Below are 123,624 nucleotides of genomic sequence, written 5' to 3'. Positions count from 1 at the left end.
GGTGCTGGCTGGTAGAGAATTTCCGTTTTCTTCAGACTGACTTCCAGCCCAAAGAGCTCTGCAGCTGTTGCAAAGCAAGATGTGAGGCGCTGCAGAGCTGCTTCCATATGGGCAACGAGGGCAGCATCGTCAGCAAAAAGCAGCTCACGGACTAGATAGTTTAGAGTCTTAGTGCGGGCCCTCAGGCGGCTTAAGTTAAACAGGCTACCATCAGTACGGTAGCGTATATAAATGCTGTCTTCTTCTTTGAGATCTGCCATAGCCCTTTGGAGCATCATGCTAAAGAAGATTGTAAATAAAGTTGGAGCAAGAACACAACCTTGTTTTACAACATTAGTTATTAGAAAGGGCTCCGAGAGAGCATTGCCATATCTGACTTGACCTTACTGGCCTTCATGTAGCAGGATGATCATTTGGAGGAATTTGGGGGGGCATCCTAGTCGTTCCAGGATCTGCCACAGACCTTTTCTACTCACAGTGTCGAAGGCTTTGGTGAGGTCGACAAATGTTACATAGAGTCCTTTGTTCTGCTCTCTACATTTCTCTTGCAGTTGTCTGAGGGCAAATACCATGTCTGTAGTGCTCCTATTAGCTCTGAAGCCACATTGGCTTTCAGGGAGAAGTTCTTCTGCAATGGCAGGAACTAATCTGTTCAGCAGTATCCTTGCGAGGATTTTTCCAGCAATGGAGAGCAGTGTTATACCTCGGTAGTTCGAGCAATCCGATTTTGCTGCTTTTTTCTTGTACAGGGTGATGATGACTGCATCTCGGAGATCTGATGGCAGGTTGCCTTTTCCCCAGCAACTCACAAGGAGTTTGTGGAGTTTAGCATGGAGTGCATGACTTCCATGTTTCCAAGCTTCAGGTGGAATTCCATCAATCCCGGCAACCTTGCCGTTTTTCATCTGCTGTATGGCCTTAACGGTTTCTTCCAAAGTGGGAGCTATGTCCAATTCTTTCTTCATCGGTTGTTGTGTCATCTGTTGAATAGCTGAATCTTGGACTACTCGCTTGGCACTAAAGAGGCTTTGGAAGTGTTCAGCCCATCGGTCCAGAATGGAAGCTTTATCTGTGATTAGTGTTTGACCATCTGAACTGTATAGGGAACTTTGGGTCTGATATGTAGGTCCAAACACTGCTTTAAGAGCTTCATAAAATCCTCTGGAATCACCCAGATCTGCACAACGTTGTGTCTTTTCTGCTAAATAGATCCACCACTTGTTCTGAATGTCTCTGAGTTTTTGTTGGAGTTGACTACATACGAGGCGAAAGGCTGCTTTTCTTACATGGCAAGATGGCTGGGCGAGGTGTGCCTGGTGAGCAGTTCTCTTCTTTGCCAACAGCTCCTGGATCTCTTGGTTGTTTTCATCAAACCAGTCTTGGCTTTTCTTGAGGGAGAACCCTAAGGATTCTTCCGCAGACTGCAGGATGCTGTTTTTGATATGTTGCCAAAGCGCTGTAGGAGAAGAGTCTATAGGGTGGTCTTCTAGTTTTGTTTGCAAATTTGCCTGAAAGTTGTCTCTCATGGCAGTTTGTTGAAGATTGTTGACTTGGAGTCTCCTCTTTAGGATGCCACCCTTCTTAGGTTTAAACTTAAAATGAAGATTTAGTTTACATCTTACGAGGCGATGATCTGTTTGACATTCTGCACTGGGCATCACTCGGGTATGACGGACATCGTGAATATTTCTCTGGCGCACTAGGATGTAGTCAATGAGGTGCCAGTGTTTGGATCTGGGGTGCATCCAGGTTGTCTTCAGGCTGTCTTTCTGCTGAAAGATGGTGTTTGTAATAGTCAGCTGCTGTTCTGCACAAAATTCTAGAAGGAGACGTCCGTTATCGTTACAGTTTCCAACACCATGCTTGCCTAAAACACCTTTCCAGGCTTCGAAGTTCTTTCCTACTCTGGCATTGAAGTCACCTAGGATAATGATTTTGTCTTCTGCAGGGACTTTTTGTATAAGGTGGCGTAGGTTTGAGTAGAATTTGTCTTTCTCTGCAGGGTCGGCTTGCATAGTTGGGGCATATATACTGAAGATAAGGGTGAGGCCAGTTCTGTGCACGCTGCGCTCCACCAGAAAAATCCATTGCACAAGCTCGAAGGACACATCCAATCTCCGAAAAAGCCCTGTAGCGATAGGCGAGGGACAAAACGGCAGGTGTAAAGATGCACTGTAAGCTGCAGACCCAACCCTGCATGCAGGCGGTTCAGGACTTTGGTCGCTCGAGACTGACCGGGGATGATAGTCTTGCTCGGCAGCATCCTGAATGACCAAGCAGCCTTTTTTAAGGAGAGCACTGCTTGCTCCATATGGAGAGGGGCCAAGAAAAGGTGGCCTAAAGAAAGCTCATCCCCAACAACCCGGTTGGCTAGCCGCGAAAAAACGGGAATCTTCTGATGCGGTCAAACAAAGACAAAGAGACAAAGGCACACACCAGCCTCCAAAGGTGCAAACAGACTAACGCTTGCATGCTGGAACATCAGAACCATGCAAGATTCTGCAGACAGTGGACGTCCTGAGCGTCGTTCTGCTCTAATAGCCCATGAATTGTCACGACTTAACATCGACATTAATATATATGCACAGTATATGGCTGTATCTTATTTACTGACCCCCTTTTTTCTCTTTCCTCCTCCCTTTTTTCTATCTGTGATTAAAATTATACACTAGCATCCTGTTCATTAATTGGGATAGTGTAAGTCACATGCTCTCCGTCTCGGGAGAAGGCAATGGCAAACCTCCTCTGAACGAATCTTGTCAAGAAACCCCCATTATAGGTTCTCCTTAGGGTTGCCATATGTTGGAAATGAGTTAAAACACACAACAACCAAGTGCTGTGGCTCCATCCTACAAAATCCTGGGATCTGTAGTTTTACAAGCTCTTTAACCTTCTCTGCCAAAGAGTGCTGTTGCCTCACAAAACTACAAATCCAAGGGTTCTGTAGGATGGAGCCCTGGTGGCGCAGTGGTTAAATGCCTGTACTGCAGCCATTCACTCAAGACCACAAGGTTGCGAGTTCAAGACCAGCAAAAGGGCCCAAGCTCGACTCAGGCTTGCATCCTTCCGAGGTCGCAATTAGCTACTTGCTAATTAGCTTACTTGCTGTTCACCGCTATGATCTTTGGAATAGCGGTATATAAATAAAACATTAAAAAAATTGGCAGTTACAGTGGTATGAGAGTGCATTATTTCTACAGTGTAGATGCACCCTGAGTTTACAAGACCTGAGCGAGGCTGCTGGTGACTGAGGCTCATAATGGTCTCTTATTCATCAGTCCAACATATGTTGAAACCAGCTTGATGGCAAATAACAACGGTAAATAGCTGAATGTCTGATATACAGTTCCAGAAAGGGTGGCGGGGTGGGGGGAAAGGATGTTTGGGAATAGGGAGAAAAGTGAGCTGGATTCCCAGATCTGTTTGGTAATATGTGCATAAATTCTGTGCGATTACTATTTATTTACTTGTACCCATACTACAGTGTGATTATTGGTTACCAACTGGCAAGAAGCTAACTACAAATGTCATTGCTCCCCTGATGAGGGAAATGATTTTATACAACATCAGAGGTAAAAACATTAGCAATCCCACTTTGTTGTAGAAAAGCCAAGGGTAGACAGTTTGGATGTGGGTGGGTATAAACAGGACTTCAAGCCAAAATTAAATCTTGTGTTGACAGATCCCCATCTCCACCCCAAAATTAACATTCAGATATGAAATGATGATTTAAGAATTTATGTAAGAATGTCCCGAGTTCCATCCCCTCTACAATATATATTACAGAGCAAATGGTACTTTTAAAACAAATGTAAATTTTCTCCATTCCTAAATTTTAAGTGCATTAACTTTTGAGAATATTTGGTACCAAGAACAGAAAATGTGAATATTTTTAAAGCAAGTTGGGGTTGCAGCTGAAGCTCTTTCACTATTTTTTGCTTATTTGAAAATGTCAAAAACAGTGAAAGAAAAAAGCCTGGCATACTTTGGGAGAATGTCATAAGAGACCTCACTGTTGTGTTGTTTCCTCCAATTAATTAATCTAGTTAATATTTATTTGACATAAGCTTTCCACTGCCACTGACCAGCCATGGCATGGGACTCTTGAATTACATTTGGTTTGGCAAATCACGTTTTTTGCATGCTGTTTCCAAACCATTTATTGACAAAGAAATTTAAAGGAATATTTCCTCTGAATCAACAGTTTTAACACCATATTGGCTGAAGCTGTTGTTGAAGAAATATAATAGTCCACAGAGCTCAAATGAAACTATCCAATTGTGAAATAATTTTGGAAGCTTGTCTTTTAAAGACTATATTGAACAGTTGGTGGGTTGGCGAATGCCACTTGATCATCATGAGTGATTTTTGAGTCACTTGGAAAACACTGCTACAGCCTTTGACACAGATCTTATGACAAAGTTAAATAACCATTACAAGCATATATTAAATTATGCTACACTGAAGGAGGAGAAAAGCTCTCCCTTTCTTGATGGCATAGTTATGTATATGATGATTTATAAGACAAAGATTAAAGCCAAGGTCCTATGGTCTTTCTTTCCCCTTCCTATTACAGTCCTCCGTGGCACCAAAAACCTGCTGGGGCCTTTTCACACTACACAGTTATAGTTCCATGATTCCACTTTGAGTGCCATGTTTCCATCCTATGTAATCGTGGGATCTGCAGTTTAGTGAAGGGGTCATTTATGTGAACACTCGACCACATAACTTCTCTGATGCCTCTGACCAAACTACAAACACCAGGATTCAACAGGATGCTGCCATGGCAGTTCAAGTGGAATCATATTGCTACTGTATAACTGTGCAGTGTGGAAGGGCCCCTAGATTTAGCCTGTAAATCCTGCTTTGTGTATCCTAGTTCTCATGCACCTTGATTAAATGCAAAAGAAATGTAATGATGGCCTTAGTGTGCAAAGGCTCATCATAATTCTTTTGCTACAGAGAGAGCATACCTATCAGCTTGTAAATGTAATGTGTTCAAGTGGAGAAGTGCCCACATTCAGCTGTCATTGAAGCCCAGTTTGCACCTCTGTAGATATAATTTCAGCTGTTGACTACCATACACTTGATAACTGGTAGCTAAACAGGTGAAATTGCCCAACTAAAAAGCATTGAGATACTATGAAGGTTGATAGCATGAACCCCAGTGGATCAAACCAATTTTCATCCACTCCTGCATCTTGTTTTTATTAAGGGGAAGCAAAAAGAGGCCAGGGAGAAAGAGAACAGCACACAAGCAGGCACAAAAAGATAAAAAGTCTAGCACTGAAAGGAAGAAAGTTTAATCAATGTTTGCATGTGGTTGGCACATTTGGGAGCATCCATTCCTCATGAACTGGAAAAGTAATACCAACTGAATATTCCCAATACCAACTGAAAATTAGTTAACAGATTTTTCAGGCTTGGAGAATTACAAAGATAGATGTAGCTTTTCCTGCCACTCTTTCCAACAGTGGGTGAACAGAAACCACTGCAAAGACCATGAGCAGGACATTTAAGTCATAGTTCTGCCTGTGGGGTTACCTCTGCACTTCAGCTGTTGTATGCATGTTTGTACACATAGTTGCAAATATGCAGGACTGGGAGTTTGAAGGACAAGAACCACACAGAAATGGGTTGAAAGCCTGTTACCCCTTTATTAGCTACAGTGATTGTGAATGATGTTACCCTGTGGCCAGGGACTGTGGAGTGACAAACCAGATAATCATTGCTTTGAAAATTAAACAAGATCAGTGTGGAAGGTGCAAAACAGTTTTGCTAACCTATTTTTCCTTGTGCAAAAGTGATCATATCAGGCAAGACTAGAGTACCATTGTGGCTATAAATCCCAGACCAGAAATGTAAAAATTTAAAACCAGTACAACCCCCACCTTGCCATGCAACACCATCTTTTTTGATACCCCAAAAGCTGAGAGTTCATGTGGCAAATTATGTTCTCGAATAGCTCTTCCACACACACTTAGGTTGAAAATGTGAGGGTTGATTCTTGGAGGAAGCTCAAAGGCATGCACATGGAGAAAAAAGGTGCAAGGGGTATGCTGATTTCAGGAAAGACCAACTGCAGCAGACCTTTCTTTCCCATTGACCCCTCCTCAGGTCTGAGCACAACGAAAGTTAGCTGTGATCAGATGCAATGGAGAAATGGGCTCCTATACTTTTAACAGTGTTGCTGCAATCTGGAAATCCTGCAAATTATAACCCAAGAAACAGCACCTGCTGATAGGTGTCTTTGCTACATAACTATTAAAAAGTACACAATCCTGCCTGCCACATTGAATCGCTGTAGTTCCACTGCAGGAGTCAGCACATGTAAGAGACACTATGCAGAGATAATAGGTATCTGGGCAGGGGTTGGATAGAGGGATTCCAATAAAGCCAGTCTGTTCTGGGGAACTTGATGGAAGTGCAAATATTATGTCCAAATAACTGCCTTTTTAGACAAACTCCATAACTTGTAAAATACTATGCAGCTATTTTAAAGAATGATTCTTAAAACGCTACTGTGGAAAAACTGAAAGATATTTCTCTGCTGAATTCCTTGGATTTGAACTGTAAGCAGAATGAGAGATGATGTTTGCAAGTATCTCTCAGGTAAAAAATCTGTCAGCTTATTGTGTGTGCATTTGTGGATGCATGCAGGTGGCTGTCTCTCTTGTTCTCTCTGAGGATGATGGGGGAAGAACGGCATCTATAGCTCACTGAGATATAAATTGGACAATATTACCTTAGGTCTTTTCCAGCCTCTTTGTCAGGTGGGAATTCCAGGTGTTGCTGCTTCTTTAGGTGCTGGAAGGTGCCTATCTGTCTAAACACCCAGAAGGGTCAAGGGTCGCTGGAGCTCTACTGAAGTCCTGCTCGATGGACCTGGGAGTGGCAAATACAAGGCTTCAGCAGCCTGAGGAGGAGTCTGGATATCAAACAAGCTGCCTGGGTGACAGCTCAAAGAAGCAACTATTGAAACAACCCAGCACAGCATGGCCCACGTATCCCCCACTGTCTTGCTATTTTTCCTCTAAGAGCAACCTGTTACACAAATAAAACTTTTCCTTGTATAAAGTGGTGGGATGCTTTATTTGTTTTGTGTTCCAGGCTGCTGTTTAAAGCACAGCAGAACAGATAGAAAGGGAAGGGAGGTTGGCAACCTTACTACCCCTTGAGTATGGGACACACAATTCAAGAAGGAAAGAATATTCCTTAAGGTTCTTGGCAGACCTAGTCCATAAATGCAAGACAAAAAGAGCTAAGGAAAATTCTCTGTTTTTAGGCATTTGGTGATCATGTATATTCAATGCTGAGAAAAAGAGGGCAGGGAATCTTGAACAAGCGAACCATAACTCCCTGCCCAGAAAAGCTAAATTTTGCAACAGCATGATAGCAGGAATGTGAGTATATTCGCATAAACGTGTATACGTTATATAATTTGTTCTGTTTCTGCTACTCATCTGGTTGAACAAAAGAATGGAAAGAGCAGATTGTGAAAGTGGGGGGAAATCCCAGACATCCCTTGACCTCTAGACATTCTGATTAGACATTCTGATTTCCTCTGGCTCTGGGATTTTCCACCGGCATGTATGCAAACAACAGGGGCTAGAAACTTGTTATTATTTTTTTTAATTTGAAAGTGGAGATGTGCTGGATGCTTTATTTCTGTAAGCAGTGTCCAATTGTGTGCTTTAACACAGTACCCACAGGGTGGTGGCCCTGATATGTGCAAAGTGCTACCAAGACTTGTCAGCACAGCAGAGAAAAAGCCATGGAAGATTGGCACTGGTTGTTCTGTATTGGAAATCACTATGAGTCCTCGTCTTCCTCAGCTAGCAGATGAAGATTCCTTGGATCCTCAAAGCAGCTCTGAAAGAAGGAGGAGAGGGTCTGGCGAAGGTGGCGTTGGTTGTGATCCAAAAAGAACATGTGGCCTTCATCTGGGTAGATCTGGGGAAAAGACACATCTATGGTTAGGGAGCTAAACTCGAATAAGCCCCATGGTTGCACCCCAGAGCTTCCCACTACTCACATGAGTGGGTGAGCATGATAAGGTGTTTCCTATTGCACAAAATCTGCTCCCTCTTTCCCAGTACCTGAGTGGTGTAGTTGGAGCCTGCAGCAAGCAGCTGGATGAGAAGTTCAGCTGTATGTTGGAAATGAACTGTGGCTGCCGGAACAAAGAAGGGGAACATGAGTTGATTAACACAACAAGGTGTGTCTGCAGAGTGGGGTTAATCAGCTTTGCCCTTCCACAAAGAAAAACAGAGAAGCAGTTGCCTAGAGTTACTTATATCATTCATTCATATGTCCCTCTATTGTCCAAACATGCCACACATATAGCTCCCTGCAATCTTGGAGACACCAATATTGGCACAGTTCCATCAGCTGGAGAAACCTTTGTTTGTTTTGGGTGAGTAAGCAAAAAAAGTCCTCACCATCTCCAGTTCCATGCACAAGCAGGAATTTTCTATCCTTGAGGCGGGCAGCTTCCTCTAAGACAGAGGCCACCTGCGAAAAAGGGAACCATAAAAGAAAAAGTAAGCACTGCCTCTCACTTTTGGCTCTGCTCCCAGGGGGTTTTAAGAGCAGCCTGACATGATGCAACAGTTAAAAACTTTCCCATCATTTCAACTCTATAGAGGGAAATGTCCCTTTGCTTCATGGCTGCAGAGTCAGGCTGCTCTTGAGTGCACAGGAGCAGAAGAAAGGGCAAGAATAAAAAAGGAGTTGAATCTGGAGCTTGGACCTATTTTGCCTCTCTCTCAGTTGATGGGATCGTATTTTTTAGGAGGGTCCCATGTCCATAAGGAGAAGGCAGGAATCAAGTGTGGGTGATGTCCAGGTCAAGTTGTTGATGGGGAAATTTAGCAAAAAACAATACACTATCTAAATGTTCACAGTGCAAATAATTTAGGATTAATGTCTCCAACAAGACAAGAAGCAAATGGCATTCTCACAGCTTGGAGATGAAAGGGTGCCATTAGCTTCATACCATCTTGGCTGCCCGACATTGTTGCAGAGGAAATGTAGACTAGATAAGAGGCACTCAAATTGCGGTCAGGAGATGAGGCCTGCCTATTCCAATCTCATCCAGAAGGCAAAAGCAGCAAATGGGGAGGAGGGAAGGAGAAGAGGAGGGACCAAGAAAATGAAGATTTCCTTGGATGTCCATTTTTCCATACCGTATAGGCTGCATCTTCCCAGGCTGGCATTCCAAGGTAGCGTTCAGAAAAGGTGGCAGCTATGGCAACAAATAGAAGGGAGGGGGTTTTCAGAGCAGCCTCCTTCAGTAATCAGTGATCACAGGGGCTGAGCCCTACAGTGAGGGAGAGCTAGAGAACTTCTGACTTTGGACTGAATGGTCTTATGGAGACCACCCCCTTTCAATGGCAATGTATATTCCTCCTGTTCATTCCACTGAGTGGTACCTTAGATGTCTGACCATTAATTCCTAACCATATGGCACTGCTATATAGTCAGGCTCTCAAGGTTTGGTTCTCCCATCTCTTGTCAATGGATCCCAGCCAATCAAAGATTTTGCTACTTCATCATGCCCCCATTTCTCACTAGAATAGTAAAGTAGTAGGATTTAAAGAGGTTTTTTTTCTTTACTCCATTGGGCTATCTTGATTCAGAATTCCAACTCATTTTTTTTTTAAAAAAAAGTCAATTAAAACATGTGTCCCAGCTGTGGCTTACCATGGAAACGGAAACTGGTGATGGGTGCCACTGTTGCTCCACACTTAAAGAGGTCCTCTGCTGCTGCCAGGAGCTTCAGTGCCAAAAAGCCTCCATAGGCCTGAAAAAGGGGAGGGGGGATTATTAGTGTGTTTGAAATTTTAAAAACATTTTCAAACTGGAATGGCATACATGTTCTCAAATTAAAGCCACAGTTTCTTTCTTTAGGTGCTCTCTTTTGCCCAGTATGGCTGTTTTGTCCCAGGCAGGAATCTCAGCTGAGCAAAGTTGCAGGTAAACCAAAAGGATCCAGCTGGAGGTTTGCGTTCTGGTAAGGTAAGGCCAAGCAAGGCAAACTTCAGATTTTGGCAAGGCCAAGCAAAACAAAACAAGGCAAAGTTTAGGTTCTGGATAGCATCTTGGATAGCTCCATGTAAGGGTCAGGTTCCAGCAAGGAATGAGGCTCCTATGTTGTTCCAGCAATAGACAATCCATAAAAGAAACCTGGAGCCCATTCACACTGGAAAATTATGCCAGTTTGATACCACTTTGAATGACATGGTTCCATCCATGTGCAATTGAGGGTGGGGCCTTTGGACTCCTCAGCCAGAGAGCTCTTCTGACCAAATTACCTAAGGATTCCTTAGTTGTTTGCCATTGCAGTTGAAGTGGTCTCAAACTTTGTAGTGTGAAAGGGTCCTTATACAGCTGTTCCTCTGTATCTGCTGATTCTTTATCCATGGATTCACCCATCCATAGCTTGAAAATATTTTTAAAAATATATAAATTCCAAAAAGCAAACATTTATTTTGCCATTTTACATAAGGAATACCATTTTATTATGCCACTGTATTTAACGGGACTTGAGCATCCACAGATTTTGTTATCCATGGGGGAGGTGTCCTGGAAACAAACCCCAGTAGATACCAAGGGTCCGAAATATAGGCTTCTTTTCAGTCCCAGTCTGGATGGTTAGCTCTGTCTTCATTGGAAGAAGCCTTTTCCAGTTTCAAGAGCCAGGCTGGTTTCAAGAGCAATGCCTTAAGGTAGTGAAGGTGGAGGTCATGCCTTCTTAAGATCTTTGAATTGGAATTCTCAGACTCTTCACACTGGGCATATGGTAGCCAAATATGGTCCTGAGATGGACCAATTTCTGAGAAAGTAGGGTCCATGTCGGTTGATATCAAAGCAACTCCCTCTACCTCCTTAATATTTCCTCCAAATCCATGAGCCCATAAACCTCCAGAGGATGAGTAGCATGATCTCATGGAAGCAGTAATCTGTGAAGCCACTGTTTTCAGTGCTATTTTTTGAATATAGCAAATAGCAGGGTCCAAATTTACTATTTGTTCTCCAGCTCCTTGCTCCCACAAAAATTTGAAGCAGGGGTGAAAAGACAACACTTTTGAGTGGAGATAATTCTTATAAACCTTTAAGGGAATGTTCCCCCAATCCAGGAAATAAACCCAGTTTATTCGGATTTGTAGGAGCATATACACTTCAGTTCCTTATTAAGGCTTCAGGTTCAACTCTTTTTCAGCCTTTGATGGAATGAGGAACTGGGAATCAGTGAATGACTTACACTTCCAAAGGAAACAGGGATTTGCATCTTAGCAATATGGCGGTAGAACAAGTCCCCAAGTAAACACTCTGCATCACTGGTCCTGGCATTGAAATGTGGCTTTTAAGTTAAGTTGGGATGGGCAACTCTGGGTCTTTAGACGTTTTTAGTGCCGGGTCCCCATGTCCCCACTGTCTGAAGAAGTTTATCGTAGGTAAGATGAGCTTCCCAGTCCCAGAATTTGTCCTGGGATAGGGATGAGGTAACTCCCCAGATATGGTTGGGCAGCAAATTGAGGCAGCCCTAGCTAATAAAAGCATTGTGAGGAATGCTAGGAGTTGTAGTCCAACAATGCCTGGAAGGTTGTCTCATTCCCACCACTGTTGTGGAGACAATACAGGAACAGACTCCTCAGTGATGAGATTTACCTTTCCATAGACTGCTGTGCTCCTCTGATCCACATAGGGAAGCTGCAAAAGCCACCTGTGGGGTACAAGCAACATCAGGGGCTTTGTTAGTGCAACCCACTGCGGCCCCTGTTGTAGCCCACCACCTATCATGGCTCTTCTTCCCACACTCAGATTTTCCACATGCCATCCAAAAGGTTAACTGTCTGCCACACTATCCCATTCTGCTAAATAAAAGGCTAGGAAATGTGAGTTTCTCTTATATTGTTGGACCACAACTCCCATATCCCCTTACTATTGATGGCGCTGGTGAGGGATGATGGCAAGAAAGTTCAGTGATGAAGACATGCCCTCCTAATACCTTTAGCCCATCTTTATTTTTTTTTTAAATTTCTTGGTGTAAAAGTGCAGCAAAACAATGTGCACAAAGGCACACTTTCTCTCTCCCTCCCCTCACATCACAAGAGCTCCTTGCCCAACTCCTTCCAGTCTTATCTGCCCACTTCTGTATTAAATGCTTTAAAACACTTCACCAGGGTGGATAACCCTGGTGCTAGAAAAGAAAGCTGCAGGGCAATATAGGAAAACAAAGCTATATTCTGGAGATGAAAGTGTGGACCTGTGGATAGTGTTGGACACCTATTCTCATCAGCCCCAGACAGCATAGGTAATTTGAGGAGAGCTGTTGTTTGACAATATCTGGAGGACCACACACTCTCCATCTTCAAGGTTTTACAAATAAATAGCCAGATTCCAGGTCCAAGCCCAAATCATACCCTTTGAATTGGGTCCTTTCTTGCCAAAATTGTCATCTTCTACTCACTCCCCCCCCTTTTTTTTTTCTACTGCAGATTTGTGAACCATAAGAAGTAAAATAGTATGGGCCAAGTTTAAGAATGAGAAGAATTGCCTAGTCACCAGTACAGAAAAGGTTTGACAATTCCACCTTTCCCATGCCTCAGGGTGGCACATAGGTCCCATGGAATAGAACTATCAGCCTGTGGCTAACGCAAGTGTGTGCAGCATGCAAACAGTACCCAAGGAGAGTCAGACAGACTTACTTCATCAAAGCTACATGGTCTTTCATATCCAAGGAGCCCAAATGGTGACTGATCTCATGCAAGAGCTTGAGCCCTTTGTTTCCAGAGCCTCGGCCATCAAACTGAACCACCACAGCGCCCAAACTGCTAGAGAGGACAGTATCCCAGTCAAGATGGAACTCCTCAGTGGCCTCATGTCCTCCTAGGACCTCTGGCCTGTAAAATGTGCAGTCAGAGGCTAAGTCAGTCATTGATTTTTCTACACCTGAAATAGCAATTAAGAATATACACACACCCATCACAGGCTGGATCTTTTATTTTTAATTTTACTTTTGCAGAGATGGACACTGGAGACAGCAAACTATTTAATTAAATTATATATATTGTTTTGAACTGTGCCATTTGAGGGGAAACTGGAATGGGGTGCCTCTTGTTTCCACATGTGTGGCAATCCTGTTGAGCTCAATAGTAAAGCACCAAAGTAATTTTTTTTTCTGTGTCTTCAGATGTGAGTGTCTGATGAGGTCAAATGGAGGGTTTTATTCTGTTACAAGTATCACTCATGTTTGCGGGGCAGGAGGAACATGTTTTGAGTTTAACCATATTTTCTTAAATGGGAAGTTTGCCACTCCAACCCATTTTAAATTGAACATCTTTGGTGTACAGTACTCTGACTGACTCAGGAATTCTTTCCTAGCTCATACTATCTAAGATTATTATTTCACTGGTGAGATATAGATTAGCCCTTCAAATATTGATCAACTGCTGCTCCCACCATCATGACTCACCAGGCTGGCTGGGGCTGAGGAAATGGAGTCCAGAGATCTCTGTTCCCCAGTGCCATTTTAGTTGGGTTTAGTCAGTCCTAAACCAACAAGCCAAACTAAGTATTATCAAAACTGGAAGCTGTGTAGGCTATCATCTGGTGTTTGGGGTGGTGGTGGTGGTGGTGGTGGTGGTAGTGGCTGCATTCAAACCTACAATCTGGTTGTCCCCATCACAGCAAGAGTGGCAAGCCAGATCTACTGATTCATATTTCCTGGACGCTTTGTTTAAAGCACAGCTCCCAGGTTCTCATCATTGGTTATAATGACTTGATCTTCTGGGAGGTGAACCCCAAAACATCTGGATATACTAAGTCCCCCCACACACATTCCACAATTTAAACCCTGAGGTTACTTGGGCTTTTTCTATAAGATCAGTCATGGGAGATGCGAAGTCAGAAGAGTCACTCACAGCATCAGCAGCAATGGACAGAAGGTGCACTGGTGTGGCAGTGGCAAAGTCACACGCACTGGCAGATCTGGGTTGTAGAAGGAAAGAGGAAAAGAACAGTGACGTTGAGTAGATGGTCACCCCCTAAGTTTGTACCAACCCAGCTTTATCCTTATGCTGTCTTAAGAGCCAGCTCAAGATATTTTGCTGCTTGAGGCAAAGAACAAGATAATGCTTCCCCCAACACTTTTGCAAAAGCCAAATACACTGGCAGCTGGACCTTGTTTCTGTTGGAATAGTAACAAGCTCTGTACTTGAGTCATTATAGGGTTAATGACCATTAATGGAGAGCTACTGAGAATACAGATGACCTTCAGCTGTATACTGTATGTATAGCTCTAATCCACTTTTGAGCCTTCATAAGGCTAGCTTTAGTTGTGAGTCTTCCTCTCCCTCTTTTACTCACTCTATTCTCAGCCTTCTTTTATGTTGTATTTGTGTTATTTGCTTCAATATAGTTTGTTTTATTTGCTATTTGTTATTGTGCTTGCCATTATCACTATGGTTTATTTTGTACCCTTTGTATATATAGCTTTTGTTATATACATTGTTTGTTATTCTTTTACAGACAGCCAAAATAAAGCTGCTTCGAGTCACAGTGGAGGTATGGTGTTTCAATGATGCATACATCCTAAGAGTCCAGAAACCACACCAAAGCCACGCTCCAGCCCTAAGGACTGGAGCGTGGCTTTGGTGACAATGGGACACGGCCAAGACGGATGCATCATTGAAACACCATACCTCCACTGTGACTCGAAGCAGCTTTATTTTGGCTGTCTGTAACAGGCCATAGATAAAGCTTATTTAGAATCATTATAGTACCCTTTGTTTTTCATCTCTTCAAATCCATTGTTTCAACAGTTTCAAGACTGCCAATGGGACAGTGTCCTCCACTGCACATGTAAGGCAGCAGGCTAGCGCAAAGGGTGGAGGGCAACATGTATGGATTGTAGGTCACTCCCCTTTGCTGTTGTCTTCCAGCATCAGTCACTTGAGGCAATTGCCTCACTGTGGAGCTGTTCCTCTGCTTGTTTGTATCTCTTGCACATTCCCATGCATCTGTGCTGCTGCTGCTGCCTTAGGACCTTTGACTATTGCGGAACAACTTTGTGACCCTGTAATTTGCACTGTCAGTTCCAGTTTCAGTTGTGGCCAACCTCAGTATTGTACCACTCAGTTCAGGGGTGGGCAAAGTGCTGCCCATGGACTGCATGTGGCCCCTGAGGGCCCTTTTATGAGTGCCCAGGGGTCAAATATAAATCTGTCTGCCTGTCTGTTTGGCTATCAATTGATCAATAGCTGTAAAATGCCCCAAAATGACTTCTAGGGGATGTGGAGAGCATTTCCATCACTTATGGCCACCCCCTGCATCCTCCTAGGAGTCAACACAAATGTTTGCAAAACTGATATACAAATGTTTTTTTTGTCTCAAAATTACCCAAATTGCCCTGTAGGGCACAGAATGCCCTAGAGGGTGAGAATGCCCTTTTTGTAGCCTAAATGGTGTTGCAGGGGCATTTGGAGGCAAAAACATGATTTTCTAAGAGCGAGTATGGTGGGGGAGTGCACTCCACAAGGTCTCATAGGGAGCTAATGCGATATCTACTGGGCAAACTCTACTGGGCAACTGTGAAACAGTAGGGATCTCATTAGCTCCTTATGAGATCGGGGCGGGGGCACTTGCCACCATGCTCACTTTTATAACATAGGTCAATTATTTTCTTTCCCATGGTTGCCCACCTCTGTTTTAGTTCAATTATGGTTAAGGCCCTATGAATACTAACCCTCAACAGACCAATGAAGCTGCCCTGGCATGACTTCCAGCTGTTAACTTTGTCAATACTTTGTGTTCCTACACAGCCATTTCTCTGCCAATAAAGACAAAGCTGCATATCCATCTTACAAGTGCAATCCTAGGGATGTTCACTTGGATGTAAAACAGGTTATCTGTTTCCTTTCCTGTCCCAAGATGGATTTCTTGAAAGAATAAATTTAAGTTTTTCTTCTTTCTTTTACCTCACTAAAGCATCCTGAGTATTTTCTCCTGTTTCTACCACAAGCTGATATTGCACTGGCTTGGATGCACTCTGCTTAATACAGGTACCAAATATCCCTACACTTTTAATATAAAAAGGAGGAAGCAAAGGGGAGGGGGTTAAAAAAAGGGTGACAGCACCTTTAAGATTATTTTTTAAAAAAAACATTTGTTTGAGGGTTCATGGAAATAAACTCACTTCTTTGGATTGAGTGGTATTAAGGTCTTGGGCACAAAGCACAGAGATTAACCATGGGCTGATGAGTTTAATTAACCTCATTAGCCCAAGAGAAAACTGCACTTTTAACCTGTCCAGTAACAACAGTTCTTTAGGTAGAGTACATACCATGAAATTCATCCATACCCTTTCCAACTTGAAGAGCTTGAAATAGTGGGGTGTGGGTGTGCCTCTCTGTGTGTGTTTTTTTTCTTGGGGGGGGGGAAGCAATACTTGCATTCTCACCATAGCCAGCTAGTCGGTAGGACCGGAATTCCACTAATGGCATCTCCTTATGCAGAAGGCCATCTTGCAAAGATTGGTTCTCTTCCAGGAGAAGGAAGTCTGTGGTCAGTTGGGAGGAATGACAGGCAACAAGAAAGAGAAAAAGAGAGACTGAGATGATTACAAATAGGTTTAGTGGCAGCTTGGAACCTTCTTCCAAAAGGTATTTGTGGATGGCAATCTTTTAAAATCTGTCCTTCTAGACAAGAAATAGATTTAGTGTGAAATAGAAATAGTAAATGGAACTCATTGCCTTTAGGCTATTTAGGCCCAATATATGGCTAGTCTGTAAATCAGAATGGTTTAGGCATAGCACATGTCCTTTATTACAGTGGACCTTCCAAACATTGGGGATCCATTCCAGACCCCCCCCCCAACAATGTATGGGAAAAACCTCCTATGCTGGAATCCTATGGATTCCTATGGTGGCATGCTCTTGTGTGTGGTGGTGTGCGTGCACTTGCGGCACCCATAACATTTTGCCCATTGGGGCTTGCTGTCTGCATGAGCTCAAGTACACAGATAGCAAGCCCGTGTATGGTGCAGGCAGACTGTATAAGGCATGTTCCCGTTTTGAAGGTTGGAAAACTTTTCCTTTTATATAGACTGAATAAGATGCAAAAATCCCCTGTATTTTGGGGTGTGAGCCCTTCAAAAAGACAGAAATATGTGCACCATGTCATTCAGGAACGTGGATTATAAGTTAATTTTACTGAGAGACATATGGCTAAATGAACTGAAATCATTACTTTTATTTGTTATTTAGGTGGAAGACAATAATTCCTGATCCTATTCCCCACCACCACTCCCTTCTCCTTTTGTGTCGTGTCTTTTAGATTGTAAGCCTGAGGGCAGGGAACCGTCTGACTAAAAAAAAAAATTCATGTACAGCGCTGTGTAAACTTACAGCGCTTTATAAATAAATAAATAATAATAATAATAATAATAATAATAATAATAATAATAATAAACTCTGCATATTATTAATTTTGATTGTCCCTTATTTCTGTTTTGAAATCTGGCAACACTAGAATGGTTAGTCATGCTCCACACATTAATGTATTACATTTCACCATATATCCAGGTCATTTTTACTACCAGCCATCAAGGTTGACCTCAAACACCACTTGGAAGAGACATCACTATTTAAGAAGAAGGGAGGGAGGTCCTTCTTGCTTCAGTCTTGATACATACCATGGGGGTTAGCTGTGCAGTGAACAGAGACTTGAGGAATTCCAGGCCCTATTGAAAGTTGGAGGTGGGGGGAAGAGAGGAGGAGAAAATTCAGATCAGTATACAAACTGTAGGTCAGATATGCTCATCTATACATCTCATCTTTCCCAGCCACTATGGTCAATAGTGGTTCAATGAATGGGGTCCACATTCCTTATTTCTGTCTTATGGGGAGTAGGATCTGCATCCCCCCACCTCCTAACTGTAGCCTAAAACTGGCCATGCTGGTTAGAGGTGATGCTGGGAGCTATAGTCCAAAAAAGTAACTCTCCTAAGCATTTTCCACCCTTCAAGTATATCTGCACAGCCTGCCTTGATCCTTGCCCTGGACTGCCATATACACCTGAATAAACAGACCTTTGTGTGTATGTCCATCTAAGTATGTTCATAAGTACAATCATGCAGTGCAGAAGATGTGGCTTGCATTACTCCTGTTTTCTTCTGAAGATGCTATGATCTCTTCCAAATCTGAGGATTCCTTAAAATTATTACAGAGGCAAGACTGTATTATTACAGAGGCAATAAAATCATTACAGAGGCATGTGCGATGTGCATCCCATTTTCAGATTTGCCTAGTAATCAGGATGTGCCACATATGATGTATCAAATGTCAGCTCTCTAACTCTTTTGGAAGTTCATTAACCATTCTGATATTCCTTGTGGTCTATCAAAACCACTACAGAAATAAGATATCAATGTATGATTCAGCATATACCCCTTCCTTGCAGAAACCTACCTTTGCAGAACAGTATAAAATAGCCCTTCCTGGGGCTGAAACTGACATCTACAAAGGAGCAGCCAGGGCGCAAGCCGCAGGTCACACAGGTACGGTTGAAGGAGCTGTCCAGGTCCACACTGCCCAGGAAGAAGAAGCAGAGGAGAAAAGGAGTCCACATCAAAACAACCTTTCCTTAACAGAAACCCTCCCATGGGCTGTCTGCCTGGATCCCAAAGACACCTCATCACCTTCCTCATTGCCAGCAGTCAGCAATCTATTGAAATGGATGCAGTGCTGGAAAACTGAGTCTGGATGCAGGAAATACAGGTACCCAATGAATCTGAGCACCAGCATGTTTGTATGGTGCCACTTCTCTTGGTTCCTTTAAATCCCACCTCAACCCCTCTTTTCTTTTAAGCCTTTGGTTCAACCACTTAGCTCCTTTGTGCAACCAAAACAGTGACATGTCCTTCTCCAGTTTATCTCTGCCTCTCCTCCCTTTTGTTTATGTTGTATTGAAGTTTAGATTGTAAATTCCCTGGGGCTGGAAACTCCTCTTGCACTACATAAAGTGCCACTAAATGAATGAATAATCAGACTAAATGAATGAGTAATTTAAGACCCCCTAGGCAGCATTCCAGATTGCATGGTTTTAGGCCAGTGTGAATGCAAGTATTCTGCAATATGCATTTAGGCATGCTGACATTAAGAAGGGTTTGATTTTTCTCATTGCAGAATATTTACAACTCCCTTTTGGCATTCAAAGTGAAAGCATAACGATCAGAATGCCCTCCAGCATTCCTTCTCTTTGTACATAAACAGGAGTATTGTGGGGCAGGGCTTACATGTGTGGCTTGCAGCTTCTTTCACATGTTCATTCTGAGCACCCAAAGAGGCTGAATTTAAGTCTGAATATTTCAGTCTGAATCTGATTTGGGATAAAATGGTTAGACTGGGCTGGAGGAAGGTATGATATATTAGGATGTAATTCCCTTATAATGCAACAGGTGTCTATACATTATCATTTACTTTATGTGTAACATAATGTTTCCTCCTCTGATGCAAAGGCTGTTTCTTGATAACAACCGCACCTCAGAATCACACAAGGGAGGACTAAAGACATCATTTCCTCATATGCAAGCAAGGCAAGTGATTAGTGATCAAATCTCATTTAGCCATGAGCCAACTAGGTGGCCTTAGGCAAGGCACTAATGCTCCAGCTTCAGTTTTCCTATCTGCAAAATGAGAATAAGCCATAGATTTTTATTTCATGTGGTACAGTGGACCCTTGTTATATGCTGGGGTTTGGTTCCAAGATCCCCCGTGTATAACAAAATCCATGTATACTCAAGTCCCATTAAATATAATGACAAAGCAAAATGGTGTCCCTTATAAAAAAATGGAAAATCAAGGTTTGATATTTGAAATTTATACTTTTTTTGAAAATTTTCAAACCGTGTATGCTTGAATCCGTGTATAAGAAATCAGTGTATAAGAAGGGCCGACTGTATTTGTAAGGATTACTGAGAGACTTTGTCAAGTGTTTGGAATCTTGAAATTGTTCATGCTTAACAGTGAATTAATTCTTCCAGTGTTATAATGTATGTACCCAAAACATCTCCATCCATACCCACAGGATAGTATCTGCAGGCATGGGGAAACTCAAATGTTTGCAAAGTTTTTCTTTTTAATTTAGGGCAGGGTAGAAACCAAGCAATCAGGAAAGAATCAAAGAGTCCAATGAGGACTCTATATGGTTAGGGAACATGGATGGCTGACTGTCCAGGGGCAGGATAATGGAACTGAACATTCTCAAGGAAGGCATAGCTGGTTGCTTGGCTGAACTATTTTGCTGTCACTCCATTCATGTGCTGTATGAATTCTAAGCTCAAGTCATACGATAAAAGCCAATGAACTCACCTGTACAAATGTCTAGCACTGGGCCTCTCTTCTGAACTCAGGAAATATCTAGGAACAAGAATAAGGTCAGCCAGATCCTCTTTTTGCCACCAACCTTGATCTAGAGGAGCTGATCCAAAGCAGCGAGAGAACAGATCATAGTCTCAGTAAGTACTCACAGGTGCCTGTTGTTCTCATCATAGGCCAGGATTCTGGTGACATCCCAGTTCCCAGAGGTCAGGAGGCGCACGCTGCTCTCCTTGCGGCTGGTCTGGTGGTGGTGAAGTAAAGGAATGTGAGACTTTGCAGTGTGTGCTCTCCAGAAAATGTGGGTTATGTGGGAGAAGTTGTTGCCACACTCTTATTCTTTTTTAAAAAACTGGCTCTGTTCCTATGTCTTTAACAGTAGAACCCAAATAAATTTCCATCACTTCCATCTTTATGCCAAGATAAAATTTCACCTGCTTAATGTCTGCATGTCAGGTTGCTGTACTATGCTTAAATTAGGGATGGGGGAGTGAAAATCCTAGGTGGAAAAGGCTAACCGTGAAGATGGGGCTTATAGTTTATTACTATTTTGCCCAGGAAAAAGATAAATTTCTCCTTCCTGATGTGCAATCATTGCTGTGTGTGTATATCGGTGTGCTAAATCAGGCAGCATATCTGACAACATTTTTTTTCTGATATGTTTGCTGGACAGGGTTAACAATTGATCAGAAAAGCCTGGCCTGGCCTGCTCTTGTGCTTTTAGCAAAAACCTGATGTATAAAAATCTGCAAGTGATGCTTTTCAAGGCATGGAAATGAACACACCAAGCTGTCATTCGAATGCACCAAAACAGGGGGCCCATTGAAAAGCTGGCAACTGTATTATCAGGATGCATCTGCCAAGTTTCCATCACTTTTCCCTGCATTTTATTTACATGAGCATCCAGCAAAGCTTGCCACAATACACCTAAATAGTAAAGAACTCAAAACTAGCTTCTTCATGTGTACTAAAACATATGCCTTGTAGGTCTTCTAAATTGTGAGCTGGGTGTGTGCGCCTTGTGGGCCACATGCAGCCCCCCAGGGCCATTTTATGTCCTCCAAGGTCCCCCAGGAGAGTCATTTTTTTTGTTTGTAAAAAAGCTATTTATGGCCTGGTCCAGACAGATGCAATAGGACACCCTTGTCATGTGCGAGGGACGGCGCTTCTAGATGCCCCTCGCACGTGATGAGGGTGTCAAAATGGCAGCACCATGTACAGATGGGTGCTGCCATCAAGTCCGCACGCCGCGGTGCCACTATGACGTCATGAGTGCGCCTTAATCACGCCGCAAGAAGAACCCGCTTTTTGCAGGTTCTTTTTGGTCTGTGAGGAAGTCCCCCGGTCTGGAGGCTGCGGCTTCCCCACGGACCAAAGCTAGGCACCGGGAGAAAGGATGGTCTGTCCCGCGCCTAGGTTCCAAACTGTCCCACCATATTTTGAGCCCCCCTGCCTCCCCCTAGGGTTCAGAAATATTTTGCAAAAAATAAATAAATCTAAATTTCTTTTGCCCCAAAATGCCCTCTGGGGAATGGCAAGGCATTTCCACAACATTTGGAGTGGTGAGTGGACCAATTTAAGCCCTGGAGAAGGCTTTTTTGAAACAGAAAGTGAACAGGAAATTACTTCTTTCCTCTCATTTTTTAAAAAAAGCTTCTCCTGGGCCTAAAATGACCCAGATTGTACAAACATGGTGAAAATGCCCCCCAAGCTCCACAGGGGCTTAATTTTTATTTACTGTATTTATTCATTTATTTATTTGCAGAAGTGGATATGGGATAGGGATGGCCTGACAATGTTTCTTGGGGGTTCAGTGCAGCCCTCTAGCCTCCCACAGTGGCCCAAGGCTGCTCTAAATACTCTCTACCCCCCCACCTTCCCCAAACTCTTATCTAGCATCCACTTGTACACATATCCCAGCATTCTTATAAATGGATTCTTTCTTTCTTTCTTTCTTTTTCTTTCCCTAAGCTTTGATTTCTTTTCATTTTCAGTATTTTTTACTGGCAAGGCTACTCTGCTATTAACAGTTGTAAAACTAGGTAGTAATCCTCAAAACGTGAAGCTTTTTTCCTATGTTGTTTCTAAGCCCTGAAAAGCTTTGCCAGTTTAACTCCTGGGGAAGGGAGGGTGAGGTTGCCGGCTCTGTGCACCCAGTGGCAACTTACCTGTGTGGAAAGCATGGTGATGTGATAGAATTCTCCCCGGGCTCCTTGCTTTACTGGCACTGGCAGAAACAGGGTTTCAGCATCTTCAGAAAAGATAGGCACTCCTTGCTGAGAGAATATAAGAGAAAAATGCCTTACAGGTAGATGACTCAAATCAAGGAAGCCATGGCCCTGAATTTGCAAGACCTTAGCATAACAGCATATCTTGGAGGTCTGTCACTCCTAGGAGATTACTGTACGAGGCACTAGTGATGGAACTGAAGTGGAATTACAACCTATGATTCCTCTCCTTTTTGCACGATGTCGTCACTCATCTGTTACTGATCCCTTGCTGATCCATTGTTACACTATTGTTATCACACAGTTTTGCATGAGAGATGCCTGTCAATGCAGAATTGACCAGTAATAACAGTATAACAACAGATCAGCAAAAAGGAGAGGAGTCACTGTAAAATGAAATCAACTTGATGGTAATTAACAACAACGCTGCTAAGACATCCATAAATGAGGCTGTGGGTGCACTGCAGAACATTCGAGATCATAGCTGAGAAAATTCCTTTTCAGGAAAAGGAATATAATGATATGCAGAAGCCACCTATAATTGGCCATGACTGGAAGGAAGGTACTCTAGGTGAGTATCCCAGACTATCACTTCTCAGTTACAGATGGCTTCAACATAAGATTATATTCAGTCTTCTTCAAAGTAATTTCCCAGGCTCAGCATCCCGGAAGTGTTTTTTTCCAGAGGACTGGCTAAGTTCCGAGGAAGACCTTGGGCAAAGTGAACACTTGTGAAACACTTCCTCCGTCAGTGGGCTTACCTGGGGGGTGCTGACATGTTTATAAGCAACATCAGAAAAGTTAATCTATCTGTCATTTTAAGTTCTCACAATGCCGCAGGGTGATGGTACATGAAGAGCGCTGTGAGAAATCAGTTGCCACTAGACTTAGTACAACACAGATGCCCAAGGGGCAAATACTGAGCTTGGATAATGTTGGCTGGGGGATTCTGTAGATTGTGAGCCAACAAGAAAACTTTTTTCAAGACTTGATTTTTGCAATGCGCTCTACATGGGGCTACCCTTGTGCCTAATCCGGAAACTCCAGTTGGTACAGAATATGGCAGCCAGGTTGGTCACAGGAACAGCAAGGAGTGACCATATAACACCAATATTGAAGTCACTCCACTGGCTGCCTATCAGTTTCCGGGCACAGTACAAGGTGTTGGTTATCACCTTTAAAGCCCTACATGGCTTGGGCCCAACCTATCTAAGGGATCGCCTGCTTCCATATAATCCGCCCTGTACACTCAGGTCCTCTGGGAAGAATTTATTACAGCCCTTAAAGACCAGGTTGACAGCGACCTCCCACAGGACATTTTCTGCAGCTGCTCCCAACTTATGGAATGGCCTGCCGGACGAGATCTGTCAAATTACCAATCTAGAGAGCTTTAAAAAGGCCATTAAGACGGATCTCTTCCGGCAGGCCTTCCCGGAATAAAATATTCGGCCACGAATAAGACTTTCCATCTAGTGAACTCTGCCCATGATGATTATTATTTGGATTAGTTGGCTTTTAATATGTAGTATTTAATCTTATATTGTTTAATCTTGTTTTAAGGGGGGCACTATGTATATATGGATGTATTTTAACTTGTTGTATGCCGCTTTGATTGCCTGGCAAAAAGCAGGATAGAAATAAAAATGTTGTTGTTGTTGTTATTATTATTATTAATAATTATTATTTCAAGCTCTGGGTTAGTGTCAGCAGCAGGTTCTTATTGAACCACAAGATATCTGGAAGCTGCTCAACAATGCTAGGTGCTAAAATCAGTCCTTGTTTAATACACCCATGTATAAAGCATGTTTGCCTGATTTCAGTTTCTCTCTTCTCATACCACCAGTCCTCCTTGCTGCAAGCCTGTAGAAATTTTGTATGATGGACAGGCTTCAGGAGCCATTGAAAGCCTGTATACAACAACACAAATCTCTGTACAAAGAGGCATGTGTATTTAACATATAATTTCATTTTTCAAATTGTCAGGTACTTGTCAATTATCCCAGCGCCTGCATGCTTATCAGCCGCTAATACAGGAAGCTGGGAACATATTTACTTCTAACTTTAGGGGGTCCAATGGAATTCCCAAGGCCTGGCTAAACTTAATTAAAAGACTACTTGCCACCCACATTGCTTATTGTTGAAAAAGGTCTGGACCCTACTGCTTAGTCTTAACTACAATAGACCCATGGAATCCATTTCTGAATGCTGGTAAATCCTATTGATTCAATGCATCTACTGCATATAGGACTCACAACAGAATTCAGGCTCCTACTACTTGAATCTTAGGCTAACTGACCTTCATTACTGAATGAATACTGCTGAGCGATGCATGTTTTCAATAACATTTGCTTTTCTGGGGGAAAACAGGAATAGATACTAAAAAGTATCTGTTATGGGTCAACAGAAAAAAGAGACTGGTCTCCATGTGCTTGTCGATGGTCTAAATTTATTATTTAAAAGCCCAGCACATTTCAGCCTGTACATAAACTGGCTGGCTTTCTTCAAGGGCTACCTTAAAAATAAACACGAAAACATACATTAACTTTAAAACATTTACAAAAAGGACAACACATAAATAGAGTGATGTCATGGTTTAAGCATTGGACTACATCTCTGGAGATCAGGATTTGATTGCCAACTCAGCCATGAAAACCGACTGTGTGACAATAGTTGAGTTACACCCTCTGAGTCCTAGAAAATGCCATGAAAGATTTGCCCTAAGGTTACCATAAGTAGGAAATGACTTGAAGGCACACAACAAGAAACTTATTTAGTACTGGAATTACATATATGCCATTAATTCAAACATCAGCAAAAATGTCTGCAATTTTAAATATACATACTCTAGTAGCTGGACAGATAAAAAAATTGAAGAAGACAATCTTAAGATTTTTAATTATTATTTATACGTTTTGACAGTTGGTCAGAGATAAGGAAGGCCTAGAGAATATGGCGTAATCAGTTTCAAGGACATCTGATACAATCTGACTGAAAAATGACCATGCTTTTTTTTTTTAATGGGTGAGATGAGGTGGCCTTACATTAATGAAAGGAGATCCAGATCTTCATTGAAACCTCCTGGTGTTAAAGATTTCAGCTTTAAAGTCCACTGCAGTTCCTTTCCCATCAAAATTTTATCACCATTGCTAACTACCTTTTCCAGAACCCAGAACCTGAAATCTGATAGAGTGCTGTAGCTGTTTTGAATGAGTATAACAAAGGTACAAAAAGATATAACGCTGTTACCTGCATATCCACCCAGGTGTCTGATGTCAGTTTGTATTTCTAAAGAGAAGAAAAGGTTGTTAAACAAAAACTTCAGGAGGAAGAAAACAGGACAGACTACACAATACATTGCATACAAAAAGCCACATACTGTATATACTCACATACAAGTCTAGCAATTTTAGTCAACAAATTGATCCCCAAATTATGAGTCGACTTATCCATGGGTCAAAGTAAGTACTGTACTTTAACTCTTATATAAAAAGGGAACCATCCCCTGGTGAAAGGCAAGAGTGTGATCTGTCCTGGAAGCACTGACTCCTCTCTATTCTCTCGTCCATCCAGCCTTTAGAGTGAGCACAAACAGTTTTGTAAGTTCTTTGGCATTGTTTTCCTTTGCTTCATCCTTTAGATCCTCTGTTACATGTGCCTAAGTTTTGCCCTTGACTTATCAATGGATCATATCAAAATCCATAATTATGTTCTTAAAACCTGACCTCAACTTATACATGAAGCTGACTTATAGTCGAATATATATGGTACTTGCATTTTCTGCCTAACAACCATATTTAAGACCCTTACAATGAATTAGCAGTTGTACCCCAGCTTCACTGGAAGGGTAGAGAGCATATAAATATTGTAAGCTGTCTGAAACCAGACCACTAGTCTGTATTAAGGATGGAAAAAATATTCAAAAATATTCAATCAAAGATTGAAAAGGGTAATTGTGTTGAGAATCTTCACAATTCAGGACTTTTCTGTGCAAGAAACCTTATGTGGGGTTTTTGCTCAGAAATCTGTATGTTCTGCTCAGAAATACTTTATTTTGAAAATCTTGTTTTCTTTCTGTCCATTTCTCTCAGTGCAAAGAAAAATTGCTAAAATTATTTGTTGCTTCTTTCAAGAATAAAATTAATGAAGATTTACTTCCCTACTCTGTATAGCCCAGTATTATTGTTACTGATGGACAAGACCAATCTAGGGCAGTGGTGGTGAACCTATGGCAAGTGTGCCAGAGGTGGTGGCACTCAGTGCCCTCTCTGTGGGTACACGCTCTCTGTCACCTCACCACAGAGTTCACCAGAGTTTGTTACTAGAAAACCAGATGAACGTGGCACTTTGTGATAACTAAGTGGGTTTTGGGTTGCAGTTTGGGAACTCGGTCCATAAAAGGCTTGCCATTAGTGATCTAGGATTTTGAGAAAGAGTTTTTTAACTGCCAGAGACTGAGCTTGGGATCTTCTGCATGCAAAGCATATGCTTTTATCATTGAACTGCACACCAACCTGGATGAAGTGTGTGCCTGAGTCTGCCTTTTCACACACAGAACACAGTCCCTCCCCCTTTTGTGAGTTCTCTCTTGCTTCACACTAGTGTTGCCACGTTAGGATTACCCCAGGCCTGATGTCATAGGAGGGCAACCCCAGTGATACTAAAACTGGCAACATAAAGTGATGTCTATAAACATAATAACTTAAGTGTCAACCACAGTTGCACAGAGTATCCCAGTCAAATAAAAAACACTAAGAGCCTTATCACATAATAAAAGAAAGCTGAGAGGCAGCGACAGAGAAGCATCTTTCTCCTTGCCTTTCTGCATCCTGTCATAGCACTTCTGTTCTCCTTCCTGAGGGTGACAGTCATAAACATGTGCCTTTTGCCAAACAGATTTTTCAAGTGTGACAAAAGACATGCTTTTACAACCGTCTCCCTTGGGAAGAGAATGGAAGTGCTTTGAATGCATGAGGACAGGCAAGGAGAAAGCCGCTTCTCTCTCACTGCCTTTCAGCTTTCTTTTGTCATGTGATAAGGCTCTAAGTAATGCCTAAGTTATGAGTAATTAGTAAAATCCGAGTAAGGATAAAAGTATAGATAAACACACTTTTCAAGATGGCACTCACACCCTGAGATTCTTCTCCCTTGTTCTGAGAAAAAAAGCCAGGCCACCTTCTCCCTCCCTCTCTCCATCTCTCTCTCTAACACATCCACTCTCTCTTTACCTCATTGTTACCTTATGACTCCAACTTACTTCAGTACAGGCTCCTGTGGCAGCGTCACATAGGTTCAGCACAGACATATTCTGAGCCCTGTTTAACCATCGCACAGCCAGCTGGGAATGGGCCACCCATTTTACCATGGTGATGTAATATTCCCTGCAGCAGGAATAAAAAAGATTTAAATGAATGACTGATATAGAGGTGTGTGAGTGGGACAGTTCAAAGTAATCTTGCTCCCCAAAAAAGGTCATTTGGCCAACAGTCAGCCAGGGTATTGAAGCCTTCCCATGCTTCCCGTTCTGTGTCTTCCTGGTGTGGGGGAAAGGCAGGACCAGTGGCTGTATCTGGTGCACCCTTCCTGGCACAAAACAAAGGGACACTTCCCATATATTTTCTGTCATCACTGTGGATTTTCTCCACCACTTTCTCTAACCTGACTGGCAGTTCTCCTAGCATTTTCTTATGTCACATTGATCTCTAGAGAGTGGGATATTCATTTTACACAGAAACAGAAACAGTCTAAATTTGAGGAAACAGCTGGGCCTTGTGTCTTGGCAACACCAGATGTTACATACAACTGAAAAACCTTTGGGTTGCCCAATTCTTTCTTTTACTTGTTTATTTTATTTATATCCCATCTTTCTCGACTCAAAGCAGGCCACGTCACTTTGGATTTCATCTCCCACAATCCATTATTATTGTTATTTATAGCCTGCTTTTCCCCCAGTTTAGGACTCATAGTGGCTTACAGCAGTTTCAAGACATAGGTAAAAAAAAAAATACCAAATAGAAAAGTTTAAAATGTAATTAAACTATCCATAGCATAAAAACCATCTTAAAACATAAGTATTAAAAATGACAAATAAACAAAACAATACAGCCCAGTTCTGCCAGGTTCAGTCCTTTTGAGTAGTCAGTCTTCAAAGGCTTGCTGGAATAAAAAATATTCTTAATCTGCCTGTGTAAAGATAGCAGAGAGGGTGCCAGTCTAACCTCTAACCTCTCTGGGAATGGCGTTCCAGAGCCTTGGAGCAGCCACCAAGAAGGCCCTCTTCCATATTCTCCATAGATGTATGATGGTGGTGAGACAGGGAGAAGGGCCTCCACAGCATATTTCAAAACATGGGCAGGATTGTAAAGGAAAATACTCTCCTTCAGATAGCCTGGGCTTTATAGGGCTTGAAAGGTCATAGCCATCACTTTGAATTGTGCCTAGAAGGGAACTGGCAGCCAGTGGAACTGTTGCAACAAGGACGTTGTATGCTCCCTGTAGCCCACTCTAGTTAAAAATCTTTGGACTAGCTGAGGTTTCCAAACATTCTTCAAGGGCAGCCTCATATATAGCACATTACAGAATTCCAAACAGGATATTACCAAGGTGTGTGTCACCATGACCTTTGCTACAGAGAGATGGATTGCAGCTGATGGGAGTCAATGTTCAAAACATTTCAACAGCTAAATTTTCCTCACCTGTGGTTTACTGAAAGAGTCAAATCCTCTGTTTTGGACTCTGGAACCTATACAGATGGGGCTTCAGAATAAGCATTACTATGGTTTTCTGTTGCCACCCTGTTACTCCTTCTCAATCTGTCCTTTATTAAACAACCATATCTAAATGATGCTATGTCTACCATTATTATTTTTTCCAAAGGAGAAATTCTTGAATCTACAATTGCCTAAGCAATGAGGAGCAAACAAAGACCATCATCAACCCCAACCCCACCCCATCAGCATCAGCATCACTTCCCCCAGCCTCCTTGCTGTTCCATTTCACCTGCCATGGAAGGGTTCAGGAGGCAGGAGCTCCAGTGAGTGTAGCACCTCAGAAAGGTTTACCACAAAGAGCCGAACAGATGGGATGGGCTGGCCAGCCTGAGCAGGAAAGAGAAAGGCAAAAGTCAAGAAAAAAAAACAAGGAAAGTGCAGGCAAGATCCCAAGCTTTTAAACATTGGCAAATCAACATAGCATGAACTGTAAAAAGGTAAAGGTAAAGGTAGTCCCTTGATATGAATGTCTAGTCATAACAGACTGTAGGGGGTGGTGCTCATCTCCGTTTCTAAGCTGAAGAGCCAGCGTTGTCCAAAGACTGCTCTGGTGGTCATGTGGCCAGCATGATTGCACCGAACTCTGTTACCTTCTCACTGAGAAGTGAAGTGGTACCTATTTATCTACTTGCATTTGCATGGTTTTGAACTTCTAGGTTGGCAGAAGCTGGGACTAGTGACAGGAACATCATGCAGCACCCGGGCCTCGAACTGCCAACCTGCCGATCTTGCAATCAACAGAGTCAGCGTCTTAACCACCTGAGCCACTGCATCCCATCCCATAGCATAAGCTGCATCCCATAGCATGAACTGTAGCTGAAGCTAAAAAATCGCAAACAGCTAAGCCAGTGGTGGCAGAGAAACCATATTTCCTTAGTGGTAGCCAGCATAGTGTTGGATGATGATCCTGGAAGCCATGGTTCAATTCCTGACTTGAAACCCACTTGGAAACCTTGGAAAAATTACTAACTCTCAGCCCCAGAAAACCCTAATATAGGTTTGCCTTAGGGCCACCATTAAGCAGAAATGACTTGAAGTCACACATCATCATCATCAACAACAACATTGCTCAAAAGAAGAAATGTCACCAGATTATGCAAAACAGTTCACTGAGGCAGAAAGCCCATAGGGTTGTCACCCTGAAGCTAGTGCCTTTCAGTTTCTACAAATCTCATTTTATACAGATAACACTGCCAACGATGATGGTGTTTGAAGCCTAACCTGTCTGGAGGGCACCAGCCTGGTGAGGACCTTGATAAAGACCAATTGTATTTGGTGTGGCTCAGTTCTTCTGGCAAGGCATAAAGAAACACAATTTTAGTACTATTGAATTAAATGATGGAAGGAAGGAAGGATACTATTTGGGGGGGAATAGTACTGTATAGAAACTGTGGGACTCTGAGTCCTGCAGTCCCTATCACCACTTAAGACTTTATCTCACCAGCCTGCTGTCCAATCACAATTGTGCTAGTTTAAGAATGGAAGCATACTGGTTTGGCATCATTTCCTATTACACTTTCCCCCACAACAACACTTTGGCAATCCATGGTTGCATGATTTACAAACATCACCTTTCAGGAGGAAGAGTAGGAATGAGTGATTGTGACTGCTGACTGCCTCCTGATGCTGACTGCTGCATGCGTGCATGTGCACACCCACTCCCAAAGTATGGGGCTGCTGTGTGTGCATTCTCAGAGCAGTCCCACACAAATAACTACAGCTTCCAAACACCTCCCAAAATCTCCTACACACAACAGCTGGCTTTGGGAAGCTGTTGGTGGCCACAATCACAGTGTACAGGTCCTGAAACATCTGTTAGCATCCGTATTTTGTGTATTACTTAATGGAGTTAAAAAGTACATGGAATCAGGTTGTTGGTCTCATAAAAATTGCAGGATTGAAGAGAGGATTCACATGTGAAGATTCTCTGCTGCAATCTGTTCTGCTTTGCAATACATTGTTTGTTTATTTCTTTTCTCTGCCACTCTTGTTAGCTCCACTTGCAGCATAAGGGGAAGGTCACAACCACTCTGGCCTTGTCTAGAAAATTCCCTCAAGAGTTCTGTTCTACTGCTGGAGGAAGGGGATGGAAGTGAGACTTACCTTGGGATATGGATAGTGCCGACTGGTTGGGTAGTTTCCTCCCAGGAAGTGAGGAAGCTCCATTTTGGGAACCATGGAATCATTGATGCTAAGATAGGCCAGCCAAACACCATCAGGGGAACACCAATGTGCACTGGATGAATGCAGGATCTCCTCTTAGGAAGAAAGAGACATGCAGCATGAAAGCCATGCAGAAAAATATTTATTGAAATTCATCCGTCCATCCATCTATCCTAGTTAGCTATACAGCCTATACAGATTGGTGAAAAAAAAACACTGGGCAGTTACTTTGTTGGAGGGTGAAGGACTCTACACATCTCTTTGAGATTTTGACCTGGATTCTAGCATACTCAAATAACAATCCTGTCCAGCTAATGGGTGGATCTGCTATCTTGGGTCCCTTGATAGGAGAAAGGTGGAGTATAAACTGAATTAATAAATAAATATCTGCCATTATGGAACCACTATGGGATTCTTGAATAGAGTTCTATTTGATGACCATAATATAATTGTAAAATGCTATACTGTATTGTCCAAGATTTCACAAATGAAAAGCTAGAGACATTTGGGTAAGGAGCATCAAAGTATCAAGAGGACAAACATTATTAATGAGGAGGATCAGACAAGTTAGGTGCAGCTGTAGCTGTTTGGTTTTGCCTCAGTTAAGGCCAAGATTCTGCCCTCTCCTCTCCTCCCTGCTGACCTAACTGAAACAACACTTGCAATTTGAACTCAGTTTGCAGCAACTGAAGTTAGCTGAGCACAAAGGGGGAAAGTGGTAAGATTATAGAGAAGATGGGACATTTTAAAAATCAGTGGGAAAAAAGGGGATGACAGATTCATTGGCACTCTACCTGCCAAATTGGGACAGTTAGAGGGTAGGTGATGCTATTCCCTGCATTGTGAAGTGTTTTGTTTGCACAGAAAATGAAGCCTTGTCTGGTGTGTTGCTAAGTTCTTAAGAAGCCTGCAGAAAGTGTAAACTTCTTGTAACTGGAGCAATGCTGCTCCTTTTTAATCACTGCTTCATACTCTCAGAGGAGACGAGAGAGAGGAAACAAAGTAAGGTGTCTTTCATTACAGTGTTTTCTATAATATCCTTCTGTACTAGACAAATGATGGAATGACATCAGCTGTAGGGCAACCTTCACCCAACTTGGTGTCCTCCAAATGTGTTGGGCTACAACTCCCATTATCTTCAGGCAGTTTGGAGGGTACCAGAGCAGCTTGAGGAGAGTTGCTCTATATTACTGCCTCAGGGCTCATGGCAACATTAACATGGTTCCACCTTCTTTGCGCCCCCCCCCTTACCTTCATAGAGCCAGTCAGAAATCCCGTTGAAGACAGCTCCCAGGTGTCCAGATGAGGTGATTTGCCTGGCCTGGCTGTAGACACCAGCCTGGTAGTAAATGTCATTATCCAGAACAAACACCTGGGAATAGAAGAGAGTTTGACTAGATCAGCTCATCTGGACCATCTCCTTCTCCCACACAATTCCTTCCCCAGGAAGATAACTCCTCATTGGGAGGAGAGCTAGAACAGAAAATTTTCAGGCAAAACAGAAACTTTTCCTGCTGAGGTCAGGTAAATTTACCAGAATTCTGGGAAATATATTCCAGATTCTAGGAGTTGTGGTTCAAAGCAGTAACTGTTCCAGCCTCTGCTTCAATCACTTGAGAGACTGGCTATTGTGGTTGCTAAAGAAGCAAAAGGCAAAAGATTCCACCTGACTCCAATATAACAGCACAGGAGGAAACAGGGATAAAGTAAGTACAAACACCAGAAAAATATTTTAGGCAAAACTGAGATGAACAGTAAGATATATATATATGACAAGCATAATGGACACATAGCAGGGGTATATTCTTAATTTACTCATGCTATTTGTTGTTTATGTTTTGTAATATTTCTATCTTAATAATTGGCCATGTTTAATATTAAATATTTTCTTAGTGGCTGTATTTACCTTCTGTGTTGTTGAGTTAGGAAGCTCATAAACAAAGCACTGAACGGCAGACATTGAAATCAAATCATTGCCCAAAGGATACCCTAAAAGGTAGCTTCACTTTACTGCATCCTATGATGTTATCTATTGTTGTTGTTGTTGTGTGCCTTCAAGTCACTTCTAATTCATGGCAACCCTAAGGCAAAGCCATCATGAAGTGTTTTTTGCCAAGATTTGTTCAGAAATGGTTTGCCTTTGCCTTCCTCCAATGTTCAGAGAGTATGACTTGCCCAACGTTACCCAGTAGGTTTCCATGGCCAAGCAGGGATTCGAACCCTGGCCATCACAGCCCTAGTCTAACACTCAAACTGTTGTTTCATGCAGGCTCTCACAATTCACAAATGGCTGTCAGCAAAATCTTCTCAGAGGTTGCTAGAGACAGAGTACAAAACAGGTATCGAAAATATAAGGAACTCCAGAGGCTATTTGTCTGAAACTGCTATCAGACATGTCAGCAGGGGAAATAATGTGGAGTGATGGGAGCTGCAAACCAACAGCATCTAGAAAGCCACTGATTCTCCATTCCTGGCATAGAGGGTACGAAGTTGTAGATTTTCCAACTGCATAGAACCTAGAAACAGTCTGAACTAATGCAAAATGCTTGGGACCAGAGGTGTTTTTGATATTGGATTTTTTGGGGGGATTTTGGAATATTGTATTTATATATATGTACACAATGAGGTATCTTTGAAATGGGACCCAAGTCTAAACACAAAACACATATAAACCTTATACACATAGCTGAAGGTAATTTTATACAATATTTTAAATAATCTTGTACACGAAACAAAATTTCTCTACAATGAACCATCAGAAATCAAAGGCAAGTCACCATTCAGCCACTCATGAAAAAAGTTTTGGGTTTTGGAGTATTTTAGATTTCGGAATTTCAGGTAGGGGAAACTCAACATGCACACTAGAAGAGATCACAAGTTAGGAAAGGATGTTCCTGATAGACAGGCAGGCTAATCTGTTTTTCCTAAAGTTCAGCCTATAGTACATTAGTGTAAAGTGTAAACAATAGCTGCTGAATGGTTAAAACAAATTGGTGATCCATACCTAGCTTTTTAACTAATAAGTTCATTCAGTACCAGCTGGATCAGGCTTCCAACCACCAATTCCATGTACAGAAGCTACCTGGCCTAGGAGCTTAATCTTCTGCCCAACACTGGTGACAGGATAGTGTCCTATATGGAGCATGTCAAGGTAGTTTTTTGGATTAGCATGCCCTGAATTTCCCATCTAGCATAATGACAGGCAATCTGGCTGGGAGGTTTTGAAAGCTGATGTTCTGAAAGCTATTTATTTATAAGCTCTGGCCTTTTACTATGTCTGAAAGAGAGGAGGAAGGACAGGCCCCAAGTTTGTTTGTTTTTTAAATAAATTTAAAATTTAAAAATATAATATTTTTTAAAAATATAAAAAATTATTTTAAAATTTTATTTAAAAACATCACATCTTTCCAAATTTTCACTTTAACTACATGAATCTGTGTGCATTTAAATACATTTAGGTTGTTTGGATGTTATTATAATTTAAATGATAATTTTAATTTTGCTTTACATTCACTTGAAAGTAGAAACCAGAGCCCCTCCCTGATCATGAGTAATCAGCAGTGAAAGACCTTAATACTTTCTCCTCATCACATCCCTAACTTCAGCACCTGGACAGCATAGAGTTAAATGAGGGCCAGTAGATCGATATCTCTGAGATTAACAGAAGGTAGATTGGTTCCTGCAGCATCCCAAACTTGCTTTTCTCTGCTTCCAAACATGAAACTACTAACAAACCAAAGTGAAGCCATACTACAGAATCCTGATTGTTGGGAAACAACCTTAAACAGGACAGTTGACAGAGATACAGTTGCAGCTGAAGACTGCAGTTCCCAGGATGAAATGTACAATGGGACCTTACCTTCTATGGGCTTGCCATCTGCGGATTTGAGCATCCATGGATGGTAAGCCCCATTGTCTCAACTGGCAGTGCATGGACATGTGTGCAATAGTGTCCATGTGCACATTGTGCCACCATTTAGGACAACAGGATGTGAGATCCTGTGTTTTTCTTATCTGCAAGGGGTTCTGGAGTGGATCCTCTGCAGATATGACGGTCCAGCTGTATCTCTTTTTGATACATCTGAGCAACATGGGCTTACTAATGGAAAGTGAACTGAATGCTCAATTGTTGGGTGTTAAAACTAACACCTAGTAGACATATGCACTAAATGAAGTCATGAGAACCTCTGTAAAATAGATGTGAATTTTTAGTCATCTGTAACGTCAAGCTTATACATTTTGGAATCATATCCATAAAAATATCAATAAAATTGTTCCTCTTTGCTCCAGGTGCCGACTGCTGGGCTGTCCTGTTCAGGAGGGGAGGGGGAGTCTCCTTGATAAAGGAGAACAATCTTTCCATACAGATTCAGGGTCTGAACTGCAGTCCACATACACTTGTACACTCAAGGTGATGGTGGTGAGAACTGATATTCATTCTCCCCCCTATTTATAATATAGGGATTACAATTTATGAGTAACATTAGTACAAAAAAAATTACCATGGTGAGGTATGGGAGGAGGTCAGTGTGTGTGTGACACCTTGAATTACAGCACCAGTTTACACCAAACCTAATGATGCCACTGCTACCATGGAGAGGTACATTTCATTCTGGGAAATAGTGTGTTAATTTAAACTGACCTGGAGAGCAAGAATAGAAAGCTGTATGTGCTGAGAGTTCTCTGGGAAAACTTAAAGTGGGGGGAAATGTCATACATGTCTCAATAAATAAATAAAATAAATAAATAGGAAAGGACGGGGCAGGACAGGAGCAAAACCAAGGACTGGTTTGGGCACCCATTCACATTTTGTTTACCACAGAATATTTTCTGCCATTTCCTGGTATCATGACCCCAATTTTCTGGTCAACTCCCAGTACAATTAGGACCCCAGTTTTTATACCAGCTCCCCAGGTCAATTTACTTAAACCCCTTTATAAAATCAGAAAGAACAAGAACAAAATCTGGGCCTTTTAAATCAAACTAGATGCACCATCAGGAAAAACCAAAGTGCTGTAGCCTCTCCTAGTTTGTATGTTCCTCATTTATAATTCTTCCCATTTTGGCCACACACTGATTTTGCTTGGTCATGTGCATCATGGTTTTTCATCTGTGATATGTTGGTGGACATGGGCACGACCTCTTCTGCCATCTTTGTATAGCACAGTTTTGTTCTTCCTTGCAAAAACCTACCACTCACTCATGACTTGCACTCATGACTCACTCTGCAAAACCCTAGCATGTAACCTCTGAGCAGAAAATTCTGTGTGCCCATACCAGAATAGGCTGCTTTAAAACAGGGTTTAAACAAAATTACTTCAAAAAACACTCCTGATTTTTAAAATTTATATAGATAGATAGATAGCATTATTGTTAGGCCAGTATTGACTGTCACTTACTTCTTTTCAGTCACTTTATTTTACAGTACTAGAAATGCCTTTCAGAAACAAATCTTTCAGTTAACCTAAGTTCAACCAAACCAACTCCAAGAGTACTTACATAGTCTACATATATTCACATTTAATAGGAATAATAAGTAGTAAAAATGATGTTTTATTGAACAATATAAATCATTTCAAAGCCTAAGAGCTTTAGAGTTTTCATGTTAGAAAGCATTAAAACATGATCAAGCTAATACATAAAATGTTTCATAGTAGTGATATAAGAGGGGTTCAATTTTTTCATTAAAACGACCCCAAAGCAAATGTGGTTTAAAGCAAGATAAATAAATCCAAAAACCCAGCTTAAAAAAATTGTGTGTTTTAAAAAAATGTTTCCTCCCCCAACCCAGGCCCATAAAGCACCTACAGGAATGTGGGGCCCAAGCTTTTTGCCTCTCTGTCTGCTTGCTTGGACAGGTCACTTTCCCCATAGCTCTGATTGTGATACATTGACAGCAGGAATGGTATCAATACTTGGCTTCTTTGAGTAGTTGCTTGGACCCCAGCACCCTGTCAGGGCAACCATAGAGACCTGCCCAGGACCCTTATTCATCCTCCCTCCACATATCCCAGTACTCTGAACAATATTAAGTACTTGAGCTTAGCTCTAGCTTTTATATCCCACAATGTCTAGAACAGTAATCCTCACCCTTTATTATCTAGGTTTTGGGACTTCATCTCCCAGGATCCCAGTCTATTGGCTATGCTAGCTGATTCTTTTGGGATTTGAAGGGCAAAAACCTGGAAGACCAAAGGTTGAGAACCAGTGTTTTATAATGTCATTCTGGGGAACTGTGAGAAATTAAAATGGCAATGTTAGACTCAGGGTGCATCTATACTGTAGAAATAATGCATTTGATACCACTTTAAGTGCTGTAGCTCTATCCTACAAGACCCTAGGATCTGTAGTTTTACAGGATCTTTAAATTTCTCTGCCAAAGAGTTCTGATGCCTCACAAAAAAAAGAAAAAAGAAAAAAAAGGAAGAAGGGTTCTTTAGGATGCATCTATAGCAGTTAAAGAGGTGTTGAACTGTATTATTTCTACAGTGTAGATGCACCCTCAGTTGCCCAGGAATGCCAACTATTCAGAGAATGGGACTCACCAGAAGAACCTTTGCCCAATGCCTTTTTGAACCTGGAGCAATCCCCTGGCTGAGAGAAGGTAGTTGGCAAAAAACAGATAGCCTAAATAAATATCCCCAGGACAGGGGTACTCACTGAGGAGGATGTGAATATCAATGTATGTGGTGAGAGGGCTGCTACATCACCAGCATCTATCACCAAAGATGGCTGCCTAATGGTCAGGGCAGCTCTTATAACTAACATGTAAATAAATTGAATAGATCCTTACCAGCTGATTGTCTTGTGCTCCCCAGCCTGCATATTGTAGATGCATTGCATCTGGTTTACGCAGATCTAGGTAGCTGGTTTCCCTTGAAGGAAAGAGAAACATTAGGTTACTTCCTTATAAAAAATAATTACTTGAAAAGCATAGTAATCTGAATCAATGTAATTGGAATTATTACATTACTATCAGCTCAACTTTAATCAAGGATACACAGATGTCAGTTGTGTGTAAATGAGAAATAGGGAGGGGGAGAGGGATAAAGAGAGGGTGACAAGCAAGGGATGTGTATTTCTATCGGCTTAGAAATGGAGCTTGCAAAATAAACATGCACATTTTCATAATTGACAGCTGCATCAACAAGCATATCTTTACCTAGAATGTAAGGTTAACATCAAAATAAAGCAAAGAATGTATACAGTCTTAATTAGACTTAATTAATTATGAATGTATACAGTGTCCTGCATAATTATTCCTGAATAATGTACCTTCAGCAGAATTTGGGAAGAACAAGGATCCCAGCTCCAACTATCCATTGCAAATACAAGAAGAGCTCCTTTCTTTTATGGGGTCCTTAGATGTATTACAGTGTATAATAATTTGTTGGGACAAAAGGTACTGGAAGCAATAAAGTACTTGGTGTTGAACTATTAGTGTTCGGTATGACACAACCACTGACTGCTCATCATGACAGCTATCTATTACTTCCATTGTTGGAAGTATTTTTTGTGGGTCAGGAGGCAGGTGATATATTTCCTTTCTGTCCTCCTTGTAGGCGTCCCATTGGCATCTGATTGGCCTCCAAGGCTAGTTCTACCATTAGGCATAGTGGTGCAACCACCTTAAGAGGCAGGTGCTGACATGGGTTGTCCTAGTTATTCCCTTCTGTTGGAGGACAGAACTATGGGTGCCTTGATTCCTTAAATTGTTCATTTGCCCTCAACGTCAATGGAGGATGGTATTCCTTTGCCAGTATTTAAGTGTCAGTTTATTTAGTTTCTATATAAGGTAGCAAGGAAAGGGTACCATCTTGTCCTTTGCCTCAGGGAGCAAAATATCTTGGGCCCTCTGTGGGAAGTTAATGAATTTTATCATATGGGAGGAAAGCCTCATTAAATTGGCCTTAAATCCTGTCAATATTGCGCAATAACAGGTTGATTTTCACACGACGTCGCCATTATCATGTCATTATCCCTTGAATAAAACCACAAAAGCTGTGAATAAAAAGTGGTGTGATTTTGCCACTTTGTTCACAGGATGATGGCGGGATAATGGCAACACTGCATGATGTTGTGTGAAAATCAAACTGTTATTGCGCTATCTTGATGGGAATTAATGCTGATTTAATTACACTTGCTTCCCACGTGTTAAAGACCAATGCTCGGCTAGAGAGGACATTGGTCTGATTCTACATGGCTGTTCTTATGATCTGAATCAAAGATTTTAAAAACAAATCATGTGAGGAAGGGCTAAAGGAGCCTTTGTATATTGTTTTTAGGACTACGGGTTGAGTCTCCCTTGTCTGGAATTGTGAAAGCTTTTTTCATGGTTGGCTGAGATTGTGACACCTTCCCTTTCAGATGGTTCAGTGTACACAAACTTTGTTTCATTCACAAAATTATTTTAAAAATTGCCTTTAATCTATGTATATGCAGTGTACATGAAACATAAATTAATGTTGTGTTTAGACTAGGGTCCCATCTGCAAATATCTCATTATGTTCATATATGCAAATACAGATATTCCAAAACGGGGAACAAAATCCAAATTACAAAACACCTCTGGTCTCATGCATTTTGGATAAGGGAGATTCGACTTGTATTTCACAACTTACAACATTTGGTTTCTACCACAATAAAATACTACTCAATCAGAATAGATGTGAAACCTGAGTGTAAATTGTACAGTTTCTCATGAGAGTTTAATTCTCTTCGTATGTGGAATGGACACATGCTGGGAACTCAGCTATTATTATTATTATTAACCTTTATTTATGAAGCGCTGTAAATTTACACAGCGCTGTACATGAAATCTTTTTAGTTAGACGGTTCCCTGCCCTCAGGCTTACAATCTATGTGTTCACCAAAATCCTAAATGTGAGCACTGCAGTCTCCTAATGGATTTCACCTTAATTCCTATTCATAGACTAACAACAGACTTTAACGTCCATTGAATTTATTTTTTTAGAATGGCCAAATTGGCTGCCAGCCTGCAGAAAGTAAGAAGTGTTGACAGGTGTGATTTTTTGTTTTTAAAAATTCTTTATTTAGATGTTCTTTCAAAGGCAACCATCACATAATCACGGAGACCACCAATTATTATAAACAAATGTTTTATAAAATAGAAAGTATGTCAGAAAGTGAGCGTATGTGTGAGAGAACATTGGTATTGATACAGCTATGCATAAGTTAGAGCCGAAGCCTCTCTGTTGAGTGCCAACCCAAGTTGTTTTGCTTCTTGAAGCAAAGGACAAGATGTCCTCTCCACAATACCACATACAGAAGCCAAGTGGAGCAGTAGCTGAATTTCTGTTCAACATCACCAATGGGACAATGTCCTCCACACTATCTGGGGGCAGCAGGCTGGCTTAGGGGTTGCAGAATAGGTTGCATGGCACATAGGGTTGCCATAAGTCAGGACCTCCAAACCGGGACAAATGTAGGACAAATGTAGGATAACATTTTCAAATGTAGGACACATTTTTTCTAAAAATGGAGGACACACGAAAAAATTTGGTGCTTTTTAAAAAAATGTTAATATAAATGCATGTTTCTTAGGCATGATCAAAATGGAGGACATTTGGGCATTATTCCTAGACAGATGGCAGAAATGTACTTCCCTTTCTGGCCAAACACCCCCAACCTCCATTCCAAAACACACACAACAGCACATTTGGGCATTTCACATGGCTTTACTTAACATGGCCTCTTGCATCAGAGGCTTATTCTATAACCAAACCCCTTGGGTTTAACACTTAGCATGGGTTAACATGGCTATGCATATTGAACATGTCAAGGTGGTTTCACAGTTCTTGCACCAAGTGTACTTCTCAGAAGTGTGTGTCAAGGGACTGTGGTTTTTCTTCACTGCGCATGAGTTTGTAAAAATCACAGCAATTTACATTGACCATGCCTCAGAGGCTTTCTGATATCAATATCACCATCAAAGAACCAAAAACACACAGAAAAGGCACTTTAGAAAGTCACACTCTCTTGGCTTCAGAAACAGTGCGTGCATGCCTCTCAAGCTGACTCATATCATCATCATCACCACCAAACTATCATTGTCAAAACAAGGGAGACTTGTTGGCATTAAAAGCAGCCCCCCCCAAAATAAAAACACTTTGAGGCCTCTGGCCACTCACTCACTCACTCACTCACTCACTCACCTTCTCCTTCTCCTTCTTCTCCTACCCCCTCCTCCTCCTCCTCCTTCTCCTCCCCCCTCCTTCTTTTCCTCTTCCTCCTTCTCCCCCTCCTCCATTCGCCGTGCGGCCTGGGGCAAAGGGGGCGGAGGAGGAGGAGGTGGGTTGCACAGTCGCACACAGGAGGTGGGGAGGGTGGTGCGTTCGTGTGCAGAAGGCGCCACCCACCTTCCCCTGCCTCCCCACACGGCCGCGCCACTCACCTCCTCCTCCTCCGCCCCAGGCTGCGCGGCCACATGGAGGAGGCGGAGGTGGCGCCTGCTGCGCGCGGGCACGCCACCCTCCCCACCTCCCCCGCCACTCACCTCCTCTTCCTCAGCCCCAGGTCGTGCGGGGAGGGGGGAGGGTGACGCGCCCGCGCGAAGCAGGCACCACCTCTGCCTCCTCCACGTGGCCGTGTGGCCTGGGGCAGAGGGGGCGGAGGAGGAGGAGATGAGTGGCGCGGCCGCGTGGGGAGGCGGGGGAAGGTGGCGCGGCTGCACGGGGAGGCACCACCTCTACCCTCGCCTCCTCTGCCCCAGGCCTCGCTGCTCCTCCTCTTCCCCCGCGCAGCCATGCGTGGTGGAGGAGGAAGAGGGCAGCGAGGCCCCGTGGGCCACGGCAACCCAGCTGCAACCGGGGTTGTCCCAGTTTATTGGCGGCACCCATGGCGGGAGGGGGATGGTGCCGCCAAAACCGGGAAAATCCCAGTTGCAGCCGGGTTATGGCAACCCTAATGGCACATGAAGCTCTGCCTCACAACCAGCAGAAGGGAATGGCTGGTGGTTTCCCCATTGCTTTCTCCCTCCATCCCCAGCTTTTACTCTTTCAGGGCGTTTCCTTGTCTACTGGTAGCACCAGCCCTGGTACAGCAATATGATAATAATATAGCAGGGATTTAATGTGACAGATATTCAGTTTCATCTAATTATTTTGGACTGTCCAGCCATTTTTATCCTGTGGTCTGATGCAGTGGTGTCCCCACTGCAGTGTAGGGGGACTGCCAAGAGAGGGCAAGGGGGCTGCTGGAGGGTTGGCCAAAAGGGCATGCTTGGCTTTTTCTTTTAGTGCAACAGCACTGCTGCAGTGAAGTCACAAGAGGCGCACTCAGCCCTCTCCTTTACTACAGCAGCATCAGCCTTCTCATGAGGAGGCTAGTGCTGCTGCATTGAGGTCAACAGGACTGCTCCTGGCCCTTCTCACCCTGCAGTGGGCTGAGGGCCCAACCAGGTGTCAGCCCTCTTTTTGGGTGTCAGCTGGTGCAGGTCACACACACCTAGTGAAGCCATGAGTGATGATATTTTCTCCTGATGCATTGCATTTGTCAAGAAAAATTAGGAGCTGGCCTTGGACTTGCACAGTTTCCTTATCTAATCACAGGGAGGAAGGAAATATCAATCTAAGAAAGGACCTACATTTCTTTCATTGCAGAACTATGAAGCATAATAGTTACTCTTTTAACCTTTTACCAGTTGTGGCTAAGTAAGGAAGCGACCACACATTTAAATTAACTTTTATCCCACCACCCCCATCCCCATGTTATGACATTCATTTCACACTCTTATAAAACGTGAGGCGGAGGACTTGGGAGGAATATAAGGAAGCAATTTGAGCTTGAGGTCATTCACTCCCTATCCTTCTATGGAAACCACAGAGAGGAGGGAAGCCACCTAAACAAAGTTTTGTTATTCATGGTGTCGTGGCTGAAATCAAAACAATCACTGCATGTGAGAGTGGGAAAAGCTTACACAATCCCACCTTGACATGAGCTAGATAGAAGTGGGCTAGAATTATTGTTGGAATAGGCTCAAAGGCAGAGCTGTGACTGAGATCAAATGATGCCTGTAGACCTATTCATGAGCACACTGCATGCAGTACTTGAATAACTATGTTTTAAATATTTAGACTTTTCTGTTTTCTTTTAGGAAAAAATCATCCTATTTTGTGGTTGTATATTATGCATTACAGATACATATTTAGAGCTAAAGATACCCAGTTCAGTGTTACAGACACAATGGCTGAGATGGTGCATCCAACATGTAGCCACAATGTTATGGCTACATGTTATCTCCCCATCTGACCCCTGAAAAAGACCCCCACTGCTTGAGACAGCTGACTGGCTTTAAAGCAGTTACAATATCTTAAATCCAATTTATGACACCGTAACCGACTAACACGATGCCAGCCATTGCTTTTGTTATATTTTAAACCTTGGAATATCCTGACAATTACAAAGCACCTGGCATCTTTTTTAAGAAAAAGAGGTCTAAATATTTTGGTAGAGGAAGAGGATTCTAGCAGCATAGCTCCTACCTGGTGTCTACGTTATAGATTAGGTAGCGGGCCATGGAAGAGTAGCGGAAAACCTACAGACCAACAGAGCAGAGAAAGGTGGTGTTAGTTGGTGGTATAGGCACTGGAGTGTAAACCCCTACTTTTTCCAGTCCTGCCATACTGATGATGGCTGGGTCGTGTGACATAGATTTGCACCCCAAGATGTTGTTTCAGAAGATTTGGTGGATAGGTTTGCACAAGGGCTGATTGATTAGAGTTGGAAAGCCACAATCCAGTCACTATACTACTTTGGCTCTAGCTACTTTTAGGGCCAAAATAATTCACTTTACGAGTTCTTGTGGACTCTGACTCTTGGCATTCGCATAAACAAGTTACAGAGGGTTTATTAATTTCATCTCACCTTCTTAATCTCTTCCAAGAGGTTAATGTCTTCTGGATCCTAACCTGAATTAGAGTCAGAATAGTAGCTATGGGAATGTGTATGTCCAAACATGAACTCATTTGCCCTTCAACAAAGGAATTTCCTCAGACATGGGTACTTCAGCAATCACACTTGCAAATAAAGCCCATATTCCCCTTCTAATGTACAGTTACAAAACAAAACATGCCAAATGCAAAATACACAGATGAAGAAAATATTGGCCTGTTACAGACATCCAAAATAAAGCTGCTTCGAGTCACAGTGGAGGTATGGTGTTTCAATGATGCAAGCGTCCTAAGAGTCCAGATGGAGCATGGATTTGGTGTGGCTTCTGGACTCTTAGGACGCATGCATCATGAAAAACTGTGACTCGAAGCAGCTTTATTTTGGATGTCTGTAACAGGCCATTGTTTACTGACAAACAACAATCTTTCATCACTTGATGAACCACTTCTTTTAAAAACATGCTATGGTGGCTCAGTGCAGCTTCTAGGTTTAAAGGCAATATGAATACCACTTGTTAACAAACAATAGCTCCAGGTGTCTACCATGCTATTGTTCCATGTGTTTGTGTGTTTTGTGTGCCTTCAAGTCATTTCTGACTTGGTGGCCTTGTCTTGGGGTTTTCTTGGAATGATTTGTTCAGAGAGGTTTGTCATTGCCTTCCCCTGAGGCTGAAAGTTTATGACTTGCCCAACATCCTACTTGTGAGCATTTCATAGTCATCCAACCACAGCAAATACGATATTGGACTAGACAGGTGTTTGGTCTGATCCAGCAGGCTTCTTATTATGCACAAGTGGAAGATCATACAGATCTCAACCTGCAGATACTAGATATAGAAAATACAGGCATTCATGGTCCTGTCCAAAATTAATTACTAGGGATGACTGAAGAAGCAAGATTAATGCCCATAGCTGGCATGATGAGGGCCTCTCAAGTTGGTGCATCAGCATTTCTGCACATTTGTGTGGTTCATCATTCCCCAAGACAAGAACAGGGGAAGGCAGCCAATTTCAGCTCTCATTGGTCCCTTCAAGTTTTGATGAGTGATATAAATCTTAATCCTTGTTACAGAAGGTCATTGGGTTTAGAGAACTTTGAGGATCTCAAAGGTTTTATTTCAATGCTTTTGTTTTGTCCCTTTGTAGACCAACCTGTCTGGGAAGAATGTGAATCCATTGTGACTTACCTGCTGTACATCACAAGCCAAAAGCAGGAACTGTAGATCTGGAGATGTTTGGAATCTGGAAGCTTTCAGGAAATGCTACAGAAGATCAAGGAAAGAGTGAGAAAGGAAATGATTGGAGTGTATGTGGAAGGGAATGCTCATGGGATGGGGCAATCACACCCCATTTTGAGGGTAAGATTAAATATATTGATACCTGAAAAAAATTCAGGTGCTCAAATTGAGGAATAGGAGAATACCTTGAGCACGCAATCAGTAAACAAGTGAAGACTGATGATCTGGTAGTGCAAAGCAGAACTAAGGCCTGTTACAGACTGCCAAAATAAAGCTGCTTCGGGTCTCTTTGGAGGTATGCTGTTTAAATGATGCGTGGGTCCTAAGAATCTGGAAGCTGCACCAAAGCTGCACTCCAGTGCTTAGGAACAGAGTGTAGCTTTGACTCTTAGGACCCATGCATCATTTAAATAGCATACCTCCAGAGAGATCTGAAGCAGCTTTATTTTGGCAGTCTGTAACAGGCCCATGTAATGTGTTAAAAATAAGACTGTTACTCATGCTGAGTTTTTAATTTTTATTTTTAGTAATAAGGCTAGTTGTGGTTACTTTGAACATTTTAACATCAGCAGTAACACTTCCTTTCTGGAGAGAATGGATAAACTTTACTTGTTACTTTGGGATATTATTTTCAGGGTGGGGGTCTGTTTGGAGGACTGGGGAACATTTTTGTTCATTTTGTCTATTTTAAAAAGATTTTAAAATAACACAAGTATTAATTAAACAAATTATTTCCTAAACATGTTTAATAATGTAATAATTAATTACAAAAGCTAACATGTGAATAACATGTTGCAGTACTAACAAGCAATAAAACATGTTCTTTTTGACCAGTGACCAATAGCTAATGACAATGAATTACCTTTTGACATTGATCTGAGTAATGCTAACCTGTTTACATTTCTAGTAACATTTTGAAGTTCTGGCATAAAGTAAGTGTCACAGTGGAGCCAGGGTTTATGAGTTCAAAATACCTGGACATATGATCACAAGTGCAATGACATCCCACCCAACTTCTCTTATAGTACATTTTCATAGTGGTGCAATGGGGTGAAAAGAGACAATTGTTCCTCAGCAATAATATTTTGTGAATTATTTTCTATTGCAATGCAACAAAGGGCGGAGAAATCAGTGTTAGTAGTTTTGCTGATTTTCCTCCTAATTCAAGCTTTCTGCTCTAAATAGAATGAACAGCAAGAGCAAGTGGCAGATTTTTACTTTCCCACAGTTCTCCCAGAGGATTTCTACCTTTGCCTTGTGGGAATGTCAAGATGGTGGTGCCACATCAGTGGTGGGTTCACTGGAATGTATTTCTCCAACATTGAGGGAGTCTGCCCTGGAGCTGGCTTGGCACTTTCTCAATGGCTGCCTACAGGTCTACTTCCTCCTTCCCTTCTTGTCATGTGAGAATGGATAAGGAGAATGCCCTTCATTCCATGCTTCAAAGTCCCGTTTGATACCATGACTATGGTTGCATCCTACAGGATCCTGGAATTTGTAGTTTGCTACCTCACCATACGACAGATCCTAGGATTCCATTGGAAGACTCCATGATAGTTAAAGTGGAGATACTGAAATCTATGTGGATGTTCTGCATTCAGACCAGAGAAACAGCCCTGATAATAGGCTCCAATGGCTCTTCCTGTTCTTCTTAACATCATCTTATTAACAACTGGGCCTATAAACAATTGTTTTTACCAGATCTCTGTCTTCCACCAACAGGGTGCTGTTCTTTTGGCTCACATGCCACTTCGTCATTGCTCCTGTGTCGCTCAACACCACTAGTTCATCATCTGCCCAAATGAAGGAAAGCAAGTTAAATTTACAGATTGGGTTTTGTTACTTATGCTGTGCTTATTTTACACAGAATGTGTCATCTATTTGTGTGTGAAGCAGAGGTGCATAAAAGAACAAGAAACTGTTTGTGGTCAATATGAAGGAAAAGAAGTGGGGAATTTTGCTTCCCAGACATTCTTTTTGGCTATATTTAATATGTTTTGGTGCTTGGGTGTAGAATCCAGGGTCTAATCTGCACTGCAGAAATAATGAAGTTTTACACTTAATGCTATGGAATTCTGGGATTTGTACTCAGCCTTATTTAGCAGAGAGGTCTGGTGCCATGACAAACTACAAACCAAACTGCATTATTTCTGCAGTGCAGATAGAGAGAAATGTGAGTGGGAAAGAGAGGAGAAACTGGCACCATATGACTGCCCAATCCCAGAACTGCCATGGGAGTAATTTATAATACTTGACTAATGCTATAGTAGCACATTTGAGAGCATATTGATGGGGTTTCCCCATCAATGGCAAGGTGTGGGCTAATCACAGTTGGAGGACAAGGCAACAAGGAGATAAAGACTGCGTCATGCAAATGTTATTTGCCAAAGGTGCTTTCCCCCAACTTTTATGGTGATTTAAAAGCCACTTGTGATAAAGTCCAAATACCATGATTGTCCATAGTTACTGGATTTTCCCTGCAGTATGCGACCACAGAAGAACTTGTGGATATCACACAGTCAGTATACACAAAGCACTGATTCACCTGGAGGTAGAATTTAAACAAACAAACAAGCAAATAAAAAACCCAAACAACCCCCACTCCACTCTGCAATATATGACAATGCAATACATGGGAACCTTGTAACAAACAAATCTCTAATTATCACTTGTTGCAACTCTGGCATTCACTGGGAAGGAAACAAGATGACTCACCTGTCACCCAATGGACCTGGGGATGTCGGGGTTGGAATTCATCACTTTCCAGGTCAGCAAGTGTCAGTGGGGTACGGAAGCCCAGTGAAGGGTCTTCTAAAGGCAGAAGGACAGGTGTTACAAAGTGGCCAGTCATGTGCCCTGGGCCCTTTTTGGGTGCCTATATGGGGAATTCTGGGAGTTGTGGTACAAGATTGTAACTCGGACCTCAAACACATTATTTTTTAGACTCCAAATCCCAGTATTCCCCAGCTAGCCTGGCCACTGGCAATGTTGAGCAGGGGGAGGGGGGGTTATGGGACCACAGTCTGAAAAATAACTTTTCTAACAGGTGCTTTACAGTTGAGATGGATTAATGGATCACTTTTGCTTCTTCTCGTATGCTTCCACAGCATATTTTTCTTGGCTTTAGGATGACAAAATATAATATTAAGCACATACATAACAGGCAATATGTCCTTTATATTACTTATAGACTGGAAGAATACAGTCCTTCCCCTTCTCAGTTAAACTGAACCTTTGGAGTCCAGTTGAGAGAGCCAGCATGGTATAGTGGTTTGAGCATTGGACAATGACTCTGGAGACCAGAGTTCATATACCTGCTAAACCATAGAAACCCAGACAGTGATCTTGGGCAAGTCACATTCTCCCAGCCTCATGAGGATGATCTTGGCCAGTTCCCAGCTTGCACCTAAACTCCCTCCACTATTAATATGGTCACCCACCCATGTTTGACTCAAGCAGCATCTTCCCTCTTGCTTTTGTGCCTCAACGAGTTAAAACTGAACTTGCCACTTCATCTCCATACCCACAAATTTTTCATTTCTATAGTTAATGATATAGTAAAATTATAAAGGTCCTTCCTGGGCACCAGTTCACTCCATGGATCTGAGGAAGTAAACCTGATTTACTAAAGCTTATGCTGCAACTTCTTTCACACAGTTTCAAAGGTGCTACAAGATCCATTTGCATACCGATTTTCGAGACTAACACAGTTATATCTCTGAACACAATCCAGCACAGGTTATTGCGACTCTGAGGTGGGTGAATGCAATCTTTGTTGTTATTTGCGTATGTGAAAAATTTGCACCAGTAATAGAGAAACTGAGAGCCAGTGTGGTTTGAGTGTTGGACTATAACTCTGGAGATTAGGGTTTGAGTCTCTGCTCAGCCATAAAATCCATTGGGTGATCTTATGTAAGTCACATGCTGTCAGCCTCAGGGAAGGCAATGGCAAACCTCTGAACAAATCTTGCCAAGAATTGCCCATGATCAGCTTACCTTAGGGTCACCATGAATTGGAAATAACGTGAGGGCCCACAACAACAATAGAGAAAATATCTGTATATTTACTGTATGTTTAAACTGGATTTAACCTTTCTGTTCGGTAAGGCCTTCAGCAGAGGTCAAAGATTTTAAAATGAATCTACTAGTCTTTTAAATATTTTACTGGTTCCTTATTATTAATGTGGAGTTTTACAATTGTTTTAATTTATGTTTTAATAGTATCACTAATTTAATTCACATTCTAATATGTATAGTATAGCTTATGGTGTTTTATTGGAACCTTTTGTAAAAAATATTATGTTGGAAGCTCTTTGGATCCCAGTCCTGAGGAAATGATGGGCTATAAATCAAAGCAAAGCAAAGCAATATGTAGAAGTAGTAATACTGGTAGCAGTATTTTTGGCTGCTGTTTTATGTACTTGTGTGTAAACATCTATATGCAGCCGTACTGATGCTTATTATTGGGTGTGAGAAGTATTTTCCATTAAATCAGACATCTGTCCTATCACATTAATTCTTACAAAGATTGGTGCAAAGTATTCCATGTGTACATATCTCCTTTCATTACATAGCTCAGATTGCAAAACCAGTGGTGGCTGGTAGCGTATTTTGAAAACACTTCTAACTTCAAAACCCAGCACCAACTTTTATTTATTAATTTGTTGTTATGCGCCTTCAAGGATGCATGTACTCTGTAGAAATAATGCAGTTTGACACCACTTAGCTCCATTTTATGGTATCCTGGGATTTGTAGTTTTAATAAGTCTCTCACCTGGAGTGAGCAGCAGGATAACCACAATGATCACTGAAGCCAACATGGCCACCACCAGCATGGAAATCCCAATTCCTTTCCAGTTGCGAGGTGGGGAGCGGGTGATTCCCATGTTCTATGCGAGAAAGGAGAGGAAAGGGGAGAAAAACATGGTTAGCAAAAGACATCAGCTGCCAATCTGCACTGCAGAAATAATCCGGTTTAACACCCCTTTAACTGCCAGGGTTCAGTGCTATGGAATTCTAGGGGCTGTAGTTTGTTTTGGCAGCAAAGCGAAGCTCCACTGAGTTCTTCAACAGTCAAAGGTGTTAAAAATCAAACAGGAGAAAGAAAAAGATGACAATGTTAGAGTCACAGGCCTATATTTTGTCCAGATGTTGTTGTTCTCAGTTAAGATAGTATAGAGGGATATTCCTGCAGGCAGACGCTACTCTCCTACTCCGTTAAGGCTTTCTTTTCTCATGTGATCCAGCTGAAAGAGTCTTAAAGTCTGGGAAATAAAACAAAATTAACTCCATTACCAACACAACAACATGCTTACTTTGAGATCCAGGCTGCACCTGTCCTTTAGAGGGCAGTCTTCGCTTATTGGGCAGAGAACATTGCATTTCCCAAGGAGTCTCTCTACTGTTGTATTTGGAAAACTTTTAGATGCTGCTCAGGTAAAACATGCCAAATGTTTTGTGGATTTTTAAATGTTATTATACTTTACTCTTTTCTTAGGTAGAGAACAATGAATTTCTCAACAAGTTTCTGTACTGTTACATCTGGGAAAACCTTTAGGTGCTACTGTATATATAGTGCGCCCGCGTCTTATGTGGGCGCCTTTTACGTGGCTTTCAGTTTATGCTGAAAGCTGCGTGATGGAAGTTCCAATGTCATGAGCCCCATTATTTTCAATGGGGCTTGAGCATACGCGCTATTTACCTTACGTGGAGGGGTCAGGAACAGATCCCCCGTGTAAGGCAAGGGCGCGCTGTACTCATGTTTAAGTCTCTAAAATTTAGTTCTAAAATTATGCAAAAAAACACAGGTCAATATAAGTACTATACTTTAACTCTTATAAAACAAGGAACCATCCCCTGGTGAGAGGCAAGAGTGTAATCTGTCCTGGAAGCACTGACTCGCCCCTCTACACTCTCATCCATCCAGCCTTTAGTATAAGCACAAAACAGTTATGACTCCTGGAATTTTGTAAATTCTTTGGCATTGTTTTCCTTCATCCTTTAGATCCTTTCTTACATGCCCTTAAGTTTTACTCTCAACTTATCTATGGGTCATATCAAAATCCATAATTTTAGCCCCCAAGCCTGCCCTCAATTTATACATGAGGTCGACTTATAGTCGAGTATATACGGTATATAGGTAAAACTTCCCAATTGTAGTCTTTTGTTGGAGGTAGAAAACCTTAAAGAGTTAAGTCCCAGTAATTGGACTCCCTCTTGTTTTAAACTTCCCTTGTTGCGGCTAAATTGGGTATCTTCAAATCCAGGGAATGTATTGAGGATTAGTCCAGTTGGCCATGCAGCAAAAATATAACAATGTTTTTTATACTTTGGAATTGGCCCAATAAAGGTATCGCTGCTTGTGGATTTTGGAATTTGTTGTATTTTGCTGCATGGCCAGCACAGCTACTCCTGAATATGTTTCCCTATCTGCAAAATTACTATAACCTATGACACTTTTTATAGGAAAAAACCCTCACAAGAACAGAGTCTATCTATTCCTGCCATCAGTGCCCTAGCATCACTTTATTTGGTGGGGATACCACAAACTTGCAACACAACCTCTCATCCCACACTGGCACTACCAACCTTCCTCCTGTAGCTACCATCTCACAAGCAAAAAACACCCATTGTTTTAATTAAGAACAACACCTGCCCTCACTACCTTTATTTAATAACAACACCTTTTCTAAGAATGCTACATGTCTATTAACTATTTTATAACTTTCTGATCATTAATACATACCTTGATTATCCTGTCAGTCTCTTAGCTTTTGTCTTTTAACAATTCTCATGGAGCAACATGGCTGTACACATTAGGCTATTTAATTTTAAATATTTATTTTCTTCTGGCCTTCTCATTGCAAATTGTGACTATTGCCCCTAGCCATCAATTTCTCTGGCAAGTACATATTCAAAATGACTAAGTGGTTTAGCCATTGTCTTAATGCAGAGTGCCATATATCTTTTAAATGTGTGCTGGCTTGCTTCATCTTTTGCCACAGTTAAGGCCAGAGTGCAAAAATAATAATAATAATAATAATAATAAAAAAAAACCTCTAGGGCTGCTTCCACACTGGAGAATTGGTGGAGATTGACACTACTTTAAGTGTCATGGCTCCATCTATGGAATCCTGGGATATTTAGTTTGTTCTGGCACCAGAGCACTCTGACAGAGAAGGCTAAACATCTCACAGAATTGTAAATCCCAGAATTCGATAGCATTGAGCCATGGCAGTTAAATAGTGCTAAACTGCAATAATTCTACAATATGGCAGCAGTTTAGGACTATATCACTGAAAATTAGATGCTGTTGTTTCTTCTGACTCTTAATTAATAATCTAAGGGAAGATAGTTTATATTCTTTCCCAAAAGCAAATTTTAAGGTGTTTTTTAATTAGGTGTGACATTACATAAAGAAAATTCTCAGAGATTTGTGGAACACTGTACAGTACACATATAGAAGTTTATTCCAGATTTCCAAGCCCTAAGGTCACATATTTTAGGACTGAAAATAGGGTTGCCATATCCTGGCTGCCACCGTGATTTTCCCGGTTTTAGCGGCACCCTCCCCCTCCTGTCACAGGTGCCACCCAAAACCGGGACAACCCCTGTTGCAGCCGGGGCCTCGCTGCCCTCCTCCTCTGCCACCGTACATGGCTGCATGGAGGAGGCGGAGGAAGAGGAGGGCAGCGAGGCCTGGGGTGGAGGAGGGGAAGGTGGAGGCGGCGCCACCCTCCGCCATACTCCCCGCCTCCCCGTGGCCTCCTTCCTCCTTCCCAGAGGCCGGCCGCGATCATGGCGGGCCCCACACGCCTTCCTGGCCTTTAAGGAGGCCTGGGCCTCCTTAAAGGCCAGGGAAGAGGGAGGAGGCTGGCCGCGATCGCGGTGGGACCCCGTGCGCCTTCCTGGTTTCTAAGGAGGCCTCAGTCTCCTCAGAGGCCAGGAAGGAGGGACACTTTTTTTTGTAGGACACTTTTTTTATTAAATGAAGGACGCCCCACGCCCCTTCCTGGCCTCTAAGGAGGCCTCAGTCTCCTTAGAGGCCGGGAAGGGGCACGGGGTGTCCTCCATTAAAAAGTGTCCTACATTTGAAAATGTTGTCCTACATTTGTCCCGGTTTGGCGGTCCTGACGTATGGCAACCCTAACTGAAAAGAATATAAAACAAATGTTATTGGTTGTTCTTATTTGCAGATGTTATAGTTCCTGCTCTGAAACCTCTGACTGAGAGTGAACAGGACACTTAACTCAGAGGGAATACAAACCCTTCCAGATAAAGGAGTGGTACTACCTCATCTCCTATCTTACAGTGTTTTGCTTTTCCCTTCCTAAAAGGCATCATTCCTTCTTCCCTATGCAAAAAGAACTCTGGGAGTGGTACTTCTTGATGCAAGAGTCAGTGTGGCCTAGTGGTTTGAGCATTGGACTGTGACTCTGGAGAGGAGGGTTCAAATTTGTGCTTGGCCATGAAAACCCACTGCGTGACCTTGGGCAAATCACACTGTCTCAGCCTCAGATGACAGCAATGGCAACCCCCTTCTGAAGAAACTTGCCAAGAAAACCCTACAATAGGTTTGCCTTAGGGCTGCCATAAATTGGAAACGACTTAAAGACACAACACACACACACACTTCTTGATGCTAGGGCCCTTTCACACTACACAATGACAGTAGAACAATATGCTTCATGGCCGTACCTGGCTAAATCCCCCTCCCTAAACCATCCTTCTTCAATCCATCAGGCTGGCTGGAACAAATGGGAATCTGAATCCAACATCTGGAAGGACACAAACATCTTTGGTTTATGCCACTCTTTCCAGCTCATCCCTTTCCTCTCCACATAATCCCAAAGCCATTGTCTATTTTTAATCCCAGAACTCACTGGTTTACTTCTGAGGGAGGCAAGAGTTCCCAAAGCTTGTTCTGGAAGAACATGACAATCAGTTAGGAAAATATACTCAGGGCTCTTATTCTTTCTACACACATGTTCTTTTTAAACTTGTGTGTCATCATTTCAGTGTGAACACTGTAAATGAGACTGACTTTTAATCTTATCCTTACTAACAAATTCCTCTTAAAATATAAAAATCAAAGAAAGTAAACATGACGAATATTGGCTAAAATGGATTTTACACACACACACGCATTAATTTTCAATACATTTGTAAATTACTGCTGGTCCATCAATCTTTGTCCTATTTATACCAGGAGTGGATAATCTGAGAGTGCTGGGGATTGAACCTGTAGCCTCAGAAATGCAAAAAATGAGATCCATAATTGAGATCCTTTAATCCAGTGCTGGTGAAGCTTCCTGAATTCCAAGCACTCCATCAGATTAAGAGCATAATTTTATACACCTGTTTGTTGTTGGTGTTGTGTGCCTTCAAATTGTTACCACTTTATGCAGACCCTAAGGTGAAACTGTTATGGGTTTTCTGAAGATGAGAATGTATGATTTTCCCAAGCAGTCAATGGATTTCCATGGCAAAGCTAGGATTTGAACTCTGGTTTCCAAAGTTGTAGTTCAAACCATTACACCATGTCAGCTCTCTCAGCTGAGCTCCAAAAGTTCAGTGTACTCAGATGTAATTTGCCACTGAGGACTCCAGCCATAGGTCGCTTGATCTCATTCTTCTTCAAGTTTCTATTGTGCTAACTTTTGCTTCTTCTTTACAAGCCTAATAATAATAATAATAATAATAATAATAATAATGATAATAATATAGCTGATGGAGTCTAGCTCCCTTATTGATCCATATCTGTAGGGCTTTTAACTAATTGCCTGGCACCATTTCTGTTCTTATCCCTCACTGGTATTTTCAGTCTTAATTAAGAGATCACTTCAGAGAGCTGCCAAAGCAGCTTGGACAAGAGCCCAACAGGGTGGATTCATGTTCCATCCCTACCTCTAGACACAACGTGGCTCTCTAAAAGGCTTATGCTCTGAATTCACAATCTGAGAACAAAGTTATGTTTGTACAGTAATTGGTGTCATTCTGAGACTTTATGCTAGCTATCCATTTGACATTTCCTCCAGACTAAGAATAAATTTGATCTTCAGTCTTAAAGATAGGAGGAAAAAACTTTCTTGATCACCTGGCAAAAAGCGGGATAAAAATAATTTTTTTAATTGAATTAATTAATTTAATGAGCTTTTACCACAATGGATGCTTCTGCCCTTTCTTGTGGTGATTTTCTTACACCAGAATGGTGGTCTCTCACTACAGAGGTGTAGCACTGGATGAGGCCTGCTTCTAACTGTGTGTACATGAGAGTGGGTGCATGTAGGAAATGTCTTATAATGGAGAGATTTGCCCCAGATTGAGGTAGTTGCCTCAGATACCTGATTTTTGGTGTCATGAAAGGAAGTATATTGCTGTTTGCTTGTTATCCTAGGATTAACCCATGAATCAGATCTTCTCTTTCGGGTGCCAAAATACCCATAATGGTCAGGCTTTGGGTAGTCCAGTGGCATCACCAAGGTTGGCATAACCTGGTGCAGTAGCTCATGGTGTCCCTCTCCCATTGACCTTCTTTCATACCACACCATACAGAATCCTTAGTCATGTTCTTTGTACTAATGTTACTTATAAATCAAAATTTCCCGATATCACTGAATGTAATGGCAATAGTTGTGACATAAACAACTAGGCCAGTTTGACAGGGACAGTCCTTATTAATCTTCTGTAATCCTACTTTTTCAACTGCTGTTAAATTATACTTTTAAATTAAAATATCATATACATAGCCCAAATGTATTTTCATGTACATTGTTTCATGTGGTTACAGTTGAAGTGAAATTTTGGTAAGAACTGATGTGGGGTTCGTCACGGTTCTATGTTGATGCTATTTAACAAAAAATGAAACCGCTAGGAGAAGTCTTCCAGAATTTTGGGGTGCAGTGATCAATATGCAGATGACACTCTACTACTCCTTCCTACCTCAATCCAAGGAGGTTGTCTTGGTCCTAAGGCAGTGTCTGTCATCATTAAATGGACTGGATGAGGGCAAACAGGTTGAAACTTAATCCAGACAAGACAGAGGTGCTCCTGGTCAGTTGGAAGGCAGATCAGGGAATAGGGATGCAGCCTGTGTTATATGGGGTTACACTCCCCCTGAAGACACAGGTTCGCAGTTTGGGGGTACTCCTGGACTCAACTTTGAACCTAGAGGCCCAGGTCTCTGCAGTGACCAGGAGTGGTTTTGCACATTTAAAGCTTATATGCCAACTATGCCCATTCCTTGAGATATGTGTATCTGGTACAGTCCGTCCTCGCCTTATGCGGGGGATCCGTTCCGAATCCCTCCGCGTAAGGCGAATTCCGCCTATGCTCGAGCCCCATTGGAAACAATGGGGCTCGTGCGCAGTGGCGCAGGCACGGGCAGGGAGCAACGGGCGGGCGCGCCCATTCAATTGAATGGGACGTGCCACCCCTTCCGCCCTGCGCGCGCCCTGCGACTTGAGCGCGTATGCTCAAGGCCACGTATGGCACGCCCGCGTATGGCGCGGGCGCACTGTAGTTTCTTTTTCCTCTTGTGATTGAGACCTTCCCATCCACTCCTTCCACCTTGCCTCCATTTTATCCTCACAACAACCCTTTGAGGTAGATGAAGATAGCCAGTTAGGCCGAAAGATTATTATTGGCACAATATCCCCAAGGCTGAGCTAAGGGGTGGTGGGAGGAGGTGCCTCTGCCTGGCTGAGGGGTGCTGGTGGGTGTGGGGACATGGGAAAGACACTCCATGTGTAATGCACCTACCCACTTGCAGAGATGTGGAGAGATGGGGTTTGCAGAGACATGCAGTTCTATAGTGTGAATAACAAACCAGGAATGCATGAGTGAGGTTATTCTCATCGTTCCAATAAAAAAATGATGTCTGAATGACCCGTAAGGCTGGCTCACATGCAACCACAAGAGGAAAAAAGAAACTACCAGATACACAAGAAAAAAGTAATTTGCCTTCTTATTTTTATTTGTTCATATAACATAATTGTATATGATGCTGTATATTCTTAAGATAAGTAGGCCAACATGGTGGAGTGGTTTGAGAGCTGGGTTATGACGATGGAGAACAGAGTTTGAATGCCCACTTGGCCACGGAAACCCACTAGGTGACCTTGGGCAAATCAAACTCTCTCAGCCTCAGAGGAAGGCAAAGGCAACGCCCCTCAATTTAGGGTTTCCATAAATCAGAAATGACTTGAAGGCACACAACAACAAAGTTGTAAACAGTTTTCATTCAGAAAAACGAGTGAACAACAGATTTAAAGTTAGCAGCAGCTAGTTTCTTAATATGGGGAAAGAAACATGCATTTTCTCTTGGAGGAAAAATAGGATCTAACCATAATAATAAATAACTACAGTTAAAGCATCACAGCAGTGTTTGTATTAATCCATTTTCAAACCATCTAGGGCAGGCAGAGGCCCAACCATTTGGTAGAGTCAGCCAGCCACCTCAGGTAGCAGGTTTGGGGTATTAAGGATGGGGTACTGTATTAAAGATTGTTTTATTGTTGTATATGCATATGATTGATTCCACATCATGTACTACAATGAGTTTCCTGCTTTTGGTTAATATGCACCTTGAACTGGATAGATGCCATCATTTGCCATCCTCTCGCAAACAGCAAACCATACTGGACCAGACTAGTACAGTGGTAAGGGTGAAAAGCTAACATTACAGCATGCCATAAAGGCAGTTTGGCCTCTTCTTATATCCTGCTTTGAAGCTCTGCATCCAGAGATCCTGCTGCTGCAAAATAAATGCAAACACCTATCATGAACTTCTGAGTTTTCAAATACTACTGTTATGTTCTGTGTCCTCATAATACATACCCTTGCAGTCTGTTTTGCTGGGTCTTTTACATGCTGGGTGCACATCCACCAGCCCTGCACATTAAAGCCTGAGGAACTAAGGAACCTGTTGTTCTCCAGATGTTTTGGACTACACCACCCACAGTTCCTTATTGAGGCCACAATGAATGAAGGTGATAAGAATTGTAAGTCAAAACCTCTGGAGGGCCAAAGATTCCTTACCTCTCCATTCCTTGTTCTACATTGAATAAAATAATAATAATAATAACAACAACATTTTATTTATATACCGCTTTTCCAAAAAGATCAAAGCGGTTTACATAGATACAGATTGAGTCTTCCTTATCTGGAATTCTGAAATTTGAAATATTTCAAAAACCAAAGTCTTTTCATAGATGGCTGTGATACAGTACTTACAATGTACACAAATTTTGTTACATGCACAAACTTATTTAAAATATTGTATAAAATTACCTTCAGATTATGTGTATAAGGTGTATATGAAACAGAAATAAATGTTGTGTTTCGATGTGGGTCCCATCTCCAAGGCGGGTTACAGACCGCCCATTTGGGGCGGGCTGTACCCGCCCCTTTCCCCGGTGTATCGGGGCTTCAGCTGTTAGAACGGCAGCCGCTGAGGCCCTGATCCGCCGCTTTTCAGGCTGCGGGGAAGCGGCAAAACGCCACTTCCCCGCAGCCTGAAAAGGGGTGTCCTTGGGGCTTCAAGCCCCAAGGACACCCCGCGGCGGTGGGGAGAAGGAGAAAGGGACCACTTGGCCCCTTTCTCCCTTGCTTCACTGGGCGCAGCCGTCTGAAGGCTGCGCCCAGCGACGCAAAGCGGTGCCACAAACCAGGAAGGAGCTCCAAAACGGAGCTCCTTCCTGGTCCGCGGAAAGGGCGCACTAAGCGCCCTGGCACGGACCGACGACATCACGTCCGCGCCGCCTCGTATAGAGGTGGTGTGGTCGTGATGTCGTCATGGCGGCCCCCATGTGGAAGGGGAGCCACCATTTTGTATGGACTCAGTCCGTACTAGGGTTAGGGGGGTGCAGAAGCACCGCACCTTCCTAACCCTAGTACGGACTGACTCCGTACTTTCATGGCGGTGTGTAACCCGCCCAAGATATCTCATTATATACATGTATGCAAATACAGGTAATCTTAAATTTAAAAAAAATCCAAAATCTAAAACACATCTGATCCCAAGCATTTCGGATAAGGGAGATACAGGCTGTTAATGAAAGATAACCTCCTCTTTCAACACCAAAATTGGCCCTTTTAATAATATGCCTTTTAAAAATACTTTTATAAATTAAAAGTTGAAATAAGATATAAAAGCAGAAGCATGTTTGGATATTAATGGAAGTATGCTCACAAGTTCTGACTACAGTGCTGTATGCTACAACTCATCCCAATTTGTAATAAAATTATAACTATAATCTTGGCTAAAGTAGTGTGCATCAGGCAAGTTTTCAACTTGATAATTCCCTTAAAATAAATTTGATGTGCTTCTTAAATGGATTGGAATGAGAATGCCTTGACTCAGGAGTTCTTCCTTGCCAGACTAAAGAACACTTGCAGTTTCTGACCCAACATCTACAAGGCTGTACTTTGAAATTGATGACAAATAACTTTAGTATGTACTATGTGATTTTCCCATCTGTGGCTGGCATCTTCAGAGAATGTTTGCCTGTGGCTGGCATCTTCAGAGAATGTTTGCTGGCGAAACGTCAGGAAGAAACTTTTCTGGAACATGGCCACATAGCCTGAAAAACCCACAAAAAACTATGGATGCCAGCCATGAAAGCCTTCAACTTTACACCAAAACACACAGCAGCAGCCTCTCTTGGCTTGTGTGCTCTTCCTTGTTAAGAACTTTTGCCATCTATATTAATAATAATAATAATAATACTGTAATAATAATAATAATAATAATAATAATAATCTTGACCCCAATCTGATGTTTCTTGGTCACATGTATCTTCATTTTCATCTGTGATATGTTGGATAATTTGACATTAAGTTTAGAATGTGTGCATGTATACGCAGGAGATGTTACACTTCTGTTCCAGGACATTTATACAAATGACTCGTTAGTGAAGACCATCGTGTGAAGAACTGCTTTCTTATCCAAAATGCTTGGGACCAAAGGTGTTTGGATTTCAGATTTTTTTCGATTTTGGACTATTTGCATATACTGAATGAGCCATCTAGGAGATGGGACCCAAGTTTAAACATTAAACTCAACCAGTTATTCAAAAGAAGCATTAACAACAACAGCTCAGAAAGTTATAGTTGAATCCTGAATTCCTCCGTCTCTTTTTCTACTTGTGCTTTTCACCATGGCTGCAAAATGAACTTACCACCCATAACCATCCAACTGCCAAGTCCTTGCATTTTGAAGGCCAGTGTGCAGACCAATTTTCTGAAACCTTCTCCCCATCATTATCATCATATGTATGTATATCACACTTTCCCCGCAGAACTGGGACTAGAAGTGGCTTACAATTTAAAATAATTAAAAACATACAAAACTGAGCTATATTACTAAATTAGTAAAAAAATTAGGGAAGCAGTCATTTACACAGTCATTAGTAAAGGCTGTCTCATCAATGTGTATTTTGGATTTTGTTTAATGGTCAATATATCTACTACATTTACAGATCTATCACAGGATGAAATAAATACAAGTGATGTTGGGAAATGGGGCTAAATGAACCAGGACAAAGGACCTTATCGCATTACCTTTTAACCCGGCAGCAGCCTAATGGGCTACAGCCGGGACACGGCATGGAGGTGGGGATTAGCACATTGTAAATCACAGCCGAATTGCCGGGCGCCAGCATCCTGTGTGCCAGACATGCTCAGCCAGCCCCTTTTTGAAAACAAAAGCTCCCCAAGTTTTAAAACGGGCGGCTGAGCATGGCTGGGACACAGGATGCTTACGCCTGGTGATTTGTTGGTGACTTATAATGTGATAATCACCGCCTCCTTGCCATGTCCCAGCTGCAGTCCATTAGGCTGCTGCTGAGTTAAAAGGTTTAACCACTGCGCTACCAGGGCTCCTACACTGTAAAAATAGTGGAGTTTGACACGACTTTAAGTGTTTTAGCTCTATCCTATAAAATCCTGGCATCTGTAGTTTTACAAGATATTTAGCCTTTTCTGCCAAAGATTCCTGGTGCCATACAAAACAGCGTATCTCAGAATTATGTAGGATGGAACTATGGCAGTTAAAGTGGTGTTAAACTGCATTATTTCTACAGTGTAGATGCACTCTTGGATCTCACAACTATCTTTGCTAACCACTATGGTTTAATTTTATTCTCCCTTCTTTTATGTTTTTTTAAACTGTTAGTGCTTCCCCATGTTTGAAACCTTCACACATGCTTCACATGCTTCCCACTTTGTCTAGATTTGCGTATTATACAGACAGAGGTGGTCAAATTCTGGAATGAAGCACTTCAGGCAACACTGCAAGTGTTTGTGCTATGTTTGTAAATGCTATCCTTTCTCATATCAGGAATACCAAAAGTCTCTGAAGGAAGGTTCAGAATGGCCTCATACATGTAGAAGAGGGAGATTTCAGTAGGCTTGGGAGATACCTTCCCACACACAAAAAAGTCTTGGGATAGAAGCCCAAAATAGCCAAATAAAAACTGAGCATTACAGTACTTAGTACAGAATGCTGAGAAAAGGAAAGAAATGAAGAGGAAGGCAGCAATGGAATGGTGTGTATCCTAGAAAAGAACATGGCTGGCTGAAATCCTGAATAGGCATGTGTCACACTGCAACATTTGTTGCAGAGCTTCCTGAATTTAATACCAAACCCTACAGTTACTATGGGGCTGTACAGATGTGCAGTGGAAAGGCACCCCTTTTTGCCCCAGATTTGGTCTGCGGCAACCACACGCTGCAGCCTCCGCAGGGAGCAAATAATAAGGCATGAAAAGCAGCTCCTTCTTGTTCTCTGGACAGGATGTCATAGGCATGCTGGCGCCCCATGATGATCTCCTTCCACACTGCGGGTACTGCGCTGGAGTTGCATCATTATGGCATGCACCGTGTAAATGGGTATGTGCCAAAATGGTGCTTTGCTGGTGGTGGTAGGGCTTGGAATGTGCGGACGCTCAGCCTTCACCCCGTGCACAGGCCAACACAAAGTGCCGGTTTGTGTAGCTCCTGTGTTAATAGATGAAAGAAAGTTACCTCTACTCTCCATAGCCAGGGAACATTATTGTTGTTTCCAATCTAGGGAGGTTCAAAACTATAACATGCAGCCTACATTCTGAAGCGCTAGTCTCGAGTGCTACTGCTTTAAGTCTGATTTGTATTGTGAAGAGCTCAGCTGTGAGCTATCCTGCTGGCAATACTCAAAGATGCAGCTATTGAGCATTGCCAACTTTTCCCCCCACCTGCAGCAATGAGGGAGCTGCCCCATGAGTCCCGAACTTCTAGTATAAAAATACCTCCTTTATATTATGCTCAGAATAGTTTGTGATTCATAAAACAACAGAAGGAACCACAAATAATTTTGCAGAGCAACTACATCAGTTTTGTAATACATACACCTTAAAGTAGGATTTAGAATAAGGTGGCCTAAGGGGTTCATGGGTCCAGTGGAGCCTTGAGGTACACACTGACTTCTAATATTAACCCCAAGAAATCAGCCAAAGAGTATTATTCCAGAAAAAATTATATTAAACAATGCTGTTTTAGAGCCTCCCCCTGCCGTGAAAGAATAAAACCAATACTAAATTCAACAGACACACACCAGATGTGATAAGGAGTGATGAAGACATCATCCCTGGTTGCCCAAAATGGTAGCCACAGAGGTGTGACCCTCTGGAGTTCTGGAGGAAGCCAAAATGATGCTGTGTGACCATCCAAGCCTCAGATCATGTTCATAATTGTCTTAAAAGATGGGATTTTGAAACCTCCATTCAGCTCTGAACACTATGAGTAAAATTGTTAAGCCAATATGAGTAAAATTGTTAAGCCAGTATAGCCAAAAACCAGGTAGATGTGCCTCCCCGTTTTCTTCCTCTACCACAAGTGCATAGGAGTTTAATAATATGCAACAAAATTCTCGCCAAGCAAGAACACTAATTTAGGAAAAAGGTGGCATATACTGCAACACAACTATTTAAAATTAATCTCATGAATTCGGATCAAGCCGCAGAGTGGTATGGACAAAGTAACCTATGAAACAAACCTAGTGCAGTAGGTTCAAAGGCAGAAACTTCCAAGCTTCCATCTTAAAGCAAACTTGATCTGAAGAATGCATATCTCTCTGTTTAGTCCAAACCAGTTTCTACTTTCTGAAAACCCCTCTCTGACTTTCTACACACACACACACACATCACATGCAGAGGGCAGCTTCTGAAGAAAGTGAAGAGCCCTTTAGGTGGCAAGCTGGGGAGAAATGATCATCATAAGATTTCCCATCAAAACCCTTATCAGAGTAATTGCTTTAAAATCTCCATTTCTGTTTCCCAAATTGCCTTCCCTGTTAGAAAATCTCCATAATCCAGGACAGGCTATGAGGACAAGAAACTCACCAGGACAGTGCCCATGTTCTGATGGGCAGCAAGCATGCTGAGAGTTTATTGGAGAAGTCCAGCAGGCAGGTTGTGGATAGTCTCTTTTCTCCACATCCACAGGGGATTCCTCAGGTCCTCTGGCTTTTAGGAGTGGCACCCAGCATCCCAAGGCTGTTGTTACCTACGCCTCCTTGCAGGAATCCGCCTCCCCGTTCACAACCAGAGTTGAGATACTGACCAAGGCTGAGGAAGGAGGGGATCAATCAAGATGACAAGACGCAATCTGGGCTTCCTCAGCATATATATATATATAATCCTGTCGATGGCTTGGCAGGGAGCTTGGCCAATTAAAGAGGATGGAAGGGAGAAAAGAAAGAAAAATATGTTCAGGCAAGAACCCAGAAGGTGTGTTAACTGTTTAGGGGGATACAGTAATGGAAGGAACTGAATCATTACAGAAGAACCCAAAGTTCTGCAGCACTATTTTCTGAAATCTTCAAAAGGAAGGAAAGCTTCACAGAAGGCATCAGAACCAACAAGCTACTCCAAGACAGGACAAGTCACTGGTTCTCATTTGCCATCAGCAATCAGTCAAGTGAGGTCCAAATTCATCTGAAGATTAAGCAGGTGCAGTGGAGGAAGATGGGAGGGAATGCAAAAGAAGGTAACTGGCTGCATCCACACGGTGGAATTAATCCAGTTTGACACCACTTTAACTGCCATGGCTCAATGCAATAGAATTCTGGAATTTGTAATTTTGTGAGTTATTTAGCCTTCTCTCTCAGAGAACGCTAGTAGTGCCACAACAAAATACAAATACAATTTGACCTGGAGTAGCAAGGGAGGTATTCCTTCCCTGTGTCAGTTATCTTTTTGTATGTAAATACTAAGTTATCCCCACAAGATCATGTGTATGCTGGAATGGATAACTTCAAAATGATGTTCAGCAAATTGTAAACCATGAAGCAGCAAGACAGCTGGATGTAGTGGTGGATCAAAAGAGAACCTGGTGGAAAAAGGAACATTGGCCTTTCCTATGAGATATTGTTTATCAGCGATACAGCTGGAGACACCCTCATGTGGATTGCTCTTTTCTCATTGCTGATCATAGGCAAGAAGTAGATTTCAAGGGAGTTGCAAGGGGGGAACAACCCCCCATTTACCTTAGTCCATGATTCAGCCAAACATCCAGCCCCTCTAATATTCTTTTATAACATATAACATGCAAGAAAAAGGGGAATGCACAGAGCAGCGTTGTGTGTGGAATGAGTGACAACTGTTCCTAGAAGTCGGGTCCCTGACAATGAGTGTCATAAAGTGATACAGTCCCTTGATTTAATGTGAAGTCAAAGGCTTTCATGGCCGGCATCTCAATATGACATCTCTTCAAATATTTAAACAGGGCTATCATATCACCTCTTTATCTTCTCCAGGCTAAACATCCCCAGGTCCCTGAGTCTTTCCTCAGAGGACATGCTTCACCATTTTAGTTGCCTTCCTTTGGACACTCTTCAGTTTCTCAATGTCCTTTTTGGACTGTGGTGCCCAGAACTGGACACAATATTCCAGGTGGGGCCTGACCAGAGCAGACAGACAGGATATAAATCTAATGAGTTGATAAATAAATAAAGAGCCAGTGTAGCATGACTCCTTTCCTTTTCTCTAAGGCACGAGAAGCCTGTGATTGTATGGTGGAATGCATTAGATTACATGCCCAGATATGATACCCAGATATGTGGACTGGTATATGGCAACCCTGCCCCAACCCAGTCAGGAAACCGGAGCAACTGATGTGAGATAAAGTCACAAACAAAGTCTTCTCAGTACAGCAACTGATCAGAGTCAGAAGGAACTGTGCTGGTGGTGCACTGGCTCCCATGCTTAAATATAGCATCTAATACTAATTTATTACAAGTAATGCCTATGGATTCCCTGCTCAGCCATAGAAACCCATTGGGTGACCTTGAAGAAGTCCAACTGTCTCATACAGAGAGGAAGGCAAGGGCAAACCTCTTCTGAATAAATCTCGCCAAGATAGTCCTGTGATAGGGTCAGCTTAGGCTCGCCATAAGTTGGAAACAACTTGAAGGCAAACAATTACAAGTAATGACATCACCTGCAGCACATTACTTTGTGGCAACAACTTAACAACATTATTTTTAACATGGCAACATAACTTGCTAATGTTACCTTTTTAGCGCAATGAATCCATTGTTACCCAATGAACATAAATCTTGGGGGAAGCATTTTTGTGTGTATGCTGACCAGGTCTCCAGGCATCAGCTGAACACAAGTCTCTGCAAATTGTTATGTTTTACTTGGTCTCCAGCCAGGTAGACAAATTTTTCACAAGTTATGTGGATTTAAAAAGGAGAACATTTATGGTGTGTGTGTGTGTGTGTGTGTGTGTGTGTGTAAGGTGATTCTAGAGCAGGGACAGGCAAAGTGCAGAGCATGCAGCTCATAGGGTTGTTTTTGTGGCCCCAAAATGCCCCAAATGACTTGCAGGTCATTTTCTAACTGCCTTCCACTTTACCAAGCTTTATCATCTTTTCTAGTTGATACATTTTGCCATCCCTCTGCCAGGAAAAAAAAAAGCATCCATCCCTTCAAGCTTTGATAAATTTCTAGGCTCGGAATGAGTTCAAAGGCACTCTGTTCTTTAATTCTGGCTTGGGTTAGCGGATCTTAGGATTCTAGTAAAAAGCAAGTTTAGATCCAGCAAGCCTTAGCTCTGACCAACTCTGCAATACAGCATGGAGAGCTACACTAAGCGAGATACTATTTTATTGGTATCCACAGAGATATAAAGAAGGTTAGTAAAGCATACTTTCTCTCCTCTGGCTATGCATCAATGTCAGTTTACTGACCTAGTCTGCACTAGAGAAATAATGCAGCTTGCCTCTACTTTAACTGCCATGGCTCAATGCCAAGGAATCCCGGGATACGTAGTTTGTTGTGGCACCAGAGCTCTCTGACAAAGGTGACTCAATACCTCACAAAACTTCAGATCTCAAAATTCCATAGCATTGTGCCAGGGCAGTTAAACTGGTGCCAAATTGCATTATTTCTAATCTGGAGTCATGGAAAATGACCGGTCTAAAAAAATACACATAGATGCACAACTTCATGTCATCCTCCCCCCCCCACACCTTTCATCTCAGAATGGACCTTCCTTGCCAAATGAGAATTTTTCTCTCTACCTGCTCCCTCCACAACCTGTCCAATCATATGGAAAGCATCTTTTTCAAAAGGATGCATTGAGAGAGGGGATTTTTTTTTCTCAACTTCTTGACCAATCAAACTTGCATGCTGGAGTTCAGGGTCACATACACATTTGGAGTGTCAGTTCTGGAGTTGGCTCTTTCTGGTGTGCTCTAAATTCATCAAATCACTTTAAGGAGGGAGGAAATTATTGTGGAGATAGATGTTCAGGGCACTTTTCTGTCAGGAAAGGAGTGTATTATGATTGAAAGGATAATGGATGTGAGCCAGTACATGGTCCACCGCTTTCACCAAGAAGGCAGTTTATCAGCACACTGTCATGGAAATTGCAGGGTCAGATTTTTAATGAGTAGGTGGGATTCAACAAAGGTGAGGGGTGACAAATTCTATCAATGCTGTCTAGAGCAGGCTGAGCATCCAAATGATGTTGAACAGCAACTCACAGCATTCCTCCCAGGTTTGCGGGGAGCTCAAGTCCAACAACATTCAACAAGCTGCATGAATCTCATCATGGACTTAGAGGAGCTGAAGTATATGGAGAGCTGAATAATTGGGGGTTTTTTAGAAGCGTTCTGAAAATACGTCTAGTCTAACACATTTTATTGCTTTCATTAAGGCACTGCAGCTCTCCCACTTGATGTGGAAAAAGCAACTGGACTGGTGGCTGAATCTTCGGACAATGTCCACCATTGCACATTTAAGGTAGACCATAGCATTCTTTTTCCAACACCCATCTGCTGCCACCTTTCCTAAACAGCCTTGTATCTATTTTGGGATTGGCCCAAAGCACACTCTTATATATTCACAATTTCTAAGTATTTAGTAGTTTTAGCATGTGGGCATTAGGCCTGAAGATGGAGAGCCAAACTGAATGTCATGTTGTAGCATCTGGTAAAAGCCATTTCTCTGAATGTACAATTTGGGTTAGCCCAAAACTTACATGAAGGAAACACTCCTCCAGGGGGCCTTTACACAATTTTGAGTACACTGGGTATTATAAACACAGGACTTCATGAATGATAGACATAAGTGTGTGGCATCTCATATTGGCTACTCTTCCTGAGATTCGACTATATGATTTAGAATGGATCCTTTCAGTTCCTTATTCATTTGTTCCAATTCAAATCCCTTCTCAGCCACGTAAATCCACCCAGTCACCTTGGGCAAGCCACTCTAAGAGAAGGGGAATGATGCTCCCTTTGGCCAAGGGTTGCCATAACAAGCTATTTTTTGGAGAGGGAGCTACTGGCTTGACATTATCTGGCATTAAAAAAATGGAGTGGAAATAATGGTGTAGCAACCCATAGAAGACACTGTAGAGACTGTGTATGTAACAACCCTCCAGCACTTTGTAGGTCTTATGTTTCCCACTCTACTGTCAATACTGCTGTAAGTAAGTCTCTTTCTTTGCTTCACAGATAAGATTTTTTAAAATTGTGCATTTTCATCTCTTGGGATCCAGCCCTTGCTAAAAATAATATTTAACATTATTCATCGTAATTGGTGAGGATTTTATCCTAGCTCATAGTCTAAATTATGTTCTCTCTCTTCCCCAATGGGTGTTCTTGCAGTGCAGATTAGACCTGTGATTCAAAGTAAAACAGCAACAATAGAGAGACAAAAAATCAGCAGGCAATGAAAAGGCAAGACTATAAAGTAGCATTGACAACTTTTACAGCTTGATTACAGTTCCAAGACTACGTGCCCACAATTCACATACAGAAAAGGGAAAAGATTTAAAAGCCACAGAGCTTCCATGGCAATAGAGTCCAGCTCTAGATTGTACAAGAGGCAACTCCCAGCTGGAAGGAAAAACAAAACACAGTTACTTCCTGCACATTTAGCTTTCCTTACACTGGCAGACATAGGAAGTAAGGATTTCTTAACAACTAACAGATCTGCTTCACGCAAACTATTTTTATATAAAATATATGCTAGAATAGCTTGGAAGATGAGTGCAGTCTGCACATTGATGCGGGATCCCTTTCTTGTGCAGTAGGTTTGTTCAGCATCCTTCCTAGACTCTTCTAGGCTTAGAAGAGAGCAGCTCTTTCAAAGTAACTGTGCCCCCATGTGGCTCACCTAGGGTACTATCTCTTGTTCCTAGTTTTAAATGATTTGGTCTGGAATGCACCTCAGAAGAAGTCTCTTGGCCTCTGAGAAATATGTGGAGTGTCTTCACTTCTGCGAGGATGTTCTATAATATTCATATCTCAGGGAGGGGTTTTTTGGATACTCTAGTGAAGAATCTTCAGATGCAGATCTTGGGTTAAAGAGAAAGCACAGTTGAAAAAACAGCAGCACCTGTCACAGAAAGTAATACAGCATAGTGAGCCATGGGGAGACCACAATACAACCAGAAAGCCCCACTCAAAGAGAGAACACAAACTACTTTTAAGATTCCTGGGATCATACAGTGCAATCTGGACAGAGGAAGACCAAAACTCCTGAACCAGCCAGGTTTAAAGGAAGAAAGGCCTGATGCTTGAGGGTTTCCTATCCATACCCAGTACCAATTCATACAGGAAATCTTTCAGGGATGCTGCTGCACTCTCAATGCCCTTACAGCAATGAACTCACTCTCCAAAAAGAGATGTTGAGAATTAAAATCTCAACCAAATGGTACTCATGGCTTACAGCAGTATGCAAAGAAACAAGGGGTTGGTGTTCAGGGACTCTGTGACAGATACCTATCCTACATCATATTTGTGTAATGTTTGCAGACAAACAGATGCAATGACAACATGTGTTGCCAGTCTCTCTAATACACAATGCACGCACACACATTGATACACAGAGGTGATATGCCTAGTGCATTTGTGTGCATACATGGGAAAATTTGAATGGCCACATAGTGCCAAGACTCAGAAGGCCAAAAAAAAAAAAAAAAAAAAAAAAGGTCCTTACTCTTGGGACTACTCTGGCCATCAGGTTCAGGCACCTTCCAGTCCATCTTCCTCCCTTTCTCATACAGGCTCTTCAGAACCTTTCGGAATTCTTCAGGCTCCAACCCACCACTGCTCAGTTCCATGTACTTCCTGTACAGCTGGAGGGCTGTGCGGGCATCTTCAATGCTGTCATGAGTCTCTCCTTGGATCTTTAGATCTGTCAGAAATAGAAAAAGTTTTAGCATATGTCCATTGTTACATTGCTAACTTCCTTGCTTCAGGAAGAACCACCTCTAGGCTAGTACAATGGGTTTGTTGTTTATGATAAGGAAATCCTCCTCTTCATAGAATGTCAAATGCTGGAGATAAACTGAAGCTTCAGAGCCTGGTTATTAACCTGGTTTAGAGATCCACCCTATGTACAATTATGCCAGGGTTCTCCAGTTCATGCTCTACATACCAAAAATCTCAACTACAACACTGGGCTTGGATTGTCATTGGAAAACAAGGACAATTTGACCCTACTAATACAAAATGGAAATGTTTAGGGAAAATCCTTGTCACCTACATCATTCTCTTGAGAAAGAGATGCCATGCTAACTGGGAGACTGGCTCAGATTAATTCTGACAACAGAATGTCTGCACTGACCCAAAAAATACCAAGCTAGAAAACGTAGTGAGATCATCCTCTTCCTTGGCATGTGGAACAAGTACACTGTATCTATGACTTGGTCTCTGGGAACCTGTTGAGAAAAGCATAATCCAAGTCAAGAGTGCTGGTGTCATATGAGCACACATTCATGAGAACTCTACAGACTCAACAAATCAGTTTGTTCTTGAGTTAAAGAAATTGTACCAAAGAACACACCTCCTGCTGTTACTATTAGTAAAAATTTGTGTAGTTTTTTTGAGGGGTGGTTTGGGCTATGTGGCCATGTTCTAGAAGAGTTTGTTCCTGACGTTTTGCCAGCTTTGGTGGCTCACATCTTTCTCTGAAGATGCCAGCCACAGAGGCTAGTGAAACGTCAGAAACAAACTCTTCTAGAACATGGCCACATAGCCCAAAAAACCCACAAGAAACTATGGATGCTGGCCATGAAAGCCTCCGACTTCACATTAAAAAATTGTGTCCTGTCTCAAAAGTGTACAAAATGGAATGCATTGGTCTGATTTATTATAGCCAACAGTCTACTTGAGCAGTTCTCAAGCTTTCTTCATGAAGTCTTTACATTTGGCCTTGTTTGTCAAAATACACTGAGCCACTGACCATGCAACCTCAGTGCACTGCTGGAGGAGAGACTGGGGCATATTCTAGAGCCCCTGTTCAGTTCAGTACAGGGCACTAACCAGACTTCCTGGTCCCCAAGATACACCCAGTATTCTTCTGTGGCTGCTTGCTGCAGGACAAGCGAAGAAGTGGTAGTGAACCTGCTGCCTCTTCAGGAAAGCTTGTTCAGCCCTGAGAAGGTCCTAACAAGCTTCTAAGATCTAGAAAACCTGCATGAAATAAGCTGAGAAAGTTGGTGATAAGTACAAATTTTTGTCCAATTCCCTTCATGCCCCCATGATTTCTGAACTATGGGCCTTTGTATCAGATGTGGAGAACCCAAGGCCCTCTATATGTTTTCAGACTGCAACGATCCTGATCACTGACTGTGATGGTTGAGATTTGAAGCCCAATAACATCTCGAGGGCCACAGGTTCTCCACCTGCCTTTAAGGCAGGGTTCCTGGATTTTATCTTGCAAAAAGTATCAAGTAAGCATAATGAGAGAGCCAACATGCTGTAGTGGTTTGAGTTTTGGACTATGGATCTGGGTTTGAATCATGTTACTCAGCCATGGACATCAGTGGGCGATGTTGGGAAAGTCACATTTTAAGCCTCAAAGGAAGGCAAAGACAAATCTTGCCAAGAAAACCCCATGATAGGTTTGCCTTAGGGTAGCCATAAGTCAGAAACAACTTATGGCTACCCTAAGGCAAAGCTATCATGTAGAAATTTATTGTTGTTGTTGTGTGCCTTCAAATCATTTCTGATTTATGGCAACCCTAAGGTGAACTTATCACATGGTTATCTTGGCAAGGTTTATTTAGAGAGGATTTGTCCTTGTCTTCAGCTGAGGCTGTGAGAATGTGACTTATCCAAGGTCCACCCAGTGGGGTTTCATGGCTGAGCAGGGAATCCAACGTGGTCCCCAGAGTCATATTCCAACACTCAAACCACTATGCCACACTGGTTCTCAATGGTATTTTATTGTTTAAAAAATGTTATAAGTCACCTTGTAAACTTATAAGTAGGCAATCCACAAATAATAAATACTAAACTTGTAAGAATAAAGGTCAGGAAAATAAATCATGTTAATGAAATGCTTACTAAATATAATATAAATAAAAAATAAACATAGTGTGAACTTGTACACAGTGTTTTTCACATCCTATGATAAAATCCTGTTTTTTTCATTTAGGATGCCCTGCCATTTTACTTCTTGTATTCAAAAGCATAAACTTAGCCGCAATTTCTTAGAGCAGGAATGGGTGACTAATGGTGACTCTTCAGCTTGTTGGACTGCAGCTTCCATCAGTACCAGCTACCATAACTAATAGTGAAGGAGTATAGGTCTTGTTGTCTTACACCACCTGAATGGTTTCAGGTTGCCAAGCCCACTTCTAGATTCTCCCTCTATGCCATTTTCTCATATTTTATTATTCACCTTGCCCATTCACAATTAACTGCACTCCTCAGTGTTGTTACTTCTTCTAGAAACAAAGACACACACAAGCAATGTCCTCCTCCCTGTTTTCATTAAATATAAGCAGCTGTGTGGAAAAAAAATAATATCAGAATTTGGAAGGAAGCAGTCACCATGATGTTGATGACCCGGAAATCTTTCTGCAACCCGTGGCCCACAAACTTGACCCCAACATCAATCAGAAAGCGCAACTTCAGGTAGGTGGATTTGAGGGTGGTGAGGTGTTTAGAAGAAATTTTGGCATCCAGATCACCTGGCTTTATTCCTGAGTACTGAGTGAGGTAATCCACCACCTACAAGAGCAAAGAAAGCATATTTACTGTGGTAACTATGGTTACTATGGCGAGAAAAGAAACACTGTACTTCAGGTGGAGGCTCCTTCTGCTCACAGGGAAGAGGATACCCTGAGATGTTGGGTCCTGCCACCCACGTCAGCTGGCAGGAGCTCTTCCCGTGCACAGAGGCCCCTCCCATTCATAAACGTATACTAGTTAATAGGGAAAAGATAAGCAATATTAGGAAGTAAGTAAATTTTAAAAAAACTAAAACCAAGCCAACTATAAAACTGCAATATGTTAAACACAGTCTGGAGAAATAACAACTCTTCTGTACATAAAACACAGAGATGTTAAAAGGAGGAGAAAGGACAGAAAGACACCTCTGCAATGTAATATACTAACTACTGGGAAACATATCCATCCTTCCAGCCTGGCAAAGAAGTCAGTGAGAGAGAGTGCAGAGGGGAGCCTGCAGCCTGGCCCACTTTAGAAAATCCAGGCATTAGAATGCTGTGTGTTATTTTCTGCGAGATCTTGGCCAACCTTGAATCCTGCAGCACTTGTGCAATTTTTGCATGATTAACTGAAGAGATTAGGGATGGAGAAAAGAGGCTGTAAGAAAATATAAAGGAATATAGGCCCGTTCTGCACGGGCGTAAAGTGCGTCCTGGGGACGTACTAGAGTTAGGGAAAGTGCGTGCCTTACGCACGCACCTAACCCTAGTACGTCCCCAGGACGTACAAAATGGCAGCGCCCGTTCCACATGGGGGGCCGCCATGACTACGTCACGACCGCGCCGCCTCCAAACAGAGCGGCACGGAAGTGACGTAGTGGGGTCGCACGAGGGCGCCTAGGGCGCCCTTTCTGCGGCCCCGTAAGGAGCTCCATTTCGGAGCTCCTTCCACGATTTGCGTTGCTGGCGCAGCCTCTACACAGCTGCACCAGTGACGCAAATGAGAAAGGGGCAGAGCGGCCCCTTTCTCCATGTCCCTGCTGCCGCCGGGTGTCCTTGGGGCATGAAGCCCCAAGGACACCCCTTTCCAGGCCGCGGGGAAGCAGCCTTTTGCTGCTTCGCCGCAGCCTGGAAAGCGGTGGATCGGGGTCTGAGGCTGCTGCTGTGGCAGCTGAGGCACCGATCTGGTGGGGAAAGGGCCAGTTACAGGCCACCCCAAATGGGCGGTCTGTAACGCGCCATAGAGTGCATATAAAGGAAGGGGTTTTGTGAACATGAAGAGTTACAGAGCAGCTTGCTTATTCTATGGAGGAAGAACATTAACTGGATAGAACTCCTCCTTATGGAAAGAGACAGAAACCTCCAGAAATCCTGCCTAAGGGGATGAGAGGATTCAGCCATCCCAGGACACCCTCTTTCCCCAGGGCATGAAAGAGGGAATACACTCAGCTTTTAGAAACATGAGAAAAAGAAATCTAAATTGGCCAACAGCTGTAACACTGGTTTGAAGATTGGTTCTCCTTTTTTCTTCTAAAGTATTTTTCTCCTACTAATATTCTTATGCTGCACCCCTTCTGCCCAACCTGCAGGTTTAAAGAATGTAGGACTTTCTGTTGCTATCTCTAGCCAACCAAGGGTGTAGGGCAAAGGTAAGGAATGTGTGGCTCTTCAGATGTTTTGGGCTACAACTGCTATCATTCTTGACCACAAGCCATGGTGGCCAGCATTGATACAGGCTCTATGCTCCTACTGCAGAGAGATACTGAGCCAATCTTTAAAGCAGAGTACTACAATATGGCAAAGAATGCATATCCTATTTCACAAAACATTTGTAATGAACAGAGCTGAAGACCAAATTGTCCAAAGTTCCTTGGTCTAGGGCACCAGCATAACCTCTACCATGCTTTCACTGAGATGGTTTCATACCTGTTCTTGTGTGGAAATGTAGTCATCAATGAAGGGAACACCCTCGTTGGGACCCTGTCCCCTGACGCAGGTGATCCTTGCCACTGACATCTGGCTGGGCTTGATGGTAGACTTGGTCCCATCACTGCGAAGTTCAGCTTCCTCCTATTACAGATTTTTAAAAGGGTGAATAGAGGTGCTCTGTGGTAAAACAGGGAATTTCTCTAAAGCTTAAGCTCAAAACAGCCCAAGTTTAGGACTCTTCACACCCTCTTCCTTCTCCCCCTGTGCAATGTGTACCTCATTAAGAGTGACAAACTCTGCATCCAGTCCCACCAGGTCTCCTGCTTGTGGCATCTCATTCAGCATGAGTGGGATAAAAGTGGCATGGCATTTGCGCTGTTTGCGGGCAAGGGAGGCTTCTGCAAGCAGCACACTGGCTTCGATAGGATTCTTGACTTAAAAGAGGGACAAGAAATGTGATTAGCTGATTCATTCAACTCTAGGATGCCTATTGAGATTACAGTCTTAAGAAAAAGCAGGGAAATCTCACCTTGGCTGGGGGATGCCCCGAGGAGAAGGCCACATGGGAAGGGACTCCTTTTATACTGTATATAAAATTGATTTCCAAAGTTCTAAGCTGAGTGGAAAAGATCAGTCACTCAGAACAATGTAGGGAAGGAAGTAGAGGGCTAGGATTTTTCATAAATCTGATGATATCATAAAGCTGACTCACTTAGAGGATTTACTGTACTCAACGTCAGCAAAGGAAGGATTTTCCTATTAGGACCAGACTACAGCAAGGGAATCTCAACACTGAAGTTGATAACATTAATTCACACAGCACAAGAAGCATACCCAAATGGGTTTGGTGCTATGTAAAGGTTAGGAATGCAACAACACCAGTTCCTATTTACATCATTCAGGATACACTATATTGTGGCAGGACCATTGCAAATGTTTCTGAGAATCTGTCAGTTGCTGTGAAGTTAAACCTGTGCATATACGGAATAGTCAAGACTTGTGGGAGGGGTGTTGCAATGTGCCTGAACTCAGCCCACTTCTAATGATTTCGGTTTCCTAGTGCCACTCAAAGGTTGTGCAACTGCACTTTGACTTGCATCAGCAAAATAGTTTCACTGGAAATAGTGGTTTTGGGTCTCCCTGTTTGAATGCTGCACTCTATAATGACAAGTCCTTTCCACTGTATCATGATGATGCTTCACTTCCTCTTGACTGCAGTATACTTCCTCACGAAATGTACTCACATTCTTCCCTCAATCTTTGAGGCATATGACTACCTCACGGCAACTTTCTTGATCCTCACACTCCCTTTGTGAACTAGAGTAGGGCTATTCCTCTAAGAAATGAAATGCTGTTACATGGTGGGTCTCACTGGAATTTCCTACTCAGGAAGTTGTCAGTTTTCAACACTTGGCAAAACAGAGACTAAGAAGGCAGCAGAGAAGGTCAAAAAGTGAGAGTATAGGGAATATATGGACGAGAAATGGGACTGGACCTGATCAGCTCAAATACACAGCCTATTATAAGCAACAGACCTGGGACAGACAGGCCAAAAGCGGTGTGCCGCTGCCGATACTAGGATTTGGGAACACGCAGTAACTGCACGCTCCTGAACCCTAGCATGTAACGGCAGCGGCATCATAGCGGCATCCCGTCCACACGGGCACCACCATGATGACGTAAGCAAAGTGCAGCATACAGAAGTCGCTGCGCATCCCTTACATCAACCGTGCGCCAATGGCACACTCATGATATGCGCCCGGTGCCTTAAAAAGAACCCGTTTTTTCTGGTTCTTTTTACTGTGGAGGGATGCTGCATGGTTTGCCTGCTGCGGCTTCCCTCCAGAGTTAAAACCGACGCCTTCAGCCCACCCTTTCGTTGAGGTATGTACTGCACCAAAGAGACCATTTTCTTCCTAGCAACTGAAGGTTTACGGTGCAGGGGGAGGAACAGTCCACATGGAGTTTCCGCCAAACACACCTGTTTTTGCAGCTGTTGCTGCTGCATTTGCTAATGCATTGTTAAATTTTGGAGGCAAGTCAGCGGAGGGAAGAAATACATATCTAGCTTAATACAAAGCTGCATGCCCAGACACGCTCTTGGAAGTGTGTGATCCAGCTTGGAAACAAACTATGCACTCACATGCACCTTGTTTTAAAGCAAAAATGAAGTTTGGTCAATGCAGCCCCTTCATCCATTAGAAACTGCCCAGCCCTGGTTTAACATGAAGAGGCTTGAATCCCCATATAGCCACGCAAACCCACTGGGTGACCTTGGGCAAGTCACACTCTCACAGAGAAAGGCAAAAGCAAACCCTCTCTAAACAAATCTTGCCAAGAAAACCATGTGTTAGGTTCACCTTAGGGTTAACATAAGTTAGAATCAACTTGAAGGCACACAACAACAATTCCACTTTTCCCCCCCCAAAAAGGGTTCTGTCCTGGGTCAAGTGTTATTTGACGTCTTCATCAATGACTTGGATGATGGAATAGATTGCATACCTATCAAATTTGCAGATGACACCAAATTAAAAGGGTAGCTAATACCCCAGGGGACAGGATCAGAATTCAAAATGACCTTAACAGATCAGGAAGCTAGACCAAAACTAACAAAAATAAAAACTAACAGGGAGAAATATAGGATGCTACATTTGGACAGTAACAATGAAATGCAGATATAGGAGAGGCAACATCTGACTTGACAAAAGTATATGTGAAAAGGATCTAGGAACCTTAATAGACCATAAGCTGATTGTGAATGAACAGTGATGCAGCAGCTAAAAAAGCCAATGCAGTTCTAGGCTGCATCAACAGGAGTATAGCAATAGCAAGTACATTTCTATACTGCTTATCAGTGCACTTAAGCACTCCCTGAGCGGTTTACAATTGGCCCCAACAATCTGGGTACTCATTTTAGTGACTTCAGAAGGACGCAAGCCTGAGTGGAGCTTCAGCCCCTGGCTAGGACTGAACTGGCAACCTTATAGTTTGTGAGCAAATGGCTGCAGTACAGGCATTTAACTACTGCACCACCAGGGCTCCTTTACAGTGTACAGTGTCTAGAAGATCAAGGGAAGTAATAGTAGCACTCTATTTTGCTTTGGTCAGACCTCACTTGGAATACTGTGTCCAACTCTGGGCACCCCAATTCAAGAATAGAGACAAGCTGGAATATGTCCAGAGAAGGGTGACCAAAATGGTGAAAGGTCTAGAAACCATGCCCTATGATGAGTAGCTTAGGGAGTTGAGTATGTTTAGCCTGGAGAAGAAAAGGTTAAGCGGTGACGTGATAGCCATATGGAAGGGTATCATATGAAAGAAGGAACAAACTTGTTTTCTGTTGATGCAAAGAACAGGACATGGAGCAATGGATTCAAACTACAGGAAAAGATATTCCACTTAAACATTAGGAAGAACTTCATGATGGTAAGACCTGTTCGTCAGAGGAATGCAGTGCCTTGGAGTGTGGTGGAGTCTCCTTCTTTGGAGGTTTTTAAATAGTGGCTGGATGGCCATCTGTTGGAAGTTTGAATGAGATGGCTCTTGTGGTCTCTTCCAACTCAATGGACCTTCTCACATGGGAGGCAAAGCACCCAAATTGTGTGGATAAACAGGGTTCAGGTCCCGGGAATATTCTGCAAAAGTGGGATTGTTTTCGGACGTGTTGGGCTAATGGAGCATTAACGTGACATTAACCTGTGCAGAAAGTGAGCAAAATCATGCCGCTTTTTATTTTCAGGATTTTCCCGGAAGTAAAAAGCGGTGCGATTTTCTGCACAGGTTAATGTCATGTTAATGCTCACTTACCCCAACGTTGTCCAAAAACAATTTCGCTTTTGTGGGATATTGCCTGATTTAAACCCCGTTTATCCATGGGATTTGGTCTCTTCCCTCCCGTGTGATAAGGTCCTATAATTCTATGACTGTCAAGTGAATGTGCTAAATATGTAAACAATAGAACACTGAGAGATAACTAAGTAAGAATGTAAAGAACTGACTGACTACAAGGGAAATGGAGTACCAGCTATTTCTTGGGATAAACCAATCAATTTAACCCTACACACTGGGATGCCCAGCTTTCTGCTTTAACCCACACTCTTGAACAGCATAGTGGAGTCTTATTACAGAAACTCTGGTGTTAACCATTCATATACATATGTTGGGGGATGGATTTAGGGTGTGTTGGTTTTGACAGATTTTTCTCATACACCCACACACTCATGCACTAGGTGATTTTTCATAAGGATTTTCACACATAATATTTCTAAATACTTCAAGCTGTAGGGACAGAAGAAAGTGAGGCCTCTTGGAGTCAGTGCAGAGCATACTTGAATTTGGCTCCTGTAAGCAAAATAATTGCTCTAGCCCCATCCACATCATCAAAGACACATATGCACAGATTCACTCACTGATTAAATTATACTTGGAGTGAAGGTTCCTCCGCACATAATATAGGATAGCCGGCACCTTCCAGCTCATGTCAAATTGCACAGCTTCACACTGCAAATCCAAAAGGAAACACCAAATAAAAAGTAAGCAAAAATGGGAACACCAGGTACATCTGAGTTATGTGTGTACATATTGGATTGTTTTGGACCAGAATGCGCAAAGTGGGAGCAGACTAGAATTCCCAGATAATGTACTACAAGAAACTCATGGCAGGGCTTGACAAACAACCCAGCACAGAGCACTCTCAAGTCTGATTACATTCCTGGCATCTGGCTTAGATACCTTGTTATGATTGTATCTTTTCTTTTTTTTTTACAATGAAATTAATGCTGATACCTACGTCCTTCCTATTGCGACTTAATACTTATTTGTTATTCTTTATTTTCCTAGGACAAAAAAGAAGGCTTTATTTATTGGTCTGATGTCAACGTACATATTACTATTTCCTGTACAGGCATCCCATGCTTTTCCACCACTCATTTTTTGTTGACTACTCGCTCTTTTGACTGTTCTAATCCAGAAACTGTACAGTGCTACCTCGGGTTACGAAATTAATTCGTTCCGCGGCTCCGTTCGTAACCCGAGTAATTTCGCAACCCGAAAAGCCGCTGGAAAGCCGCTAGCCGCGCTTTGCGTTTGAATTTCGCGCCGAAATAATTTTCGTAACCCGAAAAAAACATCGTATCCCGGAACAGTTTTTTCCAATCTAACTTTTTCGTATCCCGGAAATTTCGTAACGCGATCAATTCGTATCCCGGGGTACCACTGTATATTTGACATGGGGTCTGTTCTTTTGATTAGTATCATTTAAAAGGGTTGAAAGAATGGAGGATCATTATTTGGTTCAAATGGATTGGGAAGTGTGGGTTTTTATTTTTGAAGGGACGTTATTACTTGATGAGCTAAGGCAATTATGGACTGGGCAGGGGAGGCATTACTAATACACTTTTATTTTGCCTGAAGGAACACTGTCTATGGCCATAGGAATTATCAAATGGGGGAGAGATACCATTTTAGAATGCTTATTTTCTTTCCATGCGAGAAAGCATTTTAGCTAGGCAGCAGCGTGGGCTGAAGAGAACAATTTAGGGAAAGCAAGAGAGCATGCACAGACTTGATGGATGGCTGGGGAAGAAGATCCTCACAGCCATCGCAGCTGAACAGGAGGAAGCAGAGTCAGTTACAGGTGCCAGCTCTTGTGAGGGAGGAACAGTTCAAAGAAAAACCCGGGAGTAGATCCCAGTGGCTCCATGGTGTCAGTGCGTTTGTGAAACCACTTCAGGATTTACTTTGAACTGTTCTTCCTTCATCACCTTTCTTTACCTCTGGCTGTTGGGAAAGCAGGGAAGGAGGAAAACCCATTAGAGTGGGAGCCCCCACAACTGTGACTGGCTGCAGAAAGCACACAATGAAGTGATCCGAGCTGAAACCACTACTGCCAGTGCTGCCACCACCTCCTCCTTCTCCTCTTCTCAGCTGTGATGGCAGTGAGGCACGTCATTCTTCTTCTTCTCCAGCCATCCAGTCAAAGAAGCGCTGCCCGCCACTGGTCCAAGCATGCCTGTCAAGCCTGCACACATCCTCCCGCTTTCCCTCAGTTATTCTTTAGCCCATGCCACTGCCTCGCCAAAACACTCCCTCACATAGAAAAAATATATATACTAAAAATGGTATCTCTCCCCCATGCAATACAGGTGTCTCTCATCTTATTCAACAGATTAAGGTTCAGCATTTTGACAATTTCTGCTTTTTGACAGTCCTCTGGTCCCTAGCCCACCAGATATGTGTGGGCTTACTGTAATAGGTAATGCAGCACAAGATCTGATGCCTTATCTAACCTGCGGAGAAACACAGCTTTCTGAGGTTTTAAAAAGCAAGGTTCTTGTTGGAAAAAAATCTAGACCACAGAGTATGAAGTGTTCTGGTCTTTTTACCTTGTCCACAGGCTCAATGAGAAAGTCATTGAAGAGGTACCACTGTTGGTGTGTAACGCCCTAGGCAAACAGAAGGAGACGAGAAGCATTTATCAGTGGATTCTCCTACAGTTTATACACCACTGATGAAAGGACAGGAGATGGGAACAGCACAGGTATTTTTATTCTTTTAAGTAGCTCACCTCTTTTCTTTGGTGGTAGGTTTCCCCTACTTTGATATGCCCCACTAGGCTGCCTCCAGTGCGGGAGTCTAGAATATGCACAACAGTTGCCATGAGGTCATAGACATATGTTGACTCCTGATCATCCAAGATGTTCAGCTGGAAAAAAGAATATTATTTCACCAAGAGGTTTGATTTCTGAGTAGCTGAAGCACACACACACACACACACACACACACACACACACACACACACACTAAACTGACTACCAACTAACACCATCCTCCCGAACAAACTCCAGTATACAAATGGCAACTCTATGTACCATTGATTAGGACTACAGCCTAGATTTCTGTTCCAGGTCAGGAATTTCATCTATTTTTCCTGACACATGAACTGCTTCAGAGCATTCTTGCAGCATCTTTGTTATTTAAAAAAAGAGTAAGAAATGAGGGGGAAAGAGGCAACATTTTCAACACATCCACACTATATACTGCTTGCTATTTTTCTCAGAATGCTCCACAGCCTGGCTGGGTCTATTCAGATTCCTCGTACCCACTTGAGAAAGGGAAAACTCTTTTTGGCATATGCTACAGCTCTTGACTGACCAAACATGACCTGTGTTTGCTTTCTTCCTAGAGCGTGAACCTTCTTCCATCTTATCCTAGATATCCTAGAAATGATTTCTAGCCATAGGAATCATTTCATCACATTTACAGCAGCATTATGATATCTGCACGCTTTCCCTTAGGCCAAATCAATTATTTCACTCCTTTAGTTTTTTTAAAACACTTGATAAAGTGGAGTGATGTAAAACCTCACATTACAAGGATGCACAATAAACATATACCTGGTAGAATTTTGGCTTGTTTTTCTCAAGCATGTGTTTATTTTATGTCTGTTTGGTTCGGTTTATGACACTACCACCCCACTATCGCTTACACTAACACAGAGGACACACCTACTATTTATCTACTAAACTTATTTCAGAGATGGTTGATGCAGCTGATTCTCTCTGAAATGGAGCAGAAATGGATTAGATCTCCTAGGTAAAGCTATAAAAACATTCCCCAATCAGTCACTATAATGTCCCTTTCTCATGAAGAAATTATGCTTACTTCAGCACTTTCATCCCAGTTGTAAACCTCCAGCTCCTTATTCTTGGAGAGCTTCATCTTTATGGAATAAGGAATCCATATGTTTTTTAACTCTTCAACAGAGGTATAAGAGTGCCCACCTTCTGCTCCTCCCAGTTCATTCCTAAAGCAAAGTAAACACAAGAACAAACAGCACCAATGAGTTAGAAGAAAAGATAATAAGCAAGGCTGGGATGCTAAGCTCAATTTTGCAGCTTTCTGGAATTAATTAGAATTACACCAACACACACAAACCAAAAAGCTTCAAGATTTTAGGGAGAAAGAACAGATGGTATTAGCCAGTTGATCATCTATATCAGTGATGTCCAAACTCTGGTCCTCCAGGTGTTTTGGGATTTCAGCTCCCAGAAGCCTCAGCCACCTTGGCCAATGGTCTGTGATGCTGAGAGCTGAAGTTCAAAACACCTGGAAGGTCAGACTTTGGACATCACTGATCTATATAATGCCTAATTCCTAAGCAAGTGTTTACCTCTCTGGAAGAAATGTCTATAATAGAAAATATGATATCAAAATACAAAATCATCCATATATTTTACAGGCAAAATTTAAAATAGGAGTAATAATCATTCAGCCCTCCAGATGTTGGTGGACTGCAATTCCCAGCATTCCTCACAGCTAGTTAGGGCTGCTAGGAGCTGTAACAGCCCTTGTGGGCTGGGAGGCAATACAGAAATGCTTTAAATAAATAAAAAACAAATAAATACATTCCCACCCACCTTGAGTTAAAAGCAAGAAAGGATGGGGAGGAATCTGTTGATTTGTCATTCTTGATATAAGGAAACTACTTTGTGAAGAATAGATGTTACACTGGAATTAGGCAGGTCAAGTTATATTCCAAAGAATTAGGCAGGCCATGTTATATTCCTGCTCTGATTTTTTAATGTATACTTTGAAAGCTAAAATGATGTTTTTGGCTCACATCTATTTTATAGAAGGCAAGTATGCTCCTGCTCTGATTTTTGAAGTCACAGCACATTAATGCAGCCTGGTAAAAGTTGGGCTGTGCAGAGACTAGCATTTTTTCCCTTTAATTTTTGTTGATGGTTGGCTAAAGATGGGCCTAGTTCAAATGCCATAATGAATTTCACAGCCTAAAGCTGTCTAGCTCAGAACTTTGGACACACAGGCTTCAAATGTATTTTAAGTCACAGAAGGGAAAGAGTGTGCAACATTCTCCCTCACAACTACTATGAGTATGTAAGCACGAAATCTTGGGATTGGCCAGGACTAGTACAAATAATAAAATCCTGTCCTTCTATCCTTGCTTCCACAAAACCAACTGCTCTCAAGAAGACCAAGATGGAGAACACATATTCTGAGTGTGGATTTCAGTACATTCACTTATGACCAATTCAGGACAGAAATGGAATAAATTTTTCCTTCAACTATACCTCTGAATACAGAGAAGTCATCTGCAGTTCATAAGCAACTATGGCCAGATGGTGGAGGAAGAAATGATTATGAAATTAATAATTTCGGGAGCAACATTATTACATATTACAAATATACTGATGAATGATTATTATATCAGAGCTGTGCAAACATTTCATAAGATAATTCATATCATACAACCCTGTTCAAAGCTTTCTACAACTACAGTATTCAAGAAATAATGCTTTACACAGAGTCGGCCCTTCTTACACACAGATTTTTTTATACACAGATTCAAGCATCCACGGTTTGAAAATGTTCAAAAAAATATATAAATTTCAAATATCAAACCTTGATTTTCCATTTTTTTATAAGGGACACCATTTTGCTGTGTCATTATATTTAATGGGACTTGAGCATCCACGGATTTTGTTATCCATGGGGGATCTTGGAACCAAACCCCAGCATATAACAAGGGTCCACTGTACAATCATTTTTCAGTCTACATGAAACTTATAGTTACTGCAGAAATTTCTTCCTATGAGCTTTGTTGTGTTTTATGCCTTAGCATAAGCAACACAGAGACAGAAAGGATATTGCCTTTTATTCTTAACAGCAATGCTTTTAGAAGGATAAGGTTGGAATCTGATTGGAGAAAAGACAAATCATTAGGCATGGATAGAGCTTTATCATACCAGCCTCTTTCTCACTGCAATCATGGGGAAAAAAATAGAAATGGCAACTTACTGCTTTTATTTATTTATTTTTTGCACGACTGGGGACTGCTGCCCCATGGTACTCCCTTCCTGTCCTTTCCCTTAATTTTGCCCTCCCTCCCTGGTATGCCTTTGGTGTGTGTGTGTGTGTGTGTGTGTACTGTGTGTGTGTGCATCTTCTCATACAATTTCAGAGCTCTGCAGCCCCAATTTAACATTTAATTTTTTAAAAAAGAAACTTTGAAGGTGTGGAACTCTACAATTACGTGGGAAAAAAGAAGAAAAAATAGCAAAGGGGAGGGGAGAATGGGAGGACACAATGGCATCATGTGGTGGCCAATGCAACTACCCCAGGAATGGCTCTCCACACCTAGGGGACTGCGCTATTGTCAGCTCATTAATGGGTTTCTCCTGTGAATGAAAATTGATGATTAGGGGAAAGGAGCAGCTAAGGGAGGGGAGTGGTGTCATGTGATCAGTGTTGCCGATGCCACTTCCCTCCTATGGAAATCGCTGTGTAAAAGCTCTTAGATGTAAATGCTCACCATTCCCCAAGAGATATTTCTCTACTGGTGGGGAGATCCAGGCCACCCTTCTTCATCATCAACTTCTTAAAGGAATACTGTTAAAAATAATAAATAAAAATAAATGTACATTCAAATACTCAGTGATTTCATTCAGCATCAGATACTTCCTACCTCTCCATGTCAGTATCAGGAAATTAAGAAAAGGAGTTGAATAGATTCTAGACTTAATCCGATTACTTCACAACCTTTACCTTCCCTCTGAACTTACACATTTGCTCTGTCCTCAACAGCATTGGCAACTGATTTGGAGATACAGTGGGGCCTAAACACATATAACAAAACGAAAGCACACTCAATTGCTTAGATTTTTATTTTAGAAACTGACCACATAACATTGGCTGGAGTGTGTTGGGTTATTTTAATATAGGCCCCAGGTGTCAGGAGAGCAGGTTTCTTATTTGGGCAGGAGGATAAATCAAATTGAAAAACCACGGGGCAAAATCTGACCAAGCATTTTCTGACTGAGCCCTGACTGTATAATTAATACAGGTACTCATCTATACCTCTGCTTGCATTTTCCAGAATTCCGCCTCCTTGGAACTGTTCACTTCACAGTTAATGACCAAAACATCAGGCAAGCAGCGGATGTTGCGGGTCTGGACCTTGAATAGAAGGGAGAAGGCATGTGATGTAAGAACAAGTAGCAAAGATAAATACTTGGTACTAACACTGTGGTTTTATGTTAGACTTTATATTGCCTGATCAGACAAATGGTCCTTTCAGAAATCTTTTGTATACAGCAGAAGGGAGCACTAAATATTTCAGAAAAATCAGTATCAGAGGTTAAAATGACCAGAAATAAAACTATATGCCTCCTTTGGAATGGATTGTTTCATCTATGACATCAGTAAGAATTTTAACTTCAAAAGCATAATACTCACAGCCCCTCCAATAGAACAGCTACATACTGATGTCAGGGTGTTAGCTTTCCATTAAGCACCTAGTTTACATGATCAGGATGCTTTTGGTTGCTGCAACCTTGCAGCCATATACAGAGCTTAGTTGGTATCAGTGTCACAAAATAGGGTTGATTAGTCCATTAACACATGACTTCCCTCCCGCTTACCGTGGGTTGATATTTCTCACAATTCTCACACCACGCCTGGGTGTTCTGTTCCAGACAGATGCTCCTCTTCAAGATCTGAGCAAAATCATAATCTTTGATTTTATCTGGAAAGGTGGCAAGAAAAAAATGTGCAACCTTCACTAACTCAAAAATTAAGCCAGGAACTAAAATCTAACCAGCCAGAGAAATGCACTGAAGAAAATTCTGAGTGAACAAAGACCAGGTGGTAATCATGAGGATATCAAGAAACTGTTGCTTAGATTCACTAATAAGCATAACTCTAACTGATCCAAAGGTCTAAAACGTTTATCTCATTGAGCACTGCCCAGCCAAGTTGGGGCCCTAACTGTTTAGGTCTTCTCATATGAAGCCCAAACAAAACATGCAATTAACCAGGGAATTTATACTAATACTAGGTCCCCAAGGGGAGACACTAGGTTGAAGGGGTGAAATTTCATTACAGCTCACCCCACAGCCTTTCCAGGTGAAGAACAGGGTTTAAAAAATAAATAAAGGCAACCTTGCTTTAGAGTGGTGGACTCTACATATCTAGGCTCATATTTAGGTTCCCCAGTGAGCTGAGTGGGTTTTCTTCAGTAAGTTTACATCTTCTCCATGGAAAAGATGAGGAAATATAATTATAAAATGATAGGGTTGAGAATTACCAGGACAAATCTTGCAAAGCACTGCTTATGTTAAGAAGTGCTGTTGTAATTAAATAATAAAAGCCCTCTCTGTATATTCTTAAACATTCATTTTAGTATTTGAAGTTATCATATCACAAGAGACCTACCCAGTACTTATCTTGACTGTCATATGGGAAAGGACAGATTGTACTCAAGACAGATATCATAAAAGCAAGGAGCTTATAGCTTTCTTAATGACCAACTGCAACATTCTATAGATACGCCATTGACCATGTGGGTGGATGGAGATTCTGGGAGTTATGATCCCCAAACCTAAGTTTTCCAAGTTCTAAACAGATTTATCCTATCACATCTTGGGAAACATAACTCCAAATTGCTTTCAAGCCAAGTTGTTCCTGCCTCATAAGCCTGGTAAGACCAGATGGAAAGCCACAAGAGACTCAATGGAGCTGCCCTAAGTTTCAAAAACAACATCCACTCTACAATTCAGCTCCATGTTTCTTCTACTCCTTTATTAGTCCCTGACATTCATACCATTACTTTCTGGGTAAGAGAGAGTAAAAAGGAGTGTTGAAGATACTCGGACTGTCTCTTTGCCACAACGACACATGCTGCAATTCTCCACTTCACAGCTGAAAAGCTGCCCAATGACTGAGTCCCCCGAAGATCCAAAGCTGCTAGAAGAAAGAAGACTATTTTAGCAGAACCTTGAATCAGGCATTCAGGTGAGCAATGCTGAATTGCACAGAGGGAGAAGGTCAATTTCCGCACCTGTGCCCCCTCCTCTCTGGCCCTGGTGTGATCAGGTGCTGCTGAAGTGGCAGGAAAAACGATGGCAATGGTAGCAGCCTACTAAGAGACCAGTGCTCAGAGCCACACTGCGAACTTCCAAGGAAGCTCCCTCCCAGCTATCCTAGAGTGACTACTGGTGCGCGCTGTATTCACACCTTGCATGTGTTGGATCAACACCTCCTTCCCTAGCCCATTTCACACTGAATGTATACAGCACAGGGAGGCAGTGGAATGGAGGGATTTTCCCTCATCTGGTTGCTCCCTACATCATCCATAGCTGCAGTGCTCTCTAAGCCTTGCTCCTGTCCACCTGTGGCAGCAGGGGGTGAGCTAGAAAGGAGGGGAGAGTCTCCAGGCAGGCCGGCAATCTTCTCTCCAGACCAGGGAGGTCTGGACATATCCATGGCCAGCTGTTTGAAAATTCCTTGACTCCTGGGAAATGGTGGTGGGGAGAGGCATGAAGGGGTGAAAGCATCAGAAAGAACCCAAGAGAAGGAAGGTAAGAGAAGGGTGGGTTTTTTTAAAAGAGTGTTGATAGGAACTAATGAGGATAGGAGAGAAAAGGGTTAAAGTTCAAATTAGGGCAGGAAGACTGAAGGAAAAAAGGCATCCAATCTGAGTGGTAAACAAGAATAAGACTGACCCCATGGAGACATAGAAAAAGGTCTACCTTCTTTCTGCCTGTTGGAGTGAGTGGAAGGAGCAACACATACAAAGAATGTTTGTCCCATCACTACTGGGAAATACACTGACTACTGTTGTTATTAATGTGAATTTTCAGAGATATATAGTCGGCCCTTCTTATACACGGATTTTTTATACATGGATCCAAGCATCCACGATTTGAAAATGTTCCAAAAAAGTATAAATTTCAAATATCAAACCTTGATTTTCCATTTTTTATAAGGGACACCATTTCGCTATGTCATTATATTTAACGGGACTTGAGCATTGACGGATTTTGTTATCCATGGGGGATCTTGGAACCAAACCCCAATGTATAACAAGGGTCCACTGTACTTTTATTATTATGCACAGCTGTAAAAAGATTAATATTCAACATATTTCTTATTATAATCGTGTTGCACACTGTTACTGTTGCTTTCCATTCTTGTTTTCAATTGCTTTGCTGTCTGGAATTAGTCTTGTTTCATGATACTGTTACACTGGACACAAACCAGAATGTGTTGGTAGATTCCTAAAAATTGCATAAGGCTGAAATCACCATAAACTGTGTAACCTCAATCCCTTCAGAGTAGGCCAGAATGGATGGATGGAAAATGTTTTGGAAAATGTTTAATACCTGCTGCCAATGCCCCGGTAAGCCTGAGGGCCTTCCTGCTCTTGAGTTTCCTGATGGAGTTGGGTCAGAATGAAACGGTTCCAACTTTGAATCAATCGCCCTAAATTCACTTTTCCCGTAGCCTCATCTGAATCAGCCAAGATCAGTCCCAAAGCAGCTGCCTCTGGAATAGTGCGGAAGGCACGCAGGAAGTTACTACCCTAGGACAAAAAACATGAACAGACAATTGCTTACATTGGGTTAATGACCGAAGCCTGAAAAATACTCAGCTCAAGACTGCTCTATGGCATCTTGTAAGTATGACCCTGTACAGTCAGGCCAAAATAAAGCTGCTTCAGGTCACTTTGGAGGTATGCTGTTTAAATGATGCATGCATTCTAAGAGTTTGGAAGCCGTGCCAAAGCCACTCTCCAGTCCTAAGAACTGGCCCCTTTCTCCTCTTTGCCACACTTGTTGGGGGGTGTCCAGGGGCATGAAGCCCCATGGACACCTCTTTCCAGGCCATGGAGAAGAAGCCTAGAAAAGCAACAGATTGGGGCCTCTGGGCTGACCTGCCCCAACCCAGTGCAGAAAGGGGTGGCTGTGAACCACCCCTTTTCCGTGTTCTGTACTGGGCTTAAATTACATCCTACTAAATATTCTGCATGGTACCTTAGATCTACCCATCTTTACCTGACAAGGGTCTCCTCTGGACAAGTCCAGCATGTGGAATAAGAACCCCAGTTCACAGCTCAGGCAAAACTCTTTCTGGCACAAATGATTCTGGACCAAGCAGCGGACAGGCTCCAAAAAATATAGGACCTGGAAAAGGAAATAATGGACAGAAGAGACTGGGGTTGTCAGAGGAATGAAGGGACTGTACAAAGCCATGACACAGAGAAGGTAACATTGTGCTTACCTGGATCATGCAGTTACAGTAAGCATTTGGGATGTGGGGCTCTAGACCAGCAAAAAGAGTCTTGTTATAATGTTTGAAGTCAAAGTCCTCAAGGCCCAGTTTGGAATATTTGATTGTGACCTTAATAAGACAAAGCACATAATATCCTTGAGTGGCAGTATGTTGACAGAAATACACTGGGGCACATGCTCACTTAGCACGTCAGCATGAGAGAATTTCACTGTACTTGAAGCAATTGAAATATCTCTCATTCTTTTCAGACAAGCAAAAGCACACCTGATTTCAGACTTTAATCTGAGAAGCTACTGAGATAATTCATATTTCAGTGCAGTTCCTGTGATTCATATCACAGAAAGTTGCCTATCACAAAAAGTTGCAGAAGTAATGCCAAACTCAACATTATCTCCCATTAGCTTTTCTTGCTCCACTTCATGAAAAAGGAAGTAATCTGCACTGCTTGGATTGGACTATGAGTAAGACACATATTTTACCCACCCCGGTTTAGCAAGCTTTATTATACATCAGAGAGGACTGTTCTCTTGTATAACAGATCAAATTCATTGTGTGGATATGATGAGAATCTGCAAAGCATGTTGCAAATAACGCTGCATTTCATGACAGGTCCTTTTATGCTGCTTTCTTCTGAAAATCTCTCATATCTGTTCATATTTTCCTCTGTAAAAAATGTAAACACCCAAGATAGCAGGTAAATACAAACCTTCCTGTATTTCTTTGCCACCATATAGATATGTGGCTCTTCTTCTCGTCCAATGGGGGATTCAGGGACCTGGCTGAAATTGTCAAACTCATTATCAAGCTCTTTCAGCCGATAGGGAATCTGCAGAAAACAGGAGCATGCTAGCCTTAACAGATAGATTGTATACCATATCTATTCTTACTTTATGGTTTTCAAGATTAAAACAGAGGTAATACATACTCTAGAAGCAGGTGTGCTTTAAAAATTGGTATATAGACCCACTTTGACCCTAACATGCACAAGACAATCAAATCCCTTTCCCCCTAATGCATCTAATGAAGTACTGTAGACTGAAATCTATGAAAGCTCATACTGCCAATTTCTTTCTTTCAGTTAGTCTCAAAGGTGCTACAGTATCTCTCTACAACTGTTTCTACAGACTAGCACAGCTATATCTTTATATTCTACCCTTTTCCCCTACTATGTGACTCTCAAATGTACAGAATATACTATGAATAATAATTATAAATCCAGAACATTTTGCTATCATGTAGCATACATGACAGATAGAGTTAATATATGTCCAGTTTTACTGTAGCATGTTCATGTAGATCAAACATCCAAGGTAAAATTTACTGACACCAAATCACAATGTTCCAATACCCACAAATTTAACGGATCTGCTGGTTAGGTTAAGTGACAGCCATTAGGATACATCCTGTTCTTAAGCTCAAAACCATATCCCATCCCAGTGCAAGCTTATGTCTTAATGCAAAGATTTTTTTCTCTCTTTCATCAACATAAAGCAGTGATGGTGAACCTGTGGCTCTCCAAACACTGTTGAACTGCAACTCCTGTCAGTGGTACAGACAACAGGAAGATGGGAGTTGCATTCCAACAACCTCTGAAGAGACCCACTCCTGATGTGAACCATATGCCCCTGTGAAATAATGTAGATCTTTGTAATATTTCTGACTACTGTTCAGTATTGCAACTCCCCAAGTCCTTAACAAGCACAATTTGATGCCTGTTCCAGGACTACCTGATTTCGGAGCTTGGTCCTTGGGTTTGGAGCATACCCAATGAAGCCAACTTTTTTCATAGTTCGGAGGATCTCTGGGTCAACTGGTGGGGCTCGTCTATAAAACAAACTGTGGTTAAGACACAGCTTTCAAGTCTTGCATGATAACGTTCTTTAGCACTGTCCCCCTTAAACAGTGTAACCCCCTGAAGAAACACAGGCATCTATTAGAAGAATTATACAATCCAGAGACTATTGGCTCAGTGCTAGGGAATCTTGGCAATTGTGGTTTATTGTGGCACCAGAGCAATCTCTGACAGAGAAGGTTAATGTCTCACAAAACTAGTTCCCAGGATTCCCTACCACTGAGCCAGGAAAGTTAAAGAGGTCTCAAACTGGATTATTTCTGCGGTGTGTTTTGGACCTTTGTCTCCAAAGGTAGTCATTATAAAATGTATTATTATTATGCATTATAATATGTATAAAATAAAGTATTCTCCACTTTAGTTTCTGAATGTAAATACAGATTGGGTGTTCCTTATCAAAAAATGTATAGCCTAGCTTGTGTCCCATCTAGGATCTAATTGGTCACTTACAAAAAAATGTATAAATGAGTAAAAGCTAAATTAAGAACATATATAATGTAAAACCATGAACAACAAAACAGTAGTGACATATTAACAAGGAGGATAGGAAAAGAGGAAAGATTCAGTGAACAGCACTAACTTATCTTTCAAACTACCCTTTAAAGATCTGTCCTTCTTTTGAGATCTCCTGTATTAAAGCATTACCTGGGTGCAGGGACTGAGTTTGCAGCTGGCCAGTCTGACAATAGTGATTCAGTGGTCAATGGCACAGGAATAAGTGAAAGGGGCATGAGATCTTGGTTCCAATCAAGGTGAGGCAAAGAGTCCACAATACAAGGTAAGGCAAAGTCAGTCTCCCGAGAGTAGGCATTGAAGGTGATCTCAGGTGAGTCAGCCCACAGGTGGACACAGCCTTCTGAATCTCCAAAGACCATGGCTTGCTTGCTGGCTGACACATCAAAGCTCATGATTAGCTGGCCCACTGTATTAACATGGAAGATGTCAGCAGGGTTGGCCAATCCAGTGGGCTCACAGAACTGACACTGACCTAAGTGAGACAAAAGAGGAGAAAAAACCAACAGGAACTCAGTTTCTCTCCAGAGATTTACTCAAAGTAAATACATTCCTTTACACTGGGGTTAACTCTGAGGTTCCAGTAAGTCCACCAGCAGAGTTTGAGGATACAGAACATACCTGTTCAGCTACCCACCTGTCTGTGAGATGATGGCCAAACGAGATGTATAGGTAGGAATGAACTTCAGAAACAGAGGATCAATATGGACTTGCAAAGGTGTAATGGCTCGTAGCATGCGGAGGTCATATACTTTGAGAAAACGATCACAGGCAAGACCATTCATCCGACTGGAGAAGCCACATGTCACCAGTAAGTTGCCATGGACATCAAAATCTGAAAGGCTTCCTGAGTAGGCATCAAACTCATGCTCCACAGAAAAGGTACGGAGGTCACGTAAGGACACCTAATTAAAAAAACAAGAAGATATTCATGAGAGTTGTTCACATGAGAAACAGAATGGCATAAATGGAGCATCACAGAATAGTGACAGAGATCACTAGCTAAACATCTCTATTTTATTCTATTCTCTATTCTATTCATGATACAGATGAAGTTTTGGGTTTTGGACGTTAACTAGGAAAGCCGGTGATCTGAAGATGCCAGCCACATCTTCTAGAACATGGCCACATAGCCCGAAAAACCCACAAAAAACCATGGATTCTGGCCATGAAAGCCTTCGACTTCACACCTGCGATCAAGTTTACCATAGATGAGGCAGGTGCCTCAATCCCCTTTTCTCTGTCTCCCTCTGTGCCTCATGGCACCCCGAGGTTTCACAGAATCGTAGAGTTGGAAGAGACTTAAGGGCCATCAAGTCCAACCCCCTGCCATGTAGGAATACATAATCAAGCTTCCCAGACAGATCCAGCCTCTTTTTTAAAATCTTCAAAGAAGGAGACTCCACCACACTCCGAGGGAGTTTGCTCCACTGTCAAACAGCTCTTAATGTCAGGAAGTTCTTCCTAATGTTGAGGTGGAATCTCTTTTCCTGCAGTCTGAACCAACTGGGCTGGGTCCTAGTCTCTGGAGCTGCTGAAAACAAGCTTGGTCCAGCCTCAATATGACATCCCCTCAAATATTTAAACAGGGCTATCATATCACTACTTAACTTTCTCTTCTCCAGGCTAAACATACCCAGTTCCCTAAGTCATTCCTCACAAGGCATTGTTTCTAGACCTTTCACCATTTTGGTCACTCTCCTCTGGACACACTCCACAGGTTTTATAACCTTTCATTGGGAAGCACCTCAAAGCTTTCAAACTTCTGCCAAACTGGCCACCCCCACTAGGCAATTGTCTCTCAGATCTCTGTCACTCCTCTGTGATTTATCCCTAATAAATGCAACTTTAAACCAACATGAAATGGAATGAAATCTTAATGAGTGATGCCATTCCATTGTCAGTCCCAGGACATATAGAAAATGGGGGAAGCAGCAGCTCCTGCTTGTTACTGAAGACGATGCCCACTAGGCAAGAGTATACAGCAAAAAAACTAAATACACTCCAACAGGTCAGAATAGTCCTGATCTCTCATGATCACCTCTTGGAATTTCAAGATAAGAAAGAGTAATGAATCTGGTCTAAAAAGCAGACTTTGCAATGTAGCACAATGTGGCAGTTCAAGGCATCCCCACATGGAAGGCAAACTTAAGAAATGACACAGACTTTGATCCATTCTGATTCTTTATAATAAGGTCAGCAGAGTAGCAGGTTCAGCCTTAGAAGTCAAATGGATCAGTTGTTGCTAAGCAGTTGCAGCACCTAATTTTGATGCTTGTTCTGAATGATTCCACAGCCCAACAGCTCCCTTTACATTCTGACAATTTTACTACACAGCAGCCACTCACTTTTACCTGCAATATGGGGAATGCAAACTGTCCAACAATCATTGTGGTAGGAACTTAGGGCCAGAACAGACGATCCTTTCTGTCCGGGCAGCTTCAGAATGCAGCGTTTAGATGCCGCATGTTCTGAAGCTGCCCTGAAGCCGCTCAGAAGTCAAGTGGCTGACCAGACGAGGGCAGCTTCAAGACACTGCGGAGGCACAGCGTTTATACGCCGCAGGCCACTAGAGTATCTTGAGGCTGGCTTTGGGCTTTGGCAGAGCCAGAAAAGCCAGCTTTTTTCCGGCCCAAAAAGGAGCAGATCTTTTCCATCCCTTTTTGGGCCAGCTTCAAGGCAGACTGGGGCTGCGGCGTGTGGTTGCCACAGCCCAAATCTATCTTCGGAAGGGGTGGCTTCAAGACGCCCCTTCTTGCCGATCTGTTCCAGCTCTTGGCCACTGATATCAGAATTTAATTTATACTTGTATTTTCAGAGGCAATCATTTGACAAGATGACAGATGGACCTGAAACAAACAGTATCAAAAATACAGAAGTGCTCAAATAAATTTTGGATTTCTTACCACAAAATAAAAAGAACAAATGCACAAACCCACTGCATCTTACACCTTGTGATATTTTGTGGTGTTTCATCCACCAAAGGATAGCATACAAATGTCCTGATTGGTCCTTTGGATTAAAATACAGTCTGCCCTTTCTTTACACGGGGGATCCGTTCCGGACACCCCACATAAAGCGAATTCCACCTATGCTCGAGCCCCATTTAAATGAACGGGGTTCATGCATGCGTGCCATGGCCGCACACCCCATTATTCCCTATGGGACGCGCCACCCCTTCTTCCAAGGCAGCTTTGAGCGTATGCTGAAAGCAACGTAAAGTGCACCCACGTATGACGTGGGCGCACTCTACTGATTTTTCATAACACCATTTGAGGGTAGTGAAACATCCAGGGGGTTGAGAAGGTAACCAATGATACCTTTCCTGATGTGTGGCCACAGAAGAAGAAACGGTTCGACTGTCTCATGATAGTGACTCCAGGAACTTCCACCGTATACTAAAATAAACACATTATAATTGGAATAAGATCTGGACAGAGGCAAGGCATACCACAATAAATATACAGAAGCTATGCATGGGTAAGGAGCTTAAAGTATCATAACAGAAGCTAGCTACTATTCCACCCCGTCTAAGCAAAACAACTTTTCAGCAAAATCAATAGCAACTTTCCAGAAAATTAATACATAGACTATAGTAAAGCTGCAGTGCAAAAAAGATAACTATAGAGATAATGCCACATATTTTCTTCTGTCCTAACAATGGCGGCTACTCTGGACCAGGCCCTGCTCAAAAGAGTTGCAAAATCTCATGACTCTGAGTACAGCTGTGCCAGTGATGGCTGCAGAGTTTGTGAGCTGTATTGTATTCAGCCTTACATATCCTAGAATTTTGTCAAAGCTTGGTATACTGTGATGGTGCAGGGAATGGCACTGGGCATTGTTTGTGCCATAAAACAGAATGTTTTTAAATATAAATTAGAGTGGGGCATGGGGTAGGAGAATCTTTCCTTAGTGAGCCCTCCTTAACCACTGATTCATTATCCATGGATTCAACCATCCATGGCTTAATATATATATATATATATATATATTCCAAAAAGAAATCCTTGGTTTTGTCATTTTATGTAAGAGATACCATTTTACTATGCCACTGTATTTAATGGGACTTTAGCATCCACAGATTTTGTTATTCCGGGTGTGTGTGTGTGTGTGTGTGTGTGTGTGTGTCCTGGAACCAAACACCAGCAGACATCAAGGGCCCATTGTATCATTTCCTATCTTTACACTCCAGGTTATCAATTTGGATTGTGAAGATCTACTAATAATTTCATTAGCTGAACACTGATAAATTCACTGGATTAACCCCCCCCCCAACCCTTCATCTTTGTGTAAAGCTCAGGATGACCAGCCTTTCTTGTTACAACAGTTTGAGTTATGAGTAACCAGAACTGATGCCATAAATGAGGTCCAAATTCATGATAAGCTGCATTATACCTTCTGGGTCTCTTGCACTGTGTTGAGGTCTATCTCTATCACATGGCTAGTGAGCCCCCCAACAAGCAAGGTGCTTGGATCAGTCAGCAGAAGACTGTGCATATCTTCGCTCTCATCCATGCTACAGGAGAAAAATGGAAGAGTTAGGGCCAACTCTGATGTAATGCTTTCCTCTCATACAGTGACTTTCCCAATTTACTTAGTGAGCACACATGTAGAAAATTACATCACATTACGTCATAAAAATTTTCAGGCTCATCCTAGATGTTGTGTTGAAATCTGCTAAAATTCTTCCTTAGGAAAGACAGGATATGAATATCGCATGCTTCTCAAACTTATGTTGGAATCTTTCAAATACAGCTTATATTGGCAAAGTGCTTCTCAACACACCAGATGCATGATTAAAGGTAGAAAGATTTCATTATGCTTTATAGGATCTGCCTGCTCTTCTAGTAAGCTAAGCAGCTGGATTTTACAGACACCCCCCAACCAGTGTTAAATTAGCGAAAAGCACTTACAGGTAATCAAAAATTATGAGCCCCCCTCTGGACATGTATTTGAGGTTATTTTTAGTCAGAAAGAGCACCCCATTCTCCAGGCTCTGGATCTGCCGGATGTCATCACTGCTGTGTACCTGAAAGGAGGAGTAGCGCTCCAAGGCTGGACCAAAGAAAGAGGTGGCATGACCCTAAAACAGAGAGGCAAAAACAGTCATCCTCACTTCAGGTTTGGTCTGTAAACATGCACATTCCACCTGGAAGGGACTATGGACAAACAGAGATAGCTGTCTCATGCAAAGGGTCCCAGGCGTACAGTCACCTTCAACTACCAATCTTATTTCCCTTTTCACTGTCATGAGATCTTCTGCTCTGTTCTACAATTCACATGCTAAGTTAACCAACCACAGATTGCGCTTTCTTCTGAACAATGTATGTACAAGTTGCAGTTCTGTCAATTATAACAAGCACATAAGAGAATCTGAATATGGAAACTATTAGTTGATTCATGTAATTTCATAAGTTTCTATCTTTTTAATCAAAACTGTCCTTCAAAACAGCTGGGTTTACAATTCATTTGAAAATGATCTAAAATTATTTGCTTAACATATATCCCCAGTGTTTTTAATCAAATAGTGGTCAATGTGACTAACTGCAATGCACTATATACAAAATGAAATACTATATACAAAATGAAATACAATGGGACTGCCACATCAGTAGGCTAGCAATGTACGGATTGCATCATCTGTGAATTGCCATCCCCATATTATCACATCACACACTGAATCATATGGGGCTTGAGGATCCATGTTCTCCCCATCTATGGGACAACCCCCCCTCCCTGGATAGAAAGGGTCCACTGTACTATGGAAAGAATTTTAAAAACTATCTTTCACCCCATTCAAAGAAAAACAAGTGAATGCTGTTAGTGATTTATGGTACACACCAGAAATGACATGGCAAAATGGAATAAAGTTGGACAGACTGTCAGCAAATTGTTCATTCATGGTAGGCATGGCTTACCATGGCCTTTTTCAACCTAGAGCCCTCCAGATGTGCTGGACTTTGGACTTCAGCATTCTCAGCCAGGAAGGTGGCTTACAGTGGCTGGGAATGATGGGAATTATTGTGTAACACATCTTAAGGGTGTCAGGCTGTGGAAACTGGGCTTACACACTAAAACCTGAACAATTCAATCAAAATATGCCATCTGAGGTTTTTTTAAGTGTGAGAAATGCAGTATCTTTAAAAATACCTATCGATATCAAATATTACCTATTTTCTAAATGCAAGTTAGAAAAAAGATGGATGACTTCACTAGACTTTTAGATTTTAAGATGAAACAATCTCCATAGTTTCAAGCTTAAAGGGAAAAAAGCTTTCATATATTCTCCTAAATGTTCTTAGGAGGCATCAAAATATTCAGCTGAAGGGGAGGTTCTCTGAAAGGGTAAACATTCCATTTAGCTTTGAAAGTAGTTGAAAGATATAGATATGGCTATCTATTCTAAGGAGATTTTCTTTTGATGACTTCTTTATTTCTAAAAAGGCCCTTTTGTATTGTAAATAACAACTGCATAACAAGGTATATTTTAATATAATAAAATAAAAACAAGCTGGAATTCTTGGCACTCAAAACAAGAACCTACAAGCAAGAAAAATAGATGCTTGCAGGCTTTTTAAAAAAGCTTTCAAGAGGCCTAGTCAAGTGGTAGAATCACTAATACCTGGATATATATTTCCACTGCAATAGATATATAATCCAAGATCACAAATGCACTATTCTTTTCAAGAATGATAAAGAACAGAGTACAAAACCCAGGATTTGGCAATTGATATAGTAAATCCAGAGGAGTTAAAACCAGATTCACTGGCTTGTAGACCATGCCAATACGCTAAACTAGAGATGTAAAATTTCTGGGAATTTTGAAGCCATGGAAGAAAAAGTCCCCCCCCCCCCATTTCCCCCTCCCCCCAGAAAAAAATGGAAATTTTTGGAAAAATTGGGGAAAATGCAACATTAGCACTTTTTACAGATTGAAAGTCACTCTATTACTTTAGGAACATAAAATATGACTATGCACAATTTGATTTGGCATACAAATATACAATTGGTATATTAAAATACAGTATATTCAAATAATTATTACAAACAGAATTTACTTTTATTTATTTTTTAAATTTTGTTTGTAACAAATGGAGTAATAATCTCCCGAACTTTGGTTTTGCTAGTTTATGTGGAGCAGACAAAAAATATTTTTTTAAAAAACAGAAGAAATCATCAACATTAGTATGTGTATGTATATATATATATATATATATATGTATATATATGTATATATGTATATATAAAGCACCCATTCCCTTACAAATAATTGGGGGGGGGGGACTAAGATTCAATTAACAGGCATGAAATTTAATCAGAGTCATTTTCTGAGCTCTGGGCTGCATCCACACTGCAGAAATATTCCAGTTTGACACCACTTTAACTGTCATGGCTCAGTGCTAGGGAAACCTAGGAATGTTTGTTGTGGCACCAGAACCCTCTGACACAGAAGGATAAATGTCTTATAAAACTACAATTGCCAGAATTCCATAGCACTGAGCCATGACAGTTAAAGTGATATCAAACTGCATTATTTCTGCAGTGTGGATACAGCCTTGGTTATCAGTATCTGTTTCAGTCTCTGCTTCTGCTATGTTATGTTTGTCATCATCCCAGTTATCATGGACTTGTAAAAACTGAAGGTGTACCCAGATTTGAAAGAAGCTTCACTACCCTTTCATGTGTCAGTTTATTTTTTGATTTAGTGAGAATGGTTCCAAACACAAACCAGATTCCTTCAGTACCCCCTAAAAGAAGAAATGCATCTCGCTCTTGCATTGGAAAGTTCAGTTTGTAAACTAGGACTTGCTTGTCCTCATTCAGTGCACAGAAATTAGAATAATAGTTTTTAGGAATGGTTTGGAGAATATATTAGCACCCTGTCTTAAAGATTTTATTCATCATGCTAAAATAAAACATTCCATATTCGGTTTTCTTTCTTTTTTCAATTTTTCCAATGGGGGGGGGGGGGATAAAAGGGCTTCAGGGGAAAAAATGAAAAGAAAAACAACAACGTGTTTTTCCCCTCAAATTTTTTCAGGCCTTCCCATTTCTACTGCAAACCCTTTAATTCTAATTAAAGGTGCATAACAGAGAATAATTCTTTTTCATTCCAATTAATTTACCAGTAATTACAGGCACACAAGAATCACTTACCCCATGGTTTCCAACCCAGAGCATTTCTTCATGTAGGTCAAAGTGTGAGAAGGAGACAGGAACACCCACTTCAGAAACAACTGTGTGGAGCTCTGAATACATGCCCTCCATGATGTGCACAGAGTCAGGGACAGGAATGCCTTCCAGAGGCACCCCCTCTGGATCCAGTTCCACATTCTGTAAAAGGCTAGGGTTGAGATGGGGGTCCAAGGCAGGATGGAGGGCAGGTACATACTCTGCAAGGGCTGGGTCAAGGCCTTCAAAATTCATGGTGGTTGTTTACCTGTAAAGAAAAGAATTTGTGGCTTGCAGATTACAGAAGAAGCTAGTATTATCATGACAGCAGTAAGCATAATTTCTTATCTGTTGCAGCCCCACAGCTCTGGAACTCCCTCCCCAATGAGCTCCATACTAGCACCTCCCTTAATACGAAGGATCTGAAGACCTTCTTATTCTGCCAGGCTTTTCCCCCCGTTAGCCTTGTCTGTTATTCTTTTCCCCTTGGCGATGTTTACAATGTCTTCCACTCTACACAGCCATTTGCTTGGGGTGCTGTTGGTTTTTTATTGTTGTTGACTGCTAATTGTTATTAACTGTTGTAATTCTGTTGGGGGGGTTTGGGGCTCGTGTTGTTTTAACTGTTTTATCTTTTATTGTTCACTGCTGTGATCCTTGGAATAGCGGTATATAAATAATAATAATAATAATTATTATTATTATTATTATTATTATCATCAGGACTGAGTATTTTGGACCAAACCATGGGCATGCATTAATTAATTCATTTTACTTTCAACCAGCAAGAAAGGTGGTGGTTTTGGCTGTTCACATATATTGTCTTTGGTATATACAGATATACACTTTGACACGGCCTTCCAATAATGAGACATCCAGTTCTCAACAAGGGAGAAGAATTCATATTAATAATGTTATATCCGTTTCTCAGACCTTAAAATGTCAGCAGAAGCAGTACAATCAAATATAGAGGTTAAATATTATGATGGTAATAAATGTATGCAACATTAATCTCATTTTACAGGGAAACATAGAATAAATAAGACTCAGTTTCAATCACAACATCCTGCCATACGCTCCTCCTTCACCAGGTGTTTCTTGTGACCAAGTATTTCCAGTTTATTTCCATTTAACAAACCCTATTAACAACTCCTTCATGTTCTTTAACTGAACAGTAAAATCCTGTACAGTAGACTTAATAGTTAATAGTTTACTTTGGTTTTAATGTTGACTTTTGTATGCTTTTAACTGTAATCTTTTACCTATCTGGTAAATGAGTTTAGGATTCCTAGCTAACTCTTCTCTCAGTTTATGCAATACTGTACATGATTTAGACAGGAACACAAACTCTTTTTAAAAGCAGGTGAATTTCATAGCTCCTCTACTGTTTGTATGGACTTTATAGGCACAGAAGTGGATTTTGGTAGTGGTGAAGGAAGATGCTGGGCCCAGTTTTGGGTACTCATGCTTTTAAAATGTGTACATACAGTACAGTGGTTAGGCACTGCTATGGATTCTTTCAAAGGTACTGCTTCAATGAAGCAATTCTTATAATAAGTGCTGGGGAAAAACTGCCAGCAAGCTGTAATAATTTTAAAAATATATAAAGAACCAACAGCACCTATTCATGGAAGAAGCTACTGGTTACTACCTTACATTTCTGCATAGTTATTATTCTGGTCTTGATTCTTTTCAAGCAGTTACTGTTGGGTTTGGTGGAGGTTAATTCTCTACATGTGAAGAAATAATTTGTTCACATAGTGCAGAGACATACAATTAGATCTCAGATATGCTACCAAAAGAAGCCGGCGTCAGAGGAGATTGCCCATTATGTCTTTCTATGGTTTATTGATGTGCTTTTTTCCCAAGAACAGCAGCTCATCCAAACCCTTCTTGAATAAAACTTTAAGGTAAAATATTATGGTAGTAGTAGAAAATGTAAAAACCATCCCTCTGCATACATTTTTTGGACTGCAGCTCTCATGTTCTTCACTAGTCTTTTCTGCTGGAGGGCAACTGGACCCCTTGTTTTACAGATGGAAAAAGGAAGACTACCTCCAAAAGCCATGGAAATTGTTCACTAAGGCTAGTTTCCCCTAAGAAAGTGGAACCAGCCACACACCACTGATTTCTTTACCAACAGAAACTATACTGTAAATGTAACCCAAGAACGAAACCACTTTGACCACCTAAGGTTGGAATACTAAACACACTTCATAAATATTTTGGGACTTATTACCACACTGATGCGTAAAATCTTGCTGTATTATTTGCGATCTTCTGCCTATTACATCAAACCAGTTCTGAGATTCACTTCAGCGTTAACCTCCCATCCTTTCTAAGCCTTCAACACCCAAATCCAGAGTTTGAAAATTTTACTCTTTTTTACTACTACAGGTCCCCTACAAAAAAACTCCCTGCTAGCATAGCCATTGCCCACGCTAACTAGGAGATTCTGGGAGTTGCAACTCAAGAAAGTAATATTTTCCAAGCTAGCCATGTTTTTTTTAAAAAAACAGTTGCCGCTATTATGGAAAATAATGAGATACTAGCTCCAAAGGATGGCAAAACTCCAAGATAGAGCACCCTCCCTCCATAACTGTCATCTTTCAGCCTGCAAGAGAGAGAATAGGCTGGCCCAGCTCCATCAGGGTTAGCCTGAAGATAGTGGCTTCTTCCTCCATAACTGTCATCCTTTGGCCTGCGAGGGAGTGAATTGGCTGGCCCAGCTCCATCAGGGCTAGCCTGAAGAAGAAGAGCCCTCCCTCCATAACTGTCATCTTTTGGCCTGTGAGGGAGAGAATTGGGCTGGCCCAGCTCCACCAGGGCTAGCCTGAAGAAGAAGAGCCCTCCCTCCATAACTATCATCTTTCGGCCCATGAGGGAGAGAATTGGGTTGGCCCAGCTCCACCAGGGCTAGCCTGAAGAAGAAGAAGAGCCCTCCCTCCATAACTGTCATCTTTCGGCCCGTGAGGGAGAGAATTGGGCTGGCCCAGCTCCATCTGCCTTGGTCCCGGCCTCAGAGGGAGAGAAGAATGCTGGACCTGATCCCCTCCCCCCTCCCCATTCCCTCCTCCTTTTGTGTCGTGTCTTTTTATATTGTAAGCCTGAGGGCAGGGAACCGTCTATTATCCCCTCTCTTGTAAACCGCCCGGATTCCCAGTGATTGGGCGGCATATAAATAAATCCTATTATTATTATTAAAACGGTTTTACTGTGAAGCATATGTTGGAGAGCAACAGAGGGCAACTGCTGGCCCCCATCACTGTACAGCTGTTTTGTTAACTGCCCTCAAGTCAACTTCATGGATGAGGCATCTCCAAGACCCTTTTCCTCCACTGCCCTGCTTAGTTCCCGCAAATTCATGCCCAGGACTTCTCTGTTTGAGTGTATCCATCTAGCATGTGGTCTCCATCTCTTTTTACTGCCCTCAACCATTCCCAGTGTTATTGTTTTTTCTAATGATTCATGACTTCACATGTGACCTAAGTCCAATAGCCTCAATTTGGTCATCCTGGCTTCCAGGGGGATTTTGGGCTTGATCTATTCTAGAACCCATTTATTTGTCTTCTTGGCTGTCCATGGTATTCTCAGCACTCGTCTCCAGTACCATATTTCTTTTCTATTGCTTTTACTCACTGTCCAGCTCCCACCTCCATACCTCCATATGGGGAAAATGATGGCTTAGACAATTCTCACTTTAGTGTCCAGATTTATACCTTTACACTTTACAATCTTGTCCAGTTCTTTCAAGAAACCCATGTCTTATGAGGAGACTTAAGGAGCTGGGGATGTTCAGTCTGGCGAACAGAAGCTTAAGAGGTGATATGATCGCCCTGTTTAAATATTTGAAGGGATGTCATATTGAAGAGGGAGCAAGCTTGTTTTCTGCTGCTCCAGAGAACAGGACCTGGAACAATGGATGCAAGCTACAGGAAAAGAGATTCCACCTCAACATTAGGAGGAACTTCCTGACAGTAAGGGCTGTTTGACAGTGGAACAAACTCCCTCGGAGGGTGATAGAGTCTCCTTCCTTGGAGGTCTTTAAACAGAGGCTGGATGGCCATCTGTCAAAGGAGATGCTTTGATTGTGAGTTCCTGCATGGCAGAAACTCCAAACTACCCAGAATTCAATGCGGGGGAGGAGGAAGTGAGGTGGAGGAAGAGGCCCTGGACCAGCTGCTCCATCCATAACACTGGTGCGACCTTTGGGCCAAAGCATTCACCCATTCTACTACTGCTGCTGCTATTACCGCCCTCTCTCTGCCATATTGCCCCAAAGGCAGGCCATTCTGGGGGAAGGAGGGAGGGAGGGATTACCCACAATCCTTCGCTCTTCCGGGTTCCCAACCTCCGCCGCCGTCGCTGCTATGGCAACGCGAACCCTTCTCTTTCCATCTCTCCTTCCACCTTCTCTGAGCAACTCCGCCGAAAGGGCGCCTTCATCCCGACCAATCACTGAGCGCTTTGTAGGAGGAGTAGCCAATCAGGGCAAAGAATGGGCGTGGCTCTTTTTTCAAGCTGGTGACGCTCAGTCTCCGAAGAACACTCAGGGGACGGAGCTCTGGGAGGGACAAAAAGGTTGAAGCGTTGAAGGGCGATGACTTAAAACTGCATCCACACTGGAGAAAAGCTAGAAGAAGTCAGGGCAGATTGCCTCGCTTCACTCTAATAGTGGTGCTATTCCGCTTTAACTGCTCTGGCTTCCTCCTTCTGTTGCATTCTGGGGTTTGTAGTTTAAGGAGGGCCTTTGGAATCCTCAGCCAGAGAGCTCTTAGGCCTCAGTGGACTACAAGCCCCAGAATGCAACAGCCAGAGCAGTAAAAGTGGAATAGCAGCACTATAAGAGGGTAGTGAGGTAATGTGGAGGGTGTCTCTTCACTCACTAGAGGCACCTGATAAATGGTGCTTAGTATCACTTTAAAAAGTTACTCTTAGGGACCACGCTTCCTAACAAATCTCTGCGAAAGAAGTTACATTTTTGGGCCCACAGCTCCTTGAATCCCATCATGGCTCCTGGGGAGTTTTAGGGAGTGTGCTCCAAAACAAAACAAAAGCATAAGTCAGAAACAATTTGAAGGCACACAACAGTAACAGTTCCAAAAAAAGTAACTTTCCCAAGCTTTGGCACTCAGTGGTGTACAGTATTGCTTCTGTGAACAAGAAGGCTCTGTATAGCCAGACACCGTGCCTAGCACCCATTGACAGACATATGTGTGCATGTCTGTGCCTTCAGGTTGCCTGTCGATTTATGGCAACCCGGCTATGAATGTCATCATTTTCTTAAACTCAGAGGTGGTTTTGCCATGACAGACATGCCCTCCGTGAATGTGTCTAATCCCCCTGTGTGAAAAATTATGTTAGTTCTTTTAATCTTTTTCAGTTCTACAATGACCTTTGGAGAAGGCCATGCATTTCAGGACATACACCCAAGTCTATGAAAGCCCATGCTACCAACTTCTTCCTTTCAGTTAGTCTCAGTGGTGATACAAGATTCCCTTTGCATACATGCTTCCTTGAGATGCAGTCTAGGATTGTGCTGAGTAAAAGACAGAGTGAAAGATAAGTCTACTTTCTTTTGAAATGGTTAAAATTATCATTGCAAGCAAAAGATGCTAAGTTTCAGTCTCCCTTCCTGAGATCCTAGAGAGAAGGTGTTAGTCAGAGTAAGCAGTACTGAGCAAGATGATCTAACCTAAAGTAGCTTCAGAGTTGGGGAAATATGCTTTTTTTTGGGGGGAGTACAATTCCTAGAACTCACCAGTAGCCATGATGGTTGAAGAATTCAGAGATCTGTGGTACAAACAACAACAACAAAACACTTTCAAGCAATTCCTAAAACATGTTAAACTATCTTCTCTGCATCCTTGAGGTCTCCTTTCTCTTTTATTACATCTGTTATCCTTTAATTTAATCCTTTCTGCTTTTCTATCTATTCTTCAATGCCTGTTGGTCATTAGTTCAGCTGCATTATACTGAGTATATGAATGCAAATAGCATGAATTATCATTTGGCCCTTGAAATTGTAAACCATTGTTAAAGCTGATCTCTGCTGAGTTTCAGATGTGGTTTCTGGAGCCAACCACTAGCTCAGCCTCTGTTAGACTGGATGAATATCAGCATAGGTTGTCAAGTTGTGGATGGTTGCCACAGACTTTTAAATCAGAGGCCCTTTCAGGAATCCCCAAGAAGAGGTGCTGCGATGGGATGTTGCTCGCATCTCTGGTTGGTGATGAGGGCTGATCAGTGAAAAAAGTGTACTGTTGCAGTCAAGGGTAATGTAATGTATAAAGAAGAGAAGAAGGTGCAGCTAGGTTTTGAAAACAGCATGGTGTCATAGCTTGAATGTTGGACTAAAGGCATTACTACATGAACCCTGTTCTCACAGCGTTTGTGTCAGTCAAAAAAATGGTAACATACCTGTTCCAGAGTAGCCATTATCACACATCTTTCCAGTTGTGCAACTGGGGCTACTACTGCTGCCATCATTCGCTCTTCTGGACTCCCCCTTAATCCTGCCTCCCTGCTCTATGCCTTACCTAGTGTGCCTTTCAGTGTTTCTTATTTCTTTTTCTTTTCTTTTTTACTTTTACACAATTCTGGAATTCTGCTAATGCAATGTAAGTTGTTAAAAGGAAAGAAAGAAAAGAAATAGGAAAAATGAAGGCAATGAAGCTGCATGGGAGCTGCAAGAGGGAGAAAGGGCAAGGAGAGAGGAGGACACAATGACATCATGTGACTGCCAATATTGCAGCTGCCCCAGCAGCGATGTGTCGCACCTGGGGACTAGCACAATTGCAAGCTCATTGATAGGTTTCCCCCATCAGTGAAAAGAGATGCCTTAACTGCGCTTAGGAGGCACAGTAGCTACAGGACAGAGGTGTCAATGTATGATAAGTATTGCCAAAGCTGCTTTGTTCTAGGTCCAATAGTAGCTCCAATAGTAGTAATCTCCTAAGATTCTGGATACCAGGATTTGGATGCCCTCTCAGCCATGGAAACCCACTGGGTGACCTTGGGCAAGTCACATTATCTCAGCCTCAGAGGAAGGCAAAGGTAATCCCCTCTAAACAAGTCTTGCCAGGAAAATACTGTGGTGATTATCAGACGGGGATGGTACGGGGTCGGGAGCCAAGTGGATCACTATTCTGTCCTTACCCTGTCCTTGTCCCAATCAAGCGAAAGCATTTCAGAGACATCATGCTTATCCTGTCATTAAAGTGGAATTGTATTAACACAAACTCCCATTAATGCAAAATGATAGGGCAATTCCACTTCAATGACAGGTTAATGATAGGGTAAGCGTGATGTCATGGGAAAGTATTTTGCGCGATCATGGTCAAGTGCAGTTCATTGACAGGATTCTGCATGACGCCATGTGAAAATCTTTCCCCAGTCATGCCATAAGGATGGGAAAAGGATAGGACAAGGACATCTTTTTCCTCGTCTGATAAACTCCTATGATAGGGTCACGATGATTCAGAAACACAATGAAGGCTCACAATGACAACAACAGAGAAACTTGAACAGGGGTGTGGGAGTGGGTGTTAAACGTGAAAGAGGTTAAGTAATAGTATTCCCATGCTTCTGCAGCAGAAAAATCACATCACCCATGGAAGGAAATACCAATAACTTCAAGGTAAACCTGAGGCTTACCAGGATGCAAAATATCTAAAATGGGTGGGAAACTGGAAGGCTAGGGAGCCATATGAGCCCCCCTAGAAACTTTGGAGGGCCACACCTCCTAGGTGATCCTGCCCCCCCTCAAAAATCCCCCCCTAAATGTACTCTAGGCCACATAGGGGTTATTTTTACCATGTTTTGGGGGCTTCCTGGGCCATTTTATGGCCAGGAGAGGCCTTTTTTTTAACAATCAGAAGTGAATGGGACAAACTTCCTCTTTATGTCTTGTTTCAAAAAGTGCCTCTCCTGGGTCAAAATGTGGTGGAAATGCCCTCCACACCTCCTGTAGATGCATTTTGGAGGGGATTTTATTTTTGTTTTTGAACCCTGGGGCCTAGAGACCACACTTTGTCCATCTCTGACCTAAAAGAAAACATGAGAGCAAAAAACAACCTACAACAATCCAAGAAGGATTCAGTAGCACAGAATGTTGACTGTCTGTTTAAAGAAGAAAAGATTGACCAAAGGGTGAGAGGGAAAATGCAATGTAGTGGCCAAGGAAGGAAGGATGATGGAAAAAGAGACATTTCCACTTATTTTCAGGCAAGCACAAGAGTGCAAATGATGGTCTGTAGCCAACATTTATCATATTAGAAAGTCTGTTGCACTAGCAGATATGCACTTATGGAATTAGCTTAAGAATAGTATCCAAGGCAATTGTGCAGCATAGATCACATACTTGCAACATCCCTTGCACTATCCCTTGAGCAATGGTGCAATCGAGTGCAGTCATCATGATCTACATAATTTTAAAGCAGATGATGAAGACACTGAAATAATTCAAGATTTTCCATACTTGGGCTTAGTCATCAATCAGAATGGAGTGTTCAGTCAAGAAATCAGAAGAAGACTTGGACTTGGAAGACCAGCTATGAAAGAACTAGACAAGATCCTGAAGTGTGAAAATATATCACTGAATATTAAAGTTAGGATGATCCATACAATAGTATTCCCCATCTCTGTGTATGGTTGTGAAAACTGGACTGAGAAAAAAGCCAATAAGAAGAAAATCAGTTCATTTGAGATGTGCTGGAGTTTTGTGAATACCATGGACTGCTAAAAAGACAAATGGATGAATCCTAGAGCAAATCAAGCCTGAACTCTCCCTAAAAATAAAGATGACTAATTTTGGCTATATCGTGAGAAGAAAAGACTAATTTAAAAAGATGATAATGCTTAGTAAAATGGAGAGCTATAGGAAAAGAGAAGGACCTCATACCAGATGGATAGATTCAATCAGGGAAGCCATGGTCCTGAATCTGCAAGACCTGGGTAGGGCTGTTGATGGCAAGGTGATTTGGAGGTCTCTCATTGATAGGGTCACCATTGGTCAAAGTTGGCTTCAAGGCACTTAAAAACAAAAAATCATCATAGTGTATTTAAGCCAACTTTTAAAAAAATGTTTTGTTGTTATCTGCCCTTGAGTTGACCTGTGGATGAGACATCCCCAGGTCTCCCCTTCCACTGCATTATTTTAAAGTCTTCCCCACCCCAATTCATTACAAATATGTAAAAACATGGGGTAGCTTGGGGAGGTATGACTTAATAAACAAAGATTACTAGCCTTTCTGCCCACATATACCTGACAAATTACTAAGCTAGTCATTTGTGGGTTAGAAAAAAACAAGAGGAGGGAAATCCAAACTTGGTTGTCAATTTGCCCTTTAGGGTGGAGTAGAAGGGAATTTCTTTCCAACTTTGAGATCACACCTATATCTCCAACAAGCTCATTGAATAATTATTTGTATGTGTGTCTACACACACACACACACACACACACACACTGATAGACCAGCAAAAAATCTTGCAGTTTGGAGTGCTTATTCGAGATCTTGGCTATTTCATGTTTCCCTACCCCATTTTCCTTCCCCCACTCCTTCCAACACTAAGTATTTTGTACCAACAAAATATGCTCAGTACTCACTTGGCTAGTTGTTCCCCACATACCCTTTTGTCCTTGGAGAACTTTAAAAATAGCTCATTGTGAACCAGGAAATTACCTCAGCAGACAGGGAGATTGCTTTCTCTCAAAGCCGCCAGCTTCTTATGTAGTAATAGAGGGCAGCTGTATTTCAAAGGTTCGGAAGAGATGGACAGGAAAAAGTGGTGTGATCCTGCTTTTTCCTAAAGCAGGTCAAAACCCTGCTGCCTGGACGGCCTGCTCCCATGGCGGGCCAAATACGCACAGACTAACTGAATGGTGTGGCATCTAGCCATGCTGCTGGATAATTGTTGTTGTTGTCTCCTCACCATTCATGTGCATTGCACAAGCACAATGCCTGCAACCTCTATCAACTTCCCGCATCTGGCCAGATGCTATCCCATTGCACCCCTGCCCCTATGATCAGCCCATAGTCACACATGTGATTCTCTGTGCATCAGTGCATCGGACAGATGCAACAGAGACCGCCACCAAATGTGGGCAGAAACATTGATGCAATTGCCATTATTGACCGGGGGCGGGGAGGGAGAGAAGCCACAGAAAGGGGTCCTTTTTGAATTGATTCATTGGTAAATTGGAAGGAGAAGTGAGTTAATTTGCAACGGGGAAATTGGATTGGCTCAAATGTAGTGTGAACAATGCTCCATTGTCAAACCAAACCATCAATTCAGACTGCAAACCAAATTATTTGTAAGTGGGAATGGGGCCCCTGGTTTTGCCAGTTTATGTAAGGGGCCCCATTTCACTATGCCATTGTATTTAATGGGATTTGAGCTTCCATAGATTTGGGCATCCACAGGGGATGGGGTGGTGGTCTTAGAACGAAATCTCAGTAGATACCATGGGCTCACTGTACGCGTTTTAGCCATAGTTGTTGAACTACATTTGGGTAGTCTATCGAGGCAATGTTCTCTCTAAACCGATCTGTGAGCAATTACCACCAGAGGAGTAGGGAACAGGGCATTTACAAATAAAATGGGTTTAGACCAATTTAAAACAATGAAAATAATGTAAACAGATGGAAAATATATTAAATAATTTAACAAGTTAAAAACACGATTTAAAAAGTTAAAACAGGTTTAAACCATGTCCATAGCAATTTGGGGGGAATCAGTAAGTCTGAAGGCATGTTTTTCCTTGGCTTGTTAAGTCCTATTGTTGTTGCTGTGTGCCTTCAAGTTGTTTCGGATTTACGGCAAACCTAAAGGTAAACATATGGGGCTTTCTTAGCAATATTTGTTCTGAAAGTATTTGACTTGCCCCGGGTCACCCAGTGGGTTTCATGGGAGAATGGAAAATCGAACCCTGGTCTCCATAGTCCAACACTCAAACCACTGCACCACGCTGGCTCATGTTTTTCCTTGGATTGTTAAGCTCCAAAGCCTTTTCCCCCTTCTTACTACTGAAATTAAGCCCGTTTTGGTGCACTTGGGCCTCCAAGAGAAGGGCGTTCCTCAACCAGGATATCACAGCTGAGAAATCCATTTCCCACATCCTTACACAATGTGTCAGTCCCACTAGTGGTATAAAGATGAGGGTCCCTCATACAGAATTTAATCCTTGGGCAAGTGTTTATAGGGAGAGGAATTGTGTTTATCAAACGGGGTTTTTCCAGCTCAGATCCAGGGCGAGTGCGAATCAAGTGATGAAAATTCACGTCATAATGTTAAAGTATTTTCACACGTGGTTCCTTTCAATGGGAGCTCTTTGCATGGGGCTTCCGCAGGGCTTCCGAACTGAACCCTTACTGGCTCCTCATTTTGGGGAGTCTGCCAAAAAGGGAGTTGCAATGCAAAATAATAATAATACTAATAACAACAACAACAACAACAATTTTGCCGGTGGGTGATACATTTGGATGAAGCAGAGGGCATTTAGAGAAAGGTGACATTCCCTATCATTCACGTGAGGCTAGGGATGGAGGGTAGATCCAGATGACAGATGTGAAGGGAAAGAAACAGGAGGCTGGAGGGAGAGATGGAACTCCCAGAATTCCATAGCCTCAAGCCAAGGACCCCACAACAAACTACGACTCCCATAATAATAATAATAATTTACTTTTAAATAATAATAATTTATTAATTTAAAATAATAATATTAATAATAAATTTTTAAAATAATATTAATAATAACAACAATAATTTAAGTTATTAGTTTGCTGAGGCACCACAGCTCTTTGGCAGAGAAGGCTCAATGTCTCAGGACACTACAGTTCCCAGAATTCCATAGCACTGAGCCAGGACAGTTAAAGTGGAGTTAAACCGGATTATCTCCCCAATGTGGATGCAGCCTAAGAGAAGGCAACTGTTACAAAGGGAAGGAGAGATGTAGATGAAATAGATGAGGAGAATAATATGAGGACAAGAGGATAGATGTCAATGTGGCTGAAATGGATGGGGGCTCTGACACGGAGGACCCCTTTGAATTTGGCTGCCAGGGATGGGAAAATAGAAGGGAGGAAGAAAGGTGAAGCTGTCATTCCCGTGAAAGTGGAACCAGGCTCCCTTCTTCACCCCGGAAGTGCAAAGGTTCAGGATGCGTCCAGAGCCCCACTGAGCATGCGCAAGGGTCCCAATTTGAATCAAGTTGAATCTGCATGGTGTGGTAATACAATTTGCACTCACTCCGCTTTGCCTGAATCCACATCACATGACTTGCCTTGGATTCGATTCCCCCTCAGTTCGGAAGGGCAACGGAACAGCAACCAGGTGTGACAGTCACATTATAACGTCAATTCGCATCGTTCAACCTGCAGTCACCCCTGATCTTAGCTTCAATAACCTCAGTGTGATAAATGCCAGTGTCTTCAAGTACTGAGATTCCAAGCCATTTAGGGCTTTAAAATGTCATCAGAAGCACCTCAGATTAAGAATGAAAGTGTATTGGCAGCATTTGATGACCTTTTGTGTCTTTTCCCTATTGTTTTAGAAGATGGAGGATGGTGGAAGATGATGTAACTAAAAATGGGGAAAATCAGGAGACCAGGGCTTATGGATTTCATCACGGCCACTACCACCACCACCCTGCATTTGACCCTGACTCAACACCATCACCAGTAGCTCCCATTCCCTCCTTCCCACAAGCCCACTATTTCATTCTCTTTCCACAAAAGGTGGAGTCATCTTCAAGGCTTTTTAACCTCTGTGAATGTTCCCCTCCTACCTCCTTACCTCAAGTTTCTGTTGATAAAAGCAAAACTACACACAGGGAAGTTGTTTTACTACAGCCTGTTTCCTTATTAAAACAACACTGTTGATGTGTCCTATGCAAACTGTATAGCAGCAGAAAGGAGTCGGATGCTTCAGGTCCTCAGATGGACTAATGCTTAAAACACTACCACACCTTAAATATTGTATAGTGTAGCATAGGCTTTAGCTGCCATGGCTCAATGCTATGGAATGCTGGGATTTGCAGTTTTGTGATATATTTAGCGTTCTCTGTTAGAGAGCTCTGGTGCTCCAACAAACTACAAATCCCAGCATCCCATAGCATTGAGCCATGGCAGTTAAAGCAATGCCAAACTACATTATTTCTGCATTACAGATGCAGGCATAGAGAATAAGAAAAAACAATGCCCCGTTACAGCATTCCAGCCTACCAGCCTTTACTTGAATAAACAAAGCAAAAAGTATGTCTCCCTCATAGCGTCTCCAGTACAAACTAGAGTTGCCTGACTGATAACTGGATTGATATCCTGTACTAGGGTTGCCATAACTGAGGAGCTCCGAACCGGGACAAATGTAGGACAAGGCTTAAAAATGTAGGACCTTTTTTTTAAGGTCCTACATTTTAAAACCTTGTCCTCCTCCTCCTTCCCGGCTTGGGAGGAAGCCTCGGCCTGCTCCCACGCCGGGAAGGATGCAAGGGCTGCTCCTCATCGCGGTGATCACCGCGGTGGGAAGCAGCCTCCTCCCGGCCCCCACTCCCTTTCCCAGCCTGGATTGATATCGACCTGTACCACTATTGTTGTTGTTGTTGATATATTATTCATTTATATCTTGCTTTTCTATCAATAATGAGACTCAAGGTGGCTTACAATATACTGTATTAAAAACAATACAAATTAAAACAATACAAAAGCATCAATAAAAGCATACATATAAAAGTTATTGTATATGTACAAGCCTTGAATCCCCTCCAGTGTCCTACCACACTGGATGATACCCCCCTCTTGGGTGTCACCCATTGCAGTCTGCACCACCACACACCCCTAGTGATGCCACTGGGTGGTGGCCTCCTCACAAGGAGACTGCCACTGCTTTGGGGAAGCAGGGCCGTGAGTGCTTGCCCCTCTCCCTCAGTGGGAGGCAGTGGTGTCCCTGCACTGGGTGTCACCCAGTGTGGGGAATAGGGCGTCTAGGGGCAGGACTACTGGGGGGGTGCACGCTCATTCCTCACCATGTTGCCCCCATCCAGGACAGCACAGGGAGCGCAGGACAGTATGGGGAGGATGGGAGTGTGCTCAGGGGAGCATGGGAAAGTGCGAGGAATGTGGGGGAGTGCGGGGCAGGGTCCAACCAGATGTCACCTCCCTTCTGGGATATCACCCTCTGCGGGCTGCACCACCGCACTGTCCTAGTGACACCACTGGTGGGAGGACAGCCCAAGTGGTCGCACACATACACACACACACACGCACGCGTGCGCGCGCACACACACACACACACACACACAGCAATGCTACTGCTGGACAGAATATAGAAGTGTAGGACATGTCATGGAAAAGGAAGACATCTAGTCCACCTGCCTATCAACTTACAGCAATGCCCTTAATTTTATTGGGTTTTCATAGGCAATGAATAGTCAGAGGTGGTGTTGCCAGTTCCTTGGCAAAGGCAAATCCCCTATGAATAAATCTTGCGAAGAAAACCTCATGATATAGTTGCCATAAGTGGGAAATGATTTAAAGGCACACAACAGCAACAACAACAGAGAGACCTGAGGGGGTTGTGGGAGCTTGAAAGAGGGTCGCCTTAAGCTTGCCATAAGTCAGAAATGACTTGAAGGTACACAACAAGAAGTGCTGGGAGTTCCCTAAGAATACTTCAGAATGGGGGAAATGTCATGAAGCTCTAAAAATTAAAAAATTAAAAAAAGAAAAAGAAAAATGGGAAAGGACAGGAATGAAACCAGGTTTTTCCAGATTTGGTTTTTGGTTTTTCAATTTTGTCCAAACGGCCCCAGGAGATACTATCAGTTCTAATTAAAACCCTTCCCCCCCCCTCTATTATTGGAACCTAATGCCTACTCCACTCTTCATTCTTCACTAGCTTCACAAGGGAGAAAACCCACCAGTAAGAGATTTCATTATTTGGATCAGAGAGTTAGAAAGGAAAAAGAAAAATTATTTATGTATTTATTTATTTCCAAAATTTATATACTGTTTTCTTCTTTTTTAAAAAAATTCCAAAGCAGTTTGACATTTAAAAAAAAGACAGATACAGTAAAACATAGCTCAAAGGATCAAATGAGAAAACCATGGAAGTGATTAATTCCATAAAACAATTTATTAAAAACCAGGAATAACTGACGTGGAGTGAACGGACAGGCGAATGAACAGAAGAATGCCTTCTGCTTTGGGTAAATAGCTAGGTCTTCTCTTGACAGGAGAAACAACCAACCTTGGAAGGCTTTCTGATTTCAAGAGGGAGACCATTCCACATGGTGGAAGCCACAACAGAAAAGGCAGAATATTAACAGTTGCTATGATCATCATGGTCTGGTCGTTTGCAAGAAGTATAAAGTGAGATGGATAGTTGTTACATTAGGAAACTCCAAGCAATTGGACTATAAAGGGTCCTCAATTTGACTTAGGTTCTACAGTGTTTAGAATCTGGCAAGATGATTAATCAATTCATGCCAAAATGGAACATTGACAATGGAAGATGTTTCCTGTCTCGGGCAAGAATTAAGAGGTGGGCTGTTGGGGCAAAGATGTGCGTGAAAAGATTACGAAAGCTACTTTCACTGAGATATCAATGAGACATCCACTATAAAACATAAACAAGATAATTTTAGTGTGTGAGAAGAAAGATGGAACAAGGAAGAGTCACCATAAGAGAAATGTTTGAGGAAATAGGTACAGAGAACCCATAGACATCAGCTCAGATATGACACAGAAATGGCCCAAGGGGAATGATTTGAATCCAGAGCATCAAAGGGTGAAGTCAGCTCAAGACACATGAAGGCAGTAGATTTTCATCTGAGCATAACTGTGTAGCTTTTGAAAGATCAACACCATGCAAGCTGTTGTTTAGGAGCAGTACACGTATTGATTCCTTATACAGAAAAACACATGAGCTCTCTGCAACCATTTTTGATACCTTGCAGAAGAACATGTGTGTTATCTACTTTTTGAGCACAATGGTCAAACAGGAAGCATTGGGAAATGACTATGAAAAACAAAGTCCAGAAAAGTTACCTTTCTGACCTGCATCTCCCAGATTTTACCAGCCAGAATGGCTCTGAAAGACCCCCCTGAGGGAGGAATTGAGGAAGGAACCAGCTCTAGAAAGCTCTGTGATGCAATGGCAGCTTTTCAGAGCGTCATGTGGGGGGACTACAGAATTTTTTTATTTTTATTTTAATTTTTGATTCTGACAGTCTGCTGAGTGTAGCAATCACATCTAATGATAGGTCCAGTCTGGTCACTTATGTTGTTGTTGTGATGATGATGATGATGATGATGATGATGACTATTATTATTATTATTATTATACTTTATTTATAAAGCGCTGTAAATTTGCACTGTACATACTGAATACTTAACAGGTATTCCTCAGCAGTGTTCTATTTCTTTTATTCTCTGTCTAGATCCACGTATTCTGATCCCATAGAACATCATCATCCCTCCATCAACACCTAAACCCTTGTTTCATGCCTCGTAAGCACCTTTCCTTTCTGTAGTGCCTTCTTCTGTCCCTTACTGAGCAAATGCTAATTTCCCCAGTCTCCATCTTTCCTTTAACTTTTGTGTTATAGTTGTTAGGGGTATACTGGTCACGTGCTTGGGGGTGATGTAATAAAGGATACACTTCCTCTTTCGTAAAATGTATTTATTAGTTTATACATCCAGATAGCTCAAGACAACATCCATGGCTCTCCTACTTTCTACTTTTATCCTCACTAAAGGCAACAACTTGTGAGGTAGATCAGGGTGAGAGAAAGTGACTAGCACCTGTCCTGAGCTGCCTACTGGTAATCCAGTGAATTTCATGACTCAGTGGAAGCAAGAACCTTATCTACAAGTTGTAGTCCATGGATGGAAATCATACAGCCCTCCAGATGTTGGGCTTCAACTCACAGCATTCCTCATTGGCTGGGCTAGCTAGGCTGAGAGATACAACCCAACATCATCTGGAGGGTTGCATGATTCCCACTCTCTCCTATTCCAATACTCCACTATACATACCTTCTCCTCTGAAAGAAAAATTTTCCTCTCCTGCTCCCCTTAGCATATTTTAAATGGCCTGGACCTTTATGGTCTTGACTTTTAGCTAAAGTTTTTGATAGGGGTATACCATTATAATGTGGCTGTGTGCCTTCAACTCATTTCTATCACAGCGGTTTCTTGCTATTCAGAGGGGTCTTGTGCTTGCCTTCTTCTAAGGCTGAAAAAGTATGACTTGCCAAGGTCACTCAGTGGGTTTCCATGACTGAAATGGTGATTTGAACCCTGATTTCCCAATGTCCTAGTCCAACACTACACCGTATCTTTTTAAAGAGATGATGCTGGGAACTCCTTTCCAATCTGTCTCGTTTTAGCTGCATCTGCACTGCAGAAATAATCCTGTTTGACACCACTTTAACTGCCATGGTAACTGCCATGGCTCAGTGTTGTCAAATTCTGAGAACTGTCAATTTGTGAGACATTTAGTCCTCTCTTTCAGAGAGCTCTGGTGCCACAACAAACTATGAATCCAAGAATTCCATAGCACTGAGCCATGGCAGTTAGTGGTGTCAAACTAGATTATTTTTGCATTACGGATTCAGCTATAGTTAATGGAGAAAGGTTAACTCTCCTCCTTGCATATCACATCCCCAGTCCTGCACTTACCAGAGCATGCTGGTGGTTTTTTTTAAAAGATACATTAAATGCAGAAGTGCAGTTTGGACTCTTAAGAAGATGACAAATGGCCGAGTTAACTAACAAAAAAGCAGACAAAATGTGATTAATGGCTGACATTTATAAAGGTATTTCCCCTACACCAGTCAATGTTTTTCCCTTTAAATTATGTTTGACCAACAGTATTTGCAACAATTAAGGGTGATGTGTGTATCTTTACAGTCTGAGCTATTATTTCACTTTAGATAAACACGTCTTCACTGTTCAGCAAACCCCAGTTAGAATTTCCTTAGCTTAACACACTCACCCTCTTGGGCACTCCACATTTCAGCCAGTTTTTTAAAAAGATGGATGGAATTTCACTAATATGGGCAGGGCAAGGATCCTGGCAATTCCACTTTGTATAATCAGAAATCCAGTCTTAAACCCCTACTTCACTCCAAAACTCATTAAAATGTTAGTAGCTAGATGGCCGGGGAATTGAAATCATTAACAATTTGCTATACCTTGGATCAGTCATCAGTCAGAATGAAATCAGAAGTAGACTAGGAACGGGGAGGGTAGCTATGAAAGAACTGGACAAGATCCTAAAGTGCAAAGATATAACTCTGAACACTAAAGTCAGAATTGTCCAAGCCATAGTGTTTCCCATCACAATGTGCTGATGTAAGAGCTGGACAGCAAAGTAAGTTGATAGAAAGAAAATCAACTCTGAGATGTGGTGCTGGAAAAGAGTGCTAAGGATACCGTGGACAGTCAAAAAGACAAACAAATGTGACCTAGAACTGATCTGGTTTGGCCTTAAATTGAGGCTGCCAAACTTCAGACACCTTATGAAAGGCACTAACTAGAAAATACAATAATGTTAGGGCAGTAGGAAAGGAAGATCCCATATCAGATGGATAGACTCAATCAGGGAAGCCACGGCCCAGGACCTGCAGGACCCGAACAAAGAGGTTGAGGACAGGGGGTTTTGGGGACGTCTCATTCACAGGATCACCATGATTTGAAGTTGACTTGAAGGCAGTTAACAACAGTAAGCATCAATGCTTTTAGCCCTGTCAGAGAATAAAGCCTGAAATAAAATGTCCAGATGTGGAAAAGAGTGACAAAGGTAACTATGGGTCACTTACAGCATGGTAACCAAGTGATTGGATACAGCTGGGGCAGAACATGTGATGTCTCTACAAGGCCATCATGTGCTGGAAAGCACTGTGAAGTGTTGTAAAACTACTGTAAATATGCATGGTCATCTTGTTTGGGGGACAAGAATTAAGGTGATATAGCAGGAAGAGGCTGGACTTAGTGGCCACACGGCAAAAGTGTATATAAAGCTCAAGCCCCATTGTACAGTGTGGGTTGTTGGTTGATGGTGGCGGATGCATAGTGAAAGTAGCTTTGGAATCTGTATATATAGCAACTGAAGATTAAAAGAGCCTCTTTGAAGAGACATCTGTCTCAGTGTGCTTTATCAGCTCTGGAAGGATAGAGGAGATTCCTGAACAGCCATACAGCTCAGAGGCAGTTTATTTGGTGGCTATCCTGGCGTGAAGCTTCAGCGTAAACCTATGCAGGCTGCACATCACATGCCAACAAACCCCCTCAAACACAGAGCAGTCAGATAAGTTTTTTAGGGAAAAGTCCAAGGTTTTTCACACAGCAGAACAATGCACAGGAGCACCCCCTCCCCCTTAAATGGCAGCAAGATTGGCTTACCCCATACTTTTACCTTTATCATCAACATCTTCATCATCATCCTCATAGCCTGGCCTTTTCACAAAACTGGGACTCAAAACAGCCCACAGCAAATAAAATAAGTACAAATAAGCATACCAGTGGATAGAAACACACAGAAGAAGCCTTCCACATTTGTGCCTTTGACTTTTGCAGATTTGATTATTTGAGGATTTAATTAATATGTTCTCTCTAGGAATTGCTAGATCCTCCAGAGAAATTCTGTGGGAAGTTCACCATAGAAGGTCCTCCAGGATAGTTCTATGGTGAGATTCTAGCAGATATTGACCACAGAGTTCTGCTGGAGGACCTAGAAATTCCTGAAGAGGTGTTCTCACAGAGTTTTTTAAAATGTTTTTTATTTGCAGTTTTCACAGGGGTCCTGTGCCTCTAACCCCAGCGAATGTGGAGGGTCCACTGTAGTTAAAGTGTAATTAAACTATCTATACATATACATTAAATTAAAATGTAAGAATAGAATCGTAGTACAGCTCATTATTGAAAGCTCTTGCAGTGATAGACTCATAGAATCATAGAGTTGGAAGAGACCACAAAGGACATCCAGTCCAACCCTTCCATGCAGGAAATCACAATCAAAGCATCCCCGAGAGATGGCCATCCAGCCTCTGTTTAAAGACCTCCATGGAAGGAGGGAGTTCCACTGTCGAACAACCCTTACTGTCAGGAAGTTCCTCCTATTGTTGAGCTGGAATCTCTTTTCCTGGAGCTTGCATACATTGCTCTGGGTCCTAGTCTCTGGAGCAGCAAAAAACAAGGTAGCTCCCTCCTCAATATGACATCCCTTCAAGTATTTAAACAGGGCTATCATATCACCTCTTAACCTTCTCTTCTCCAGGCTAAAGATCCCCAGCTCCCTAAGTCGTTCCTCATAGGACATGTTTTCCAGACTCCAAGGAGGTAGTGAGATGGATCTCTTCCAGGAGACTGTTCCAAAGTTTTGGAGCACCTGCTCCAAAGGCTTTCTGAGAAGTAGAAGTTGGTTTAGTTGTATGTAATACCAACAGATTCTTCCCTGATGTCCTGAGAGTGTGGGGCATTCCCGCAAGTAACTCAGGCCCAAGCCATGTAGGGCTTTAAAGGTAATAACCAACACGTTGTATTGTGCCTGGAAGCTAATCGGCAGCCAGTGAAGATCTTTTAGAATAGGTGTTATATGGTTAAACCCTGAAGAACTGGTGACCAGTGTGGCTGCCATATTTTGAACTAATTGAAGATTCTGAACCTGATACAAGGTTCCATTTAGAGCGCATTATAGAAATCAAGATGAGAAATTGCCAGAACATGTACCACTGCTTCAAGGTCCTTTCGCTCTAGGTAGGGGTGCAGTTGGCGCAACCAAAGTTGGTATCAAGCACTCCTAGTCATTGCATCTACTTGAGATGACAACTGTAGGGACGGATCCAGGAGTACTCCCAAACTGCGAACTTCTTCTTTTAGGAGAAGTGTGACCCCGTCCAGGACAGGTTGATAAAGTTCCTTCCCTGGACCAGAGGGTACCTATCGTGAGTACCTCCATTTTCTCTGGATTCAGCTTGAGTTTGTTTTCCTTCATCCAGCCCATTACTGAATCAAGACAGGCATTCAGAGGAGAGATGCCATCCTTACTCACTGCAGTAGTCGAAGGCATAGAGAAACATATTGGGTATCATCAGCGTACTGATAACACCGCGCCCCATGTCTCCGGATGATCTCTCCCAGCAGCTTCATGTAAATGTTGAACAGCATGGGGGACAGTATGGCACCCTGAGGGATGCCAGATGTCAGCTCTCTTTTAGAAGAACAATTTCCCCCCAGCATCACCATCTGGAATCTGCCCAAGAGGTAGGAACGGAATCACTGGAGCACAGTGCCCCCGATACCTAACTCCCTCAGGCGTTCCAGAAGGATACCATGGTCAATGGTATCGAAAGCCGCTGAGATGTCCAAAAGCAATAACAGGGACATGCTTCCCCTATCCATGCCCAGACGGAGATCATCAACTAAGGCAACCGTGGCAGTCTCAACTCCATAGCCCGCCCGGAAGCCGGTTTGAAATGGGTCTAGAAAATCTGTTTCTTCCAAGATCCCCTGAAGCTGGAAAGCAACCACTCTCTCGATCACCTTCCCCAAAAAAGGCAGCAGCGAAACAGGCCAGGATCTCACAGTCACTGCTTGCCCAGCAAGACCACCATGGCAACATCCAGGGGGATGGGCCAGTGGGATGATGCAATGGATGTGTAGACACATGAGCAGCTGTGTTGTCAGATTCAGCCTGATTTGTCCTCATGTCATGTTTATTACTGAAAACTTTGGAGTAAACAGCATTTTCTGTTAAAATGAATTAATGGCTTAAAGAAGTGGATTTGTTGTGTGTATGTATCACGAGGACTCATCATGTCAGATATGGGATGAGTTTGGGGTTTGGGCAAATGTAGACAAGCCCAAACACTCCTATGTAGTTGGGACTTGTCAGACATTATGAGAATAGTACAAAAATGAACAAGCACTAAGCCCAGACATGCATCTGAGGAAGTAGGCTAAAGTCTATGAAAGATCATGCTAGCAACTTCTTTCTTTCAGATCGTCTCAAAAGAGCTACAAGATCCTTTTGCATACTGATTTTCCAGACTAATATGGCAATGTCTTTGGATTCTAAAAAATATTAAAACAGTAATTATTGTTGAGCCCTCCCACAAATAACAAAGGCTGTCTGCACTCTATTTTATTTTATTTTAATCCCAATTTTTCTCCCAGTAGATGACCCAAGGCACCATATGAATGCGAGACTTCCTGGAGACATTAGAAAACCAGGGATCCAAAAACAAAATCTTGAGAAGCCTATTGCTAATAGCATCAAGACCAACAATAAACAATAAATAATTGTAAAATATATCTGGCGTTGGAAATTGGCTAAGCAGGCCTTCAATCTATTGGATGACAACAGTTATAAGAGAACAAGAGTAGGATAGGAGACTACACAGAAAATGAATTTATCAGTTTAATCTATCTTTACCACAGAAGTTGCATGACAGATATTCATACCTTAGCCTCTATTTTTAGAAGAGTTCCAGCATCAAGTATTGATTGAGTGTTGTACTAGGACTCCAGGAGATTAGAGTTGCAACGGCAAACCCCCTCTGGACAAATCTTACCAAGAAAACCCTGTGATAGGTTCATTTTAGGGTTGCCATAAGTCAGAAACAAAGGCACACATCACAACAAAAATAAGTTCTTGACTTTGAAAAATTATAAACAAGCAGATCTCCAGGTCCAAACTCCAGTTCATATTTTAAAGAACTCAGAAACCTCAAACTCAAACTCAGGATCTTCAAACAGAAATATGTAACAAGCTCCTAGGAAGAACTAACCAGTCTTTGTGCCAGCCAGCAAGTGGCTAATGTTAACACCATTAATTAATTTTTTTAAGGATCCAGGAAGAGGCCTGCAAAATTACAGGTCTGTTAGCTTAATGTCTTTATATCCCGGGAATGATGAAATTA

General features: G+C 42.2%; 2 protein-coding genes across 7 annotated transcripts; both read right to left on the bottom strand.

The window, feature by feature from the left end:
* Positions 1-2,109: 2,109 nt before the first annotated feature.
* LOC121923600 (inactive dipeptidyl peptidase 10-like) lies at positions 2,110-64,283 on the bottom strand. Its single transcript, XM_042454155.1, has 27 exons — positions 64,066-64,283; positions 50,463-50,577; positions 48,404-48,499; positions 47,387-47,481; positions 45,638-45,712; positions 44,043-44,095; positions 38,333-38,414; positions 32,791-32,911; positions 31,480-31,634; positions 29,606-29,703; positions 27,864-27,987; positions 25,856-25,894; positions 22,550-22,657; positions 20,534-20,625; positions 20,376-20,423; positions 18,474-18,592; positions 17,699-17,746; positions 16,466-16,564; positions 13,929-13,995; positions 12,714-12,908; positions 11,674-11,728; positions 9,706-9,805; positions 9,189-9,247; positions 8,442-8,514; positions 8,100-8,173; positions 6,746-7,953; positions 2,110-2,128 (listed from the first exon to the last, which is right to left on the bottom strand). The coding sequence occupies exons 1-26, from the start codon at positions 64,099-64,101 to the stop codon at positions 7,813-7,815; spliced, it is 2,367 nt and encodes a 788-aa protein (XP_042310089.1). The 5' UTR covers positions 64,102-64,283; the 3' UTR covers positions 2,110-2,128; positions 6,746-7,812.
* A 4,629-nt stretch (positions 64,284-68,912) lies between these two features.
* Positions 68,913-105,145, bottom strand: PAN2 (poly(A) specific ribonuclease subunit PAN2). Of its 6 annotated transcripts, none has more exons than XM_042453621.1 (26): positions 105,021-105,145; positions 100,686-100,968; positions 97,442-97,611; positions 96,924-97,044; positions 95,849-95,926; positions 93,166-93,433; positions 92,661-93,003; positions 91,891-91,987; positions 90,870-90,989; positions 90,152-90,271; positions 89,926-90,054; positions 89,254-89,453; positions 87,693-87,835; positions 86,512-86,615; positions 85,949-86,047; positions 85,404-85,480; positions 82,733-82,874; positions 81,636-81,773; positions 81,454-81,513; positions 79,480-79,570; positions 75,347-75,504; positions 75,068-75,211; positions 73,023-73,202; positions 70,810-70,903; positions 70,180-70,377; positions 68,913-69,576 (listed from the first exon to the last, which is right to left on the bottom strand). In XM_042453621.1, exons 2-26 carry the CDS (start codon positions 100,953-100,955, stop codon positions 69,542-69,544), a joined length of 3,579 nt encoding a protein of 1,192 aa, XP_042309555.1. In that variant the 5' UTR covers positions 100,956-100,968; positions 105,021-105,145; the 3' UTR covers positions 68,913-69,541. The 6 variants fall into 6 exon arrangements, with proteins under 6 accessions (XP_042309555.1, XP_042309556.1, XP_042309560.1 ...); XM_042453622.1 differs by having other exon boundaries at positions 105,025-105,145; XM_042453626.1 differs by lacking the exon at positions 105,021-105,145 and adding an exon at positions 104,824-104,918 and having other exon boundaries at positions 68,913-69,535.
* Positions 105,146-123,624: the final 18,479 nt, after the last annotated feature.

Source organism: Sceloporus undulatus, chromosome 2 (assembly GCF_019175285.1).
Source record: "Sceloporus undulatus isolate JIND9_A2432 ecotype Alabama chromosome 2, SceUnd_v1.1, whole genome shotgun sequence".
Lineage (NCBI taxonomy): Eukaryota > Metazoa > Chordata > Lepidosauria > Squamata > Phrynosomatidae > Sceloporus > Sceloporus undulatus.
Note: the sequence above shows the minus strand (reverse complement) of the source record. Positions and strands in the feature narration are given on the sequence as shown.

Bases quoted from the DNA above. Each gene is read 5' to 3' on its own strand.
- LOC121923600 (XM_042454155.1), bottom strand. From the start codon at position 64,101: ATGCTTGCTGCCCATCAGAACATGGGCACTGTCCTG. The intron at 48,500-50,462 runs GTGAGAGACTTA...TTCTGCCTTTAG, and splicing joins TATCCTGCTGCTCACTCCAG to AAGACCCTTCACTGGGCTTC. The intron at 25,895-27,863 runs GTAAGTTGGAGT...TCTTCTCTTTAG, and splicing joins CCACAGGAGCCTGTACTGAA to AAATACAAACTGACATCAGA.
- PAN2 (XM_042453621.1), bottom strand. From the start codon at position 100,955: ATGAATTTTGAAGGCCTTGACCCAGCCCTTGCAGAGTATGTACCTGCC. The intron at 86,616-87,692 runs GTATGAATGTCA...CCACCTTTCCAG, and splicing joins CTCTTACCCAGAAAGTAATG to ATAAAATCAAAGATTATGAT. The intron at 73,203-75,067 runs GTATGAAACCAT...TTGCTCTTGTAG, and splicing joins ACATTTCCACACAAGAACAG to GTGGTGGATTACCTCACTCA.